The 139,506-nt window shown below is 38.7% G+C and overlaps 1 protein-coding gene across 2 annotated transcripts; it reads right to left on the bottom strand.

Moving 5' to 3' along the window:
* Positions 1-18,194: 18,194 nt before the first annotated feature.
* Positions 18,195-97,317, bottom strand: TOX3 (TOX high mobility group box family member 3). Of its 2 annotated transcripts, none has more exons than XM_048075351.2 (7): positions 96,674-97,317; positions 45,241-45,306; positions 41,064-41,318; positions 26,625-26,894; positions 25,082-25,309; positions 23,753-23,833; positions 18,195-21,552 (listed from the first exon to the last, which is right to left on the bottom strand). In XM_048075351.2, exons 1-7 carry the CDS (start codon positions 96,773-96,775, stop codon positions 20,815-20,817), a joined length of 1,740 nt encoding a protein of 579 aa, XP_047931308.2. In that variant the 5' UTR covers positions 96,776-97,317; the 3' UTR covers positions 18,195-20,814. The 2 variants fall into 2 exon arrangements, with proteins under 2 accessions (XP_047931308.2, XP_047931309.2); XM_048075352.2 differs by having other exon boundaries at positions 41,064-41,315.
* Between the last annotated feature and the right edge of the window lie 42,189 nt (positions 97,318-139,506).

Raw genomic sequence — 139,506 nt, 5'->3', positions numbered from 1 at the left:
TGAAGATGAAATCAGAAATAGGTGGAAGCCCATTTTTCTCTTCAGATTGAAGACTGGCTGAGCCCAACCATAGCCCAGAAAGCCCCGCGGCCCTGATCCTCTGATTTGCCAGCAAGGCCCATGGCCTTCATGTTCATCCCCTGTACTCCAAAGCTTTGAACTGACTCTGTGAGAACAGAATTCTGCATCCCATCACTAAGGGCACACCAGTGAATGTGCTGCTAGTCTGTACAAAATAAAAGACTTTTATTGGCACTTTTCTCTGTCATGAGAGCGACTCTCATATTGGATTAATAAGGCTAATATTGCCCGTGTTACCACTTTACGAAAAATTGCTAATGAGATTTAGACTTGCTTAATGAAAATTTCCTGGTTCTTCCAAACACCCATGCTGCTGCTTGCCATCCAAAAGCCGACCCATACTGCCACAGTGGGAACGGGCAGCAAGTGGTTGATGCCAGGAGAGGCCAAGCTGGCTTTTCTCACACAGTGCATCGTGTAACGTCATCCCACATCAAGGTCCCCCGAGTTACACCACGTCAGGGCTCCATGCAGCATAGTAGGAGGCGACACGGTATAATCCAAAGCAATAAGCTCGAAGAAGCCCACCACTTCATTAAGGCGCTTGTGCAGCAGAAGTGGGTGCTGCCATGACTGATACTCCTGGTCTGCCAAGCCCTGCACCCTGATTTGGGAAGGGACAGCACGGACCCAGCACCAGTCTCCAAAATAAGGTGGCCAGAATACACTGCGAACACTTTCCCCGGCAGTCCTGGGCAGAGGGACTGGAGGGAGCACCATGAGCACATGCCCTGGCACGGTCTTGCTGGCAGTTCGCATATTTCAAAATAATAATTTAATAACATCAACAGAAGTTACTCCCTGATGTTTGCTTTGAACAAATTCTGCCTTTTGGGTTGAAAAGGAATGGTGCTTTACCAGACATGTAGTTTTAGGTTTAGCTTGTCCCATTTGTTTCCACTTGCACTGACAAGGCATAGCGATGGTCTGGACTTCTGCAGAAAGGCACGGCAACTGTTGATTTGCAAGAGGGAAAATGCTGTAGGCATTTACAGAGAGCCCCAGGGAGCACTTCTGGGCTAGGAGAACAATCACTATAGATAGGCTGACCAAGTCGACGGATTTGCTGTAGATCCATTAAGAGGACCAGTTCTCACTTCTTACAACAATTGTAGAAGGGCCATCTGACTAGTCCAGAAAGCAATAAAGCTCCATTTTTCCTCACTTTACAGCTGTCACAATTTTCTGCTGGGCCATGAAGACAACAAGGAAGAAAGCTGGAAAAGTCTTGGTCATAATTCTGCATTCCCTGGCACATTTCTCAGCTGTGGAATTATGCAACAGAGGAATCTGTCCTCGGGTGCCTGCTTTTCTCCTGCCATAAGTCATGGCTTGTAACGTTGCATTCAATACCCAACAAAACAAAAAGAGCCCCCCTCTGTAGGAGGCATTTGGGTCAACTTTAACTGTGTGAAGGGCTCCATGCAGGGAGCAGTGTGCTGTGCTCCAGGAAGCGATGAATGCCAGTGTTTATCCAGCAGGAATCTGGAGCATCTGAAGTTCTCTTTTGTGTTTTGTTTTGTTTTTTTCCTCCTTTACTATCTTTTCATCCAAGTGAAAAGCTTATGGGGAAGAGCCACTACACAGTTTAAAAACAGATTAGTGAGCAGATGTTCTTCTAAACCAAGTACCCACCATGAATTTTTGTTTATTATCAGACCATGTTTACACCACAAAGCTGTGACTAGAGTGTGCACACTTGTGCTGCTTATCAGGGCCATCCTGCTGCAGGGTCTAATGCAGAAAACCCAACCTTGGTGATGCAGCCACAATGCCATTAAAAGGTAGTCACTGGATCAAGCTGTTCTACCTTCATAGCAAGCTCCTGGTGCACCAGCTGAGTCACTAGCACTTCAGAGTCATATATTCCACTACTGTCACTATGAAGTGTGGTTTTCATCACACAAGGGTCAGATTACTGTTACATAAGCCTCACTATGTACTGCAGCCTTGATTGGACTGGACAGACTTTTCTAGGCACTGGGAACAACCTCCCAGCGCGTGGTCCTCTAATGCTGACTGATGTCCAGCTGTGGGTCATTAGGACTCATTTCCAAGCTTATAGGCCTTACCAGTTTAGTGTTACTCTATGACTTCTTTTCACTTCTCAGGTTGGTACTATTTCATATAACACCTGAGAAATGTGTACACCTTGATTTTAGCCACATGCAGGTGGATCAGCTTATGTCAGTAATTAGTCAATCCTCAGCACAAAAGGCATAAGCAAAGTGAATCGATGTTAATAAAATATTAAAACAAGAACTCCCAAACAGTCTACATGTATTGATCATACAAGAAAAAACACAGAAATGAGCAGAACCCCAGCCCCCGAGCCAGCTTCCACCATGGCAATCCAGGGCCGTGGAGCTCCTCATTCTCATTCACGCAAAGGTTACTGAGGCATCATTCTGGCAACATAAAGATACCTCAAAGGGGATATAAATATTCAAACCTTAAGGTCCATTTATATAGCTAGAGGGGGGTAAAACACCCTCAGGGTAAGTGAGAATTAAGATAATAGATTTTAAGGCCAGAAGGGATCACTGTGATTATCTAGTCTGATCATAGTTTTACTCAATAATTCATTTATCAAGCTGATGCCTTCTCTTCACAGGAGTGCATCTCTGTGCCACAGGTATTTACTGCACAGTGAGCCAAAAGAATACTTTGCAATGCATATGTCAAGGCTACACAGGACAGTGAAACACTCTTGTGGTATTCAGGTGTTCTGTTTTAAGTTCTGGGTTCCTTGGGTTTGGGATGGGTCTCAACAGGTTGGGAACCCTCAGGCTCATAGCTCTTCTTCAGGATTTCAGATGGGGTCCAGCAGCAGAGACAGTGGTGAGGAGAGTTATTCTGGGGAAAAAAAAAAAAAGTTGTTAAGAGGAAACTTCTTTTCTGGTTAAGACAAACGCCAGAAAACACAGATCATACTTATATTAATCCCATGTCCCATCATAGTCATCGTCGTTGGTGGAAAGAAACGCTTCTGAGAAACATGGCTTTGGCAAAAGTGAGGAGGTGGGAAGACTTCAGCTCTAAAGGGGATGCAATAGTTTCAGCCTGAAACATGGAAAATGCAGCCACTGACCTCTAGGCTCATCTTCTATCCTCCTAGGGACAGAAGTTCATATGCACTGTGCTGGAGCAAACTCTTTGTGCTCTAGATGACCTACTTGCAAAAAAAAAAAAAAAAAAAAAGGGTTCAAAAGTAGGCCCTTGCAGAAAAACAGATGCTGAAAGTGAGCTGAACAATCTCGGGTAATTAAATTGCAATAAAAAAATTGCTTCATTCATTAACTATGGTAATTGACCAAAAAGCAGTACGACACCTGCTATTTTCATTATAACTGCCCCAAAATAACTCAGGGTGCAATCTCTATGTGGAACAGGTCATTTAGGTTTAACATGGCTTCAGATTATCATAGTAAACAGCTCATAAATGTCCTCACCTTTTATTTCCAATGACTGATTCCAACAGAGTTTGACCAAGGAAGAATACTTAGCTAAGGATTTATAACAAAGTGTTTCACCATGTTACTAGAAGATTCATCTCCTTTTGTATTTGTTTCTTTGCTTCCAATTCCTTTAGGCCTTATCTAGCACGAAATGCAGTCTTTATAGATCTCTCAAAGTTCAGTGGATATTTCTTCCTATTTTCTTTTTTTTTACTATTTAACTGTGATAATATACAATCTTATTGTCATTTTTATATATTATTTACATTGTGCCAATGTATGGAAATGTGTTCCCTGCAAAGTACAGTCAGACAGATGTACTGGAGGTGGAAAAAAAAAAAAAAAAAGACATTTTTCAGTAAAGAGCTTTCTTTCTTTTTCCTTTTTTTTTCCCTTTTATTTATTTACATCTTGCACAATAAATATTTATTGTCTAACTGCACAGATGTCAATACTGGGCCAATTCCATGTCTCACTCAGACAAGATTCTTACTACAATAATGTACTTACCAAGATTACAACTGCTGTGGAAATCGGTTGCAAGCATCCAACAAAACATATTTCTCCCAGTTTTAATTTAAGTAGTGGAAAGTAAAAAGGAAAAGAAAGAAGATGAATTCATATAAAGTAACAACTTCAGTTTGTTTTTGTCCTGTCAAAACTACCCCAAAGCTTTTAACTCATGTCTAGAGAATTGTAGCCAAGCTTCTTCTTGGCTGTGTTTTGTAAGGGCTCTGCTTATTTTCAGTTTCAGCTGTACAACTTGTACAGCACATTGAATGATTTAACCAAGCAGATTTAGAGTTCAGTAGACAGTGTTCTTTGTTAGATTTTAGTCACATACCAAATTCAATAGACTCTCTGCTGCAGGCGTACGTCAAAATGCCAGGAAGGCATGAGACATTGTTGAATATGTTGGAGTTTATTGTTTAGAAAAAAATTAAACTTGGTCTCTCATTCAATCTTTAATTAAATAGTCATACTCTAAAGCTCAAGGGACAAAGGAGGAGAGAATAAAGACAGTTGTTCTGTAAGACACAACAGATATTTCTTTATAGCTGTATTGAACAAGTCAGTATATGTCATCTTCTCTGAAAATAAATACAAGTATGTTGGGTAAATGTGTTCCAAGCAATAAATTACTATCACTACTGCTAGCTATTACCTACATAAGATCATTAACGAACAGACAGCTTTTCTGCATAAATAGAGCTGTGTTTGTTTCCTAATAAGAACTGCCATCATATTCTCAGCTGGTGAGTATTGGAAAACAAGTCTTAGATCTCTGTGCAAAGACCTCACACAAAAACTGAACAGCCATATGTGATAGCTAGCTAAAAAGCAAGTCATTTCACTGCTCCCTGTCTGCACATTTGTCCTTAAATATGAACACAGAACAGACTGCACGTTAGATCCTGGGCATCAGGCGTCAGGCTTGCATTGCCTAAGACCGAAGAACAGCCAGCAGTCTGCCAAGCCCCCGATTTCAAGGAACCCTTTCAAAGGCCACTGTTAGTGGTCTGACCACAAATCCGCCCAAATTGATTCAGAGTGGGAACGCTTGAGAAGTGCTCAAAGTGTGGAGAACCACACCACAGAAACCCAGGAGCCATTAATTATGTCAACCCCACCATGCTGCAAGTATTTGCCTTCTCCAGCATTGTGGTGGGAAGCATCCGGAAGATCTCTTCTTTAATTTTCTTATATCATTTAAGGGAGTTTTCGTTTCATACCATCCATGGGACGTGGTTCTTACGACTCTATGCCATGTTCATCCAGACAATAACACATGCCATTAACCTACATTAAAAAAAAAAAAAAAGTGGCTTTGGCTGCTTTCTGGCTTTGATTGTATGATCGTCAAAATATCATCAACTGAAAAAATAAATCTCTTTTGCCCTAGTAATTGTTAAAGAATGTGTGACAGAAGTCCTTTATTCCTGCTAATGTAATGAGAATGGGAAACGGTACAAATTCTAACTCATTTAATTATAATGTTTAAATTGTAAGCTTGTTTTCCTCCTTGCAGAGCTTATTCACAGTAACTTGCAACAAATCCGTCAGTAGCACATTAAACTTGTTTTCTTAATATTCATATTCCTAATTATATATTAAATGTGGACAGCAGAAGTCAATTATTCCTGTTCTTCACTCCAAATATTTTAAAATACAACTAAAATTTTACAGGGTTATGACCAAAATTGTCTTACTCTGATGTGTGAAGTTCACTAAAATCATCCGATTCGAGGTGACTAGCTACTGGTCAGTGCTTGACAACCGGACTTATTGTTCAGAAGAGACTAATGTAATTCAGATGAGTACATTTTCTTCAACTCCCATTTTCACAGATTTTGCCTATAGAATTTGTTCATGTCATGGTTTCGGCAGCATGTTGTTATTGTTATGTCTCCTGAATGCACTTCTGATTTTGTTTAAGGTTAAACAGCTACTTAGGAATGCCATCCAGAGATCTGTCCTGAGGCAGGATAGTTATGAGTGGCAGGTAGTGTGTGGCAGGCATCTAGAGCTGTGGGCACCTCCAGTGCTTTGTAAATTCACCCCTGAACAACTGCAAAATCCTAAAAAAATGGTAGAATGCTTGAAAAAGGTGTATCACCACCCTGGCAATACCAGAGATACACTGCAACGTGCTGGGGACTGGCCTATGCCTATTGAGTTTCAATCGATGGCACTGTAACCCTAGTGACAGACCCTGCACCCACTACAAGACCTGTGACAGGCCCAACGGCCACTCCAACCCCTGCAGCCACTCCAACCCCTACAACAGGCCCTGGGGTCATTCCAACCCCTGTGACAGTCTCTGCAGCTGTTCCAACTCTTGTGACAGTCCCAGTGGTCGTTACAACCCCTGTGATGGGCCCTGCAGCTGTTCCAACCCCTGTGACGGGCCCTGTGCCTGTTCCAACCCCTGTGACGGGCCCTGCGCCTGTTACAACCTCTATGTTGGGCCCTGTGGCTGTTCTAACCCTTGTGACAGGCCCTACAGCTGTTCCAACTCTGTAACGTGCCCAGTGGTCATTCCAACCCCTGTGACAGGGCCAGTAGCTGCTGCAACCCCTGTGAGACGCCCAGTGGTCGTTCCAACCCCCGTGACGGGCCCTGCGGCTGGGTCAGAGAAACAGACCGTAGCAGTGCAAGTTGTCCCTGTAACCAAGACGAAACAATGGATGAGAAAGTCAGGTTGTTTAGAACGCAGAGGAACTCCTACTCAGACTGGGGAGGAAGATGATGACAAGATGGGCTACTCCACAGTGGCCGGGCCATCATACGAACAGGAAGATGAAGAGGAATTGTTGTGGTTTAACCTGGCTGGCAGCTAAACACCACACAGCTCACCCTCCCCCCTCCCTCTCTGGGATGGGGGAGAGAAATACGAAAGTGAAGCCGGTGAGTTGAGATAAAGACAGTTTATTAAGACAGGAAAATAATAACAATAATAATAATAATAGTATTAATAATAATAATGTGTAAGAAAACAAGTGATGCACAATACAATTGCTTACCACCCGCTGACCGATGCCCAGCCTACCCCCGAGCAGCCGGCCCCCCCACCCCGGCCAGCCACCCCTATATGTTGTTTAGCATGATGCCATATGGTATGGAATACCCCTCTGGCCAGTTTGGGTCAGCTGTCCTGGGTCTGTCCCCTCCCAGCTCCTGCTGCACCCCCAGCCTGCCCGCTGGCAGGACAGAGCAAGAAGCTGGAAAGTCCTTGGCTTAGCGTAAGCACTGCTCTGCAACAATTAAAACATCAGCGTGTTATCAATACTCTTCTCATCCTAATCCAAAACACAGCACCCTACCAGCTACTAGGAGGAAAATTAACTCTGTCCTAACTGGAACCAGGACAGGAATATATCATAAAAGCATCAATAACTATCCAAGGCTTATCCCAGCGTGAGCTACGAGATATGTGAAAGGATTTTGGTCATTGTCATTTCAGTCGTTGTGCTTCAGTTCATTTAAATTTTGCAGTGGTTTTAAATTGAGTCCTTCAAACTTCAGATCTACAAATAGTCATGGCAAACGTTTACCTGGCCCATTCTCCAGTGTCCAAAACAGGCTGCAACAGGGTGGGAAGCACAAGACAATCACAACATGACATTTTACCACATTGCCTTCCAGAATCCAACACACCTCTTCTAGAAGCTTCCCAAGCCAGAAATTTCATCTTTTTGTTGAATGAGAAAACATTTTTTTTCCTTGAGAAGTCAGACCAGTACGCCCTTTAAACCCACATACACTTCCAGCATCGTGGCAGGAGGAGTCCGGCAGTTTAAGAACATGTTCTGCAAAGCACAATGGGATGGCAGTCGGAGGTGCTTTACAGACAAGTAGTGCAGGATTTGACCTTGCTCATAAATGTCATTACAGGTCTTCAGTTGAGAGTACAAGTAGCTATTTGGCAGTTTTCTTCTTTTTCTTGCCTTTTTTATTTTTTTTGTTGAACAGGCTTGAGGTAAATTCTGCCAACTTCCATCTTCAAACTACAATGGCCAATAATCACTTACAATAATCACTTACAACCCAGGTGCCAGGGAGGTGTGCAAGAACCTTTTTAAATGTAAAGTAACACGATTCTATGACGAATAGAAGGCAAATCGTTCTCAATCTAAAAGCAGTTGGAAAATTCATGATGTGTACTCATTAAAAGTGCCTTCAAGATACCAAGATAGGCTTTCTCTATAAATGCAAGTTGAATAAAAATGGTAAACAGCAGCTATGATATACAAAACACTTCAATGAACACAGTTGTTTTTGTTTCATGCTGCTGGTGGTTTTAGTTTCTTTTTTTTTTTTTTAAGCAAACCTGTGTTGCTTTAGAGAGCTGAATATGTACTAAAAGTAAGAACAGGAGTAGGAAAAGCTGAATGCCACTGCAATGTGAAGAGGCACAGGGAGGGCTCTACAGCACCAGGTGTTCTGGGGCAATGTCACCAGGAGGAAGAGAGGGGTTCACTGGACAAAAACATAGCAAGATTGATTTGGCTTTGTGACCAAATACCGGGACAGTGTCCTTTTTGTAACGAATAGCTGCTTAACTGCCTCAGAACATGAGGTACCACACATACCATGATGTGAATCAAACCATGCTTCAAGAGGAAACAATGTTGAGACATCAGCTCTTTCAGCACCAACCACATCCCCACATTTTCCCAGTGTCCAACATCGCTAACTACCATCCATGCAGGGCTGCAAGGCTAAGCAGGGCTGCAAAGGTGCAGGGCTGCAGTGCTGCATGCAGTGGGTGCAGAGCATGGCAGGAGCACCCGAGCCCTCCTAACACATCCTCAGACAGCACCAGGCTCCCAGCCGGAGGAGCCTGAGCCTTACTGAGGCACAGCTCCAAGTTAGGGTAATTCTTCTACATCATAAAGATAGCAGAGCCCCTCTGTCAGGATTTGGCCCGGTAGCACCAGAGCCACTGAGGGCTTTACAGTGAATATCAGGAGGTGAGGGCTGAAAGTCCACTGGCGCTAAACTAAAACCATAAGACAGAAATGCTCTATGACACCATAATGGGTTAATGAATCTTTATTCACTTGCTGTTTAACTCCCAGAGGAATCATCTATCACTGTTTCCCAGTAGCGGAACAACTGCTTCAAGGACTGAGTTCCTCTCCATACCTGACCAGCAAATCTCACTCCCAGCCATACCTGCCCGACCTGCAAGGGATTCACCCTTCACCCTCTGCTTTTCCCCACGTGAAACCCAGGAGGGCATTTTTAAAGAAACAGGTGGAGTTATCAGCACATAAACACCCCAGACTCTAATTAATCACCAAGAATAACAGCAACATGGTTCAGCGGTTTGTGAAGTCACCTGCTTAATCTGCTGCTTCGGTTTTAACAAAAAACTCAACAAACTTGCCTTCACACTTCACTTTCATGGAGCAAAATCTTTAGCAGTATCAAAAACTGAAATAAAACATAAATCCTTTGGGAATTCTCATTATTTCTGTTCCCAAGGCCTGAAGGAAGATGTGATGGATTATGAGCAGTTACAGGCTTCTCTACTGTTCCCAAATCTTAATTATCTTTCCTGTTCAGGAACATACTTTATAAGCAGCTTAACTTTAAGCACGTGCTTAAGAATCATTGAATCCAAGAAGCAGAAGGTAGGGTCAGGATGCTAGACACCAGAAATGGTCTCTTAGTGGGCCACAGGCAGCGTTTGCTTCTCTCCAGGTTGAAAAAGAACCTGAGGCCACTGGTGCCCGTGAAATATTTAGATAACTTAGACGAGGTGTGGCCTTTTATTAATGTTTGCAATTTTTCTTCAATAAAATCTATGAAATTCAAGCAGACTTGTACTCATAAACTCATGTCAAATCAATATCAATAGGCCTGAACATATGCTTTTGCACTGTACAAAAAGGGCTCAGATGTAATTACGCCAGCCTGCAGAGGTTAGTGTCCCATCCTCAACCCCAATCCCCACATCCATCACAAAATCAGCCAGCAGAACATGCCTGTTAGCTACACCCTTCTTCTCACTGATCCAAATACACCACCAGGGAAGTTGGCTGTGATCTCTTGCCTTTTTCTAGGCATTTCCAATCAATTACACTCAGTAGCTGACTTTTTCCACATTTCTTTGTTTCCCTTTATTTTTTCAGTAACAGACAAGGCCCCAGGACAGATCCATGCCACACCACAGTACCCACCATCTCCAAAAACGACTGTCCTTGACCCAACAACACTACAATTCAAACAGCTAACGATCTGCAACGGAAAGAGAAAAAACATCCAACAGCCCACATTTTCAAGAATGCAGGATTGCAGGCTAAAAAGCACACCTCTCCTGTCCCTTCCTTCTACTCCCAAGGCTTTTAATCCTGCAGAAGACACACAATAGTTTTTTGCATGTGCACTGAACTAGTCCTTTCCAATAAATTCATATTGGCTGTAGATCTGGATCCTCCAGTGGATGTGTATGAAGACAAAAATCAGCCAGCCACCACCTGGTTTTCTGCTTGCCTAAGGATGCTGCTGTGCAGCTCACGTGCTTTCTGGTGCTTTGCAGCCTTGGGTTGGGCTCACAGCCACAGCCAGCTCCCCTCTTCAAATGGCGGTCCCCAGAGACTACAAACACTGCAAGCAGCAGCGGCTCAACACACAGCCTTCCAACTCAGGCCAGCTCTTTTTTTTTTTCTTTTTTTTTTTTTCTTCCCTATAGTGCCCTGCTCGCATGGCACCTCCAAGCACATGGACAGGAACCTTTAAATGAACTCCCAAGTAGGGAGGTGCTCAGCGGAGACCTGCAAAGCAGGTGCAGCTCCCAGCTCCTTCCTAATTTTGCACACCTGACCCAGCCAGCAGCCAACATGCCACCAGGACTGACCCAGAGCAGGGCCAGCATGCAGCCTACCCTCCTCGTTTCACAGGTGAGGGTTGTTTGTGTCTCAGGGACTTCCTGGGATGATCTTGAAAGTCACTTTGCCATCCACATTGCCTGGCTGGGACCGTCTGCTTGCTAAGAACAGGCATCAGAGACTGATGATATGGCCTCAAGTCTGCATAAAGAATGAGAGTGCTGAACCAACAGGAATAACCAGAAAGTAACATTTGCCCCCGAGAATGTAGCTTGGATAGTGTCTACATGTGCGTTGCACCCTGCAGGGACTCTGTGAGTCTGTCATGTTTATTCTGAGTTGAGTTTTATGAGCACCAAACACAATTCTGGAGGAATTCTTGCTGCACATAAAAGCTCATGCAGTCCATAATTCTGAGAGCAAAAGAAAAGTTTGGTTTTTCGGTACTTTCAAGGAACCTGAAAGCTACTTCTCTATATGGTTTCTTGGCTTATTCAACTTTTATTTGCCTGAGTGCTCAGTTGAGACGCTGCCATGTGAAATGCTTCTGGTTTGCTAAACCATACAATGCTGCTACAACGTGCTACCCTTACATTTCCTTGGCTACTGAACCCTAGCTGGTGATTTGTGTAATTAAAACCAGGCATGCCCATACAAATGCTTATTTGCAGTCTCTGCTCTGGGTAGGGTGGCAACTGTTCCTTGTTAGGGTCCCTTAAGGGTGCAGCCTATCCCAGAAAATATACTGTACACAGTCTATCCCAAGACACGTAGAGGAGGCAATACACACTTGGGTCTTTCTCCCGGGCTCACTCCTGTGCTGTGCCCTCACCAGCAGCGGTAAGGGCCGGTGTCGTCCCCTCCACACGCTGCCCTCGAGCCCCATGCAGGTAGTGCCCAGAGCAACCCCTGTCACAGGCAGGCTGGACCAAGGGCTGTGTAACTCCCCAAGAGGTGACTTTCCTCTGCCGCCTGGGTCCGTGTTATCGCAGCCCATCTGTTTGTGCTGTCCTCTCGTGCTCCTGGCTCCCCTGGAATGGCCCTGGAGAGCTGGGAGCTACTGCTGGAGATAGAGCAGATAAGGCTAGCAGTCTTACGAAGTGGGATGGAAAGGACTTGAAATCCACCTTTACTACAGATGTATGTTAGATGAAACTCATGTTCAGTTAAAACACTACATGCATCTTGCATTTTTTACAAATGAGGCACCTCGTATTGTTAACAACTGTTACCAAGGATAATTGCACTGTAATTCTATAAAATAAAATGTAATATAGTACTTGCACTTTCCAATTACACAATAGCAATTGTGAATAATTAAACAAAAATCTCGGGCTTTTTTATGGCTAGTTCTAACACTGAGTTTGCATGCACTATATAAACACCATCTGTAGAAAATGTAAGGCACAGCTATGCAAAACTGTATCACCAACTTTCCAGTGAGAACCCCGTTAAAGTTATTGGCTGCATCTTCCTCTAAACTACCTTCATTCAACAACTTACCCTTTTCTATTCACGCTCCTGCTTCTTTGCATCCATGCTTACTCACCTGCAGGACTTCTGCTCGCTGCACAATGCTCCGTGCAGACACCTCGTGTCTGTGACCCCGCTTCCACGGGGTCTTCCCTTGGCTCTATTCTGTGCCTGCCCCACCGCGCTCTGCCCGCACCCTCAGTGCACAGTTATAGTCGCGCACCCTAGGTAGGTACAGGGTGATGGTTTCCAAATTCTTGCAGTGCTTTTGAGGTGTTTCAGTAGAAGGCTGCTTGCAGTGAATACCAAAGCAGGGTCTTTTCCCTCTGCAGAGGCCCCATCTTAAGTATAAAGTACAAACAATGAAAATGAAAAGCAATAAAAAAAAAAGATCTGGGCTTTGAATGCTTCTTGGGGTCAAGCACTTAAACCTCTTTTGACAGCTACACTTGTTCTCCTCAAGAGAATTTGACCTCGAGTAGGCATTGAACAAAGTGCATATTTTGTCTACGCAGGACGAATGTTATTCTAAAGCAACAAACAAACCTCAGATAAAACATACAGATAATGTCAGGAAATAAAAAAGACCCTCCCAGAAATGAAACCCCCACTGTAATTGATGCAAACTTAAAAAAAAAAGTATTTCTGATTTCATTGACTTTGTGTTGTATGGCAGAAGGTTAATCAAACTAAAGTGTTACATTTCTCCTCTGTTATTGATTAACCAAAGTCAAATAACATTATCATTTTTCTTAATGCATTTAAATCATGACTGGTCTCCCAGATGCTCTGCACAGTCACTTCGCAGATTTCAGTGGAAGTTGTTTGCATGCTGAAGCACTGAGCCTGGACAGAAACACTTTGCTGTGATAGCAACACATACCCAACAGTTTTCATTTTCTCAATTTAGGAGAAAAATTACTGTCTCTCCCTCTCCTTAGAATTATCTCTCTTTGTACAAGACTCATTCCAACATCATTTGAGAAAATGATAAGTCTACTCGTGATAGCTGCATTTCTGTGCCCATCTTCAGCTAAGCCCTGACCCAAAGTCCCCTCAAATCACTGGGATTATTTCTCCTGACTTCTTGACCTCTTATTTATCCCCAAAGAGGCTACAAAGCTGGTTTTAATTTTTAATAGGTCCGGTGCTCAGTGGAGTTGCTTATGCAGAGAATTTGGCGTAATAGCATAGAAGTGAAATCCTGTCCCACTGAAGTGACTGCAGCTACGTGACCGACTGTGACGGGGCCGAGGAGATACAGTAGTCCAAGACTGGCTGCTCTTGCTCCCTTTGGAATTGTCAGGGGAAAAATCTTGCATTGGTTTTTAACATTAAACAGAGGTGAGTTGAGAATGGAGCCTGTGCTGATGGAGCTGCACTCACCACCTGCAGCATCTCACAGCCATCCAGTGGACTCTGCTCCTGGCACAGGTTCCCAATGGGTATCTGTGAGTGCGGCTGGACTGCCAGAGATGCACAATCATGGATCAATTAATTTTTGCTGATCAGTAGCTTTGAAAATGGAACAAATTTATCTGAACAAATTCAGCCTGGATGTAAAGCCAAGTACAGCTTCAGCAGACTTCAACAGAACTGAACATGATTTTGACTAGATTTTCAGTACTATTTTTGTTCAAAGATGTTTAATTTGTCCAAAGCTGCTAGCAAGCTCTGGCTGTTTTCTGCAGTGAAGGATAAGGATTTTATTTGCATTGGGATAAAACAAAACAAAAAACAAAGTGCACACACACACAAAAAAATAATAATTAAAAAAAAAAAGGCTGCTGATTCCTTATAGAAGCATGAGTATCTGTAAATTGACGCTCAGGATTCCACCTGGAGCTCAAGAGCTGCCTTAATACACTATCTGCTGTAAATGGCCAAAACACTTAGATTTATCTGCCACAACATTATAAGGGAGAAAAAGATGTTTATAAAATGATATTTGTCATCATCATCATCTATATTCTGACAATGCCCCAGTGTGCTAAGTAGTAACCAAATCCTACAGTAGCCCTTGCTACAAAGCACCTAGAAAATTACCCCCCCCGAGATCCCCAAATGTATGCCTAATTTTTACATGTGTTATGTACGTTTTCCACATAAAACTATGTGTATGTATTTGGACATCTGTCCATTTAAACAAACACCTATCACATATTTGGGCTGCCTGTTATTCATTTTCTTGTGACTATGAGGAACAGGAGGGACAAGAAGGGGTGAGGAAGAGGAGAAGCTCTTCAGGAGGAGATTCCACCACTGGCTGCTCCTGTGATTAGCAGAGCAGAGAGGAATGTGGCAAGGGACAATAAGAGAGACGAGGCCTGGGGGATACAATTTGGTTGATGCCACAGTGCAGCTCCACAGACATTTGGTCCCGTATCACTGAAGTCAATAGCACAATACTCGTTAGTAATGGAACACACATTTAGGCCTGGAACACATCCATGGATTTCTTGCTATCAACTTACATATGCACACATACATATGGTGCAGCAGTGAGAATCACCTGGTCAACAGCTGATGAGGCAGAATTTTCAAAAAGAACCTCTGATTTTCAGATGCTGAATATTTAGTATTCCCAAAAATCAGGAGTAAGAAAGAAATTAAGCAATGTTACTTATAAATTTTAAATATCCATGTCGTGTGGTCATCATGATGCATAGAACAGCAATTCCAAAATTAAGTACCTCCTATAACCACCAGTAAGAGAAGTACAACACATGGAATTTATTGTTTATTTGCTTTGTGTTAATGCAATGTGTACGTTTGTTATCAGTACACTCTGTGATCTAGCATTAAAAATAAACCAGTCTCAAGTAACTATACCCTTTAGGTTTCACAAATATTGCCAGTAGGTATAATGCCGCTTTGTTTGCCTGCATTTAGTTCTCTGTTTTGTAAATACAAATATTTGGTCAAGGCATCTGCTTAGTCAAGAACTGTGACTGCTGATCCAGGTGCACATTTTCAGACCTGTGCACAGTAGAAACACATCTAAATGACTGAGTATGCAAATTACCAGTCAGGTGGTTAATTCTTTACACATCTACGATGATGTGCAGTCAGTGAACCAGCACAAAGGTTAGGTACCTGTACTTGAAGATCAGACCTGTGGCTTGTTCAGAGTAGAATTTAATAAAAGGCAATGCAGAAAATGTAAGTTTGGTTACGTTAGTTTTAGGTTGTCATTACTGCTGTTTGGAATTGCTTGGAAAACAAATACAACGTTTTTGCAATTAGACCCCTGATCTATGAAAGCACTTGAGCAACTGTACAACTGTAAGCATACGAGTAGTCACTTTAATGAAATTACTACTTATATACAAGAATTATCCACTCATTTTAAGTGATTTGCTGGATCAAAGCCTTTCTTTTTCAATTAGAGCAGCAGAGTTAAAGTAATGTAACATCTCCAGTTTGGAGAAAATAACAGACCAAACGTATCTGTATCAATATAGCTATTCCAGAAGGGAAGGAGAATAAATGAGACCTGTAGGAAGCACCCATATAACCACCCCACATCAAATACTATTATCAGTTCAACTTTTTTTCCCTAAAAGATTAAACTGCATTTCGCTTCAAACCTTGTAACAAAACTCCGCACTAATTCAGTTTGTGTAGAAGCTGAAGAAGTTAACACTGCAGGAACTTGGATAAAACCATGATTTAAAATACCACTTCTACTTTTTAACAGTGGTAAACAGAGTACATTATAAATCTCCCGTGTAGCCTATTGAAGTGTCAGAACAGCTCATTCAAAGTCATACATTCTCTTCTGAAAGATTTTAGTATTATAATCGAAAATTCTCTCCCTCAGATGCACCTGAGAAGCATTAGTTTCTTGGTGACTTTAAGAACCAAATCCTTTAATACAAACCTAGCTTTTCCCACAGGCACTTGAAAATATTTAGCATTTTTTCAGTTGAATGCAATTTTCATAATAAAGTAGCTCGCTTGGCTACCTGACACCACAGACAAAGACACCAAGCAAGCAGCCACTGCCAACTTCGGCAGAGCGCAATCTCCCCCCAGTCACACGCGTAGGGCAGCTTTTAAACCTCCAATTGCTGCAACAATTCAAACAATTTATGTATACAAGTGCCCACGTCCTTTATCCCAAAACATCCAGACACAACTCTTGCGCACCGGATGTCTTTCAATCAACCTTAATGACAGGTACAACAGATTTTACATTTCTGTAGCATTTACATTCTACTTCGATAGCCAGTTTTAGGACACCAAAGAAGCCCTTTGCTATTCTAAAGCTGATTTGGATGCCTCATTTTAATTTTTGTGTTTTAGGGGATGGTAATCAGAATTTGCTTAATATAATATCCCTTCTGCCCTGAAATAGATTCCTCCACATAAACACACAGCCCTTCCTGAGCTTCACAGGCTCGTCTCTAATGATGCTATCCTTTTAGTGAACTGTTCATTTAAATTTCCCTGGCAAACGTCTTAGAAAAGTATGGGAATGAGGTATCCTTTTTTTCTGTGCCAAAGTACCCAGTCCGCCCTATCGAATCAGAAACATTCGTATCTCACTGCATCTCCAGCAGTTCTAAGGGCATTGTTTTAGGACTCTGGTACTTTTTTAAATCAAGCAGCACAATGATCCTGTTTTACTTCCATCCACTTAGCCTATTAATGCAGGCTAATACTGCATGTTCTCGTGGCAGCAAAAACTAAAGTGTACCCAGAGACTACAGTGATAGATTACATGTACATGCTGTGTCATATCCAATTAACTCAAATTGACTGTGTACTGCATTATGCTGTTAGTGCATGGAAGATCAATAAATATGGAGAAAATCCAACAAGGCTCTCTCCATTCCCATCCAATTCTAGTAGGTCTGAGACAGATCATGCTCCTATGATGTGTATGCTGCTGCTGAAGAGGGCAGGTGGTGCATAGACACCATTCAAACTTGGCCTATTCAATCTAAACTCCTCTAACTCTCCATTCATGCATAGCAAAACACCATCTGGTCCTATTTTGCCTCCAGCAATCACAGCTGACCAAAAACGATAATAACAGCTGTTGCAAAACAAAAGCCAAACAAAGGGGGGAGGGAAAGGTTAGAATGAAGTCCAGTGCTGCAAAATACTCCATGAAGTGAGAAATGGAAAAGGAGCCATTCAAACGTCCAATCCTCATTGAAAAGAGTCAGTGTAAGACTTCTGGTTAAACTTGAGATATTTAATCCATCTGTTCTGCAAACCACAATGGTCAGGTGATAATATAAAATTGAGATTATGTTGCATAGAGGTATTTAAAGCCTTTGTTCTCCAAGTTAGAAACTAATGACCCTGTGTCAGCTAAAAATTAAACCTCCTTATGTTCTTTCATCATGTGTCAACTTGGGTTAATGTGAAAGTAGAATGTGGTTAACCGGGGTGATAAAGCATCTGAAACCTTGGGAAAAGAAGGGAGCAGTTAAGTACTTGTAAATGATATGAAGGAAAACGTTCTGTAAAATGTGTATGACACTGAAATCACACAGATACTGCATTTTCCCTGTATAAATTGCATATTAAGTGATTTAAATTAACAGTTTTATTTATGACCTCTGATAGCAAAGTTATTCACTTAGACGTAGAGAATATGAACACCAACTTGCACAGTTTGAAACACAAGATGTTCTGCAATATGCTATTGCGGGTAATATAAAATATAATTTTGTAGCAAGGAGGGGGATGCTGCAGTTTTTCATGATTCAGATTTCGATATATAAAATGTAGTCCTGCTCGATGATGAAATTTTTTTTAGCTGGAGTAATTAAGACTATTTTTCCTGGAATTGACCATCAGTAGTTCAGCAGCTCTTAATCAAACGTGATAAAACTCAGGATTTATTAAATCATTAAATGAGTGTAATAACACCTGCTTCTCGCTGCAAATAGTTGAAAACAGACTTCAGTTGTAATTAACTCTTATCATTAGTGACATTTTTCCAACGATACTTCATAGGTCTTCAAAACGACAATTACAGAACTAATACACAATTACTGTCACATGCAGTTTAGCAATTATTTCTGAAGACAGTTGTCTAAAGGTTGCAAAAAGACTATAAAATGGTTCCCTTTGTTATGTAACATTGCTTAAAACTGACACACAAAACCATCCCTCACAGTCAGCCTCTGCTGTGCCATTTCTAATGCACGCAAGCTTCCTCGCTCCTGGAATAAACACCCTCCACCCCAGACATGATTAGATATCATACTAAGGCTATTATGAGCATGGGTAGCTGTCAACTAACACCTATTATGAAAAGCTTCAATTTATACACGTTTTTTTCTGCTTCAAGAAATCTATACATTTCTAATCAGAATCTCTCGCTGTTCAATATTTGTACATAATAAACAGTACCTGAGGATTATGAAATATTCAAAGCTGAATTCATTATTAATAAACTCACACAGTATAGTACCTCCATCCACGAGTCTGGCTGCAACTTTTGGGGAATCTATATTCCATTATTTTTTGGTTGTGGCCCGAGCATGGTAGCCATGGACACGGCCTGAAACTGGATTAGGATTCTGCTCAGGTTTGACACTTGCTGTTTTTAATTTTCATTTTATCATAAGCAGTTTAAGATTGTTGCCAGTGGTAATTTGCAATTTTTATCAAGACCTCTTCATTATAGCTTCTGACAGGACAGATGCTGTAATTAATCATGCAAGACAACTGGGGATAGTGGTCAGACTGCACCCACAGCACAGCTATTGCAGGCAAACAAGAAAAAGGATTTCTCTCCTCTGTCAAGAGTAAAAATATACAAACAGCACTAATATCTTGACAACATGCTGGATGCAAATGTTCCTAAATCTTTCCCATGAAATACCTCCCTCTCCATCACCTCCTACCTCCACAATAAAATACAAGTCAGACAGCCTGGACCAGCCAGAGCCAGGAGCTCACAGGCAGGAGGCCCAGGGCAATGGCTAGGTTTGCAACTGAAATGCAAGAATTTGAAGAAAACCACAATTTGTGCTTATTTTCATCTGTGACCACCACAGCTCAAACAGGTTCCCTATCCTGTTCCTGCTGACACACGTAGCACAGGGCAGGACGACTGCTTTATAACTCCACCACCCGTCTTCTCTCTCCAAAGTCACAGAAATCTCAGAGACGTTGTGTGGGACTCTTCAGCCTTGTGCATTTACAGACACGAGAGCTGATTGCAAACCTGATCCAGATCAGTACCCATCTACACATGATGGCTGAGAAAATAAAAATCCAAAAAGTTAAATAAAGTTTCTAAGATTGTGTTTTTATAAGGAAATATTGATGGCTTTCTTTTTTCTATCAAAGACTTGTGGCCCATCAGTTTTACTGAAATGTGTTTATTCTATAGCAAGATAAAAGCATTTATTTTAGATAAGCAAAATACAAACAACTTAATTGCTGCTATCGTAACTCATAAAAAAGTATAAAACAGCATAAAAACACAATAAGCAATGTAGCAATTAATAATTCATGTTACCAGTGTTTACATTAAAGCCTCATTTATGAAAACTTTACAACACATGATATGAAAACTTACAACTTTTAAAGAAAATATTTACATTGATTATTCGGCTGTGGAGTTTCTTTTAAATATTCTACCGGTTTTACAGCATATTAAAAACTCTTGCATTTTTCATCTTAGCTTTTTGTAATAACAGTTTTATTTAAGTGCATTTCCCTTTTAAAAATACAGTGTATTAAATCTGAAACTCATCACTTCGACACAGAATATAATATTCACATTTGTTCTGTAATTGGAATTAACGTAATAGGGTAATTGTCAATATATATTTCGTTACAAACTATGGTATGTTTATCTGGAGAAATGTAGTGAAAGGATGGATCAAACCTTTAAGTTCAGTTACTTGCATTTGTTTTTCTGAAGATATTTAGGACAGAAAATTAAGAGCTTTGGCAAAAAATCTGTGATTTACTCTATTTCTTTTCATGACAAAAAATGCCATCAACTAACTCATGTCATACAAGCATGATTGTATGAAAACCAATCATCATCATTTTACAGGTAGTTACAACTGTGCTTTAAGGGCTTCATGAGTTCGTACTGCCTTGAAGTGCATTATTCACTTTTAGAGAAAGAAGGGTTGTATCATGTAACTCTGAAAGGCCATTTTGCAGTCATAAGGTCCAGGTATTTATCAGGCCATTTGATTCACATATTGTAGGTAAAGCGTAAATAAATTAAAAAGGCATCACATGAAAAAGAGCACAGCTTTTTTTTTTTTTAAACAAAATGATTTATAGTCAGCTAAAAGATGATACACAGCTACATTGTAGTTCTTTATTGCCTATCTAATAGACACTTTAGAGAATCATTTGATCTGTTATGCATCCCTGCATAACTACCATCAACAATTTACAGTTTTCAGCCAAATATGGTTTACCCCTACCCCCTCCATCAACACAAAGCGATGCTGCAAGATCATTTATCTTCAGAAAATACTGACCTGTGATAATACTTGAGTCTGTGTCTGAGATTGTATTTGTGACTGGTGCTGCTGAGGTGCTGACTGAGGGCTCCCAATGGCAGGGATGGGAGATGTGATCTGAGAGGCTACTGGAGAGTGCTGCTGAGGAGAAGGCTGTGACTGGTGTTGCATATGCTGCATTTGCTGCTGCTGCAGTTGCTGAAGCTGTATGTGCTGAAGCTGCTGTTGCATTTGCTGTTGATTAATTTGCTGCTGAAGATGCTGCTGCTGCTGCAAATGTTGTTGCATGTGGTGCTGGAAATGCTGCTGTTGCATTTGTTGTTGTATTTGCTGATGCATTTGATGCTGATGTAGCTGCTGTTGCTGCATCTGCTGCATCTGTTGCTGCTGGAGCTGCTGTATCTGGTGCTGCTGGCTTTGCATTGAGGGACTTACTTGAGATGAAGATGGTGTTGCCACCATATTTGTTCCCATAGAGCTTATCAATGGAGCTGCAATGTTTGTTGGCATGTTTGGTGCAATGGTAACAGACGCTACAATCTGATTCATTGGCAGTCTCATGGTTAGAGGTTTTGGAGCAATTGCTCTGGGAAGGGACTGTTGGAGACTTTGAGGAGATGCCGATACTGTTGCGTGTTGAGAGAGGGAAGTATTCAGAATAAGGGAGGAAGACAAATTTGTGGATGCCAATGTTTGCTGGACAGAACGAATTGTCTGGGCCTCAGCAGACTCTGCAGCAGCCTGTGTTTCAAAAAGAAATTCAAAAACTTGTATTGGTAAAAACAGACATCATCCCCTATCAAACTTAAAAAATTATCAAAATCCCCTCCTGCTCTCTCTTGCTTCAATGTACGTAGCTCAGTGGGAAGGGGGAAGACTTTGCCCTCGACAATTTATCCAATTATTGTAATGGTCCATTTAGGAAACACGGTTCAGAACATCCTCCGAGTTGCCCACTTTCTTCATCCATTACAAGCTTTTACCACCTTGCTTCTTGTTTGTCCTCTTTCAATACTTAAATCTATCTGCTTGCACTTGAGGTATTTAGAAAGGTACAGATCCTGGCTCAGCATGACCTGATCCCTTTAAGTTATCCTGTGTTTTTAAAGAGAAAACTTTGTTTCTGTTTACAGAAAGTAAACAGTTACAGGGAAAGAAAAGCCACAGCTACTCAGGGAGACTTTTTCATCTTCAGTTTTCTATCAGGAAACATCAATCAGCAGTCTGAGAAAGGCCACTCTGATCCACTGATCCATTACATCACACCTTCGTCTGTCTCTGTACACAGTACCTCCAGTTCTTACCTGAATGCCAATTCTCTATTGGACAAAAAAACCTCATGTGTGCCCTGGCTCAACACCAGAAATTCACAGTATATCTTTGGGTTGAAAGAGCCCAACACTCTCTATATGCTTAAAAACAACAACAACAAAACACTTCTTTGGGAGACAAATCCGAACAGAAGCATATCCCAATGCACCAATTATCATGGTATAAGAAGAGTGCACAAACACCCAACTTCTCAAACTACTGCTTACAAACTAAAGCTCCAACAAGTAGGATCCATCTTGCATAGTTTTATACATCTGCATTGTACTCAACATGTAACCTAGTTGCCTACAATCCCTTTAAAGACAATGGAGAGAAAAACTCTCTTCCAGTACAATTAATTGACGTATTTTAGACATTTACCTTAGAATGTATCAAAACTTGCCTCAGAAATGTCTGTACTATCCCTACTCTCAACAAGAACCTTTGGTAACAAAGCTATAGCAAGGATGTCATAAGTAAGGAGAGATGAATTCTGGACTTTCCACCCTATCTTTTTGCAAGTCACTCAGCAACCCAGGTTTCACAGATTTAAGGAGAAAATATGATTTCTGATGTTTTTGAAAAGGGACTTTAGGACTGACAAGATAAATTCCATCAAAGGTATTTAGAATTCCAGCTGCCATTTCACTTAGCATTGCATTATTAAAAACTTTGAGGATATTATCTAAGTCCTAGAGACAACAGAAAAACACAACTATGTATGCCTAATTTCTGTTGTTGTATTTCTAAGCATTAATTAAAATACACAGCAACTTTCTATACAATTTACTAATGCTCTGCAGTTGTGTATTCAAATGAGTATTCTTCATTCTCAGGAGGTGGATCTCATCAGTTTAGTCTATTGCTTTCTAGTGATCAAGGATATTTTTGTAGTTGAACTTTACGAAGTATTACAGGAGAAATAACCATCTTGATTCCCATACATACGTCAGATGGACATAAACATACTTCTATTTACAATATTCAGAAGCAACAGATATACAATCAACCTAGTGCTGGCAGCTAAAAAGGTAAATTCTCAAATAAGACAACAGAGCTTTGTTTTCTTCACATGAGTTTTATATTAACTAGGGATCCGCTGCAATATTTAGTGTGGCTCACTGCCAGCTAGTCCATTTGTAAGTACTCTCCAAATTCAGAGCCACCAGACTTACTATTTTTCCCCCTCACCTGCAAGAAATACTTAAGCTTTGTCATACAGTAACTGCTTTCCAAGTCCGTGCCAAACAAGTTTGTCTTTGGAGAAGTAGCACTTGAGGAAAGGAAAAAAAAACAACTCTGCAAATACCTTGTAAATCTTAATGTCAAAAGGTCGCTGTATTTTTCATGACTATATTTTACTTCTATTGTGAAGTGCATTATTTTGCTTCCAAAGATAATGCATGATGTACGTTTACAAACTTATTGTTTGGTAATCATTATTGTGCCATTAGACAGATGAAATTTCTGTTGCAGGGTTCAAGCAGCAGCACAATGACTTTTAGAACTGTATTACAGAAATCCTAGGATTCTACTTTTGTTTTGCATAACAGCACATCCCTGCCTCCACATTTAAAACAACATTGCCAAAAGCTAACTTGCATTATATTGAAGACATTATTAGGCTTACCTTGGAAACAAGGCTTGCTCTATAGGCTGCAAGTGCCTTTAGGTATTCTTTTTTGGCAGCTTCAGTTTTTCTTTTATAAACCTATTAAAAGAGACCACAATTTCACCAACTTCAGTTATTAAGAAGTTTTTGCCAGAATGTTCCCAGAATCACTTGCAAAGAAACAAACAGCTCAGATTAAAAAACAGAAAACACTCCCTGGGAAGAAAAAGCCCACGTAATATTAAATATTCTTGCAGGTGGCCACAGAATTCCAGGTCTATTTGCTGGACTTTCACCACAATTTATGTCAATTTATCATGAAGGAAAAAACCTGCTCAAGCAGCCGACTGTTTGAAAAGACCAGCTATGCACACTTCACCTCCCTAGGAAATGATATTTTACTGACACCGAGTGTTTCAGATGCTGAAAAGTATCTGAAGTAGTACAAAGTAGAAAAAAAAAGGCACCTAAGCAGTAATTTTGTTTGAAAAGTATTCAAACTGCACTTAAAAAAATCATACATTTAGAAAACATGGTTCACAGAGTTTTGACAATTCACTTTCCCCAAAGCCAGTATTAGAGAATCCCACAGAGCTTAAGAAAAACAGTTAAGCACAAATTGAATAAATCTATATCTCTGATCATCAGTAAATTTAAAGTTCATCCTTAAATCATGATCATCTGTTAAATGATCATCATCTGTCAGACTATTAACTATGACTAGAAGCTGCACTGAGTATCAACAGGCAAAGAGCCCCAAAGGATTTTTTTCCAATCCATGTGTAGGAGTTATATGTGTATAGTAAGAAGAATAACCCTCAAGGAAGAACAACACTCATCATTCTGTACCAAGTTTGAGTTCGAGATAACATTTCACACACGACATTGTAATGAGGCACAGAGGATTGGCTTCAAAGGTTTGAAATCAACACGCTTTGTAACAAATTCATAAGGCAGATCAAAGGAAAGGTAAATGTGCTGTACCTTCCCCTTTCCTATTCTAACTTCTGATTAATAGGAAACAAGAGCTTTGAAATAGGAATCATCAAAAGATTGTCTTAACAGGACTCCAGGACAGTATCACCTGAGCTTTTTACAAACTGCCCTTTAAAATTGAAAGACAAATGCATCCATTCAATATTACCTACTGGCTCTTATAACAAAATGCTTTTTAGATGCCAGATCTTCAGCAGGTTGAAAAAAATCAATGCAACTCTATAGAGTAAGAAGTCTACATCAGCAAGCAATGTGCTCTGCTCAGAGCAGAGGTAGGAGGATTCTTTACAAGGATTACTATATTACTTCTTGTAAGACATCCCTGCACCTTTTTTTTTTTTTTTTTTTTACCTGTTTTTGTTCTTCTCCTAAACTGTCCCACATTGATGCCACTATTTTTGAAACCTCTCCAAACGTAGCATTCGGGTTCTGCCCTTTAATTGCAGCTTGTGTATCTCTGAAGAAAAGGGCATATGCTGACACTGGCTTTTGTGGCTCGTTGGGATCTTTCTTTTTCTTCTTCTTTGGAGTCTTGGGCTTCTTGCCAGAATCTGGGGCAGCTCTTTTTTCTCCAGTAGCCTGAGAAACAGCAATAACAGTCTATATATGCATGAAATATAAGAAGAATACTGAAAAATTATTGACAGTCTGGCTTACTAACATATGGATAAAACTACCGCGTATGCAACATTTTGGAGAGTCCTGTTGTGCAAGCCTTCCTCCTACCAAATAGCATTACTCTCAGTTATTCTCATCAGATGTACTGGAACTAAACGCCTAAAGAGCTACCACCTATCGTAAGCATGGTTCAGAATCAATCGTACAAGCTTGACCTGAAAAAGTACACCCTGACACCCTGAATTTCTATTAAAAAAAAAAAAAAAGATTTAATCTATAGCGTGCTTTGAACAGGCAATCTATGTTTTTTCCATTAAGATGCAAGTCCTGCAGCACAGACTCAAAAGACAAGAGCTTGGAGGCATTTCCTGGCTCCCAGACCTAAGGCTGCCAGCTTTGACACAGGTCAGGGGTTAAAAAAACCTTACACTTGAGGCAAGAAGCAGCAGCAGCAGCAGCTCTGCACTTTCTCTCCACCTGCAGCGAACACCCCCTGTGCCCACCACCCACACCCAGTGCTCCCTGTGTGGGGTCAGGGGTCCCCCGCACCTAACACCTCCTCCTGCCCCAGGAACAGGGGAACCTGGAGTAGCACCCCAAGGATGGGGGTACCTCCAGTCCTCGTTGCACCTCATGTCCCATACCCTCTTCTGGTGAATGACTTATGGCAGCAAACGGATGTTGTGGCTCTATATATACCTCTCACAGTCCTTTTACTTTGATATTTTCAGGATCCTGTACAATACTCTTTCCTTACACACGATTTCCATTAACTTAATGAGAAAACCTATCACGGAACAGTCTGAGTTAACCCTTTAAATATACTGCTATAATAAGATTTTTGCTCTATTTTGTTGTTAATTTTTTCCATTTCTAATAAGTTGAACTGTAAATTAACTACACTTTCAGATAGAAGAAATCTTATTTTATTTCTTTCTGAACACACCATATTTTAAATGACTCCAGTGAACACTGATATGACAAAACTGTCCAAAGCTGACGAGCAAAGAGATTCACCAGATCTATAAATCTAAAATGGATTATTAATGTATTCAGCTGAAAATAGATAGATATGCATATTCTGACCTCTGCTATCTTGGAGGTGTCATGGAAACTTCCTAAGAAGTTAAACGGCAAATGAGTCACATATCCCACAATACAGTAAAGTGTGTGTTTTATATGACCACACTGCAGCAGGGATGACACTGCCACATTCATGAAAACACAGAATATAGACATGTAAAGCTTACTCACTACAAAGCACAGAATAACTTACTCTATTTGATTCATCCGCATCTTCTTCGTTTATAGAGCTGGATGGGGAAGGAGTGGCTGATTTACTTGCAGGAGGGGAGGGAGAAGTGTGTGGCAAGTTAGTGCCTCCTAAATTTAGCCCCAGCTGTGCACTTAGCTGAGACTGGTTAATGGTGGTGAGCTGAGAGGGAGGCATAATTCCTGAATGAGCAGCATCAGTCATGTGGACAATGGATCTCATAATCAAAGAATGGTCTTGGCGGTACTGAGAAACTTGTGTGTGACTCTGATCCTGAAAGAGATTGAAACAGTATTTAGTCATTAACAGTGACCATACAGCATTAGCAAGTAAGGTTATTTTTACAGACTCACGCAACTGAAACTGTCTGCTTGTGGTTTGTCTTGTTTCTTTTAACAAATTAAATACATTTTTAATAAATGAAACGCAGCAACAGTTACCACGCTTGCTTCAGACTTTGCTTCTCCCCCAGTCATATTTTGGGGGTAATAAAAACTGTATTTCCCCATTTTTAAACATTTTTTCTCTTGATGCCATGTGAAATATCCACATAAACAACTGGCTGACTGATGACAGGGAAAACATTGCAACTGAGTAGACATACTGCTGTCAAAGGCAGAAAGCAAACAAAACGGGGAGGGAGTGCGGAGAGAAAAGCATCTTCCTTTACTGACATTCAATTATTCATAGCTGTTACCAGTAACAGCAGTAGGTATAAAACAACCCTGTTTAAAATAACTTCTAAATCCCCTTCAGACAAAGAACATCACCCTGCCACATCTCGAGTGCAGACGCAGCAGCACTCTAGAAAACTGTTCAAGTAATCCTAATCACTCCTAAAAATCCTTTTTTGCCAACACCATACAAAATGATATGTTTTTATCTTTAATCCAACAATCAAACACATGTGGAAGTAGCAAGCTATGCACCAATCACCAGTTTATTTTTCTTGTACTTCATGTCTTTGAAACTCAAGTGCTTGCATGTTTTTGTCTCTACTATTTCTTGAGGGCAAGTCGTCTTCATCTACACAACACTTATCACAGTTGTAAATAAAAGGAAGTCAGACCCCAAAGGTAAAAGTCAACTGGAATCTGACTATGAACAACTCCGTTTTGTTATTTTTTAACCACACACAGACCAATGCACAATAAGGGAACATTTAAATAGAAGATTTTTAAACCGGTTAGTAAGTGAAGAGAATAAATAGCTCACAAATTGATTTAGCAACTTGACCAATCTATAGCCATTGTTCAAACAGACACAACCATGAGAAGTACACTAGATTTTGAAAACTCCTTCATTATTAATAACCCACATTATTAATAACCTAATTAGTAGCAGGTACAATGATCCTTAATGAAATGCCACTGAGCAAAACTGCAATGCTGAGAGCCCAGCATAGAGCCCACCTGACTTCCACAGCAGACTATGACTTTTCCAGTGCTCTCTTATTAAGTTTGTATAAGCTCAGATTGGTGTTCAAAAATCTGTATCAACACTGAGGTTTATCCCAAGTGACTTTGCTCTTACTCTTTCCCAGTGGAAGCAGTGGGCTCTGTGCTCCTGGAAACCTCTTATCTGGGACAAGTGCAGTAGTACAAAGAAGCGATGCACTTGTTAAAGAAGAAGCTTGCCCTGCCTCATCCATCTTATGTGTAAGTGCTGCAGCACACCACTTCCTTATAGCAATAACTTATTAATTCTGAATTTGGCATGCCTGTGTCTTTCTGCTGAAACCCAGATATAGAAAAGAAAGCCTTTGTAGCATAAAAGCACACGTATTGTGTTGCACCTGGACCCAGTACAGATGAAGTTAACTCCACATGCTCATGATCCAGGTCCTATATGCTAGGTCTCATCTTCATTTCCCCCTGCTTGCCAAGCCATTGCCCCTCGGTTCATCATCCATACTGCACCATGCTGCTTTTCCTACTTCTTAAGGTCTTTTAATATTTTCAGTAAAGGAGCATAGTTCCTTAGAGATGAATGCATGTGCCAAAAGTGAAGCACTGATACAGAAAGATCAAAACATCAGACTTACTGGCTGAAATACCCATTTGCTTCAGGGCACCTTTCTGTGAAAATTTACGACCGTTAACTAGAGGGTCATTTTGATTCAGAATTGTATTGGCAGCAGCATCTGGAAGTCATTCAAAGTCTTTTTAAAAGGATATCACTTTCTGCATATTACTCCATTCCTTTCTAGTTTACAGACATTGCTTTATTGCATTAAGAAAAAAAAATGTGTTGTTAAAGCAAAGGTGGAGATCTTCAGAATTACCTTCTCTCATAAAAAGCAACTTTCTTCATTATATTGCAGGCAGTACTTTCGTAAGGCTGTTCTATGGCCTAAAAGGCTAGCCTTTGCTCTCTCTCTATTGTTACACAAAACAGGCTTTTTGGGCCTTTACACGAAGGCAACGAAATATGATGACATGGGTTACAAACGATTTACTCTAAGTCTTGTCATTTCAGTTGCATCTACGATTTTATTGAGACTAAATTCTCTTGACTTGCATTGACCCAGAATCTAATTTTATACAAAAGCCCATGAATTCTTAACTGTCACTTCTTCTGAGGCTACTTCTGAGGCTATTTGATGCTTCTGTGTTTTTTCATCAACTTATTTAATTCCTGTTTTTCTCTTCTATACCTCTTCCCAATTTTTAATCTTTAAAAACTTCACTAGAAGCTAGTATTAGAAACAACAATATCTTGTAATTGACTCTCTAGCACCAAGCAGGTAAGACTTACTATATAAAAGATGATATTTTATAACATTTCCAATCTTTTCTCATTACATCTTATGTGCATATGATAACCAGGAATTCATCTATTTTCTGCACTTGGAATTAAAGTTATGTGGCTAATCAATACAAAAAAAAAAGGAATGGGAATTTCATTTTTATTTTGCGGTTTGGTGTTGTGGGCCTCAATAGCCTCTGCTATCTGCAGACGAGGTTTCAGACAAGGAAGCATAAGCCATTGTTTATGGCTGTACAGTGGTTTGGTATGTAGCTAGAAAGCAGGGTGGTCGATAGTAACAATGAGGTTCGCAGCATTTGTATATAAATTCTGAGCAAACAAAATCTATCTAAGGAGGAGTATATAATCAAGAAAGCAAGTTTTCCATCAATTATCTCACCTCTTATTTTTTTCCTTATTTTACAAAGACCAGTATTGAACCAAAAGGATCCGCATTTCATTATGCATGAAATGTTAAACAAAGAAATGTTTAACAACAACAAACATCTTATATCAAGAGAACGCATGGAAATACAATTACAGTAAAACATCCACAAGACACCCTAATTATATTACTACATAAAAATTGAAAAGGCAAAGCTTGTGCATTCAAAATAATCCACTGAGAATACTGTGAAAATTTTAGAGAGTAACACATGCTCATTTCTTACATAAACTTAACTAGAAGTAGAAGCGGTATGTAAGCATTACGAGCATCATAAGCATTCAGGATTTTCATCACATAATGCAGAAATGACAGGTTAGTTCTGAAAAAAATAAATCATGGACTCCTCAAGTGAACAGAAGGAAGTGTTGAGTGAACCTGATATGCTGTACTGTTTTGGACTGAAGTTATGCAAAACTTGTTGATATTAACATACAGTCAGGCACAACTCAACCACTGGTTTACTCAGCTTGACAATCAAACAAGGACTTAATGGATGAAATGGAAAACCAAAGAGAAATGACTTGTGTGATTCCTCTGCAGACTGAAATGACTGTCTCAGATCTCTGTTTCTATTGTAATCCTACATAGTGCTGCAAAAAAATATGGTTTAGATAAATTTACTGAGGGAAATGCCAGCCACCTCTCTGGTCTCTTCAGTTATACATATTGATTTATTAAAGAAAATAAATTAAAAAGCAAAATATGGTCCAAAATGTTTTCCCCTCTGAAAATTAATTGGCTTTCTGTCGTCATTCCTGAATAGCTCGAATAGCACCCATTATGAAGAGTTTCATCATTTGATGTGTTGAAGACATCAAAGGCACCGTGAGGTTATCCATCCAACAAATTATCCTACTTTCAACTATTCTAATCTATTTAGAGAGTCATGTCAAAGAAGTCCTATTTAATCATATTTAGAAGTCATGCCAAAGGACATGTCTCACAGCATATGCAAAATATGTAGATTGTTTTAGTTTGATTTGCAGAAGTATTAAGTTCTCAAAATTTTATAAAAATCAATTCCTTTACAGCCAGGAAAGCAAACAGAGTAATGAGACTTTAATTTAAGGTGTGAACTCTAATACTTTAATTTATACAGTGTATACAGTTAAAGGTGTTTTTCAACAATTTCTGTACCTCATCCAGCCAAAGTGAAACATACCCCTGAGAAACAAGGGAAAAACTATGGTAATAAAGGATAGTTCCTTCTTCTGACACCAAGTTATTAGGTATCCAGTAGATAATAGAGCCACTAACAGAGCTAGTATTTATTTTGATAGATAAATGGTACAGAGGGCCAGCCATGACTTCTAGAGATGTCGTAATTTCCACTTATCCTGCATTTTGAGTATCGTTTGCAGACAATAGTTTTATCCTGGATTTCTACACTGACAAAATTTTGAACTCCACAAACATTCAACAGGATATATGAAATGTAACTAGGAAAATACTTTTTAGACCATTTTGTGTAACAATGGAGTCTCGATTAAAATCAATGTCTACAATATTCAATCATGTAAATAGGCAACACCTCCACCAAGATGTAGGGCTGGGATCTGACCCTATACTGCATGAGCCAGAGTTTTAAGAAAAGTAGTCAAGTCTGTGGTAAATCTGCCAACAAAAAAAACTACGCAAAAGCTAACATTTATGTTTATGCTCACTGTGCCCTGGTTTTGGAAGTTGACTTAAAACATTACATATTCTTTTGCCTTAGGAATTTGTCACTGTCAATATAACATAAGCTGATGTAATACTTTGAAGTATTTGAGTTGAAGCAAATGCACTTCAATGTAAAGAGTGGAATCCTCAGTTGTGCTTGCCTGTAAATTACTCCCTTTAGTTTTGGGCATGTCAGCATATCTCCAGAAGAAATCCTCAATACTCTTTTTCTCCACAAGCAAAATAGAGATAAAAGAATCCATTAATCTAAATTTTTACAAGATTGGAATTCGCTGCCAGTCAAAACAAATCAAACTAACAGGATGCTTTTCTCTGTCAGAGATTAAATCCTTACTTAATAGAGTATAAAACAGTTGCACTTGGTAACGCCACCACTAAAGAAGTGTCCTTCCTCTCCCCCCTTCAGATACTGTGATCGGTGATGATCTGTCAAACTACAGTTATCAGGAGATCCACTACAAGCAGCAGCTTCTTTTTTCTAGCAATGAGAACACTCCTAGGCTTTCCTTTGTGTCTCTGTAGTAAAGTAAACCTTACCTAATTTAATTCCCAAATAAAGGCTACAACAACAAACAGTACATGTCAGAGAAAAAAAATGATGTCTGCAGATAGATCTGAAAGATTGGTTGGTGACGGGAGGCTTACGCACATTCTGCTGCCTGAAAGACATCAAGAGCATGCAATCTCCTGGTCTGTGCGCTCCCCCAGTCCCAATACATCAGAAATTACTGTTTTCTGTTCACACAGAAAGAGCACATAACCCAGAGAAGAGGCACAAAGGAAAAAAAAAAATAACATTAGGGCCCACTGATTCATTCCTCAAAACTGAGCAACTATCTCCTTTTTTTCCGTCAGTCTCAGATGTCTGTAGAAATTCCTCTGTCTAGAAATAAATCTCTTGCTATATGATTTTCTTCTATGGCTACCACCTTCAAACTAATTTACCACGTTTTCTTTGAATCTTTCTCATCTACTGTCCCTTGATTTTCTTTTTTTTTCCCCATGCTTTTCTTTCAGGTCAGTGACCCCTCTTGTGGCTGGTGTTCGTTCTACCCCTGGGTAGCACAGAACTTCTTTCTCAGCAGACAGCCTGACCAGTGACGTCGGGTGGTTACAATGCTGAGACCACCAAATGACAAATTAAAATGATTCCTTTTATGGAATGACATTCGGGGAGCAGGCAGGAGGAGCACACCTATGCCAGGTGGTGCAGCACCACCTCAGAGATGCGGCTGGTGCCAAGAGATGGAGCCAAGCAGCCTGGGCACCTGCCACACCGAGACGGCCCTGAGCCCCAGCTCTGGCTCCCCCTGCCCCGCTGCTCTGTGCCCCCACCGGTACCAGCTTGTTCACAACAGGCTCAGGTATCTCTAACATAATGGTGCATTACATGGTGAGGAATCACTAAATGCTCACAGCTGGGCAAAATCACACAGCCAAAGCAAGCGATAAAAGACTTTCCTCATAATGCTCAAGCAGGTCACCCAGCCAGCCTGGCACAGCTCTTGTGGTTTGGGAGCCTCGTTCTCATCAATCTACTTTCCTGCCAAACCACATCTGTCTGAAAGATGACCCGAAACATTCCTCTTACAGTCCCCAAAGTGGGCTGAAGGGGCAATGCTTCTTGGTTGTCTCTGCTGCATGTTGAGCCTTCCTGTTCTGAAAGGGCCTCTGCTCTTGCAGACGGATGGCACCCTGGGCTTGCTGAAGCCACCCACAGCAGCCACTACTGATCACCTCATTCACAACTTATCTATAGTTCAAGTTTTACACCACTTTGCAGACACTTTTAAAAGCAGGTACCCTGCTCATTCCCCGCCCTCCCCGGCTGCCTACCATACTTTAAGCCATTCTGAATCACACTCCTTTTGGACACGGGATCCAACAGCATGATCACAAGGCGCGTGACTCAGATCACAGATCTGGGCTCTGATCTGATCAGTCTGCTGGCACGAGGAGCTTCTATCCAAATTAGTAGTACAAGCTTAGGTCTGCTGTATGCAAACAGCGAAGGCACATTGCAAACAAACACTGGAGAGTTGAAATGAAGTCCTGCAATGTCAGATAAGTGCTGTTAGCAGTTTTGTTACAACCTCTGCAACTCCAGGTGCTTCAGTTACCAAATCAAAGGCAGACTTCAAAGGTCCTTATTATGCAGAAAGCATCATGGGGAGAGACTGCAAGGAAGCATGACAACCGACAAACATTACCAAAGGTAACATAAATTGTGCGAGAAATGTGGCGGGGGGGGCAGGGAGGGACAAACGACACTCAGGTGTTAGGTGGCATTTGTTTAACACTGCCACAAGTGCTGATACTGATGTGTTGTGCTTTTGTCTTTGGGATTTTTGTTGTCTTCTGTTTGTTTTTTTTTAAGCAAATCAGAAAAGTAGGTCTCATTATCTTCCATATTATCAGAACCAAGCTTCCCCCCCCCCCCTTTTTTTTCCAGCTACCTGGCAACATAGAATATAATCTAAAACTCTACAAAGACTCCATATTTCTTTATAGCTTGAGAACTGGAGGTGAAAGCTGAGTATTGGGTAAGCTGTCCATGAGGAAACGTGGCTGGTAACAATAGAGAACAGGAGGAATTGCAAAGGCAGTTTTCAACTGACCCAAGAATGAGGGAGGCTGGACCCAATGCAGCCTTTGTCCAGGTACAACACATGCAGCAGACCAGCACCAGCACCTGCCTCATCCGGCTGACTTCAGGAAGCAGCAGGTCAGGGTTTGCTCACACCTGACTTGAAACTCAGGAGGCAGAAGAGTTCAAAGCCACGGCCCAGGCTTAAGACACAGCTGGTGCCCACGGTCAGGTATGTCCACACTCCCTCTGAGCTTACTTCTTAGGCGTATTGCCGATTCCTGACAGCTTCCTGGTGGATGCTGCACTTTCCGCGCCTTCATTTGGCACCTCCCAGTATCTTGTGGAGTTAATGGATCCTGATGTAGGCATTATGAATACCACGCAGGCATAGTCTTTTTTTCCCAGACTCTTTGTGTATTTTTCTTTTTCCACGTGGAAGTCCCTCATAGCTGGGTAGGTTAATAACCTGCTTCCACTATTTTTCCCCCCAGCACCCGCAGTACCTGCTATTCAGACAGGTGTCTTTGGGAACGGCTGCCGCTGTTTCCTACAGACAGGTCCCTTCTCATGGTTGCTCAGACAGGAAACAGTTTACACCGACCATCAGGCGACGAATAAAAATTCGGTTAAGGATTTTGTTCTGCTTTGAATTACCAACTTTTGAAAAGAACACGAGAATCCGTTTCCTTCTTCAACCATAGCAGCTCATTAACAGATGGCCTATTGTCTCCGTATCGATGAGAAAGGAGGAAAGAGCACGTCTCACAGAAAAGTGACTATATTATCTACTCTAAGCATTACAATGTCACTGAGGACATAAGAATCTACACACTATTAAAAACTCTATTATTCAGTATATCATTAGGCTGCGCTGTCTTCATCTCCCGTGGAAGTTGTAGCAGTTTCTGTACAGAAACAACTGCTGCCTATGGCCTGCGGGGCTGCAGCCCATCGTCCACCTCCCCCGGGGCCCTGTGAAGTGGGCATACGTGCTCTCTGAGTGGTGACTAAAAATGCACAGCTATGTCATTAGACGCAAAATATTTAACCATATACAAATTAAAAAATATATATATAGTAAAAATCTCTGTAAAGACTTGAAAGCTCATCAGTGATGCCCATAGCCCAAATCTGCAGGCAGAAGACAGAGGGACACACTTCCAGCCTGGTAACAGGCACCGGAGCTACAAAATCGCAAATGAGCCCTAACAGCCTAATTTCATGAAGCGTGAGCCACCGTTTGAAAGATTCCGTATATGACCAAATGTCACCTATCTGAGCCATGAGAACATCATGTAAGTTGTGATTCCTTAGTTTTGAGATTATTTTTTCCTGGTCCCACAAATTATTAGAAACAGCCACAATGTCCAATGCAAACCAGATTTATGATGTTAATCTGGAACTTGAGTTCAGTAGCCCACCTTCCTCAAAGGACAAATACAGGTAAGAAAACTGTGAAGATAATCCCTAGTAAGAATAGCTGCTATTCCTATAAATGAATAATTTTAACCTCCCAGAATTAGTTGTATGTTTTGGATTACAGATGACAATAAACACTTTCATAACAATAACAAGCGCTTGTTTTAAAAGACCGTTCCAGGCCTTAAACACATTAATGACCCATGAAACAACTGCTTCATCTGCAACACATTAAACAATGTTGTTATAATGTTATATTAATTGAAAACCTACTGCATTCTCTCTAAATATAAGATCACAGACTGGATATTAGAAGAGAGATTTACAAAGTAGTTTCTTTGTAAAAGGAAAATTAAACATATAAATTAAAGCCGTGCAGGTGAGTAGTGAAATAATTACCTTGAAAGCAATTTTTAATCTTCTGTTAATCTGTCCCTTGAAAAGTTAAATTAATAATCCGAGAATAAACGCTCTAAGATTTCAACCTTTACATAAAAGGTACCACTATTTTGAAACATTAGTAATATTTCTGTTTTCTGCAGCCTTTAATAAGCTGAAATTTGCAACTTGGATCTTTAAAGCCACATCATTGTGCTGTTTACTTAAAAAGTCTTCTTGAAATAAAAGCAATAGCCACCACCATGCCTTTAGTTTGAGCACAGCGCCACTCTTAAGTAGTAATGTAATTAAAGATGAGCTTATTCCACTATGAATTAGCCTTATCTGTGCAGAATCCTGAATGCACTGAAAGCACTGCAACAATTATAAAATATAAACAGGCTCAAATCTTCATCGAATAGGAAACACATTTTCTCCAGCAGCATAAAGAATATAGGGAGCAATACATGTAAAATTATCAGTCTGTTTTTGTAACATCTGTACTTTTTTGAATAAAAGAGAAAAATCAGACTGAAAAGAGACAATTATTTTACTGTCTGTTTCTTAGATACCAGAAAGAGAATTTTGAAATTCATCAAAGCTAACCTTCTGTTATGTACAACAGGCTAAGCTGAAAAGAATGTTAACAAGTTCAATTTTCATTCAATCAGCACTACTGCTCTCTGAAATGTTTCATTGCAGGAAAGAAATAAAAATAATCTATATGGTAATTATGAGGATGAATCCCCCAGTAACTTTCAGCTACATGAAAGGTCAGTTCTATTCAAGATATTTTATCAGTCCCCTGCACATACTCCTGTCCTGTCATTTTAAATCTGAACAGCATTTTATTTTCCCATTTACAGCTACCTGCAGAATTAAGTACTTAAGCCAAATAAGAAAAAAAAAAAAAAAAGAAATGTTGAATGCTGGCAAAGGCTATAATAGCATGGAGATAAATCGTTCAGCTGCTCTCTCTCAAGCCTCTGGGGCTGCAGATTTTTCTTCTCCTGGTGCACTGTGGGTATTCAAAACTTGTTCAACATGATTTCATTTCATTTCAGGCACTGCCTGAGAAAACTAAATTACAGAATCAATCATACAGAAGGTCAGAGTGAGACTTCATTACAAGTATTGCATGCTTGCATGAATATCTTTCATTTATGACTGACCCAATATGTCACAATAGCTGTCTAGTAAAAATAATCCACTTTCTGAAATTGATGTACTACTGATGTCAATGCTACTCAGCAGGCTGGGCAGATTATAGAGAGGTGTTAAAAAAAGGAACCCTCAGGAGCACAAGTTGTAGTTTTACAGAATTGCCACAGTTTGCAGATTAAAATAATTTTTCTATGGTCAGCTCAACAGAAAACAGAGCATTAATATAAAATACTGGGGGTTGATTTTTAATGAGGATATTCCTGTTGATTTCTATTTACTTATATTCAAGCATTTATAAGAATAATATTTGCACCATTTAAATCTGTATGTTCTTTGGAGTCAAACATACATCAGCACTTCACTTTTCAGTGATTTTTTTTTTTAATATAAGGATTTTTTTGTATGTTATTAAAATGTGAAAACTAATCTACCTTCCTTCATTTTCCACCTTTTTTTTCTTGCTGTTGTCTGTTTTTAAACGTAAAAAAATGCTGTTAAGTAAGATAAATGTGTTGTGTTTGTTGCCAATAATAATGAAGTTAATCAGCATTGTGACAAATTGTCACTCCTTCCACAGTATAATTCAGTGTGCCTGGATCCAGCTCCTCTGTGTCCAGAACTGCCTTGTTCCTAATAGTATGAGCAATTGTTAACTCATCAATACAAGCTTTTAATAATTGCTAGGCCACATTTATACAGTGAATAAATATCTTCCTTGCACTGTGAATGAATTTTTCAATATAACAATGCACAAAGAATATGTTAAAAAGATTTTTTTTGTCTGTCTTCCTATGGGAAATATGTGAGATACTTGCAGAAGTATTATGAAGTAGCTAGCCAACTCCATACCCTAAGGGAGACATAGGAAAACCTTGACATAACCTATTTTTAACCATGCCTCTGGTGATTCTGCATTCAAGTTTATAGGTGAACATGTCAGGTAGTACATAGCAAAAAGCCAAAGACACACAGTATTAATCATAATTCTGTCCGAGCCCATTTTATTTTTTCAACATTTGTGATTTAAAATCTCATGACATTTCTTCAAGGTGAAATTCTTCTACTGGACTTTACAACAGGGTAGGACTACATTTATCTAAATTGAATATGGCTTACAGTAAAGCTCTCTAATGCTTCACAAGATAACCAATAAACTCAATGCAGTTCATATTTAAAAAAAAAGAATTAAGTTTGTATTCAGCTAAAGAAGCTTTAGTGATTAGCAATACATTATTAATACAGCCTTTAAATAAGACTATCCTAGTATCGCTGGATAAGAACATTGTTCTATAAGTGTATACGAACATCATAATTATTTTACAGCCCCATCTTTAGTTCTTTCAGATATAGTAAATTCAATTGACCATGAAATGAAATTTCATAGTCAAAATGCCTCCTTTACATTTTTTTTATTGCTGCAATAAAGTTTTTATGGCTCCAAGGCAAGGTAATTCATGAAATGTCTAATTTAAAGATGAATTCTAATATTATTAATAAATATTTACCAGTTTAATAAAGTGCACATTTTTCACCTAAAATATGATGTACTGTTTTCATTTTCTATTTTTAAACTACAGATTAATGGCTGGAAAATTTGAGAACTAAGGAGCATTATGTGAGTTCAGGGGAAACCTATGCAAGGACCCTGCGTTAGTATTTTTAAAATTCCTGATGTCACCCAGCATTTATGAGCAGAGGAGAAAAAGATCACTGACTAAAATGCAGTGGTAGGGGTCACTCCATCTCACAGTACAAAACAAATCTAGCAGTTGTCAGGAAGTGTCTGACACATGAACCTCCCCGCATGGCTCCTCTGTATCATATCCCCCCATTCCTCATCAATTCTCTGTGACAAAACTGCACACAAGTCCCAAAACCACAGCTTTGAAGTGCCAGTCACCCTCAAAAATATCACTGGATTATTGGGATATGAAGGCAGGAGCTTCTCTAGATCTTCCCTTTGACCGATATGGGAAGAAATTCTTACCGTTGCAGTCAATGTAAACCTTGACTTAATGGAAGAATGGCATTCAGTGAAAATATGCAAAATGATAAGGCAAATCAAGGTCAGGTTACAAACCACTTGGTAACACTGGGGGGACTCTCTCACATGTAACACAAGACTGATCCAGCTTATGGTATTTATTACATATTCCTGAACAAGTTTCTTTGCATTCAGCGCACACGCACTCCACTGCTTTAGTTTTCAGGCATAACATTCCCAACTCTAAAGTTTTATTAATTTTTTTCTGTGTTTGGCACTCAGTATGTCACCCAGCATGGCCAGGGCATAAAAAAGCCCATGCATAATGAGATCTGAAAAGAAGTATCATATCCTTCAAGGCCTGTTTCAGGCAGTCCCTGCTTTGTGCCTGTGGAGTTACTGAGCTCTGTACCTCCTAAAGAGTGAGCAGTTTGTGCTTATTTCTGTATTAGGGCTAGCTACTCTTCATTACCTCAAAGGAAACATTAAACTTTTAAATGAAGCCAGAAGCCTGGAAAATTCCTGAGAAATTTACTGTGTGTTGATTTGTAATTCTTTAATTAATTGTCACTCACCAGAATAATAAAAAGGAAAAAAAAAGTACATGAAATTATAATAACATAGTGACCTTTATTATAGTCCAGCAGTAAATTTGTATTTTCACTTCAACAAGTTTAGCAAAAGGTCTATGAAACAGCTGATCAGAATAACTAGAGCTGATATAAAGTAACTGTTGAAGCTAAACATTCACTCTGGCTTTAATACGCAATACAGAAACTAATTCTAATGGCAACCATTGAGTTTAAAATGCTAAGTATGATAAACTGACTCACAGCTACGTCTCATGTCTAGGAGTAGGAATGTTACTGCCCGAAGCTTAGAGAAACTCACAAAAGAAGACTCTCCAAAGGTGGGGAGACCCTCCAAAGCTGAAAGGGGAATCAACAAGAAAAAAAAAGGGGAAGAACCAAGAAAGTGGAAACTGCCCAATATACTCTCCCACCACGATCGCAGCCACACAGTATGAACAGATTCTGGAGATAACTTAATACAGCCTTGGTTTTTAGTGTTCTAATTACCAGGAACTATCACTGAAATTTGCCTAGTAGCTCCATCACTCAGCCCTTCCCCACAGCCAGATCATTCCTCCCCTTTCTGGAGGGCTCCAAAATGTCACAGGAACACAGAAATGAGGCTCAACCTGCCACAGTCTCAGGTCAACAGTAGCACTGGACAAGTCTTTTTATGGCCCTGTATTTCTGAGTACATGTCCAGTTAATGCATCCCTACTACTCTGTTAGTAGTTAAAAATAATAATTATTATAAAGATCTAGCCCATGGGGTATACAGAAAACAGAAATATATATGTATATTACTGCCTGTATAAGGTGTCTGGATCCCTTTCTGAACTACTTTCAATACTGTGCTTTCAGAATATCCTGCAGGCTGTCAAGCGTGGGTCCTACATTTGAAATGTGGTCAAACAATTCCTTCTAAATGCTGTAGTTCACCCTGGCCAACACTATGGTGCTTCAACTCATGCTGCCAATTATCAACCGTACAACAAATTCTTGAAATCTAGCAGCAGTTGGGATTCACATGATGCCAATGGACATGGGCTTCCAACCCTGTTCCCAAAATTAAAATTCTATGTTTATAAAGCCTGACTGCTTCTTTACAAGAGACCTGTTTACACACGGTATAGCATTGCACTGTACGTTAACAACCATGTTTATCTTCCTGAATCCACCAATATTAAACCCTTAAACATTTGCCAACTGCCTTAGGGAACTAAATAATAACATATCATTGTTTGCTGTGCAACACTGACAACATGTGTCATCACTCATACAGAATATGGCTGCACATAATGCAGAACATTGGCAAATGCTTGGTTGGACCACAATACCAAGAAATGGCACACATCTTTGGAGAAGTCAATAAAAACTGATACACGACACAAATCTACGTTACTATGCTTTGACAAACAAGATTTTGCAACCGAAACACAAAAAGAATTGGACCTACCATATGCAATCCATTGTTGTGGATGACACCGTCTTGCTCCACAAGATTTCGGGATATCGTAATAGAGGGAAGATCCAAGCTCTGTGGGGGAAACTGAGGTGTAAATTCATTTCCTTGTGCAGGCAGCTGGTCGCCAAGGCCCTGAAAGGGCAGCAGTATATCTGCCATCCCCAGTGCAGGGTCCGATTCCGGCGGGGGCGTAATGGGTGGGATTTCAAACTCCTCATCCCCAAGGCTCGGTGTGTGGAACGTCTGCTAAAAAAGGACAGGACAAGATGCACCACGTTAGGGCACACTGTTCTCCAAAGCCATCTTTGGACCTGCCATCCAAATCTTGCTTTGTTCTCAAATGCAAGCTCTATATGTTTAAAAAAAAAAAAAGTTTCATATACTAAAGTAGTTTGTATACTGATACATACTGATTAAAGATTTAAGTCTCATTATCATATGGCTTTAATGGAGTATCAGTATTAACAGTTTTTTAATGCGTACTTAATTAGCAACATCTGTCTTTGTTGTTAGTCTGAATATCAGCTACATTGGATTTGGCTGTATAACAAATTACCACTTTATTGATATGTTAGTAAAATAGCACAAACAGCTTATACTACTCTCATGGTTCATAAAAAACTGACAATTTTGTAGCACACACACAACATTAATTCAGCACTGACCATTTCACATCTTTTGTTTCCTTTTTATCCACTAGTAAACATGAAATATTTTAATTCCGGTCTTTATTTCTTTTCTTTTCCATCCCCAAAGTACAATGCATCCTTCTATATCGGCGTTATAATTTGGAGGAGAGAAACGTACAAAGGAGTGTGGGTGATTACAGCAGCTTCCCGTGCTTTTTAAAGCCAGCCAGCTTTGTTTGAACAGTAGGTTTGTTACGAACTAAACACCTGTTAAGATGCCTTGAGCAAAATGTTTACTGCCAGTTATCTTCAGGGTCTGTGCGTGTTTGTACGTGTGCACGTGTCTGTCAGAGAAGATCTTTATTCAAGTAGAGTCTGTATCTGGCTTCAACACTGCCGACATTTATTTGGGAAACAAATGAGCTGTGTTGATTCAAATTTCTTGTGAGTCAAATTAACTTTCATATAGTATTTCGGGTCCACTGCTACTTAATAATAGAAATCCAGTGCTTGAAATTAGGCCATTTTAAATGTACCCAAAGCAGGATGGTCTTGATCAAGTCGGGCAGTTGGCAGTCCCAAAATAGGCACTCTGTCTTGTTCTGGACATGCAACACTGCTCTGGGATTTGTTTGTTTGCATTAGTTCAGGATCCTAGTTGAGAGCAGGGGAAATTGTTTTATGTATTATTTACATTGTTTGAAAGAGTGACTTAATGCCAGTTAATTTAAAAATGATATGTTCAGTGAAAGATCTCATTAACTGCTGCAAATTGTCATCCTTCAAACCATTAATGATGATATAAATTAATAACCGCTTGAGAAAAGATGGAAACTGAAACACAAGTAAAACCTTTGCTTGCATATAGAACCTGTCAGCTGTCATTATTGGTCTCACACCAGAAATGATGAGGTCCCAGACTGCTGCAGTCTGCACTACTGTCAGTCTGCCGAGACTCGAGGTGCAATACTGTAACTTAATTCTGGACCTGAAAGCTGGGCTGGCGACAGGGAGACGTTTGACTTCTCCTCTATTATATCACAAAAGGTGTAAATTTTGATTCCTGTGTATCCCTTAGTTCACAAACACAAAGGATGGATTGGCCATGAGAAGTGGTTGGCTAATGAACATAACCCTATGGCTGCATTTGCAGTTATTTTGGCACTAATGTGGTCTAGTAACAGATGCAACTGTAATTTGTGACTCATTTGCTACCCCATTACTGCTTAATGAAATCTAACATATCACATTAACAATACGGATAAACACTCATTCTTGATATGTGGCATTTGGCTGTTTTCATTACCACTGTAATTAACACTTGAAATATTATTTCAATAAATATTTAAGGTGCTTTAAAATGGGTCGTGGTAATCATGACATAGAGACAGAGAACATAAAGCAAATGTGTGGCTTCTTAGCCTGAATGTGCTCTAGGATTACACTCTTAAGGCATTATTTACAGGAATAAAATGGGCTTCTAGCTCAGCAGTGATCGTGCCCAAAATCCTAGCAGGAAAGCTACATTCGTGTTAATGTAAAAACACTATAATTAAATACATTGTAATGCAGTAATTGCAAAGTTAGGTTCATGCTTTAATGCAAGCAGTAACACTTAATGATATTTCTATTCCTTGTTCAAGCAAAGGGGGTCAGTGAAATCAGTATTATTACAGTGCGCTTGAACCTCTCTTTACTTGTGTTTATAGGATAGTAGTAATTAAAAGAATTGGATATTCTTTCCTCATCTAACAATAAATCTAGGACATCTGTATAAATATATAACACAGTTACACAATAATACAATATTTTATTTAGAGAAGCCCCACTCATCTTAGTAGTCACAGCTTACTACAAACGGGAGAGCAAATTGACGTATAACATAACATTTTTAAAATGTGCATTTAATTCTTACAATATAACTTTTCCAAGCATGTATATGTCTTTTTTAAAAACATATCAAGGACCTAAGAACGAAGATGAAATAGATGTAATCTAAGAAGAAAGCAAGCCCCTTAGTGAAGTAGTCTTAAATCCAAATCACTGGGCTATTCAGCCTGCAGAAATGGTCTGAATAGTATGCAATTTGGGATTGCAGAAAGGTGCTGTTATGACCAAGAGATGTTCTAACATTTGTGGGATTTATCTTACCAATCATATATTTTTTCAAGTTATTAACTTTTCAAATATTTATATTTTACATGTTTAAAAAAAACTGTGTACACAGTTAAATGCCATCTGTACTGAAATGTTCAAAACATTTGTTCCTTTTGATAAAAATGCAAATCTGGAGAACTGTTGTATCAACATATAACAGCCAATGTCTGACACGGTGAATTATCACAGCTGGAATTAAATTGTCTCTGAACAGCTGCTGGCAGCAGAGCTTTCATCAATGTTTGATTCAAATGTAGGAAAGAAATTCTACAGAAAGAAACATCATGTTGTCATTACAGATGGGGTTTGTGTTCATTATCACAAATAACACTGGAGCTAGTGCCAAACAATATTCCCTTATCTAAGCAGTCTTGCTGGGTAAAAAGAGATGGTGACCATTGTATAAATGATTCATAAAATATGACTCCTAACTCTAACCTTCGTATTTATTGTTACACCTTTCTACTTATTTTCTCCAAGATCATTTTTTTAAAAGTGCATAAGAATACCTCTGACTGAATCACCACTTACAACATGTAAAGTCAAGGCTGCCCAGGTTTTAACCTTTTCTTATGTCTGGAAGATCATTTATGGCATACACCTGATATAAATATTGAGTTCTTTTTCTTTATATTGCCACACACGCTGCAAGGCAGTGCATCATGCATTTTCCATCCTTCCCACTCCCTTTGGAATAAAAGCTGTTGATTTTTAGTGACAAGCAAAAGGTGTTTCTAACTGGAGCTGGGGTCAATATTAGCATGTTGATAGTCTATTAACTGGCTGGAAGGAGGCACCACTGTAACAACAAATACACAGATTGCAGCTGCCGTACCTTTCTCCTGTTTCCTTTCTCAAAGCCAGTGCTCAAATCCATCACCTCTACAGCCCAGCCAGCCTCCACCAGCCCAACCCCCAGGTTTGCTCTTAATCCCGATCAGACGTTTCCCTCACCCAGCATGCTTCAGGCAACAAAATTGGTTTTGTTTTTCTAACTTATATGAGCATTAAGAACCCAAATCAAAATATTTGTATCTATAACAGAAATTAGCACATTAGCTGCTATTGAATATTACTAAGCTTGTTTTGAAAATGTACACCTACTGTGCCTTTTATTTGTTTCCTTCTGTTTATGATTTTTTTTCATACATAAAGCAGATTTGTTTCTATTGACATGCTATGTAAGTAACAGCCTTATGGACAGCTAAATTGACTGGTAATGGAGAGCTGTCAGGTTATTTTCTTTCTCATTAAAGTCTTTATTTTGTGCTCCATAAAACACACAGAAATTCAGTACTTCACTCTTCATCCATTCAAAGTCTGTTAAATTATCAAAGCAAACAGCAGAATATGAGCATAGATAAAAAAAGAAAAATATCTACCTCATTTGCAGCAAGAAATGCATTATTTGCCTCTGCCATGTTCATGTAGTTGTTATTGTTTCCAAACTGAAAGAAAAATAAATATTTGGATTTTAATGCATGCCACAATAAACTTTTCTTTACCCCATCACCACCATAGAAAAGTTTAAGAAAAGCAAAACAGATAAGATATGATTTTGCAGGTGTTCTTTGAAGTCAGAACATTATTATTTAACATTATTATTATTATTACATCTTCTGCATCCCCAGGTCTGCACATGGACGATCTCCAAGCGTACCTTTTCAACTTTCTGTGTCACAAAGCCATCCCACAGGCCTAGGGACGTCTTTGGAAATTAAGTGCCCATTACAAATAGACTATTCCCCAGAAAAGGCATTTCGAATCTGCTACACTTCTCCTGACACACATAATTATATTTCTGCAGATGATCTTGATCTTGAGGACAGCTGTAGCTAGAAGTAGCTTTTGTATTACTGTTCCAAGCAGAGCTGGCTTAAAAGAGATGAAGGTAAGAAGGAGAAGAAAGAGCATCTGCAGCACTGCTTTTAAAATCCCATTCTTTCCGCAAAATTAAAAAGCCAAGCAATCCCCCTTTGTCTATCCTTCATTCCAGCTGAGCTCCCACCCCCACTGATCTTTAAGGCCAGAAGACTTTGCTGAGGATTTTTCACATCAGAGGAACGGCATCACACGGAGACTCCGAGATCTACCCAGGCTGGGTGATCGCTTGCTCCTGCTGTGGTGCAACTCCTCTCCCAAACGAGTGATCAGAAAGGATCCTCACAGATGCCATTAAGTCATTTCCTCCAAACACCCAAGTATGAACATTTGTGGACGTAGATAAGTACTTTTTCTTCTACAGACTGAGCACAGAAAGGAAGAGATTATCAGCATTTGGTTAACTGGCAGTTAGCATGCCTTATTCCCTTAAACAGCACTTCCAAAGGCAGGCAGGTGCCTAGAGTCTTTGCTTCAAGGAACAGACCCCATGCATGTCATGCAGCTACCATAAAAGACACTAAATTAAAATTTTTTGCATTTTCAGATTTCTAGTATCAGGCACAGTGCACATTGCAAGAGCATCAAATGAGAGCAAAGTGCTGCCGCAACAATGCCCTACCGTGTTTTACTGCTGCTGAACCACACTAAGCATTCTTCCCTAAGCTCCCATTTTTTATTTCTGTAAAACAAACTTTTTCAGAGGTTTTATCTTGCCAGACCTTGCCAGAGAAAACAATACCAACCACAAAAAATCACAACTCCCCCCACCCAAACCAAACAAAAACAACAACAAAGTACAACAGCAAACAGTACCAGCAGCAGCAGAAACTCTGCAACAAGCACTTGATGATTGGTAACCATACACTTGCAGAGATTGTTTTTCTTTCCAAGCAAGAAACCCTGTTGTGCTCCCAGAGCAGGTGAGCCTGTCCTGAAAGGAAAACCACTTTGCTCCAGCTCAATTTGCTCTTGCAGTGCCTGGTGCCTGACTGTTTTTAGCAGGGAAATGTTTCAGACCGTGACTCTCTCCAGTTCCTGCAGCATCCTGGAGCAGTGGGGGGCCAAAGAGTGATCCTTTCAAGAGAGGTTCTTTCCCTGAAAACTCCAAAATCCATTTCACAAAATAAGACCAAAAGTCAAATGAATGAAAAAAGAGAAGTTGAGGAAACTGTAATGACAGAGGATGAAAAATGGAACATGGACACAAAGAACTGGAGCCTCATGTCTCTTGTGAATATACTGTCTTTGAGTCCTGATCAACAAAACAGAAGAGATCAAGTTGTATCAAATTCCACACTTCATATATACTTAAAATGCTGATTCTTTCAACCTGTATCATGCATTAAAGCAACAGAGGCCCTAAAATGATAAGTACACTGCCTCATAATTATTTAAACTGTTATCCTCAGCTACTGAAATAACGTCATCCACCTTTAAAAGTCCAGATGTCACCCATTTTGGGGAGAATTAAAAAAAAAAATGAAATTGCACATAGAAGTTACTGTCTTGGCACAGAAGGATGTGTGTGCGTGGATTTGGGGCACAAAGATATACTACTTCATCTCAACACGGAGGTCGACAGGATAGACTTTTTTCATGTTGGCCAGTGGCAAACTAAGAAGGATTTACATGAAGGAACACCAATGGTGCCAGTAGAGCTGTTCTTTCTACAGTAACCAGAAATATATATATTAAATATATATAATATATTTATAAATATATATAAATATATATAAAGTTTTTCAAATAATACCTAAATGCAAAGGCACAACATGCACTAACAACTAGCTCTAATACTGGATAAATAGGATAAGTTGGAACAAACCCAATCCTATTTTCATGAGTTTAGAGTCTTAGGGGCTCCAGAACCTCAAAATGGGAATGCAGCTGATTTTTTTTTTTTTTTTATTTTTTACCTCAGAGGGTAAACTTCTATATTGTTTTGATCTACATGTGTTCCTCACATCACAACTGCTGCTGGTTTGAATGCCAACCATTTTTTCCTTGTGACAGCATACTTTTCCATTTTATTAAGGCTGTGGAGGCAAATGACATAATGAGGAATGTCATAGCTAGAAGTTGCAACTGTATGGCCTTAGATTCACTCTGTTATTGGGGTAAAATATTTAGGACTCTACTGTATATGACTCATGTACTGATGTCAGAACCTGGCACATTTAAGCTTTTGTTAGTGTGGGTCCTAACTAATATCACTGAAATTTATTTTTTCTCTCTGAATTAGAAATCCATTTAAGGCACACAATAATTATCAGTGAGTATTGCTAAGATTAAACTTCCTTATTATCTAATGGTACCTATAACAACAAAAGAAAATAAAATGGTTATTATCTTAAGGACCTAAACAATTCAAAAAACAAATTAAGCTTAGAGTGAAATAAGAACTGGGTTAGAAATCCTCTTCTGAACAGTTAGTCTGCGAATGTAATTACTGAAGAAACTACAGCTAATCAGCTGTGAATTGTATCCATTAATTAGTATTTGCCCTGGAGAAATGAGAAAAATCAGTAACAATGTTAACACTGCAATGCACTGATGAGTACTGAAACACAGGGCCCTCAGCATTTAGTCAAGCAGGTGGCTCCAATGGTCCAAGTAATTTAAAAAGCTCTCACCTGAAGTGCGGAGCTGGAATTACAAAGCACCCCTTGCATATCTTTGTATCTATATAAGGCTATAATTAATGGCTTTTAATTTAGAAACACTTTGTGATCAGCTGGGAACAGTTATAAATCATTCTAAATAGAACAAGGGGTTCTTGTCTATTTTAGTAAAATAATTTGGGAAAGATGTTTTCTGTGAAATGACTCTTGTTACAATCAACACTTTTCTCCATGTATTTTCTGAAGGATCCCTTGCCCAGACCCCTCATAAACATGACAGAGCATTCCAACACTTGACAGCAGGCATCCAAATTAAAGGCTAGATCCCCCAATTAGGTCTGCCCAGGTACAGTCCTGTGGGGTCCCATCTCTTATGTTTCCTTGGGACAGAACAAGATTAAGATGCAGTACCTAGTCCAGATATCTTTTAATTTCATGCTGGCTTTGTGATGGTTTGCAAATGAGTTAGCCATAGCTATGAGCAAGGTTTTGCATAAACTTTTGCATCTAAAGATCCTAGCGCACCCCAGGTCTGTAACTACAAAAGCAGATTTTTTTTTCATCTTCCTTTGGCAACATATACCATCAACCCATTTATACAAAAGTAGCTCTGACCTTTCAAGCAATATCAGCAACATCAACCAAATGACATGCCAAGCACACTACTACTAATTTCCTTTGTTTCTAGGAATTCAACAAACTCCATCTTAAATTTCAATAAACATATTAAGCCTGAGTACCATAACTTTCTGCTGCAGCAAATCAATGCAAACCATACACACGTGCTGATTGCACAAAATAGACTGCAAACAAATGAATCCTCTTCTGAACTTGTTCTGATTCACAGCTTTTGTTGTTTGTGAAAATTGTTGGACTAGAAGTATGACAGTTCAGTCCTATACTCTTTGAAAGGCCCTTGAACTGGCTCTGCTGAAATCCGTAAGCACTAACAAGAAGGCTGTTAGGAGAGACCACGTGTTTGCTTACTAACTCCTTGTATAAAGAACGTCAAGGAAGCTGATTGATTCTAAAATCGCTTGTTGAAGCTCTTCTCTTAGCTTTGACTACCCAAACCAAAGTCCAACATCTAGACCTCTTTTGTAGGAAGGGTCTGTATTTGTAATGCCAAGAGAGAATTCATGCCCTCTATTCTATCACATGCCCAAATGAAGACCAAAACAACTCCTGGCCAAGCTTTAAAAAGCACATCACTGCCCCACTTCTGCAAACTGCACATTTTCTTTGACCAAACATAGGCCAGACATTATGACTCCTGTCTGTGAATCAAGGAATTAAGCATGTTTAATCAGAGCAGAATGCTACTTGGGTTTCCAACCTACCCTCTGTAGCTACCAGAGCATAAAAATTGTTTGGTTATGAAAGCTCTTAGACTAATGAATTCACATGAATCAAGGAACCAATGTTTTAAGAAAGAAACCTGATGGTGGGCTTCATTAAAAAAGCCTTGGCAGTTGGAGATACAGATCAGGAATTCAGACTCTGTGGACACTTAATGACTACCAAACAATATCTTCCGACAAATCCCAAAAGGTTAAATAGAAGCTACTATTCGAGTTCTTGTCCTTTTGCAACTTTGATGAGTCAAAAGCCACAGCAAGAAATAGGCAAGAGAAGTTTACACCACAAAAACATAATAAACAAAAGTATAAAGACTAAAGCTAATAACCAATTCTGAAGATGTTATGGAAACACAGAATAACATTATGAACCTATAAAAGTTAATGGGAATTTTGCCACTAATTTTAATGGAGGGATTATTTTACTTGCAATATTTAATCAGTATTATTTATTTAAGCTTTGTACATTTCTGTCTTTAAGTCAACCCAATTGTGATGCTACTCTAATTTGAAAAACATTAGAGCACCACTATTCATTAGCAAAACAAGGCAAATAGAGAAATACCTAAGGAACCTAAAACATACAGGAGCCCAAACTTCTATCAGAGCATCTCAATGGAACAAACAAGAATTTTTATAAAACTGCTATTTTATGCTTCACAGTAAAATTAGATTAATTGGGCAACTATAATACATTTTCTAAATAACTCCTTTCATAATAATGCTAGTTATTTTAATAATGCAGCCAAATAGAAACCATTGGATGGGTTATTGTTCCAGCACAGAATAAAAGCAAAACCATGGAACACGAATAAATGTTCCAAATGAAAAAAAAAAGAAAAAATTCAAACAAAATATTTACAGAACACACAAATGAAACACATTTTGTCTTCTTCTGAGAACATACCAGGAGATTTATAAAATATTGAGATTAAACAGAATGATTGTAATTATGTACTCAAAGATTACAAATCATAAATCTGAGAATAGGTAAAAGATTCATTATAAATGATTACAGATTCCCCCTCCTCCCCCTGTAGTTTTTGGTTTTGTTATTTTTTTTGTTGTTTGTTTTGTTTTTTAAAGAAAGCCTTATCCCAACCCTTACTTCAAACCAGAACTCGGACTTGGCTACCATGACTCTAAGAATCCTTACATAATTATTAGTTAATGTTTAGTCAAAACACACATTTTAAAGTTTCTCAGGATAGTATCTTCAGACAAAAATTCTCAGTGGCTTGATGTTCAACTCCTGCTTGAAGAACTAGTGCTAAATTAGTTATGTCACAGCACTACATATCCATTTGCATATGTATTTTATATAGTTGCACACCCGAATTCTATCATTTCTAACGTCAATTTATTGCTTATGGAAAACAGCAGCCTCAACTGATCACATTTCCAGCAGTTTTGCAATAAGATTAGAAGACATTTTTTTTAAAATACAGCCATTAATACAAATCATTCTTTTATGGTGTGAACATGTTCATATATTTTATATAGAATAATATCTACTTGCACAAACATATATTATGGCAAGAATCTCAGTTCTATCTTCGGATGTGGCAAATTAATTCCTCAGAGGTTACACTATCCTTATGAGTGAAAAGAAAGATAACGATCCCAAAAGATGTAATTACAGACCAAAACTAAATTACTTTGCAGGTCTAAGTACTGTATCTTAATAATTTCACCAGAGAACATCCTCACTGCATTTGGGCAGATTTGATTTTGCTGCCTGACCAATAATTACAGCTCTGGCAAATACAATGCCTGATAAGGACATCAATTAAGAATGAGCATTGTGTTATTTAAAAAAAAAAATCATCATGTTCACAGCCCGTCTGATTGAATGAAATGCCAAATTAAATTAATGGAGATTGCTAAGTCTAGCTGACTGGTGGGGAACCATGCAGAAAGTGGGACAGCATAGACAATAAACTGTCTGTAATTAAAAGATGAGAAGCTGGACTAATGCTACTTCAGCCTGATTACTCCACACAAAACAATATACACTAAAATTATTCTGGCAACAGAAGTAGATGGAGTGGGAGGAAGCTTTTTTTTTTTTTTCTTGGGGGGGGGGGTGTTAAATCATCAGCTATCAGGATCTACAAACAAGTGTTTCATCAGATGCATTACATCAAATATTGGTTTTTGTCCTCAGGAAACACAATTTATTTTCTTAGTGAAAGTAAAAATAACATTTCTATTCTGGATAGATTTCCAGCTAATCTCTGTAGCGGCTTTACTTTTAACTATGATGTGTTCATAGCAGGAGCAGAGTGTTCTTTTATGGAAGAGCAAGTCCTTCATGACAGTTTCAATACTTCAGAAACAGTAGGTGGCATTCATATTATTTTATAAAATACAAGTACTCTATTTTATTTTTGCTACTAGAAACTATAAGGCTGGCTCACAGATGTAACATCGCTAAATCTGTTAGGGATTTATACTCATAAATGAATGAAGCATCTCTTAAAACATGAAATTTAAAACCTTGTAAATAGATAAGAACTAATTTTACCTCAGAAGGGATGCAAAACGGTATCCTCAATTTTAATGCTACATAGCCTACTCCTAAAAATATCTGAACTTCTCTGGCACAATTCTAATGTTTTTGAAGAAACACCACTCTCTGCCAATTACAAAAAGTATTATTTACCACAGACAACAAGTAGCTACTGGAGTTGTCAGCACTGGAGGTTAAGCATTGATTCACTGAGTTGAAAGGAAATGGCCAGATGCAGCCAAAAGGCCTTGCATCTGGGTCAGCCTTTGACCAAATGCCGAAGTAGATGAGGTACCACAACTACATTAAAGAACAAGCCAATAGATGTGTGTGCATAGGGTATTTATATATGCACAGAGACAATACATAAAAACTACACTTTCTGATGAATTTCATGATGTAGTGGGCCACTTGTTAATATGCCACGTTCATACTTGAGCCTTTCCATTCATATTCTTACAGCAAAATTATGATCCGTGATTACTGTAAAATAGCACAACAAAAATCAGCTTACTACATTCTGCTCATTTCCAGACTTTTTCAGAAGATTTCCAGAAGTACCTTCTGGAAGTAGGCTCATTTCCTGCTACGTTCTGCTATAAATTTTCTAGGAAAGATCCTGGTGCATGTGTGAAAAACTACCTGGGAAGTGTTAGGTTTAGTGACTTCGCCCACCAGAACTTACTACACTACAGATATTTCTATCATTTTCCTACACCTAAAGATTTCCTAAAACACCACATCAGGTTCCTAACCTTTAATCAGCTGCTTAATAATTATGAGGAAATGCAGGTCCCACTGGAAACAAAGGGAGTTCCTACAGTGTTTCCAGAAGCTTTGTTTGCTTAAGAACACATTGCTGATGAGCAACCAACAACAGACAGGAACACAAAATGTTAGAATGAATACTTTTAAGTACCCAGTTTTGCAATCACATCTCCAATGTTGAATTTTGGGCAAATGAATAATCTCATTAGTGGTTCATTAATTATTGAATCTCTATATAAGTGTTTGTACCATCATATATTTGACAGTCTTCTGATATTTAATTCTTAAAAACCTTTAATTCAGGAGACCATTCAAATTTGATTTGAGTCTTAAACATCCACCACACTAATTTTTATATATGTGTCTTTACACATAAACATATGTATGTACGTATACACACACTTATACTGTTTGCTTACAGACAAAAAAAAAATCAGTGGGATGAAATACTTGAGCAAGATCCTAAAGAAAACAGACATTTATATTTTATTCATATATCCTCAAATCTCCATCACACACAGTTTGCAAATATTACAGATTTAAAAGTTTTAGGAAAGCAATTAGAATGAAAATATTTGAAATTACTTTAAAAGCTTTCAGCCAACAAATAAAAACTTCAACAATAACAATAAAAAGCACTGACTTAATCTCTCTAATTCCAGCCCAACTCTTTAATATGAATTCCTTCAGTGAATTCCATGGCCAAAAGCATAACTGAATGATATTTTGCCAAGTGTGATACTGTGCAATCTTAGAAACAGTAATGAAAGGAATATTTAATGGTCTCATGTTAGACATTTTCAGATCTCTTAAGAAGGATACAGTCTATAAAAGTTTTTATATGCAAGAAATAACTTTGTATGAATATACACGATATTATTATTCTGTTGAGTGACAGTCAGGGCAATTCAATATATTCCAGACTCTTAATGCTACTTATTCCACATTTAAATGCATAAATATTAAAAGGTGGTCTAAAGTGCAGTACTGGCCCTAATATTCATACAAGATTAAGGTGTTACAAAATTAGTTTGAATCTTGACATTTCTCTCCAAGACAAACATACCAAATGCTTTGCTGTCACATGTTCAAAGAGTTCCAATTTACCATGTTAGCAAGTTGTAGACAAGGATGTATTTTCCATTCCACTCACCTTGGCTTCAAAGAAAGTAAAACTGAGAATCATACGTGGATTCTGAGTATCTCTCTGTAAACACCTACATATATTAAGACTATTTTTCCTCTGTAGAAGGCTAATAAAAATATCAAGTTTAGACCAACCCACTAATTTTCATGGAAAAAAAAAAAAAAAAAGCGCTCCACAAGATCTACAGATGTTACTTCAAAGAGTTCTGATGTGCAATCACTATCACCATACCCTGTTGTTGCCTGAAGGTTAAAAAATACAAAAGACCGAATATTAAGATAACTACAACCAGTAACAAAGGCAAGGAGAGGCAAATGTAATTTTAAGTATTTGCTAAAAGCTATATTAATTTCTTTCTTTGCTTTTTAACCTAGAGTTGTTTGTGGTGATAAGCTATGAAACTATTTTCGTGATCGCATACATGTTACTGAAATAAACCAGAGTAGATGCAAATGCCGTGGAAGGAATATATTGCTAAAATGCAAAAAGAACTTACTTATAGAGATACGTCTCTTGCTTGTACATATATATGTGTAATATTTTTTTTTCTTTTTTACAACTTTGTAGCAATTTAAATTTCAAATGAAAAAGGTCTCATCAAACATGCAGTTTCAGAGCATCTAGTTAATGTATGTATTTTATGAGTTACAATTATCTAAACAGCTCACGTTATACATAAGATCTCATTTCTGATAACATCAGAGGCTAGAAGGAAGATGAATTACACTTTTTCCACAACTGCTCTAAAGAACCACAGCAAGATTAAAGCACAATTGCTCCCTTTCCACGGCCCTGTGAGACAGGGAAAATGTCTCTATATTCCATGACATTTACCAAACAGAAGGAGATCAACAGCCTCTCAGAATGGCCTCAAACATGTACACGTGGACAAAATAGCTTGCCAGGAAGACCCAAATGAAAGCTGTGAACCTGATTTTGGGACTGTCCCACCAGACTACCTTCCCACGTGCTGCAGGACTGCAATAGCAGCACTGGTGCTGGCTCCTGGTTCATGGCTAGAGGCCCGTACCTTGTGTCCTGCTAAGGGACAGGAGCCCACTGGCACACTGGGGACTGAAAGCCAATGAGGTTCTGAAGGGGGAGCAGCCACATCCTCCTCCTGTCCCAGTACACCAAGCGCAACATTAATGGTCCTTCTTTTAACTCCCCCCAGCAGGGATATGAGACCATGCTACACCAGTGTTTGAGTCCCTTTTTGTACCCAACAGCTTGAGTTTAACTGCTGTAAGGGATACTTCTATAGGGGGAGAGGGGATGGAGAATGCACAAATACAAAACTGGTTTTGCCATAGGAACATTTCTGTTTCACCTTCCTCTTTCAGGCATTAAGTTCATACAGCCAATGTGTTAATCATGTCTACCCCCGTATTTATTTCATATAAGCTGTCTAAGCATTGAATCTAAGCATTTCTTAACATAATGACAGCATTTTATTCTTAGAATCCTAAGAAATAGTTTTATATCACTATATTCAAGATTACTGTAACATTTTCTCACACAAAATTTAAAGTGATGTGATTATACTGCAATTGGGCTATAAGTAGCTTTTCTTTGAATCTTATATCAAATTTCACTCACTCCAGCAAAAATCATAAATTCTATTCTAGACTGTGATTCAGCTCTACTACACTAGCAAATTATATCAGGTTTTAGATATAAAATTGATAAAGGGTGAAGCAGATGCAGACATTTTATAATAATCATAATGGAGGATTAGTCAAGACACTTTCAGGATAAAGTCGGTACATGCATGAATTCATAAATATCTCAACTTGCAGCCATGTTGATACCCCCGGTTCAAGCATTTTTTTCTGAGATTAAACACTTTCCACTTTAGAAAATATAACTAAAATCAAACAGCACACACACACACAAAAAAAGAAGAATTTTTGAAAGTATTAATTCTACTCATTATATGCAAGACTGTACAAAGCAATACCATCTATTGCAAAGACAGCCTGAAGAATGCAACTCTGCTCTCATTCTCTGAATGAGAACTGGAGAAAAGCCACCCAGAAACACACCAGTGGTTCCAACCAATTGTTCCAGTGGTTGTTACCCTCAGCCAAGATGGGGTTGGTGGCAGCAAGGGAATTTTACACTTGGTTTCTTTGTCCCTTCATAAGTTTCCTAAGGGAGATTTCTCACTTGATTATTTATTACTGATTTCCAAAGCATGCTTTACGTGGCAAATGTTTTCCAAACTCTGAAAAAGTGATTATCCCTGTTTTGTAGGCCTCATAAATTAAGAATCATCTCACAAGTAGATATAGGAAAAAGAAGAAGCAACAACAGCAAAAAAGTATATATAATAAAATAAGTACATAAAGCCTGTTCCATTTACCAGGCAGACCTGGGAAACACCAGGTTGTCATCTCTCATGAAGCTCTGCTCAGTGATAACTCGGCTGCTTGCAATACCCAGGCCAAGCAGTGTTAAGGCTAGTGGGTGTGTCACCCCTCTAAGCTGCAGCATGCAATAAGCGGTGCCCCTCTATGTGGAACAAACAGGAAAGCACAGATGAGGCCCAGGGATTTCCTATGATAATCTCACAAGAGAAAGCATGAAGTGACTGTAAAAGAAACTGACTGCCAGGCAAAAGATTCAGGAATTTTGCTCAGGTAAAGAGGTTTTCCAGTTTTGCAAAAATTATGTGTCGATATAATATAGATATGGGTGCATGTTTGAAACACGCATATAACATCACTTGCTCCTGTTTCTTCATCTTACATCAACCTTAAACCTGGTAGATCTCTCCACTGCTTTTAGTTGGGGCTGGATTACAAATCCCACAGCAGGGAGGCCTCTGGAGAGTCTTCAGCAACAACTAACTTTATTTAAACATGCAAGATTGAATTGGATGCAATGCTCTGCAATAACAGTAGAGGAGAATTAAATTGAAGAGTGGAATAATCCCTCATGCTAGCTTGTATTCTTAATTTATGCCACTGAGACTAATCAGGCTTAATTTATCTATCTTTAGCTTCCCACTGTTCCATTCCATCCTAAAGGCAATGTTTTGGGCAGCAGAAACTTATTTTGTAGGTGAGTAACCTACTTTAATTGCATTTTCATCCACTACTAAAGTCTAGCATTTTCTTCACTTAATTGGGTCACTGTATTTCTTCTTGTAAGTGGGCACAGAAATTACTTCTGATATTGATTGCAGACCCTGAGGTTCTGCTGAGAGATGAGGACACACAAAGGGTACACGGCAAACTCCATTTATGACTTGTGAAAGGATTCCAGTTTCCCTCAAAGCCTCCACTTCAGGTAATAATAAAGAACAAACAAACAACCAAATGAACATGAAAATTCCTAACGTTGAAATATTAACAGTGTATATTATACAGGTCAATGCCAGTTAAGAAAAATCAGGTGATTCTGTTTATAATTTTATGTAAAATGCATCCTGACTGATGGCCTCACCCGCACAGGCCAGGAGTATGCTGCACCACACAAAAGCCAGGCCTTGCGAGTTTTCAGGTGATATTCAGCTCCAGTATTTCAGAATGCTAACCACTAATTAGCATTAAAGAGCATATTAAATAGCACACCAGGCATCTGAGAATGTAATTTGGCCTCATAATTCTCAGATGCCAGAGAAAAAACATTGGTTTTTAATATAAGACCAAAAATGGTAATAAAAGCTCTCCTGAACAGTCAAGTGCTTCTCTTCATGTCTTGACATAAGCAAATCTGAACTTCATGTACATTTTTGAGTTTCTTTTCTTGAAGTATAAGAGACACCAGATCGCAGTGGCATTGCCTCTGCGGAGTTGTTCCACAGCTCACAACTCATGCTCTGAAAATATTCTCCTAGTTTAGCGGACTGAGACATTTCAGTGTCTTATGCTATTCACACTAAAGATGTGAAAAAAGTTGAATATTTCTTAGTGTAATTTAAAATCATCAGATTTAACTTTAGTATGAATTCAAACTGTATCTATGAAATTAGCTGAAATCTTGCCATGAGATTTATATGAACCTGCCTTGTCTGAATGTTGAAACTATGAAAAATATTCCCAGGAATACCTGTTAAATACACACCAGGTCAAGTAACTGGAGGTCAAATGGGAGAAGTCCCAAGCTTATATTCGTGTAGCACTCCTCGTTGTTCGTCATTTGCTGATGGTATCTGAACTCTACAGAAACATTTGTTATGGTGTCTCCAAGACAGTATCTTTTTCACATTCTGATGGAACCAGAAAAATACTTTGGGCCATAACAGCTTCTGGCAGACAGTAGCCTGCTACAACTAGCTAGAAAAGACCAGGAGTTCTCTCACATTTCTCTTACATTTTGATCCCACTTTCAATTGCCCAGACATCAGAAAACTCTGTAAAGGAAAAAGGAGACCTGCTCTCAGTGCACTCTTGGAAAAGTCCTACATGTAACTTTTTTTTTCCATTTCCCATGGCAAAAACTGTCTCATTACCTTATTATATTTTGTCTCATATAATAACTTTACCCCATGTTTTTTTTGACAAAGTCAGGTTAGATTTCCCTGATATCAAATTCTTACCTTGCATAAGAGTTGAGAACTACTATTCCAACGTCCAGTTCTGGTGAGCAAGTGAAATAATGCTAAACAATGCAAGGGAGCATGAAACATAAACACTGCTTAATGAGTTCACAGTAAGAACAAATCACAGTAAATCCACAAAGGTTGGTTGCTTCCTTGTCTGCAAAACTGTGGAGATTTTGCACTACCCAGTTTTTGTTGTTATTTGTTTGTTTGGTTTTGACCTGACTTGAAAGACACTGTACAGTGTCAGCATGAATGCAAAGGAAAAGGCAGAAGCAGAGGAATAGTATATGATGCTCTGGCAGTTCTCTCACCACCAAAAGAAGAGAACACCAACCAAGGAACACCTAACTGGTCACAGTAAAAAACAAGTATTATTATAAATAATTATTTTCTCTTATTTTGTACAAGCATCTACAATCATTTCTGGTAATAATTTATTGTCCAGTGATTTTTAAACTTAAAACACCACCACCACACACACAAAAAATGTCGTATAAAATAATTTAAAAAAAACAACACCCTCAAGCTAATTGCTTTGCATGATCTGTCCTGGAACCATCAATACAGTTCTCCAGTAAGCCATTTCCTTTGCTGATCAAAACAAGGTTTCTCAGTGGTTCTTCCAGAATTTGTTAAGAATAACATAAAATATATACGTATTTTTAATGGGAGAACTGAGTTGTGAAATATGATATATATATATAGCCTGGTTTTGAGAGGAATGCTACAGCACTGCTATAAGATGCTGTACAAGTGCTGGAAGCAGACAAAGGTTGGAAGAAAGGCACACAAAGGTACAGTGAGGCAATGGTTATCAGAACAGGTTAATAAAAATTAGCTTAGCAGGAAGATAAAAAAACTTAAAAATAGTAAGAACAAAGGAATGAAAAACTTTGAGGAAATTAATGCACAGCAAAGGGCAGTTCAGCATTCAAAATTAAAAGAAAAACAGCAGTTCGTGATATGTTGTAAAAGAAATGATTTTGAAAGCTTTTAGAAGCAATTCAAAGCATACATACACTTTCATATGAATGTATTTTTTTCATAATTTGAAAGAATGTACAGCTTGTAACAGTGAATAGAAACCTAAACTGATCTGCTAATTCCAGACAACTAGAACTTGTAAAGAAAAATGTGTTTTTCTTTCATCTCCTGTACATATATCTTATTTATACATATACCTGTACATGTATCTTATATTTTCACCTCCTCACAACAATGGAACCTTGTGCTCAAGCACAAAGAAAATTCTGGGTGGCATATCCATGATAGTCCTTCACACATCTCTCTCTGCTGACCTGTCCTTACTAATACTGAACCCAGGCCAGGCAGGTTACAAGGGACACAGGAATGTTTTTCAGTGCTATAATCTCACCTTCATCCAACCATATATACAAACTATTGGTTATAAGAAACACCTCCACTTCTATGCTGTGTACTCCTGGGATATTTGACAAGAGCACGCTCTGTCCATTTGATATAAATTAACCCTCATCGTTTTTGTTGTGGAACATTATGGTGAAGGTTTTGTTTGTTTGTTTGTTTTTAAGTAAACAAAAATTTGTGTAAGGGTTATCTAGGAAACCAAGGAACAGTAAGAAAACAAAAGAGCTCTGTAGTGGTACTTTACCACGGAGAAAAATGGTGAAAGGTTATTTGCCAGCATGAATCGGGCTTTTCCATTTGATTCAGATGGTGGCGGTTGTGCACTATATTCCAGTAAGTGGAATATCAGCTGTATCTAACTAGCTACTATAAGAAAAATAAAAGGGCTATCAATTCTCATGTTGACATATAAATATTTTACCTTCTGGGAAAAGTTTCTGCCATGTTGTAATATTTAACCATGCACGTGTGAAAGGGGGATGAGGAGTGAGTGTGCATGTATTGATTACATTCCTTATAGACGTATACACTAAATGCTTCATAAAAAGAATGCTAAATTGAAAGCCTGTCTCTGTTATACGGGAAGTCTTACGCTCCCTATATAAACCCTGCAGCATTCTCAAATGCTAATTCTCTTTCTGTTGTGTTCGCTCTTCCTATGTTTTGCTCCATAAATGCAGATTTGGGGAAGTCGGGCCCCTTTCTGTTCTCTTCATCCTCTCTGAAGCAAGACCCATGTTGCTGGCTCCATAACCTGTCTTCTTCAGAGATATAGAATGGTATTCAGTTTGTGAATCTCACAGTACTTCAGCCTCATTAATGGATACTTTTATTATCAGGATCTAATAAAATGGCATTTTCACACACCCCTCTCCCACCAGAAGTTCCCGAGTCATCTAAACAACCTTCAACATTTAGATTCAACATCAACAACAGTGAATGAGATTTACAACCTACCTCCAGCTTCCAAAAAATGGTTATATGTTGGGTTTGATTTCAGCTATCAGCAGCAATGAGGACCAAACTAAGGGACATTCCAGTGACTACAATGTCAGCGCCGGCACCTGCTGCCATGTTGTTAAGTGACCCCAGGTTCCAAGAGGTTCGCATCTTGCATCATGCTTCAAACCTCCTGTGCATTTTCTGTTCACTCTAATTCATAAACCCTTGCTTATGCCATTACAACTTCTGTTGAGGTCACTGCAAAATGAAACACTGAACTCATTGGGATTTGAGGGTAAATGCAATTTAACATAGAGCATGAATAAAGAGCTGTGGAACGAACTCCTTAGGCTAGCTATAAAGACAAAACTTTTGTATCATGAAACCACGTATTTACTTACCAATGCAAATGGTCAAATTTTCAGTAACCAACTTGCTGGCTACAGGGAGGTTTTTTGAAAAAGTCAGCTTCTATACAGAAGCTGAATTATGAGAAAACTTGCCTGGAAGGGAGATGCTGGACACTTACAATCTTATTCACTCATTAAAATATATCAGATATTCTATACATAATTCACTCCTACTAAGGAATAAAATGCATATGGCCTAATGGAAGCAGCAATTATTAAAATTTATGTAACAAGTAGATAAATTATGCTTTGCTATCGTGCACTACCAAGAAGCTTATGGAACACAAGCATGATTAGTTCAGGACAAGGAAATTTATACATGTAAGAGTTAAAGCTTAAGAAAAGAGATCTGGCTTATATCAAGTTGACGCTTCAGATAAGAGACTGCATTATAACAGGTTATAGTTGCAAAAATAATTTTGATTGGCATATCATTTATACTAACTACTGCTTGGAACCCATCCAGAATATGCAGCGTACTATAAACTGTTAGGAAATGTATTTGTGTATTGTTCAATACTTCCAGTGTGCTTTATTTTGTAAATATAAGACCTGTTCAAAAAAAAAAAAAAATTTGAGTATTAAAATAGTTCTTTTTAAAAAGAATCCCCTTTTCTCTATAAAAAGAAGTATTTCACTAACAGCAGTTGATAATTCTGTTCAAAAATGTTCACGGTGAAGCTAAATAAACTTTCAATGGAAAAAATTTGATTGCTTTGTTCAGCTGCTCAAACAGATTTCTATCTCTACTTATTTGCATATTTCTGAATATTCTCTTTCAGGCCCACACCATTTTTGCTAGCAAAATCAATTTTCTGTTGGACAAAAAGTGAGATTTGGTCTAATGATTTTAAGCTTTTAAATAAACATGAACCAAATGGTGTAAAGAGCTCCCTTTTAAGAAAAGATCTTTGCAGTTTGGAAAGAAAAGAATTCTTCACGTTCTCAGATATCAATTGACAGCAACACATTTTAACATGGAGAAAAAAATATATACAAAGGCAAAACAAAAAGAGCCGCAACCTAATTGTGTAGCTACAACACAGATTGATGCTAAGGTTAATTTTTAACAAACATTGTGTACCTACGTCCATGTGCAAAGCATAAGAAATACTAAGCTATGATATGAAAGTGTTATTATTGATTTTCTAAGGGTCTAAGAGTAGTCATGTTTACGAAATTTTCTTCTGCACCTGAAGAGAAGTATTGTTCTAAAACTCCACAGAATCCTTAACAAACACCAACCAAATGCAGTTTTTCTAGGTCTGCTCAGCTCTGCTAATAGTTATTGTTTGCACAACTGTAACTAAGTACATTACCAACTAGTTGTTCAATCTATATAAATTTAAGAAACACACATTGCCAAGGAGTGACTCATATATCAGTCTATTATATGCTACAGAGCTGACTGTATTAAACAAATCACTTTCCCTACAGCTGAAGAATAGAAGCTATATACAGAGCAGAGGTTATTGTCTAATTTAAATCTTGGCTCACTTCCCAGAGCTGTACAAGATTCCAATTTGTGGAAATGTTACTCTCTGCTACTGCCAGAAAGGCTACAGAAAATGGTATTGGGTGCCTTCCAGAAATATGTCTGCAAAATGCCAATCAACAAGTCACTAAAGATTAACAGTATGACTGTACCAAATTAATTTAAATTATAGAAACATATGGCTAGGATGTTTGCACTGCACTTAACACAACACCTGCTTCACAAACAGCTAAATTTCCTTCCACAGTATAAAATAATACATGTCAAACACCTTAAATCTGATTCCTATAAATGGGAAAAATCAGTTAATAAACATTAACCAGAGGTTACCACTATTAGCTCAAAGCCACCATTCTGTAATGGCTAGGTCCCTTATTTATTTTAAGTTTTAACATCAAACCATATCAACTTGTCTTTTCCCATCATAGTAAAAGTAATTGGCAACAACAGAACTGAAGGAAAAAAAAAGATGACAGAAACAACCATCATTATATTCCACTTAAGCAATCCAGAACAGTATGTTGATTTTGCTAAAATGTGCTTCTCTTCCTTTAACAGTCATTCAAATACAGTGTTACTGTATCATAGTGTATTACAGTAAAAGTTGACATTCTTATGCAAAAGCCACTCCTGAAAGGCACAACAAGCTCATGAAAAGATTAAAAATTACACACCAGAAGCCAAATATTTTATATTTCCTTGATGACGTTTCCCATTATTTCTATAAAACTCTTTAATACATGCGATCTTGTCATCAAATTAAAAAAGGAAAAAAATCAGTGACAGTCTTAGAAATATTTACACATTACTGTATGCCATATTTCAATTGAAGAGGAAGGGAGCTGCTTTATGTTTCTCTCCACTGCTTTTCTATTATTGCCTAGCTAATGGAAATACATCAAACAAATGTTCTACAAGAGCAATAAATATTAAAGTTGACCTATCCATCTGGAAGAAATGAGAACAATACTGCTCACTTTTAGCCCAAATATGACACTGATAAATGAAGCCGTGAGATTCCATCACACTTTCAGCAACCTGGGCTAAGCGCCCACCACGTGATTCTTGTACCAGCAATTTTCTCCATTCATCTTCATTAGGCAGTCACTTGACCTGCCTCCTTACATCCCTGTCAAATTTGAACCTTCAGGGGGCTGGTTGCACTTTCTAACAATGTACTCTAAAAGCTGTGTTCCCTTTTGGAAAAAAGGCTCAGATGAACATGAAAGAGTACGAGAGCCATTTTTTTTTTCTAGAGAGAGAACCATCAGATGTTAGTCATGATTAAAAAAAACGAAATCACAGGACTGTACATGCGACAGTATGCACAAGTGTTCTTACACAGCCTGGAAGAAACCACAAATAGGCAAAAGCAAATCACCCTTTTGGCCATCGAAAGACAATTACACATTCAAATGAGACTGTACATAACCTCTTGCCACAAATGAAACACCCTCCATTTCCTCACTCAATCACTGTTTGAAGCAAGCTGGAACAAGCAGCCATAGCATTCTTAACCTACCATAATAAGAGCATTTCATCACATTAGCAGTTTTACATTACATCCCCATTATTTTCTTTTTCAACAGTACAATAATAGCAGCACTGATTTGATTATTCTGTAATAGTGAAAATGAATACCAATTCAATATGAATTTGCCAGTATAATAAAAAGCTCCTAACAGGATTCTTAGAGACCTCCTAGAAAGACTGTTTATAACTTTATGATCACTTAGGGAAATCAGAAAGGCTAAAGGCACCAAAAAGCGTTAAGCTTTTGACATTAAAACCATCTCAAGCATTCATGCAGTTGCAATACCTTAGTTAGGGTAGATCTACAATGCTTATCTGACAAACATCTGATGTATTAACTATGTTTTTCTATAGCACACAAGCCTCTTATCTTTCTTTTTTAAAGAAGTCTTTAGAATTATAAATAGCACAGACTGTCATGGTAATGTAGCAATTAAAATACACCCACACAGATTTCTTTTAGGCATTAAGTTCTTCAACCCTTTTTCATGTTGATCAGGTCTTACATGAGTGGTTCCATACAGCTGCTAAGCACACCAGGGACTTACTCATCCAGGAAAACATCACTGAATGCAAGTAAAGACTGCAGAGTCAAACAGAAAACATGAAAGTATGATAGACAGAGTTAAGATGGTTTTCACTGTGATCACCAGAAAATGAACAGAGATGACTTCTACGCAAACCAATCAGTCCTTTCATGAATGGATATTTCCATCATGCTAGGCTGGATTTATTGCACTAAAAATTTTACTTTTCTGTTTAAACGCATTCAGACTGCAACTGACTTCAAGGGAAAACAAAGAACACGTCTTATTTTCTGTCATTACTTTACAGATCTCTACAATATCAAAAACTATGCTGAAATACTGAGTACATTTCTGAAAGCATGGACAAGAAAATTTATTAACATGATGTAAAATTAGATCGAGATCTGGTATAGATGCATTATTTCTTCACTACAGCAACTGTTACAGGTAGTAAGGAAGTAATAACTAATAACATGGTGCACTTTCCTGCACAACACAATAAACGCTGGTCTATGAGCTTAAATGCTGATCCAATTCTCTTTGTAGTCATAATTATATGTTCTCACATCTGCATTAAAGCAATCACATAACAATCCCTGGCAACATTTTCATCAGGCTTTTACAAGACAATGAATGATTCACAAGAAAGCCTTCGGTGGCAGTAGGTTTCACCTGAGCCAATCCAGCATCATGCTGTAGTAGTATTATCTGCATTGGTATCTGAGCCTTTCTGGAAGTGAACAAAATGGGTTCTCTCTTACTTGCTTGTTTGAGATGCTGAAGATTTCAGGCCCTCTGCACTGATTCCAAGTTCAAAGTGTGTCATGTTTTCTTCACTGCTGACAACATAGGCCTTGGCCATTTTCTTCATACAAAGGGATTCTTCTCAAGAATGAATGAATGTCTCTGCGATGACAGAGAGAATAAAAAACCTCACAAGTGGTTTTCAGGTGTGGGTCAGTCTACAGCTGCAGCAGACAGTTTATTCTCATCATAAAGCATCCTCTAAAGATCAGCTTTTGGATCCAGTGGTTCTCAAAATATGCCACATGTCCATCATCTACCACTTCAGGTTTGTCTGAGCTGACTTCTCCCATAAGATTAATACCTAAGTTAATAATGAAACAAACTGTCTAAACTGAATTTCCAGATACAAGATGACAAAGACTTTTTAGTGTTATCCAAAATTCAGTTTGTGAATGAAACCTGATTCCAACAAGACTAAAACAAGAGTTTTGCCAAGGTCTAAAGTTAGAAAAATCAAAACACTACACAATGAAAAAGAGAGGCCTGAGGCAGTTTTCAAGGAACTTGGGGGGGGCGGGGGGCAGTAAGGGGCAGATCTCAGCACAGCTCCGGAGATGATCCTATGTATAGCAAGAGATGTAACGTTACAGGTCTAAGAAGGTAGGTCAGGGAAACCACCCTCAGGTCTCAGGGGGAAGAAAAAAGAAAAAAAGATGTAATTTCCCCTGCTTCCAAGAAGCCATATTAGAGATAAAATATCTCTATAGCCCTATATGCTAGAGCTAAGAGGAAAAAGACAAGCAAACAACAGATATTCCAAGAAGCGGCGTCAAACAAGAAGAGATGCAGATTTTCACCTCAGCTAGCTGATGTTTGCTGTGGAATGTTTCATCAAAAGTGATGACGATGTGTTACGATAATGTCAGCTTTACCACCACCATCTTCTGTCATGCCAGGATTATTCTATAGCTCTTGATGATAAAGTGGCTCTTCACTTCTTCAAGACTGAGCAACTCCAAAGCAACCAGAAAAAGTATTTGCTAAACACCTTGAAAAAACAAACAATCTACACAACAACAACAACAAAAACTCTACATTGATTGAATTAGGCTATGCATACATTAGTGCAATATCCTATCTGGAATTAGCCTTTCTCTGAGCAGAAACCTCAGTGAGCAGTTGTACACAGACAGAAGATGACATCTTAAATTTCATTAACTTTTCTTCTACATTACTTTCTTAACTTTATTCAGAATGCTCTTTCAAATGCAGTTCAGTCGTGAACTCTATCATTTATAGTGCAGCATTGTTTGTGTCAAATCTCTGCAGCAGGGTTATCGCCACAGGTTAATGGATTTGTGTTCTGAGAAGCCATGATTAGAATAGGTTTACCAACAGTGACCTGTGTTCTGCATTATACAGTGAAAAACATCTAGCAGCATGATTATTATCAATCATCAAAAGAGATAGTGAGAGCTATGTGTACAGACAGCACTAAACTCAAATGTTTTTATTACTCTATATAGGTATTGTGCTGTGGTTAAATTTGACATGTACAAATTGCTGAAGTGAAGACTTGCAAAATAACAGTATCTATCTCGATGCTAATGGCTTAGTTTAGAAAATGATGTGCAAGATTCCAAACACAGCATGAATATGTATTTAAAATATTCGTGGCACTTTAATGGACATTTTCATTAGCAGAGCTTATAACAATGGGAAAAATCTGAAATTTAATGCAATGTCTGAAGTTATTACAATAACTTCAGAAAATCTGAAGAGAAGTATTTTTACCATTGGAGAATATATTAAAAATTAAGACCCTTGTTCTTCCCTCCTGATGCAGTTATTCCAATAGAAATTCAAACGTATAAATATAGAGGAGCATGTTTTCATTGCAACGCTTTTTTTTTTGTCCTTTTTGGAAGACTTTTTAAGCACTGTACAATACAAAGTAGTAGAAAATTGAAGCTGTCATGGCTTTTCTCTTCTCTCCCCCCCCCACCTTGTGACACACCAGGTGATATTACAGGAGAAAAAAAAAAAATTAAGATTTAAGTTGAATATACTAGTGTTGTACTAGCAGGGCATCAAAAATACTGATTAGGAGTACATTTAATAGTAACTATAACATTAAAAAGAATAAGTAGTACGTTCAAGGTATAAGGCCGACTAATCACCCAGTGAACAGTAACACTTGCTGTCAGAGTAGACTGCACGTACAATGCAGGCTTGGACTTTCAAACCATTATGCACACACAGCTAGCCTTCCCTTGTTCAAAATTGGACTTGTACACATCGGCTCTTTTACCAAATCCAATGACACTGCATTGTGACACTGAACCCCTTCAGTTATGAAATGCACATCAATAGAAGAGTCTGCAAGGAAAGACTCAATGCCTAGGTTCAAAATTTACACACTTCACAGCATCATGCCTAGAAACTCACTGACTTCCTTGAGAGCTTTACTAGCAGAGGTGTACGTCTCCAGTTCCTGCAAAAGGAGGAATTCTTTCCAAGTTACATTCAGTATGCTTGGAACAACTTTGGCTATGGAGGAAAAGGGACTTCTCCTGACCTTCAGGCGGTCTGCATCAGCCTCGTTCACAGGTACCACTTAGAGAAGCCCTGATTTTGACAAGTGTTTGTCCACTATTTCAGCCACTTGCAGGGGAGCAGTGCTGTACCCCCAAGAGGAGCAACGACTGTATCAGACACAGATGATGCAGCTTCTGTCTTCTGTGCAGCTGTGTTACAAGTGGGATACTATAGTTCTTTTCCTCAGCCCAATAATCAGCCTTGAATTGCCAATCCAGTTAGTTATGTCAAATATATGTAACACTTATGCAAATTTTAAAAATAAAATAAAAAATCTGCTTTCCTTTAGAGACAGTAATATATTTGCATCTGACACCAATGTCCTCAGGATTTCATTCAGCACCTCTTTCCCATTCAGTGTAGTAGCTTTATCTGCTGTTGTTTTAACAGCTTGTTTACACTGTTCTCAGACAGTTTTTGTAGCTAATACCTACTACACTGTCTGTATTACATCTGACATAATTTGCTGTGCTAGGAGTTGCTGATGACCACTTCTAGGACATGCTGTTTTCAGTAGTACTTGTAACAACATTTCTCTTCAGAGGCAGCTGATCAAAAGGTGCTGCAAAAGGTCCTTTTTCTGTTGCCCCCTGAATATTCTCACATGAAATTTGACTGGTGTCTCACCAGCATGCTCACCAGCTTTGAAATGAAACATCCATTTATGACTTGTCAGGATCAGAACTGCTGGAAGTATCTTCTTTCAGATTTGCTGATGTGAACCTCTGTTATAACAAAATGATGATCTCTGGAATAATAGCAATGATGGCAAAATAATAACCTCTGTGAAATATTTAAAGACAGAGCTTTTAGATAACTGCCTTAACTGCTGCTGTTACCGCAGTTAGACATACTACCCTAAAGGCTGTCTTTTCTAAGCCTTCAAGTTGTCACACCATTGGGAAACATGCTGACCATCACTTGCTAGATATGACAGGACAAGTCGGCCTCTTACGCTCAAATAAACTCTTTTGAAGTCTCTTTCGAAGAATGTTAAACTCAGTTTTGTAGAGAAGATGGTAAGCACTCTCTACAGAAGAGCACCTTCGTACAATGAATGACAATAATTAAAAATAAATAAATAAATCATGAGCAGTGAAGAATTCCAGCTGCTGCTGAAATGAAGCACAAGCCTCACCAAGTTTTTGCTACCCACTTATCCACAGGCTGGTGAGGCCTATGATGTTATTGCCTATGAAACATGGATTCTTTATGTTCAAAAACCCCAGCACTGTCTTGGAAAAGAAAGCCAAAACCAGTATTTGGAATGATAAGAAAGTGACTGAATTTTATGTGATGCAGAACACATATTTCAGTACTTTTCAGGAAAATATTCATAAACTTTTTTTTTTTTTAGCGAGCTTAATGTATTTTAAAATATACATAAGAAAACACATAAGCAAAAAATAAATTTCCAAAGGGTCTATCTTTGTCTTTCATTACTTAATAACTGGTAGTTCAGATATCTTTTTATTTTGGAGGAAATTAATTTGCATCTTAGTGGATGGTAAGGTCTGTTCTTGAAAGCAGAAGAAAAAAGAAAATGAAAAGCACTGAGACAACGCTCAGTCCAAGTAAAAGCACATTACTAAAAGTACAAATACCCTATGGACAACAAACAAACAAAAAACTGCTAACTCGTATCTGTGTATGCTCTGTGCAAGAGCTTTGGTTGAACTCATAGCTGAAAGACAAAATCTTCATTTTGAGCTTTTTTTGAACAATGGTATGTGTCATTTAAGTTGAGATCAAATCTGAAAGTGTCTATCCCTGAGCAATAACCAACAGGAACATATTCCTGTTGGAACATATTCCTGAATTCTTTATTTTTCTGGCACAAGAAGTTATCTTCACATCTGCTAGTTGATTTGGAAACACTACTCTGGGAAGACGGACTCTTTCTTTTATTTTGTTAGCTTAATTCCCCAAAGAGATATGGAGGCCTCAGTCACACAAATAGGATATCCCAGGAAAACCCGACCTGTGCCAAAGGGGTGGGGGGGAATTGTTTTTGATGCCACACTGCAATCCCATGTGCCAAGAGAACTGAAACCAGCCTGGGAGGCTTACTGATTCCAGTCCAATGCAGCTTTTCAGCTTCTTTCCTGGGAGCCACTGATGCGCATGGAACAGTCTCGTGGGAGTTACCTATGGGCTTCTGCATCTTGCTAGGAAACACTTACTAGGAAAGGAAGGCTGGCAGAGGACTTGGAAGTAGCTAATCTTTAAGGTCCCTTCCAACCCAACCCATTCTATGATGGCATTATAGCCAAGAGAAAACACATGCAAGACTTAATTCTGCAAGTTCAGTCTGCATGACCTTGGTCAAGTTACTTAACGTTGGAGTTCTTAGTCCTGAGCATCTAATGAGAGTAAAAAGCATGTTGCCTCACAGGGGATAGATTTTTAGGAAACACAAGACTGTAAACAAAAAAAATTAAAGGGTTGTTGCTCCAAAAGCAGGAAAACCTGTAAGGATAAAGGCTACATCAGGCTTCAAAATTTAATCATCAGGCAATGTGCTAACATCCAGTTGGGTATTAAATTAGCGAGGAAAAAAAAGTGATAATATTCATCCTGCCTCAATTTAGAGAAAATTGCTGGTTAGAAACAAATTCTTTGTATTTGCTTCTACTTCCTCCTAGAGTTTGTTAAACAACCAAAAATAACAACAGAAGGCCAGACACAGCCTGAAGTAATACATAGTGGTCTTCCTTTGGAGATATCCTGGCATTTGTTAGCTCTGTAAATGTAACAGTGCCAAATTAAAAACATTTGGTCCCCGTTTATTGGCTTAGGGCTAGATCAGCAAAGGACTGTGCTTTGAATCTTGCCTGCACACAGCTTTTAGTTGTTTGAGTCAAGAGCAGAGGCTGCAGCCCTGAACAAAGCCAGGATTCAGAATCTTAAAAGTTTATCTTTGATCTAGGTCTTATCAATCTATGGTCTTCTCTTTTCCAGGCTCTCTGCAAAATTTTGGTATTGTTGGCTACCTGCAGAAACAAAGGAATTTTTTTCCAGGTATTTAACACTTCTGAGAAAAGCTCAGGTTCATACAGGCTTTAGGGAAAAGAACACCGAAGCAGACATTTTTAAAAGCTCATACTTCAGGATTTAGACATTTTCTGTCTAGACCTTAGACCTATGCACTAGGGTATAGGCTTCTAAACTATTTAGGTTTCCAAATGACAGAAATATTACTTATTGAATTAGTTCTTGGTCCTGCAGAACCACAGAATGAAACAACTACTCCTAAGAAGTGACTGATGGATTTTATTCTGGTAACTCAGCTGGCTGAGTCAAATAATTTAAAGACTTATTTTTTCCTAGCACAAGAATGACTGTATAATGCAGAATATTAGTTTTATGAAGCTATTTCAGCTGTATACATACTATTCTTGTGCAACTCAATACCTCCCCCTACATATGCACATAACTACACAGAGCAGCAACTGCTGCTGCTCTCTATGGTGGCACTGAAACAAGTGAAGACTTAAGACCAATGTTCTTTAAATATTTGCTTAATTATCCTGCACAGAGAGGCAGTGTTTTTTTCCCCCCTTTGATGATTTAAAATGTAAGTGGTAGTTCCTCTGCATTTTGAGTTAATGAATGTTATGAACAGTTTATAAAGCTGAAGAACGGCTGCTCCCTCACAGCCAACAAACAATCGATGCTAATACTGGTGTGAGATCACAGTCAATGTCCAGAGCCATTCCTTCACGTAGGTGAAGATTCAGAAGCCACTTCACTACCATTTAATCGAGTTTCATTATGGTGTGAAGTTGTTTTTATTTTAATCTAGGGAGTACATAAAGGTGCATTTCCACTGCATTGCCCTGAGTGGAGAACACACAAAAAAAAAAGTCATGAATTTTCAATGTGAGATAATCTTTGTATCTTGAACTATGACATTTGCATTACATATGCTATTTATTTATATTACACACAACAGAAATAGTAGACATCTCATTGAACCTGAAGCCAGCACTGACATGCAGCCTTCTTGTAGATGAAAGCCAATGCTTTCCAGAGCTAGAAGCTTTTGCTTCACTCCTGTGAGCTAGATAAGGTGACACTGAAAGTTCCAAAAGGTTGCTGAGGACAGAGGAAGGAAATATAGAAACTGCTGTGCTGGAAAATTGCACAGCAACAGAATAAATCATAGGAGAGCCACAGGAGTTGCATTTTTCTCCTTTCCATTTTTGCTAAGAGAATGCGACAGAGGTTGGCCCAGGAGACTGACTCCAGATTGCCAAACTAGGCACTAATATCTAAGACTTTTATCAACAGGCTTCCTGGCACAACATACTATTCACTATTCACCCACCTAAAAAAAGAAGTACCTAATAGGTAAAAACAGCTTCCTTGTTTTATAGAGGTGAGAAGTTTGCATTTTGTTTCTCCTCTAAAGCTCAAATACGTTTGTTTTGACACAATCTTTGCAACAGCATTTTGAACTACTGCTCAATGCAGAATTATTTACGTTGCTCTAAATCACTGGCTTACAATGCTTGGTTTCGTACTGATCTAGCTTCACTACAAAAGGAACATCACACAAAGAATTCTTCCCTGGAAAAAGAGAATTGAGAAGTACAAAAGATGTTACCTTTGCGAAAATACAGCATTCAGATACTAGATTATAATTAGATTTCTGTTCCAAGTATTTCAATACATACTGTTAACCTTAGACAACTGTGCATGAACTTTTTAATTAGCATGTTATCTTTGGTGCAATTAATATCTTGTACCTCATATGTTATCTTCAAATTAAAACTTTTACTGTGTGAGCCATATTAATTAATCAATGCAGCTCTAAGAAGGAACAGACATCATTCAAGAGAAAGTGTTTTTAGAATGTCACAGCCACTGACATTTTAGAGCAGTTATTTAGCTTCCTTCATATAATACATGGCTATTACCTTCAGCTTACACTGTCCTTGCACAAAAAAAAAAAAAAGACAATTATCACAAACATGCTTTTGCATCTAAAATAATTTTTCCTTGCCCTACACAAAATATCAAAGTATGTCAGTAAATAAAAAAATAGTAAGAGTAAATGTATAGGTATTTTTTAAAATCCTTAATAATTCCCTCGATACACTGAAGAATATTCTTCTATGAGGGCCTGTAGCAAAGCTTACAAGCAGTAGCACCAACTAAAAGTAAGAAGCAATCTGACTGTTTGACCCTGAAGATATCAGTACGGATGATGATCTTTCATAAGCCACTGTGCCAACTTGATTTGCTGTGATGGATGAATAAATTTGTTACCTAATAGCTTGTCACAACACTTGATATAAGAAGTTAAAAAAGAAAATAATTTCAAAAGATGATTGTCCTTATTAAATACTTTAAAAAACACAAATATATACAATTGTACTATTACTCAGAATAATTAAATAATTAAAAGTAATAAAATATTAAGAGCATTAAAAGTAATAAAATAAAAAGATTAAAAGTAATTAAAGAAGAATTAAATAATAAAAGAATAAAAGAATTAATAAAAGTAAATACAAAACAGCATAATGCAGACACATTATGTAGTCTGCATCAACAAATAAAGCTATCTACTTAATGATAAATTTCCCATGCTTAAACTAGGAACTGTTTTATGTCTGTTTATAAGCAAAGGACTCCTTAATCTCTATTACACCAAAGAAAATTAGTCTATTCCCAAGAAAACACAGAAACAGAAATCAGTTGCAAAACACCGGATTTGCTTGAATTGCTTCAGAGAAAATGAGAAGTATGACCTAGAAATATTTAACAGATGAGGTGAAGATTTTCTTTGAACTGTAGCACATCATAATCCGAGTTTCACTCCAGTTACTTGATTCTATACAGCCCTAAATCCAAAAACATAGGGTACCTAGGCAGATACCTACAATATAGTTTTGCTATCTAAATAATATCACATTGTAAGTAGACTTATTCTAGTGATTTTACTTTGCAATTCTTTTCAGCAAAATTAGTCAGTTTTTTATTAACCCAGTATACCTTAAGATCTATGTATATATTTTTACAATGTACCAATTTTCAAAAGAGATCCTGAAACCCCACAGAAATAGACATTCTGAGTTAAAACACCTGTGATCCTAAAGAAAAGGAATTAGCTCATACTTTGAACATCTCTTTCTACTGCAGACATGAATGGGAACAAAATCATCAGTAGTGTCACAGCATGACTCATTAATAAAAACTGTAATTATACAGGAGAGTAGTCAAACGTGCTGATACACATTATATATTCATATCTATTTCATATCTAACAATACATATTATGAGCTGTCATAATACACATGTATGGATAGAAACGTCTGCAGTAGTGCCTTAGACAGGTCTCCCAGAGCCCTCCACAGATGGCAATGAATTAAGGTTGAGCATTACCAAGAGGTCCCTATATATCATCATCTCTATTTTCATAAAAAAAAAATCAGCAAGGGACAGGCACAATAAATGACTTGCCCAAGGTCATACAGAAGTGTAATAACCAAAATGGGATTGGAACCCAAACACCCTGACTTTTATTTTAACAAATACAAAGTGTTTCTTCTGTTAGATAAAGGACAGAAACAGAACATCTATTATTTTAAGAACATCTATTATTTTAAGAGAATACTCTTGCTAGCTTGAAATAATCGGGTTACATTAGTTTATTTCAAAGAAATCTAGAACTATTTTAGAACTGTAGGATGAAAGAAGGTTGAGGCTACTAATAAAAGAACCACCACCGAAGTGATAAAGAGTGAAATGGATTTGAATCACATTTAGAGCAATGTGAATCAGTGCATTTTTTTAAATTAAGGATATAATTGCCTAAGCATTAGCACCAAAATAAATATCTTTTACATTGCTTACCAAAAAGTAGACCGCTTTCATGAGATATTCATAATAAAATGCAGACATATTCTGATACTAATTTTAAGTTAACTATAATCATAATCTAAATGCATTTTCTTTTTAAAAATAAACAAAGATCATTTTCTTAATATAATAAGCCCTGATAAATAAATTTCCTGCTGAAATGACTTGTTCCTTTCGTAAGACAAGGAGAAATGCGTATCATATAGTCCTCCTTGTTCTGCTTACAGTCTCCAGCAAAGCTCAGAGCCCGAAGGTCACATCAGTACTGAATCACACACAGGCTCAAACGTACCAGGTAGTCTACATGGATACTACTAATTTCAAAAGATTCTTAACCCTTAAAAATGATAATAATGGCTTATTACACATTACTGCAGAACCAAAATTACAGATTTTCAACTACTACTTCTCAAAGTAATCTGTTCTAGATTGACATTGTCAGTAGGGAAGACTCAGATGGAAAACAAGGCAGTGAAATCCACACATGACTGAAAAAAATTACTATGGTGTCTGTCTCTTTTGGCTTTCCAAAGAAAACATGTGAAATATCCAAACCATGAAAGACCCCAAACCACCTAGATGTTTCTGGTATGTTCCCTGAGGGCATAGGACAACCTCAAGACTTAAAAATGGAACACTTGCCTTTAAGTCCTCCTGTCTTAACACGTAACTCTGAATCTTTTTACCAGGAGTGAAGAAACGGATAAGATATATGCTGTTTGTCCTTATTCTGTGTTCAGTGACAAAATTACCATTTTTACATGTCTCAAGCTTTGAAAGCCCAAAGAATTTTATCACAAAATACAGAAGCTTCATCCAAACCACAACTATTCCAGAAGGTATGGCTTTTACTGACTCAACCATCATTTTTTCAATTCTTATCCTAGTGAAATTACTACGTACAATCAACTAAAAGGTTAAAGGCCACTGTTGAACCACCACAGATCACTGCTGAGACTTGGATGAATAATGGATGTTATACAATATATTTGTAATTTTAGAAAAATTCTCTGGTTAATCTGCATGCATTACTTGGGTTGTCCTTTCCAAGGATAGGACGATTCTGATTAAGAAATTTACAAAACTTTAAACCAAACATTTTTCATTTGCATTTAATAAATTCATCTATTTTTATTAAACCTTTGGTATAAATGTAAATAAGTCCTTATGTAGATGAATAGCACTAAACAATTAATTTAATGTTACTGAGCAAATGTCTTTTTATTTTTATTTTTAATTGAAGACAATGAACATTGGCTTTGTTAGTAAAGGACACTGAATATTTAGGGTTTTAAAAGGATGTGGTTCATTTCTTTATACAGCAACAAATCTTCAGACAGTACTTCTGTCTAGCTGTAGAAAACTACAATTGATATCTTTTCCATATATACTTAACCTCCTACAGATTTATTTGATTCTCAATAATTACTATTCTCTGGTAAGAGGCATATGTTATTACAGCACACTGCACTCCCACAAGCTGTCCACTCAGTGTATTTTAATAAATCTCTGCCAAAGCTGTATAAATTTGATCCTGTTTAAATTTAATAAGGATCAGAATATATCAAAGCACAAATTCCCATGGGAGAAATAGATATTTTGCATAGTTATTGAGTGCCCTATTCATAAATACAATGTGTAAGACCTAGACCATCAACCTTGAATTAAAAAGAAAAAGAGATTAATGTGTGCAAAGCCAGCTACTTCTTAAATAACAAGTGAAATTAGTGTTTAATAAAACATTTTTCCCTATACTACTGTTGGAGATAGCAGCACTGCTATGGTTTCAGTGTAAGCATTCTGATATCTAACTACTGAGTGTTACAAGTATACAAATACCTTTTCAGGTACCTTTTGTAATTGTTTAAAGATAAACGCACTCGAGGGCACATATTGCTAAACATGCCACCAACGGTTTCTCTCGGGTTATCCCTGATCCTTTTGTAGTCAATGGGGACACTGCCTTACGCAGACAGCTGACCAGCAACCAGGAGCCACTGCCACTGTGCAATCAGAACTCACTTAAGGACCACAGTTAGCACGAACATAGACTTGGCATCCATTTTCTTACTTCTGATGGCAGGGAAAGGAAGAAATTCTTCAATGCTCTATTAATTCTAGATAAATTCTGGTGAGTCTCCATAACACCCTACAGAATTTTATGTTCTACTAAGTAGATCGTTTTCATGCTTGCTGTGGCAAAATACCAGGAGACGTGCCTACACAAAAAGATGATGATCTTGCCACGTTATACAGAATTTGGAGGACCACTGTCATAAACATGAATATGGCACGTCTTCTAAATGCATATATATTCATACAATTATTTCTTCAGATTCCAATGTTTTCTTTTATGTTGTTTGCTTTAAAGAAACACTCTTTGCATAAGAAAAAAAAAAAACACATTTCAAATGATGCACACAGAGACCATACTTGACAGCTGATACTTACAGAAGTGATTCATTAGTCTTCGTTAAGAAGTCTGCATTCCTTATCACTGGTTTCTGCTAGTAATTGTGTATAGAACTGTGCATACAACCTACCACTTTCAAAGCAGCTCCATTTTCTCCCATCATTTTGATACTTAAATAATGTTAGGTATGGGGAAAAAAATCAGACTGTATTTATCTTGAATTAAAATTCACATTTTAACAGTAAGAGCATAAAAGTCAAGTCATTTTACATGAAGCAGAGATCTTTCCCCAGGGGAAAAAAAAAAAAAAAAAAGATGTGCTAAATCAATTTACCATTGTTTTACAAGTCAGCCACTGAGGATGATATCACAGGCTGCTGAAATTAATGGGAGTTTTGCCATTGACTTCAATGGGCCAAAGCTGTCATCCTCAGTATTTTACTATACACGGAGGCCTGATGTCAGAATTAGTACAGCTTTACGAAGTACAATACAACGTAATTCAATTCATCACAGGGAAGTCGATCATGCCATCACTCAGTTGTGGCTCCCACCCACATCTACAAGATTCTTGCTTTGTTTTCCCATCATCATCACATAGGTGTTTGACCTGAGAAAAACCTCAGGCATGTTCATCACCAATGTTCCTGTATCCATTATCAATATTATGTTGTTACGGTGACAGTGCAGGAATAGAAAAGAAGTTAAAAATCCAAATGATATCAATGGAAGTATATGCAAACCACAAACAGTCAACATGCCAGAATACTGCCAGCAAAATCACAGTATTTATAACACAAATACTTGAATTAAGGTCACACAATACCATGGTATAAGCAGTCATCCTAGGTGAACACATGGCGGCTAGCTCTTTTATGTACCACCTGTAGTACAGGGTTACAATCTGTCTTCATTTTCATGAATCTTAGGAAATATTGAACATTGAAGGTTGGTTCCATTCATTTAAGAGATTCAGTGCTTAAGCACAAAGACCACTGAGGTAAGAGTGACTTAATTTCCTTGCTTTTATGGGTTTATGTCTTTCAACTTTAATGTTATTTCAACAGTGTTTTGTGTTTATTATGGAAATATTCTGCTATATTTCCCTTCTCTCAGTTCATGAAATTTTCAATATAACAAGAAAAAAAAAAAAACAGTTCAGATTCCTATTTTGAAAACCATATTGCCATTTTTATTCAGCCTGTATTTTAATATAGCATCAATATTTAACTACTTCATTAAATGAAGTGTGACTTTTATAGTGAAAATGTCAGTCTTTGCAGTTCATTAAATTCATTTAAAGCATAGCTGCTTGACTTTTTTTTCCTGAAGGAATAAAGGACTATTAACTGAAGGCATAAACTTAGCATTAGCATGTACTTTTTTCCTTCAAATTAACATTCAAGATTTGTAACAGTCTTTACAAATTTAAGGGATTGTTTGTATCCTTGTGCATTATCTTTATTTTTATAACAGATGTCATTTTTACAGCATATACAACTGTTTATCACAGTTGGATATGACCAGTAGGATGTCACAGAGGACATTAACATGTCATGTGCTATTATGAATCTGTAGAATTCTGCAAGTGGTATTAAAAATACATTATTTTGAACTGTGGCATCTGGAAAAATAAACCATATATGATGTCAAATGTAATAACTCTTGGAATCCAATGGGGTTTATGAGTACTGTTTTCTGTTTCATAAAACATTCTTTGATGAGTATCCTTTTTCAAGGAGGGTTTCTATTAACTAATACAAAAGAACACAAGGAAAGCTCCGTTTCCAGAAAGGTAGTGCCATGTTTCTGCCAGATGTAAGAAATCCTGATACATATAGGACTGCTGTAACTGAAGTCTATATAGCTGGAAACACTCATTATTTCTGATTAAATGGATGTGACTATAAAATACTTTAATAAGATTAAAGAAGCTGCTTTGAAACGTACTAAGAAATAAAAGTGGTAATAGTTACTTTCCAACCTACTGCTCCTTTAAATGTTTGAAGTAGATTTCCATGACTTTGGTTTTGGAAGAAAAATGACAATTTCTTTTCAGTTTTACTGTTTGGGTTCCACAAAGCAATGTGGTTACACTCTTGCAATAAGGGACCTGAATCACTACCACTTTCTATTTACAGGCTGCACTAAATGGTCAATGCTTAGTTTATTACCATAGAGAGGGTGACTGGAGGCTGGGGAGGAGTGAGCCATAGACATTTTTCAAGTGTTTCACTTTCATAACGGTAACATCTAATTCTCTGAAAAATCAGATAAATTCCTAGTGTTGTGAACACAGAATCCAAAATACCCTAACATATGCAGTCATTTGGGGTACCACACCTCAGTAGCATTAGATACCACAATTTGAATTAGGATGTGAAAAGGTATCAGTTTATTCAGTCTCTAATTTTAAAGGACACCATACTCCCCATTTCTCTCACCCAAGGGCACTTAAGCCTCTATGCAACCAGAAACTGGCACCAAATTAGAGAAGAAGAATGCAGTAATTAGTCCCCATTTAAGTTAAAAGCTCCATTCAGGACACTTTCTTCCACAAATGTTGTGCGCAACCGTTTTATTTTCTAGAACTACTTTGCATCTCCAAATTTTTGCTAAACCACTGTGATTTATTCTTCTGTGCGTAAAAAGTAACAGGGTTTTCAGAAAATTTTGGTGCTTGAACTGCCCTGCTCTGGATGAAGTTTTCTAAAGAGTACTAAGAGAATAAAAATTGCATTACCCCATGACTACAATTCTGAAAAAGAAGGAAGAAACTCTGAAACTTAATTACAGAAGCAACAGTCACATACAAACAGTTAACAGGTACCAGGGACATGCATTCCAGATTGGAGTTTGACAGATACAGGCTTTACACGCTGTCATTTTCTACACTGTTACATCTGCCAGCTCAAACTGATGGGCTCCAACTAGCAATCCCTTAAACCAAGATGACGTGGAGCTAAACAAAAATCATTGCTTTTAGGATGTCACGAGTTAAGACACAACTACAAAGGCAGTGCTATCCAGCTGACTGTATTAAATCCATACGCTTTAGACAGGTCATAATTATGGACTCACTTGCACCAATACATGCACACCCTGCAGAATGGGATTCCCATCCTCATTCTTTAACTTGGAAACCAACTCTTTTACCAACAGCGTTTGGATAGCTATCCAGAATGTGAAACCAGTGCTCGGTTTTCTCGCTGCATGGACCTCCCAATTGAAGGCTGAAACATTGCCACTCTTCCAGATCTGTGTTTTCCTGCTAAAACAGTACAAGGAGGATCAAGTTAATCTCAGCTACCTATTCACTTTGTGCAATCTTTGAGTCGTTCAGGTTGGAAAGGAGATACGGAGATCTCCAATCCAACCTCTGCTCAGAGCACAGGCAGCACTGAATTCAGTCCCACTCCTGAGCTTCTCCTCGCAGAGCAACTGCTCCAGGCACTGCCCATGTTGCTGGCCCTCCACGAACTTGCTCTGGATAGTTTATTCAGCCAACTAGCCACTAGCACCTGCCTGTGCTCCTCAACAGGTCTGCTCCCCAGCCACTCAGACCCCAGCCCATGTTTCTCAAACCAGTATACCATGGAAGGGCTTTGATACATTAGGCCAAGGATAAACGTGTAAGCCTGTGAGGGGTAACACCACCATTGACAGACATTTCCTTGGGCATTTAATGTACTTGCGAAGCAGAGGACATAATTTTGGAGCACAAGCACCCTACATAATCAACAAAGACAAGGAAGCACTGACACAGGGCCTTAGTGTTCTGCGACCCTCAACAACCCTCACAGATCTCACAGGCTTTTTTTTTTTTTTAAGGTCTGCCTTACAAGAAAAATTTTTTTTTCCTCCAGAGAAAATACTTAATTCCCAATTTGACATATGAGAGTAAGCAAATAAAATCATACTGTTAGTATTAAGCAACTAAAGTAGGAAGAACCATTACTTTGGGTAATTGAGGGTTTGAAGAAAACTTTTACACCAACTATAGCCACCTGCTTCTAAGCTTAACTCCAACAACAAACGAACAACACAATTCACAGAAGTGACAAACCTGGAACCCTATTTTTAAAAAGTACACTTAATGACACTTTAATTGCACAAAATTATGCACCCGTTCCAAGACATATTAAGAAATAACAGCACTAAAACTTGAAAATAAGACTTTTACACCCAAACTGACTTATAACAGCAAATCATCAAAGTACATTTCAGAGTTCAGTAACTCCCAGGAAATCGTGCTGCAACTGCAAGTAATCAGCACCTTGAAAAACTAGGCTACTGGAAGACCAGCCAATCCTTAAAAACTCAGAGCTAGTGGATATGTGCTGCTGCTTACATTGTTCTGGACTTCTTCTCTCCAGATTTCTGGAGTCTGAGACCCAAAAACAGCTAAAAACAAATGTTTGTGTACAAAAAGAAATGTTAGCTACCGAATGCAGTGCTACAAATAAGAGGCTGTCAAAAGAACTATGATTTACCAGGCCTTTGACCTGTGTTGTATACTATTGTACCAGACATTCAGTCCACCTTTTTTCTAAACAATAACTAAACTAATCCCACCCCTGGTGAATTCTCAAGATACTTTTTGTAAACATGTAAGTTCAGCTCAACTGTACCTTTATTCAGTGCACCTTTTCAAAGAAAGTTACTGGAAGAAGTTTGTTTTATATACTCCAGCCACGTGACCCTCTCAGGAAGTCATCAGATAATCTCAGTTTAAAATGAACAAACATGCCACCTACATTTTTCTATCATAGGCTAGGAATGGAAATGTGCCAAAAAAAAAAATCCATAAGAGTGATTAGAAGGACATATTAATAATCACAGAGAACAGAAGAAATTTCCCTATATGGGTAGGTAAGAAATTATGTTGTTATTTTTGTACACTGGACTAAAAACAGATGCAAATGAACATTACAGGATAAAGCATATTTCATGGGAATGCTTCACTCTGAAAAACTTCAGATTTGCTTACAGAAAAATGATACAAGGGCTCTTCTAGAACTGAATTCCTTTTCAATTGACATACTTATTTAGTGAAATCAAACTAAGATAGAAGGACCCTTGCAACTTGCAACTCCAGCCAAAAACATGCATTTCATCACTATGGTTGCAAACACAAATACTCCATAAAATTACATAAAGAGTCATATAAAATGCATCAATTTCCTACCTAAATAGGATTATAAACTGGACTTTTCAAGGAAAGATCAAACGAATGGAATTATGCTGCTCCTATGTACCTTTGATATTAACCACTAATCTATAATTTACCTCTAATCCTTTATTTACTCTACTGTAATTCCGCTTATATCTATAAAAATATCTGGTACTGTCAACAGTTTTGCTTAAATTTAAAAATGTAAGGGCTATGTTCTGCAACGGCAGAAACTACTGACTATATTAGGGAATCAGAGTTTTCCCAGCCTTTGCCGCACAAACCAGCCAGGTCAGGCTATGAGGAATTCAGTGTCCCAACTTGTGGGGTGGAATGGAAGGAGCAGAGCTTCGAAGAACCTCTTGGTTGTACTAGCTGCTCTTGCAAGGCTAGAATATTTACAATGGTGATAGCAGATGGCACTTTTTATGCAGACAGGAAGCCATACCCTGGCTTCATTCACAATCTAAAGGAAAACCACAGATACCAACTATGATCAGTCTCAGTTATTATGCCCTCCAGAGAAGAGAAACAGACTTGTTCATGAACACAACTGGATGCTAAGACAGGCTGCAAATTTTTGCCAGCATTCTGCATACCTGTCTGAAGGGCTGCTTAGCCCCATTGTCCAAACGACAATGAAGTTCTCACTCAGTCCCCTGAGACCAGATTATTTTTCAGAACCTTGGAAGTGAAGCAGTTACCAGAGCATGGAGGTAAGGAAGGAGATGATTATCTGACACATGCTTTGAAAACACTCACACTGAGACAAATCATCCGATAATTTGATATCACGTTTGTACAGTCTATCAAACTTTTAGATGCGAGTTTTCCATCACCTCTTCCAGAGGCATAAAGGCCTTTTCCTCCCCTCCACAGCATCCCTACCACCACCAAGGAAAAGCAGGCCAATCCTCATGGAATAAACAAGTGATTCCCCCGTGCTCACAGATACTGGATAATTCCCCAACCTAAATCTCAGAAATAACACTTTTCCACTACCAAATTAGACTTCAGACAAATATTATTTAGCTGTCATGCATTACTCCAAAATCTTTGCTGACTCTGTAACTATCACATCTATGGCTGCTTTGTCTGACTCAGAGGCACGCTTCAGATCACACAGTGCATAACAAAACTTCTAAATCAACGGTCAAGAACATAAGCAGGGAATCTAAAAGAACCATGTTGAACAAGGCTTAAAGTACAAACAACCTCAGGGTCCCTGTTTCTTTCAGCCAACCACACCACATAATATTTAGCATAAACTCAGAGCCTTAGAAGTGCCTGCCACTCCTTTATCTATCCCCACTCGAATGGGAAGGCTGCTTCACCATCGTACTCTGGAGTGAAAGGCTTTTTTCCCCCTCATTCCCAGCCTAAGCTCACAGCCAGCATTTTTACAGGCATGCCTGTAATAACACTGTCTTCCCTCTCACTTTGCTATGTTACCAGTATTACTGTTAAAGCATTGATACTTTGGGTCTCTTATGTCTTCTTTTCTTAAGGAAAATCGATTCTCCAACTGTAAGGTACTTATTTAAAAAAAAAAAAAATCTTTGCTGCCAGACCTGCAATTTTACGTGTCAGTTCTTTCACACTTCAGAGATGAAGATTATCTTCACCTTCCCCACTTGAGGCAGCTGAATGTAGCTTCATTTTCGGTTGGTATCTAAGCTGGAGGAAAACATCATGATGATTCATTTGTTTAGTAAAAATGCAGACAAAACCAACTGGAGACCATTTTTATGCTTTCTAGTGAGGCAGATGCTGCTTCTGGTAAAGACGAGAGGCTGGATAAAGCTGGTGCTTTTTAGCAGCCAGAGGAATGCTTACCAATGCTACAGCCCATCTACACATAACATATTATTAGAATTGCTTCTTTTGTTTTGTCAGCAGGTACGAAGAAGTGGCTTTATCCTTTTAGGAAATGAATGGTTCAGCACCCAAGAAACTACCACTTCAAAACACATCCGCTAAGCTGAATTTTCTCCAGCAAGTTTATGAAGCTCAACTGAGAAGCAGAAACATCTCTCTTCTTCAAAGAGGGTATGTGCAGGAGCAGGACTGCATCCGCTTCTTTGAATATATAGAAGATTTTGGAAAGTAGGATGAGAAAGAAAATGTTGAGTATGTTTCAAATCAGTTCTTATATGAAGTTCAGTTTGTTTGTTTTTCTCATTGATTTTTATTTATTTATTTATTTAAGATAAACATAAATCATCTTCACAGGGAAAATTTCAGCAGCTGGGATCAATAAAGCAACTGCCCTCTTTCTAGCATTCATACTGAGATTCATCATCTAAAATCTTGTTATTTATTATTTCTACATTCAAAGATCCCAGGCAACTGGAGTGTCAGAAAAAGGCTGCAGATAGGAGCTCCTTCGCTTGGATACCATCAGGCGGTGGAATGGGAAAGCAAGAGAAGAACCTCTCTCTTTTGATCAAATGAGGACCAAAGATCAGTTCTCCAAAGCTTTTAGGAAATCTTTAAATGCAAAAAGCATGCATTTCTTCCCTCTTCCCTGCCTAAATTAACAAATGGTTACTTCCTCTGGCACCAGAGAATGCAATGACTGCTTCCTACCATAGCAGTGTGGAAGATGAAGACTCAACTAAATAAGAAGAAATTGAAAAGCTGTAGTTAAAAAGAAGTAGGAGATGGACGATTTTTCACTGTTAAAATTCTGTGCCAGGGCTGTGCTGTGCATTGCTCGTACTCACTGCAGCTGCAAAGTATCAACCTGAGTTCATGATTCTGAAGGACCAGGATTGATTTTCCTCCATGGAAATTCTTCTGTCTTTTTTACTTTCACATTTATTTTAAAAGAAAAAGGTTACACCTGGGGGGCAGAGAGCAAGGTGTATGCTTGGTATCAGTTCTTTCCCACGCAGAGAATAAATGAAACTCAGAAGACCTATAAATACTTAATATAGTCTAAAACTTTATAGAAAGCTATTATATTCTTATGATTTCTAGACTTTATCCTTTCCTATGCATTTTAATTACTCTATTGATGTCATGAGATTTTAATGGAGTTTAATATCATTTTTGAGTCACAGAAACACAGAGTGAGGCATAACAACATAATGTTCACCTGCAGTTAGTCATAATATGAATCAAGCTCTTTATCATCACTGTCTCTCGCTTACTGCTTATGATAGGATAACCTTAAAAAATTTTGTTTATAAATAATTTTGCATAAGCATACAGTCAAACAACATGGTACACGATGCAGAGACAGCGATAGCAGAATTCAGTTAATTAGTGAAAGCAGAAGCAATGACAAGGAGACCCATGATCTCAAAAGTAGACGCAGTAGACGCATAGCATATATCCTGATGTATGTATCCTGGACAGTGACAAAAAGCCTCCTCCCACCTTTTCCCAGCAGTGGAAGATTGTTACAACTGATTCAGACCAATACTTGTTGTCTACGTTTTAAAAATGTGTGACTGTACACGAGTCACGTTTTCGATTCAACGTTTATTAGTTATATGTATGACAAGTAACAGCTGCCAAATTTTCTTTACAAAAACCAATACAAAGCTCACAAAACCTCTTTACTACATTATCAAGTAAAGAATCAGGATTATTTTCTGGTATGTAAACTCTCCGCCAGACTATTAACAAAAGGGCAAATTCTGAGACCTTCCCTGAAAAAGCTGCTATTTACTAGAGACAAGAATACAGGAAGATAGGCAGCACACTTGTGTGATACGTTATCACCAGTAATATATTTGTGCTGATAGAATTCAAAGCCAAGCCTCGCCATCCCTTCTCAAACATTTTCTAACAAAGACAAAAAAGGCTGCTATCCTACCACAAGTTGTTTGCTGACTAAATTTAGAAAAAACAATTTGCTACTTAAAGTGGGTAAACTATAGTTGCAGATTGAGACAAAATATACGCAGAATCTTACAATACAAGTTAATAGATGTTGTTTTTTTAAGCATAATTACAGGTAAAAAGAGCAATATTCATCACTAAACTGTACACTGGACATAACACAAATCTGTATATGCAGAATTCTGAAGCACTATTGTTTTGCCTACTCAAGCATGTATTTAATGAACAGAACTGATGTTTTCCTTTCATTGAGCTATGTTTAGCCCTAGCTTACACTGCCTACCTTTCGCTGCATGTCAACTGTTGTGGGTGGCTCCAATGACTTCAGCCAGCCAGTCCAAGCCAAAGCAGGCAGCAGAGCCAAGGGGGCACAAGAAAGCAGCCCCAGGAGTGTGCTGACCGAGCAAGCTCCACGGATGCTCTCACAGAAAAGGCACCCACAAAACTGATCCCACAAAGGCCAAATCTCAGAAGCAAGTCATCATGTCATGGCATGACTAGTGGAAGAGTATGGGGTACTACCACACTTGATGGAAGCCACTGATGCACACGTTTGACTCACACATTTTTAAAAGACCAAAGTACGAAAACCATCCAAACTGAGCACAGAGAAAGTGTGTCCATATGGCTTGTCAAATCCTTGAAACAACAATTACCTATTTTCAACAAGCCATGCTATACCTGTGCACATTACAGCAGCAGCATCCAAGACCTCAGCACAAAGCATCTGATCAATACATTTATTTAAAAAAAAAATTTTGCACTTGTGAATTATTTGGTAGAACAGAACAAAATGAAGCAACTTGTATCGATTTATCATGTGAAATACAGTTACTGGACACTTAGAAAACCACAAACATGAAGTCATGTGCACACGAACACATTGTTTGGTTCAACGATTACTTTTAGTACAAATGTTTTCACTTGTGCATCTCAATGAACTTCTCATGTTTGCACCTCATAATATGCTTAGCTTTGTGGTACATCCAGGGTACAGCCTTGAAACCAGCCTCATTTTTACCTATAGCTCCCCTGTGGAAAAAGTGCAGAAAATTCATTGTAAAATTCTATTTATTTTGCCGCATATTTAGAGTTGGCAACAACCCCCCCCCCCCCCCCTTTTTTTTTTTTACCGTAAGGTTAGTGTATTTCTAACCATATCAAGAAAAACAATAGGAGAAAAAGAGACACATTGGGTTGTGGTAAGAAACCACAGCTATCAAAGGTTTTCACTAGACCAAATCAACAGTATGATATCCCCGTATTTACATGGCCACCTAATATAATAATTTCATCCACACATTTACTAAGAACCCACAGAAGTAACTGTAGTAACCTACTAAAGCAAATAGAATGACTATTTTCCTATGCCTAATCATTTTATTATTTATTTAAAAAAACAAATTCCTAAAAAAAAATGCAGAGGACTGCTAACCCGTGATCAGTTTGATAAAAGTACAGCTTTAAAAAAAATGCACTTTTATGAATAACTGAATACAGTCCCCTAAGCCATTCAAAATTCATCTATTTGTATAAGCCTTATGCCTATGAAGAGTAGTATAAAAAGCAGAACAGGAAATAAATATGACCTGCTCTGAAAATAAGCTACTCCACTATGCAGCAATTGATTTTTGCATGGTTTTAACACAATTTTTCATATCAAAATTAGACAGCTAATCAATACGGATGTGTTTTAAATATGTCCTGAACCTACAAACCTTTACATAATTCACTGACTAAATATAAGAGTTGCCCCATTGGGACAGAAAGGATGATTCACACAGCTCAGGTTGTTTCCATGCATGGGTTCCTTGCAAAAACAAAACAAAACAAACCACAAGAAGCCAATACTTAATTTACATATCTAACAAACTATTTCATTCTTCAATCCCTAATTTCTCCAGTATTTCCTGCTTACAGAATTGTAGTGTAAATTATGTTGTTTTCAATGCTAAATGCAGAAAAGTTTCTCTTGACATTTTTGTTCAGAAAACGAAATGGGGAGATGTCACCTTTGCATCAGTTCTCAAAAGGCGGTATCATAATGAAGCTGTGGAAAAGATTTTTTCAGATTGAAAACTGAACCTTACTTTTATTGCTATAGATTTTGTGGAACTCAAGTCTACTGAATCACAGTAATAACTCAAACAAAGTTCAATGCCGGAGGACTCTTGAAAAATTAGAAGGTAATCATTCCAAAATCTGGGGGTTGATCTTTTACATACAGATGAAGGCAACTTACTTCAAGTGACCCAAACCATCTAAATATAGGCTTCATCTTCCAGAAATCCTACCCTATTGGTAATTTTACATACTTGCAAGCTTTTATTAGGTTGTCCAGTTGATCTGAACTCATTAGAATACTAAATCTACAGAAAATTCAACTGCAAGTGTGTCTCTAAAAGCAATATTCTGCTTTAACTAATGATTTATTTCATCATCACCAATTGCATACTTCATAAAGCAGAAGAGGAAAGCGAGGAGATACCCGTGCCTCTGCAGCTCTCACTCATCTCCAGTTTGTTTGCCAGTAACAAACAAGGTCATGCCAAAAAAAAAGTAAAAATAAAAATCAGAAGACAATCAGATCCCTTACTTCAGAGGTTGCCAGTCCCAATCCTGGCCTTTCATCCAAACACCCTCTTCATTTTTGCCTTCACTATGTCACAACTCACTCCTCTGCTTAACATGTAGTCTTAGCTCTCACAAGCCTGTGGCCAGGAGTGATAATAATATGGTCACAGTGACCCAGACAGTAAGAATGATTACAACTTTACAATAGCAAAAATAAAACATTGAATTGCTAACAGTTTCCCCCATGAAATGCCAAGGGTTGGCCTGATCTAATGTCCATATAAGTAAATGAAAGATGTCCACATTGATTCAGTCTCCAATGAGCATAAACAAACCCGAGAAACAAGTGCAAGAAAAAGAAAAAGAAAAAGAAAAAGAAAAAGAAAAAGAAAAAGAAAAAGAAAAAGAAAAAGAAAAAGAAAAAGAAAAAGAAAAAGAAAAAGAAAAAGAAAAAGAAAAAGAAAAAGAAAAAGAAAAAGAAAAAGAAAAAGAAAAAGAAAAAGAAAAAGAAAAAGAAAAAAAGAAAAAGAAAAAGAAAAAGAAAAAGAAAAAGAAAAAGAAAAAGAAAAAGAAAAAGAAAAAGAAAAAGAAAAAGAAAAAGAAAAAGAAAAAGAAAAAGAAAAAGAAAAAGAAAAAGAAAAAAAAAAAGAAAATTTCTATCCAAGATTTTATTTTTTAAATCAAGTTTAAAAGACATATTAAGACATACTCTCAAGCGTCTGTTTTTGAGAATGGATTGCTTTAAAAATCTTGTTTTGTTTTGATAGCATATCCTCAAGTATAGATGACAATTTGGAGGCTTCTTCATGTTTCTAAAGATTTTTTTTTTCTTTTCCCTCTTGATATTTATATAGGGATTTTCAACAAAACGCAGGCTGCTGGGCAAACTGGCCATGGAGAAGGAAATGGAGAACATCGATGTCAATAGCTTGCACATGAACTACACAAACAAACAACAAACTGGAAGAACTGTTTGTTTAAAACATTTCTCATTTTCAATAACAAACCAGTATTTGCTACTTTCAGTAGAGCACCTTTTCAGACAGAACCGGGGCTGCAGCCATGGTCAGTCATATCTACAGCACTCTACTCAGTAAACTCAGTTATTTTTAATGTGATGAAAACAGTCCATATTTTCAGCCTGCTTGCCCATTACCATGACATGTCTAAAAAGTTCATGAAAACATCTATTCAGATACCCAAGGCGCATATTTCAGAAGCCACTCAGAAATGACAGCCTCCCCTTTTGTTTCTGCCAGTTCAGCAGTCCTGTAAACACTTGTGGTTTTCAATATATTGTTTCAGGTACAAACAGAGAGAATGCACTTGAAACAGAATTTAGATCGGTTTGACAGGTGCTAACACGCAGTGGAGAAGATATGAAATAGTAATCTTGTTACTAAAATAAATAATGAAAAACGTGGCTGCAAGCATGATCTCATCAAAGTCTTCATCTTAACACAGCACAGTGGCAAAGACCAGAAGGCTCTTGTGTGACATTGTTATCTAAAGTCCTGATTAGATTTTCACCTCAGAGTTCTCAATTTTGGTAGCAATCATCGCAAAGATACTATGGTGACTGGCACTCTATAAATACATCATACAGACAGGTAACAGTATAGAAGACGGCTATCAGATAAGAGTTTGAAGCATTTGAGAATTCACCCCTGCCATTAGGTCTGTATAACAGTACTCAATTTTATGGCAGAAGAAATGTGATTACAGATAAAAAGGTAGGATTAGTGCTGTACAAATTCTTTTCCTCTTAAATTAGATTATCATCGCTCAATAGCATTAGTTAGGTATTTCAGGAGTGTCGGAATTCAACAAATACATAGGCATGTATTAACTGTAAATTTAATAAAAGCCTGCAGCACAACCCAAAGGTCACAATTTGATGGGCCTCGCTTTGCTAGACACTGTACGAAACTGTGACAAATGAGTCACAGAGAACTTGGAGTCTATGTGAGCTACTCTCACTTCAAGCATCTGCCAAAGAATGGAAGCTGTTATTTCCCCTGTTTCTATTTTAGATTTTATTACAAATTCATGATAATTCATTATAGGCTTAGGCTGGACGTGGTACCTCATACAATGCACTGTGCTGGGTGCAGGCAGAGCTGTGGGAATGAGGCTCTGCTCATCCCAGAGGATTCACTGAGTATTTTCTTGCTCTAGAGCCAGAAGTGTGAGCAGGTGCCCCTGTCCCTGACATGCACGCTTCAGAATTGCTATTGCTCCTAATTATCAGTATTTTAGGAATACTCACACTTATTTCCACACACACCAAAAGTACTAATGCTTAGATTACCTCTAAGCATTAAGCTCAAACTCTTCCTATATATTGCTGTACATTATTACAAGCATCTCCCTGATAAAATTATAATCCATCGTAAAGAAAACAGCTAATTTTTTTTTTTTAAATCACCAGGATGAAATGGCTTCCCCTAAGTAAACTTTGTATACATCCAATTCCTCCTCACATCTTGATAACAAAAAGGTGCAATCAGGACCAGATCTGCAGTATTAGAACAACAGACAAGTTGCACTGCACAATCCAATTTGTATTTCCATTATATGAGCTCATTCTGGACAATGTAGGTTCTTGCACAGTCGCTGCCCTTGGCATACAGGGGTTTCCTTTTGAAGCTAGCTGTTCAAGAGAGCTACGTCACAAAACCTGTGGGATGACTGCTCCTGTAAAACAGCGTAACACAAGCAGTGATGATGATACAAAGGGTAATTTGTGTTCTTGCAGATGTAGTCATTGGATCATTACACTTCCTCTTGCAAGCACAGAGAATCACATATCCAACATTTTTAGTGCTGGGCTGAACAGCCAAATATTTGTGGAGCTTTTTTCTCTGCCAGCAGTAGTTACCTGTATAGTCCTGAGGTTCTGAGATACGAGAGGCAGGGAGGGGAGGGCAGCTCTGGGAAAGAAACAGGTCAGCACACTTGCCACGTGTGCCAGAAGATCAGTGGGAAACAGTGAAGGTAAAATGGCATTTACTAAGTTGATACTCAAAACAACAGCAAGTTCCCCATCTCTTGGTTACACTGCCTCCAGCAAGACCCCTAACTCCAAGGGCCAGCCTTGCCAGGGTCAGACTGGAGGTACACGCATCAGCTTCCAGCTCACAGCCTGGTTTCATCAGAAGAAAAACCACCCCGTCTGCACCACAGCAGAGCCCAGATGTGAAGCAGCATATATGCAGAGCAGATGAGCAAGTGCGCAGCTTTCTGTCTTAACAGCATACATGCACCCATTGTCTCTCACCATCTGCTATATGAAAGAAAACCCTATGCATATATAGCCACACTAAATTTGCAAGAAGAGTAATTTTCAATCGTTTGCATAACTGTAATCCATTTTTCCTACCAACACACACTAATAGGAATGGCTTATAGCCCAGTTTAGCATACTACTAAACTACTGCTATCTATGCTTTACCTCTGGAAGAACAAGATAACCTTCCGGAGCTTCTTTTGTAAAATGCAAAATATTTCAGCCAAAAAACATCAAGCTCTGACATTCACATATGTATGCTGGTGCCTAAATTAAGGTATGGATGTTTGAAATTTGTATCCTTCAAGGACAGTCTGTGCAGAAGAGATAAACATTATAAAATGTAGACAGCTAAATAATGAAGTAAAGATTCTGGAATTTAATATAATGATAAGCACTGAGCTGTATGTGTTTAGGGTTTGGAGATTTCTTTTTCCTTTTTCAAATTGCATTATGAAAATTATTGTTACTCTAATAAAAAGAAGTGTATTTGCTATGATGAACAGAAGTTCCCAAAATATTTTTAGTACAAGACAAGTAATTTACTCAATAAGTGAAAAAGTTTGTTTAGAAAAAAAAACAAACTACTAAACTATAGCAAATGTCCAAAATTACTCTCCATCAGCAGAACCATAGAAGGGCTCAAAACAGAAGCAGGATGTTTTACAACAGCTGCTCTCTTTCAACTTTCTGTAATTTTTATAGCTACTTCTTGATGGTGGCTTTTTTTGTTGTTTGTTTTGTATACAGAGCAGCAGGACTCTTCTAGAAACAGGCAGACCGTGATCTCGCTCATGGGACTCTGAAACAGAGGTGCATCACTGCTATCCCAAACCACCACCAGCCAGACACACGCGGGGTCAAGTTCTGTACTCTCACACCAGCTCTGAAAACTTATCAAATATGGCCCTGATCCAGCAAAGCACTTAAGCACATGCTTTACTTTAAACATGTAAGTAATCCTATTAGAGCAAATGAGATTCAGCATAAACCACTGGTCTGAGTCTCAGAATACCTTGGTTGCGGCCCTGATTATGTCAGTGACCGACTGCGTAACCTGGGACAAATCGCTGTCTTTCTATTTCCTCTTTCGCACCTTCTGCATGTTTACGGCGTTGCACACTATCTAGACAAAAATAATCCCAATCTGGAATCTTCTGGAAACTGCTACGCTACAAAAAACGTCAGGGATACTTCCTTTTGGCCCCATTTAAACTGCTTACCACACGCTCAGAAGTAACATTCCCCCCCCCCCCAAAATCACGATGACATCCCCTACCCTTAGGTGTACTTATCCAGTACTGACAACAGACCTCAAAATCATAACTTTGAGTTTCAGAACATGCTGTGGGGAGGGACCCCAGCTGCAGGATACCTGCACAAGGGCTGGGACAGGTCCCCAGGGCCTGCAGTCACCAGGCCTGTTCCTGTCCCAGCGCTGTCGGAGGCCAGGCCCGGCCGGGGTGCCCAGGTGGGACTGCACTCTGCTGGGGGGCTGCAGCCCCTAAGGCACAAACGGGGCAGTCCTAGGAAAACCAGCAGGCAGCTGGAAGGCAGAACTGATCCATAGGGTGCAGGGCAGTGATATCAGCAGGCCTCACATTCAGTATTTTTAGACAATTGGGTACAGCATGCAGTTTTCCAGAGGTAGGCCACGTGCCATCAACTCTACGCCTTGATGATCCCAAGAACGTTTTCAGATAAACAATTGTGGTTTTGCATATGTACACAACCAGGCAACACGTTTACTCGTGCCATCACGCTTCCTGCTGCCCGGCACTCGTCACAGGCGATGTCACTGTCACAAGGAGAATATGGATTCGGAGCGTAACAATGAGGCGGGCATGGATGAGCGGGCAGGATACTCAAATGAGTTGCAGAAAGACTTGAGGTGAAATACTGTCCCCAGTGAAACCAGTAACAGTTCTCCCATTTACTTCAGTGGAGTAAATATTTCAGCTCTTTTTTCTATGCCTTCTGGTCACCTCAGTGCCGACCAGAGTAATCATTTATTTTCCTTAGGAACACAGGAGAAGGAGAGAATGGATGGAAAGTGAGGGAGGGAAGAAAGGAGGAAGAGAGGGAAGATTATTTCAAAATAAATGTACTCTTCTTTTTGTGGATAAAAAAACAAACCTAACAATAATTGCTACAGTTACAGATTATAAACATAAGAAGAGATTAGATCAATGTAGCTGAGAATCTTTCTAGGAACTCACTTGCAGATTCCCCTTCTGTCCTTGAAACACCTGTACACCACGCTCTGCTTTCCTGACTGAGCACAGCAACAGCAACTCAGCTTCGCCTGTGTCAGCCTGCTCAGGATCAGGCCTTCCACATGCAAAGACATCTATTATAAGCCACATGCATTATGAGCTGTACTTCGTTAATTAAAATATTTTCTGCCACGGATTGGAAGCCTGGCCTACAAGATACTTGCCAAAATTATGTTCAGGAGCACAGCAACTGAATTGCATTTTTGAATAGGTCAAAAGTTAGTTACTTCTGACTTCTGAATGTGTGCTCTGTTCTCATTGTATGAGGAAGGGAAATACAGTCAAAAGGTTATATCTAACTCTGTGCATTTGCTGCAAGTTAGTGGTCAAAATAAACTTCTGCTTTTGCAACCATTCAACATTTTGGACGTAAAAAAGAAAATCAGAAAGAACCTGTACAACAAACTGCAACAGCTCCTGAAATAAATACATACCATGCATAACAATAAAGTTACTGGATAAGTGAAATTTACAGTAAGCATGCTGTCTGTCAGTAAGTGTTGTAAGTTTCCTAAATTAGTTGGCATATCAGACAACAGTGAATATTTACTGCGTGTTTTAGAGCTCTTGAAGTCCTTAGCAGCATTCAAAGTTAAGGTTGACATTTCATCTTTAATTCATGCTCCCGTGTCTTTCTATATTAACTACTAACAAAGCAGCATGCTAATAGCCTCCGCACAGAGCATGCGCAGGGCTCGGCTGTGCACGCTCCACGGGAGCACGGCTCTGCATCTCTGCTGAGAGTAGATCTGTGCATTTTGGAAAGGGAGGCAGGCTCTAAGTCACTACTGACAAACTTGAACGTTGCAGCAGCTGAGACCAAGATTATCGTAAAGATGATCGCAAAGAACAACAGAAAAGGACACTCGCGACTTCTACTTGAAAACAATTTATCTGGGAGAAAGTTTTGTTCAGCTACTAAACCTCTTTACTTGAGCCCACGTTATTTCTCCCTCTGAACATGATCTTTGTGTTTCAGCAAACTTTATCTAGATATTTGGAAAGGATTCTTAAAAGCAAATAAAAAAAAAAACCTGATTTTAACATAAGCTTAGACTTTGTGCAGCACCCTTCTGTTCCCCAGCATCTCATACAGTGCCTCACAAAAGGCCCCAGAGGTTGGACAAACATAGCACCAGGAAAAACACAGTGTGAAAGGGATCTTTATGTGCATGTGTGAGGGCCCAGTGCTAATAGCTCAATGTGCTATTGACACATCACAGTGCAAACAGCTAAGGCTTTTTCAAAATAGCATGAGTCACAGTGTCATTCTTAACTTCGTCTTTCCCAGATTCGGGTAATTTGTGGAACATATCATCTCCATATTATTAAAACATATTTTCTGTAAATGAAGGTAGCCACTGGGGAATGCCTAGCGCCTGACTGTAACGTTTGCTCCATAAACTACACGCGCCGCAGAGAAGGTGTGAATAAACACAAGTGGGACTGCAACTTCTTCGACAGCCCTGGCGGAATTAAAGCGCTCGTTACCCTTGGGTGCTAGCAGCCGGTGCCCTTCCAGACATCCCACCCTCCGCTGTGCTGGGATTAGGGGCTGGCCAGGGCAGAGATGGAGCTACCCGGAGGAGCGGAGCGGGGGCAGCCACCCCCTTCCCTCCCTGCCGGGCTCGCCCAAGCTCCGCCAGGGCTCTGCCGGACCCGGGTGGCAGCCCGGGACAAACCATGCAATGCCCGGCCCGCGGAGCCTCTGCCTGTGTCCCCCGGGCTGCGGCACCCCAAAGTTGCCGGCGGGCCGGGGCCGGGCTCCGCAGCCCAGCGGGGCCCCCGGGAGGGTCCCTGTCGCCCCCCGAGCCCTCCCCACCGCCGAGAGCCCCCAGAGCATCCCCGGCCCGGCGGGGCACGGGCAATTAACGACCGCGGGCATAATCACCTTGTTGTAGCTGTAGTAACCCAAGCACTGGGCAAAGTCCAGGTTGGAGGGGTCTCCGGGAAGCGAGCTGCCCGCCGCAGCCGGGTAAAATCTTACATCCATGCCGGTGCTTTGGTCCCAGAAGTGCACTTGGAGAGAGCGCCGGGGGCTTTGATAGATCCACCTTCAGGTGCCTTCCCCGGCAGCGGGCACGGACGGGGGGCGGCAGGGGTCTGCGAGGGGGAGAGGCGGCAGCGGCGGCAAAGTGCAGGTAAACGGGGAGGAGGAGGAGGAAAGACGAGGAGAGGAGCGGGGAGCAGGGGTGGCGGGCGCGGAGCCCAGGTGGGTGCCCGTCCGCCGGGGCGGCCGGGAGCAGGGCTGCTGCTTTGGGAGAGCCCGGTGCCAAGCCACAGGCTTTGCCTCCGCATTCAGGAGCAGCTGCCGTACACAAAGGAGCCACGCGCCCAACACCGACCGACGGCCGGCCGGACAGACACACAGCCGGACAGACACACGGACCTCCCCAGCGGCTCCAACCGGAGGGGAACGGGGAAGGGGAGGGGGGAGAACGGAGGGAACGCGACGCGGGCTGGGGAAAGGAGGGGGAGAAAGAGGGGCAGCGCCCCCGGAGTTGGATGCAGCGGGGGCTGCGCGGGTGCGAAGTGCCGGAGGAGCCGGCTGGGCGCTGGCAGCGCTCCCCGGGAGGAGCGGCCGGGCCCCGCGCCCCTCCCCGCCCCGCCGCCGCCGCCCCTCCCGCCGCCCGCCCGCTGCCGCCCCCCGCGGCCGGTGCCGGAGCCCCGAGCCCCGGAGCCGCTGCCCATGGCCGTCGTCGTTCGGCGGTGAGGCGGGGACTTGCCCCGCTGCCGGCTCCCTGCCCTCCTTCGGTCTCTCTGTGAGGCGCCTTATCGATCGGTCCCGCTGCCCGGCGGGGGTGCGCGGAGGAGAGCTTCGCAGCAGGCTGCGGACACCGTCCCGAAGGCGCCAAGTGAGTGGGTGCCCGTGCAAAACGTTCACCGAGGATCCACGTTTGCTTAGCCGCCGGGCTTCCAAGTCCCGGCATCTTGCGGCAGAACTTTTGAGGGAACCGCTAAGGCAGGAGGAAAGGCTGTTTGGCCTCGCACCCATGCCCCGCAAACAAGGTGCGAGGGAGAAAAAGGATGGAAGCGCCCTTGAGTCAAGGCTTCAAAAGTTCTGTGCTGGGGAGAGACCTGTCCTTTGGGTCCAGGGCTGTGTCCCACCGTCCTTGACTGTCTCTGATTTTCTCCAAAACACCAACGACAACAGAACTATACCAGGTTTAGCTGTACAACACCAGCAAGACCTTCTCCGAAGGCTGTTTGCCCACACTTCTGCTGCGGCAGCAGGGGTCAGGGACCAACGCTGCAGTCCCACCTCTGCCCAAAAGCTGCCCCAGGGGCTTAACACCCCTCACTGCCCTGCCCCGCGAGAGTTTGCACTGGGTAGGTAGATGGGGTAGCACACTCCAAGTCAACAATCACAACGTGTGGAGAAAGGGAACATCTTCCCAACTCCATTCCTAGAAGTCTTGCAGATTTTTGTGGCACAAATATTGTGGCAGGTTCCTGCTGGCACAGGAGGCGCCAGATCGCAGAATCAGTAATGCCTTTGTTCAGGGTGTTGGCTCCCAAGTGTCATAGCTTGAAGCCAGGAAAGATCTCTGAAGTGACATTTTGCTCTAAGAGCAGAATTAAACATAGCATGGATGTACATCTGTATTTACATGGAGTATTTATAATCTAGCTTTCTAGAAAAATGTGTATGAACTGGTAAATGCCTAAGTAGAAAAGAAAGCAGGCATATTCAGCCAGATACTTAATCCAATTTCATATTCGTTCAGTGTCAACCATTTCTAACCAAAGGGGAAAACTGCAGAAATCAACTCTATTGCTAGAAGGGGAACGGTTGAGGAGCACACACTTCGGAGCGTTCTTGCAGGCACATCCCATACCTGTAGCAAAAATTATTTATGCTTCTTAGAGAAAGAAATTGTTCAGAAATAAAGACAGCCCAGCACTGAATCCATATCAGAACACAACTTTGCTTTCCTCCAACAGCAGTGGCAGAAAAGTGGTAATGTACAGGCAAAGCAAACTCCTTTTGACATTCCAGCTGAGGTTAATGAAGTAATACTTGCTTTGTTTTATTCATTGGGTGGCAAACGTTTCTGAAATCAAGCGTACAAGTTAGAATAAGCAGATGCTCAGGTACAGGAAGAGATTATTGGCACACGTGCTCCGCTACATAAATACGGGCATTTCCAGACCGCCTTGCTCTGGTTCTCTACTCTTTTAATGCAATCTGAAAGCACGCTCCCTTGGAATTCAGAGGGAAATTGAGCAAGGAACGAACAGCAAATGGTTGCAATTTTAGGACTTGATCCCGTCGTCTTACTGAAAGGAGGTCCTGAAGGGCTACAGCCCTACACAGCCTATGGCTCCTGGGCTACTCATAACCTCCAAAGCACTCGGGCTGCTGCAGAACTCCTGCCATGGCTGGCGAGGGGTGCTTTGGGTGCCCCCCAAGGCGCTGCCCTGTCTGAGCAGCTCAGCTCCTCCCTCCCATCCCGTCCCCCCGACACAGAGGCAGAAAAAGGAGCATGCAGGGCAGCAGGCGGGATGCACCTTCAGGTTGTAAGGCTTCGTTCAGGAGCTAAGCAGATGATGGTAAAGGATGATTCAAGGCATTGCAGTGCAATATGCTGTTCCCAGCACAGTTTCTTCAGAAACTAAAAGAACGAGCACAATGGGAAAGCCCAAAATACTCCACCTTGTCCTTGCTGGAGCAGGGAGTTCATATAAAATTGAAATGAAGAAAAGATTTATTTGCTTTTTTTTTTTTTTTTAATTCCAGCGTGGTATCTCCAAAATATTACTTGGTGAAAGGCTTTGAAATACTGGCTATTTTTACTATTATGAAACTAAAATGTAGAAATTTAGTGATTTTTCCAACTAAAAAAATTTCCTTCTCCTGACCATAATAAATTGAGATCTCTGCCAAGTGCCAAAATTCAGTCTTTTGCAGATGTAGTAAGACTGCAGTGAAATTAAAGAGTGATTTGAAAAGGAACAGAAGTGAAACTGGGATATATGTGCTAATTTTTTTTCTTTTTAAACAAAATATTGTGTTTGATATGATAACGCACCAGAGGGAATTTTACAATCTAAAAAATCAGGCAAGCGTGTTTTCCTTTCTTGAAACGTCTTCAGTGTAGTTTATTAAATCAGTAAACTTGAGTAATCTCTGCTACACTTTAAATCCATATACATGACGTCAAATCTGGTTGTTAGTAACAATGTATTTATCTCAGGAGTACATTAAAGATGGAATAGGAGCCAAAGTATGTATATCTTTCTGTACATATCACTTGAAAAGAATCCAACAAATTCTTCTCTCAAGCTATTCACTTGTAGATCTTTCAATAAAACTATGGCTTTGGAATTTTACTTTTGTTTTTTCTTTCAGGGCACTTGGAAGAATGAAGTACTTGCAACTTAAAGTATTCCCTTCTTTTCTGTTGATTTAATAAAAGTAAGCACCTACCTACTATACATGTAGTATTCCAATAGTTTCCTTGGTACTGGGTAGCCTTGATTTTGAAGAAACTTTTTGAAAAGCTCTGTTCCATAAAGATTTGAATGTATGCCTACTAATGCCAACAATTATGATTCAGGCAGTAACACACAAACTGTGACTTTGTTCCATCTTCAGCTATACTCTCTTCTGAGTCATCATCACAATTCAATTTTAAAAGCCATTAAGAATACTCAAGCTGCTTTTCTGATGTAAGAGCAGAAATTGTATTGGAGTGAATCAGTCATATACAAACTTGAAAATGTGCATGCACAAATTCTCACTGCTGCCCAGAAACCTTTCAACTTGCATAGGTAAATACCAATGTTTCAGGTCTCACTGATTTCCATACAGGCCTGGCATGTCCTTTTCTAAGCACCAGGACACAGGAAGGGAATGTGTTCAGTGGTTATGGCTGAATTGCTTTATCCAGTGATCTTCAGCTATTACCCTTAAAGCCTCTGCAAACTCCTTTGCAAACCCTGTGTCAGGCTCCCAGGCTGTAATACAGATACAGCACCACAGGCTCGGTAACATTTTCTTTCTTTTTACTACAGAGAAGCCAAAAGCACTGGGAGGAGATTTACTCCTCCAAACAGCAGAGTTGGGAAATAACCTTAGAGAGAGGAGCAGACACACCGGCACCCTTACATCCAAACGTCCGGATAGCCCCTGAAGTGTGCCACAAGTACTGCTATAACAGCAACCAGTACTAGTAACGCTGACAGACACAGACAACAAACATGAGAGGGGACAGAAAAATGAGGAATGAGGGGAGAGGTGGTAGGATGAACAAAGGTTGGACTGAGATCCTTCAGTCAGAGGAATCAACACAAATAAAGCACTGCCATTCATTTTCAGGGTGCAGGCTCCACATCTGATGACTCCTGGGAGAACTGGGAGGAACAAGAGGAGGTGGGAGAGCACAGCATCCTTTATGTTACCTCCTAAGGAACACTGCCTTGGTCCCTTCCCACCAGAGCAGCTGTGGAGAATGAAAGGGCACAAAACAAAAAGAATGGAATACAGGAGGAGAAAGAGAGAGAGCAACAAGCAGGTCTAGCTTAGAAAAGAATCTAAAGCCTCCTACAATCAATAGGAAGTCCCTTTAATTGATTGCAATGGGCTTTGAATTAGACCTATATTCTACTTATCAAGTACAGCTGCTGAGAATCAATAATATTTTGACTTGCCCCTCAAACAACAACTACAGTGGTAACTTTTGGCTAAGAAATAGTACAATGAATAGCATTTTAATTCATTAGAGTTTATCCCACTGATACACCCTTCTCCTCAGATTGTAGGGCCAGCTACTGTTTACAAGTGATCATGCAGGCATGAATATCCTACATAAATGAGGCAATAAAGGAAAAACTGTTGTTGTTAGCATTAATTCAGATCAAATATTCATTGATATCTACATTTCTCAGCAAGTATCTCAAGCAGAGATCAATAAATAGTTATTAGTCACTGACCATGTTTCCTGCAGTAAAGAAGAGAATGTCAGCCAGCAGATGGGAGCAGCGAAGTAATCTGGGGAGCTGGAGTTTTGTGCTTGTCTGCCAGCTGATCATTTACCTTCTCTTTGTCTCAGTTGCCACAGCTAGAAAACTATAGATCAAAGAATAATAATAATTTTTTAAAAAAACTATTTTTATAGTCATTCCTTAAAAATACAAATCATTATTTAAAAGTACAAACATGGAGTGCTGCAGGAAAAAAACATCAAAAATGAAAGTTCTTGGTTTGTGAAAATTCTATTTCTTTTGGGCCCAAGTCAGGAAACACAGGACTTTATGAAAAAGGGAAAAAGGGAAAAACAAAATGATTAAGCTTTTCAGACATCTACATGTACCTGATTTGATATTTCTGTGCATTACTGAAGTCTCATTTTACCTTACGTATTTTACCACCTCAACTCACATCTGACAATTTTAACCTTATTCTAACAGAAAAATAAGTATTTAAATTTATTAGCCATTTACAGAGCACAGACAACCACTAATGCTGCTGAACTGCATTAAAGCAAAAAGGTTTCTGTTGCTTTAAAGAAAGTATTCCTCAACCCTCCAAAATAACCTGTGTGTAATGGATAATATAGGATTACTTTTTGGCAGCGTGAATATCCTGTTGCTATTGACTGCAGAGCTACAGTATCCTGACATACTAGTATACAGCTATTGTGAGATAAAGACCACGTTGAAAAACAACCTGATTGCAGTACTGAAAACAGAAAAGGAACTGTCCAGTAATATAAAAATTAAGAGTACAATGGCTGGAACAGTGTCATTTCTAGAATAAGCATTAAAGAATAAAAGCTTTAACTGAAACTAAGAAAATGCTGCAAAATATTCCTTTCTTTTTGGGATACCATTTTTAAGCAAGATGGAAAAAAACGGTTAGAGATGGTTCTGTATATATATTTTGCATTTGTATCACCTGTTGATATCAAGCTGTTGGTATGGTTCTCTTTTTTGTTGTTGTTGTTTTTGTGTGTGTGTGTGTTGTTGTTTTATTATTATTATTTTGTGGGTTTTTTGGAGGGGAGGGAGGATGGTTTGGTTTCTTTTTTCCCCTCTGGCCAGCTTCACATTCATATACTTTTTGAATTTAAGCTAAAAGATTTATTAAAAGAGGGAAAAAAAGCTTCTGGCCTCCACTTTATAAAGGGAATATACGAGTACAACATCAACAGAAAAATATAGATGCTCATCAAAAGCAACCCAAATTCTTCTTTGAATTTCTGTATTAATCTAAAGGAATTTGTCAGGCAGAAACTTTCATTTGACAGTAGAACCAAATCTAATTACTGAAAGAATTATTTTAATGAAACTTGTCTGAAAAGTCTTGGTGAGATACCGTGAACAGTATTTCCCGATGAGAAAGGTTACATTTAATCCTTGTCTCTGCACCAGATTTGCACATACATATTTTTCAGTTTTAATTTCATCCAATGTTCTATTAGGTAATTAGTTGAAAAATACAGCATATAGCCCAAAATATATTTTCAGGTGCACACATTTCATTATAAAGCAACTAAACAAGGATGCTGGAGTGCCTGGAGTGACTGAGAAAACAACTTGCGGTGTTTTTGTGGGTTTGATGCAAAAATACTGTAACTCCCATACAGTAGCCCCCCAAAGAGGGCAAACGTACCCTAGAGAGCCTGCAAGGACCCTGGGGAGATGTGAGAAGCTTGTGCCCTGGTTGTCCCCTGCAAGCAGGTGCATATACTCTCAGTGACCACATTTCACATCTTTTGCTGATAGGTGGGGAAGAGTTGGGCTTTTGGTCATCACTTGGAAGCCACTGAAGGACTCGATGAGACACTGCTCAGATTCAGCATAAAAGGCAAGGTCATTCCTTAAAGATAAAAGTCAATATTTTAAAAGGCAAGTAGGGAGTGCTGCAGATAAAAATGAGGTGCTGTGAGATGCTGAGCCCCTGTATTGTTAGGAAAGAGAGGGACGACCCTTTTGGGATGACATGTCTTATGGACTTTTTTTTAGGCAGGAATGGCCATTTGCTATCATCTCCTTCTCCCCATAATTATTTCCTGCCCCAATAATATATAATTATTTCCTTCCTGTGTTGTAGGAAGAAGTAACAAATGTAAGGTTGCTGATCTCATGTCCCTTTCTAATGTGACAGTGCCTTATCATGATATTCATGTCACCTTTCACCAGCACACATTATAACAAAGTAATTAGTGACCAGTGCTAGAGAATATGTGAAGATGTACAAACATTTATCCCCATTTGATAGGACTGCAGACATACAGCTTTCCTGGCATGGATCAACTCCATACAATAACTGAACTAGTCTTTCAAAGGACTTGTAAGTTGTCCTTCAGGTCTCCTAGTTAATGTAGTGTTCTGAGAGTGTATTAATAACTCCAGTATTTACAGCAGCATGACTCTAGCTGAGAATTAGAAAATAAAACATTTTTGTAAGTACTTGTACAATAGAGTTTGGGACTTAGTGATAAACACATACATAAATTCATCAGATTAAAAATTAACAAACAGATTTCTACAAGTATGATCTAGGGACCACAACATCATCTCCAAAAAGAACTGCTATACTTTTGTTCGGGAGACTTAAGCTCAATTTACAGAGTTGAGCTCCCTTTTTTGATGCTTCAGTGGATGGGGTTTTCAGCAGTCAAAGACTGAAAACAGATTTCATCCAGTTCTTTAGACTATTTCCCCAAGCTCATAAATACTATGTACCAACCTGATTCTTAAAGAATCAGCCCTCATTGCCATGAATGAATAATATTTAGTAAAAGATCTGATCACAAAACCAAATCTACAAAGGATTACTAAAACAACACTCCAACTTGGTGCTGAATACGATGTTCTTTAATATAAGTCCATTTCAACTCCATTTATTCCAGGGTTCTACAGCAGTCGGAATAATCAATGCGGAATTTTCCATGTGATTTACACATTGCTTTTTAAAATGAATTGACTGAAACAAAAAATGTTTATTTCTGCTGCCTCACTTGTTTTCTACAACATATTCTCTTTCTTCTAAAGTGAGAGAACGACCTCTGCTTCAGGAACAATTTTCTGAGACAGAGTGTTTATCAAATGGCTTCTCTGCTTTCATGAAAACAATTTATTTTCACTGAACTCTTCAAGATAATCATCGAAGTCAGGAAGAATGTACAATGACATTTATAATTACATTCAAAAAACAAATATTTTGCTCAAAGAAAGGTTTGGGATTTTTATCTTTTTTTAGAGATAAAAAATATTTTTCTTCCTTCAACATACCTTTTAAAGACATTTTCTCCCTGAAATTACAAAGTGTATTTTCACATGCATGGAAAGAGAAGCCCGGGACAGTAATCTTCTCATAGAAAGGCTACAGTATGCATCTTAAACAATGAAAGCTCTAGCATAATCCTTACAACCAAATTGCCTTCCCTGCCCCACTCTTAGGAAATAATCTGCAGACAAATGACAGGGATAGCAGGGGGATTCGTGACCTTGCAGAGCCTCCTCCAAACTCCCCCCCCCACGCCCAATCTTGCAAAATGGACAAAACAATTGTCCCGTGGAATGGCACGTTCACCTCTCCAGCTTTCCTCCCACATTTTCCCCTTCCTCAGGGGGAGTTTCTTAAGCCCCAGAGCTCTCCGCAGAGCCTGTGGACACCGGGCACAGTGCCCCCCCCCCATCTCTGGGGAAACAGATCTTGCTAAAAAAGCTCCCTCTGTTTCCTTTGTGGATTCAGCCCTGGTCCCATTTTCAACTACCAACAACAAAAGCTCAGTCATGCCAGACAATTACTGCTTCCTGCTATATTCTCAACTGGCACTGAAATCAAGGTAGTCCATAATCTATCTCATCTTTCAGGACAAAGCAGCCACGAGTTTATCTCTACAGGCCCTGTATTTTCTAATGCCAAATCAGTAACTACCTATGCAAAAGCTGCCTATGAATATATTTAGGGTTTCTGTTTGGGAAACATGGCTCTTACTGGATTAAAAAGACATATTACTTTCACACCAGTAGAATGCCCTTTAGTTTGTGGGAATTCATTTTAGAATTAAAAATTTAAGGTCTGGTTTATTCTTTGTCAGTCAAACGTCGCAGCTTTTCATTATTCCGTTTTTCAGAGTTAGTTCTCATCATAAAGATTCTCTGATAAAGTTCTCCTCTGGAGACGTACTCTTTTTGTAGGCTCAGCTAGTGAAGAAATATCATTCATTTGTAATACTCATCAAAGAGAAGTGAAAAAAATTCAAAAGCAGCTGAAAAGAGATTGTGTTTCACTAATATACACCAAGGCTTTATTTAAAATATACAATGTTAAATTTGATCAAATATCAACCCACTATTCAGAGTGAAATAATCTCTTTTAATTTGCATGTATCTGTGTGTGCCAAAGAGAAGCGTGTTTGCTTTCAAGCAGGTGCACATCCTGCTATGACTAAATCTCTAACTCATCAAATTGCTTTACCAGTGTGGGACATGCCCTTTTTTCTGGAACAGCTTCAAGCATTTTCCCCAGCATTTCAGCCACCTGTTTACTGAGTTCATACTCTAAAGGAGATGCATGCAATTAGAAACAAGGAAATGAAAATAAATGACCTTGTTTGTTATAAATAACAAAGAGACTCAGCAAAATTAATGCAGTGAAGCCTGACCTTCTGACCTGAAAGAAAGAATCACCTCATTCCTTTGTAGCAGGCTCACAATGCGCCAGCACCAGGCATTGTTATGCAGCTTTGCCTCTTTTGATGGATTTTAAAGGAGTATATTCTAAATATTAAATGTTTTACAAGTTAGATTAGGAAATTTGCATTAAAAAGCATGTTGAAACAAAGTCAAGAGAGTGATGATAAAGATTATCACCGCTTTATTTAAAGAGCACAGGTAAGTCATGGGTGTGTTAGTTCACTATATTACAGCTTTTCCACTGGAAAAAAAAAAAAGGAATTCCAGGTACTAAAGAGACATGGAAAATGTCTTCTTCGGTGTTCAGTGAAGTGATCAGGAAGAAAGCTTTTAATTACCCAACTCCAAGACAAGGAAGCATTTTTCCTTTGTAAAACCTTTGTGCTATGATGATCTGACTTGAGAAAAAAGTAATGTACTTCCACAACTACTACAGGAAAAAAAAAAATCATTCTGCTTTGATTAGGCAAGCAGAAATACCTTCTTTTGTACAAGGTCTACTGAATAACATTTTTAGGGCTACATTTTCACTTTTGAATGATTCGTGTCATTGTGGAACAGTGTCCAGCTGTAATGGAGGTTAAGGTGTTAGAAATTTGTTTCGCTGCTTGTCTTTGGAGGTAATGAGAACATACAGTTGTTTTTGTGGCAGTCCTCACAAAAAGAACCGTGTGTAATTATAGTGCTGGTTCCCATCTTGTCACTCTCTAAAACAAGTCTGTTATTAATGATGCAACTCAGAACCGTTGCAGAAATGAAAGGATAACACATTTGCATCTCACTGAAAGCAGTGCCCACAGCAGGTATTGTTTGACAAGGATTTTTCCAAAACTTGTTTGCCTTTTTTTTTTTCCCTTCTCTCACTTTCCACGACATCCATCCAGCTGCTGACGCACGCTGCAAGACCCTTCATGCCAATTAGGGCCTCAGCTCTGCAAATGTCCCTTCTGCTCCCAGCAAAGTGCGTGGGGCAGGGGGCCAAGGAGGGCAGCACTGCCTGCAGTACCTGCAGGGAGAAGGGCACGTCCATGTCCCTGCAGCACCGAGGGCTGCTGGTGTCATGGGACAGCACAGGGAAGGCAGGCAAAAATGTCGGAGAGGTACGGTGAGGTCAGTCTCTTCCACCAGGCCAGCAATGGGAGTGTGTTAATGTGGACTCCATGCTGCAAGGGTGGAGCAGCTCATTTCCTCCCAGCCCTCTCAGCCATTCCCCTGGATTACAAAGAAGAGGCTCTATATGCCATGGAGCAACTCCACACCTGTACCGATTCAGCAGCTCACCTGTTCCCATACTTCTACAGTAAAAGGTTGACCTGAATGTATAATTTCCAGCCAAAAAATAGTTGATGAACACTGCCTCACTTTGTGCTCATGAAGTGTCATGAACAGCTTGTTGTTTTTTTAAAGGTATGGATTATTAAAACTAAATGGCCCACATGGCTGAAGGTAGGGATATGCACAAATGTTTGATTGCATCAGGGCACTTACGAGTATTGTCTCCTCAATAAACCTGGACCTGCCCCCATGGATCGAAACCAGACCACTCACATTTCTAAACCCTGACCCGTGAGGCCCTGCGTGACAAGCCAGGCTTGAGGAGGACCTGCACACCAGCCCTGAGAGCTGGTGGAAGCCAGAAGAAATTCTGATTTGTGGAGCCTGGAGCCCCCACCTCATGGGCTAGCACACATGGGCCTGCAAGTGGAGCAGGGTTGTGGCTCTGTCCCAGCCACCAGCACACGTGCACAAGGATGGTGAGAGCAAAGCTGGGGATCCATTAACGTGGCTCGTGCTGAAGGTATGAGACCTTGCTGGCCTATAAATTGTGAATATTCATATGACTGTCTATCATGAAAAGCCTAGACTGGGTTCCTTTCATTGGCTTTTAATGACTTCAGCAGTCACCTCCTCTTTGTGAGGGATAAGTGGAAACAATCGACTGTCTTCTGCAAAGTCTCACGTTTAGCCATTCAGAATAAACTCTAGATGAATATTCTCCAACAAGCAGCTTTAAATTTACATGTTTAGTATCTGTCCTCAAACTTACTCATTGAAGCATTTGTGGAAATTGAGCTTAAAAAGCATTTCATTCCTGGCAGAACAAATTCAGGGCTCTTAGGAGAAGTCTATTAGCTCCCCCACATTTGCTTTATTACAATCTCAATATATGATGATTTAAACAAGTAAAATAATATTGTAAATACTATATTGTTATGTATTTATTCAAGACAAAGCTCCACGATACCTGCAAACTGCCTGAAAGATCAGTGAGTAGAACTGTTAGAAAAAGTGGAATGAAGAATTTCCTTTTTTTTTTTTTAATTTGAATTTAAACAATTACCAGAAAACTGATACTGCACTAATTAATAATTCACTAAGACCATAGTAGCTACAAGAAGCTGCAGAGCATTCTGGACTGAAACTCTGCCTCCAGCCACCTCCATCTGAAACCGAACATTCACCTCCCTACAGCATGCTGCCAACAGAAAGCCAGACTGCCCTTACAGGGACATCCGGTGGCTAAATGCACACAGATACTCTGCCACACTGCCTACCACGTGCAAGGCTGTGCATCTGCTCAGCCAGGCTTTGGTAGGCTTTCCTGAACCCACACCACAGTGGTTCAGTCTCACAGAGTCTTATAAAAACTATCCAGTCTATCACAGGCTAAGGAGAGTGATTTGAGTGTCCCTGATGCCAGCAGCACAGGACAAAACGATTTCCATTATTTTCGGGCCATATAGATCCCGAAGGCTAAACCCAATAACTTCAGTGCCACCTTGGTATTATTTACAGAAGAATAACAATGTTAGTCCAACTAAATAAATTTCCCCCACTAGTGGAAAACTTGCACGGGCTATTTAGAGATGGCAGGCAGCAGAAGAGAGCAAAGTCATTTTCCATGTCACACATGAGCAGTGTGATCTGGCTCAGCAGCTCTAGCCAGTTTTGCACTGGGCTATGCTCTTGCCTGTGCTTTAGAACCAGGCTTCACCCAATACAACTGAGTACATACATTTTTTCTCTTCTGCAAGCTTCCCAGATTTGTGCTGCCTTCTTCAGCTATCACCCTTATTTTAGACAAATTACTCCCATCCTATACCCGCAGACAAGCTCACTGCAGATTATGCAAGCACCAAAACCATGTTAAACGTGCGGTTCAGACATGCAAGCTGGTTGTGCAAGCACAGCTCTTGCTCTGCACCACTTACTTGAATGTCCTTGCATTACATTGGTGAGACACCTCGTTGCTCGGAAGAGTGGTCTGGCTTTTCTGTAACAGTAAACTGAATATTAAGGCAGGCAAAGAACACAACAGTATTACATCCAAGAATCAATGCTAGTCATGATCAGCATGCATACATGGAGATATGCAAATAAAAACAGCATTCCAAACGGTTGGAAATGATTAGCGTCCAAAATGAGTGATATTATAAACTTGGTTTAAAAAGCAGCAATTTTCAGGAGCATTAGTTTGCATGAATTAGATGCATAAATGCCTTTCAAATGTATCTGAAGTCACGTCCCCCAGGAAAAACATTGCATACTTTTACTACTTCTTTGCTTCAACTACACAGGAAAGGTAGCATCCTGCACTGGAGCAGGAGAGCACGTACTTGTTTCACAAGCATACAGGAGGCACATGTTGACCAAGAAAATAGTTCTGGAGAACAGAGTTCCTACACACAAACTGGGGCTCAACCGATTGCAGCCCTTGCAATTAAGTATTAAAGGTGCCATACTGACAAAGTTACCACCACTAGTATTAGGGAAATGCTAAGAATTAACAAAAGTTTCCTTCTTTCCTCTGGTTCCCATCCGAGGAGAGGGTAAGCAATACCACAAACAGTTCAAGAGGACAAAGACAGTGTCAGGGCCAGTGTCCCCTGGCTCAGCACGGCGGCCCTTACCAGCCACAGCCGCTGCCGAGCACACAATGATTTTGCATTGAAACGCTAAACCAGCCATGCTGTGGCCTGAACAACCACAACTCTAACTCGCTCCTTCATTAAATGCTTTGCCATTCCTTGAGAAGGAGAGGTTTTATAGAAAATCACATTGTAGTGTATTCCATCGGTAAACAATATCTTATATATATTAAACTGGTTTATAGTAGTCATCTGTTCTTTTCAAGATGTGACAGGACTTTGAATTATTTGCTCTATCAGCTACTGCTATAGTAAATTCCCCAGTTATGCTGTGCATGGCAGACTTGCGGAAACACCCTTGACAATGAAGCGAGCAGAGAACTCATACATGATGGAATCCACTAAGCAGACTATTTTTGGGGGACAGTTGGGCCTCAACAAACAATCCTTTCTTCTCATTCTATAGAGGAGCTGCACTGGGGCCTACTTTGGCCATTAGTCTCAGGAAAGCCTTTGTTGAACATATAGCTGCTTCTCACATTGAAAGAATAAATCACATTCTTATTCTGGGTATGTCTTCGCTGCATTCACTGATGTGAATGTTGTTCCATGGCTGAAAAACTGGGTAAACAGCTTGCCCTGTGCCGGCTCTGTGCTGCTGTGGCTACATTACTGGCTGAGCAACCTAATTTAAAGCCAGCTTGGATGTGCTTGTAAGAGTGGCAGCCCCTGGGATAGAGCTGCACTGCAGGCAGCATACCCCTCTTTTCAGGAATATTTAGTTCTTCAGGCTGGATTCCCAGGATTTGAACCAATTTGGGGCCCACTTTGCCTGAGAAGGAAGAGGAGGGAGAATCCTATCTTTTCTGTGAGTTTAGTGGAGCAGAACCCAGTCCACGCATGCTTCAGGAATGGCTTTGAGTCTATGTTTTTCATTTTGTTTTGTTTTCTAGGGTTATGCACATTTATTTCATTTTTCAGGCAAGCATACTAGAAGCACAAGTCCTGAGTACTGGATGCCCCTCCCTCTAACATTTAAAACCAACAGTAATCATTGCTCCAAACTACATCAATGTAAAGCAATTCAATATTAATTCATCTTTACAACAACATGCCACCCTTCACGCTTCAATTTGTTTTGTAATTTGCTATTAACTTACATTTTTGCCCATCTTCATATCCTCAAGGACAAGAAAAATGGAAGATCCAGGTTTCAGCAGACCATAGGGACCTCTGCTGACAGCTTCTATGCCAACGGTCATTTTAGGATGAACAGAAGTGGTCTTCCACGATACCTGAGCTTCAGTTATTCAAGAGCAAGATTTCTAATAAACTGAAACTGATGATCCATTGTCAGTCTGGTGGAAAGGCTCCCATTGCCAGGCAAGATGCTACAGCTTCATCTGAGCTTCTGAGCATCTCCTAAGTGTAACAACAAATACCGCACAGGTCAGTCTGTGGCAAATACAGACAGAATTCTCCATTTTGTCATTTAAACAGGAGTTTGTCTGTTGCTCTTATATAATTAATATATGTCTCCCTTTTTACTTCAAATCTCAGTCAGTACTTTTCCAATAAGGACTGTGCTATCAAAGAGAACAACAGCTGAAGCAAAGTGTTAAACAGGACGGCTCTCAGGAAGCACCCCTCTCTGAAGTGCTTGCACATTTTTTCCTCAGAGCTACAACAGGCAAATTCCTGGGTTGTGTTTTAGTGGGTGTGTGCATTTGTGTACTTGTCTGCACAGATGTGTGACTGAAAACAAAATTAAAAAAGAACAAATAAATAATCTGATGACCCAGACATCACATAATCCCTTTTGCTATAAATGTTTTCAAGCAGGGTAGATAGTAGCTGCAAAAAGCCATTTTTACTCCCTCTTTCCACACAACACATTTGCGTGGCTAGTGAATTTGTGGCAGGAAAATGTCCAAAATCCAGAATTATGACCACCTTTAAATTAAAATTCCTATTCCAAAGTTTTTCTCCCTTCTTTTACTAATTCTTAAAATAGAGCTGTACTGCAAATACATATATACATGCATAATTACAAAGATAACAGCTCACTGGAACTGCAAATGTTAAAAGTCATTATATTTAAAATGTAGGTACCTTAAACCTTTAAAGTATTGCTTCAATTATTTCTTCCTCTTGCTGTCATTAGTGAATTATTTTATATCTGTACTTGTTCTCTGTTTGTGTAAGAAATTCCAAATAAATATTTTTGTCATCCATTTCTTATTTCACACTCCCTTGTTCTTGCATCTCAGAAGAGTTCAAGTAGCCTGGTAGCATTTATTCTGCCTGTTCCTTTCAGAATTATCTTTGACTCAGTGAGATGACCTCTTAATTTACAGACCTGCTTTCTCTAACTTCAGCAAACAACAAAGGTCTCTCTGCCCTTGTATCATACTAGTATCAGTTTTGAACCTTGGCTGTTTGTACAATTTATTATTTTTATATTTTAACAACTAGAATAGGAGACTGGTCTCTTGAGCATTATCACAATACTGTCATCTCTCAATGATACCAAACTATAAAAGAGGTGAAGCCTCTTTATTTGCATTTCACAATTTGCCCTGATTCTACATTATTTGTTTTTATTGTTGTTGAGAATTATTCAGCCTTACATCTGCCAGTTGGTTTGTCTGGTCTCCGAAAATATATTTTATACTTTCTTTACTTAATTGTGAGGTCATGGTCTTTTCTGTTCTCTAAAGTACTGTTCAGCATGTCTTCTTTCAGCTTCTGAAAATTACTCATAAAAAAAAAAGTCATTGTACATATCTTTGTGTTCTCTCTTAGGGAAGATTAACATGTATTGACTATATGGAAAACTGTATGGGATGATAGGATATTTATTAGTTAACAGTTTATACAATCCAAAATTGGCTTTACAGAAACTGCATATGTCTGATTTTTTTTCTTTATTTACAATGGAAGAATTTGGGCTAGATTATGTATGGCACAATGAACACAATGAACACAAGCACTAGCAAAGCACTGGGTGATCTTCTTTGGCAGAATCTTTCTCCTTTTGGACTGCTTGACATGTTAAATTTGTCATTAAATATTCTACTTAGAAACAATGAGGATGTGTCCTCTCCCTCAATACACCTCTGCACCAGCCTTAACTCAGTCCCATTTTTGTGCCCTTCTCTCTACAACAAACTAGGAAAAAGCACATAGTGCACAAGGATAATGGAAACTGCGTTGTCCAAAACTGAGGAGGCATAACTATGCTCTCGTAACCACAAACTATATGAAACACATCATGACTTAAAATCTGCCAAGAATTAGACGACTTCAACTGTATTTCAAGTCATCAGGCATTTCTAGCAAGCCGCTATTTCCCATGACGTTCAGCATCTTCATGTCTCCACCTGCATGTTTTAACTTCTCCCAGAAATCTGAGTTGATCTTCTAATGTCCTGGATTTTGTCAGTATTCAGAAACTACAATAACTCCTTATTCTTTTTCTGTTTCTGTGTCTCCTTTATTTGTATTATCCTTATCTTCGTTGAGAAAACTGAGTCAAAATGTTTAACATCTGAAATACATTTCTGTAAGTTACCTTTGTTATGTTTGAAACTCTGCTGCTTTCTCAGTTGACCTTGTTTCTTTTTGTATTCAGAAAATCTTTTATCTTACCCCTTTGCACAGACTTATTTTGTACCTTTTTGCTTACACTTCACTTTGTTCTCTAATCTTTCAATCTTCCCAACCAGCTTTATTTTACAGATGATTGATACACGCACTTCAACAGTCTCAACTGCTCTTTTATTTATCCCAAATAAATATCTTTGGTATACCAGGTATAATTCTCCAGCTACAAAACTTTATATTTGAATACTCCAATTTTATTTTCCCATATATACCTTTCCATGATCCTCTTGCTTTATATAGCTTTTCTTTCTTCATGCAATTTTTGATTTAATTATAAATCTAACTTGGTTATAACACCTCATATCAATATATTTTCCCATTCTTACATCTCCAGTCATGCTATATTTATTATGCACATTTATGATGAGGATTGTTTCCTTTTTAGTTTATCCTTTTAAATTGTGTAAAGAAACAATATTACAGTGTTCAGTTTGTGATTTGGGCTACACACCCAGACTGAATTAAAGCCAGATGGAATGGCAATTCAGGTATGTTGTGTGTTTAAAGTTCTCTGTGTGAAAGAAAAAGAAATCTATAATGCTACCCTCAGGATTTCAGGCAGTGATATTCCAAGTCTGAAAGCGAGGGAATAAGGAAACTGAAAAAGGATACACACCACTGACCAATCAATTGAAAAGTACGATAAATGGAAAACAGAAACCTCCCTGGATTTGCCTTGTGGGCTGATAGCAGTGGCTCTGTATAAAAAGAGAGAGCACTTAAGATCCACTTTCTACTTGAGGCATATAAATTAGTTTTTCTGAAGACATAACCCACTGCAGCAAATTCCAAGGTGGTATAAAAAAAACCAACACTGCTCCCCAAGAGGAAGGCTGAATGATGCACCATCTTCCAAGCATCCCATGTCTTCTCACTCAGGCAAAGCCTGTCATTGGGAAACTCGTAAGTGACTGAGGTGCACCAGCCTTTATTGCAAAACTGAACCTCACTGAGGACAACTGCAACCTTTATAAATAACTTTTTGGTTAGTCCTCTGCTTTCTGCTCCTATCTGTGTGAAAGAAACCCGCCCATAGGCTTTTGGACTTCTAATTTGGATTTCTCTTTTGCAGCTCTGCTTAAGGTGTAAACCAGCCATTCTCCTAAGCAAATGGCTCAAGCAGCCTGTGTGGATCCTAGAAATCTCCTCAAGTCAAGCCTGTTATCAGGTCTTCTGCCTCTGCAGGCAGCCTGGACCACTCTGTGCTCACTGGCAGTATCCTCCATCCAGACCAACGTGCACATTTAACCTCAGCACATCTTCTCTCAAATACTAATCATGTGATTATTTTCAGCAGGATCCCTTGCACAATGAAGATCACAGGAGGCTCTGCAGACTCAGTCCTAAAGGACTCTCCTCTACAATGCTTTTCTCAAACAAGTTGAATTTATTTTGCAAACCCACAACTCACTTTTTTAGTACAGGGACACTTCAGTCCATAAAAGTAAATAGGCAAATATTAAGTGAGGTGACTCAAACATTTACGCAAGCAAAACCACTCTTATTTTGTCAGAAAACAAAGTTCACTGTTGGCAGAGTTTTATAAGCCATCACACTTCACTTTGTTTTTCCACTTCTTTTTCACAACCCAAACTTGAAAGGCAAGGAAACCTTGGTGACTGCTGAGGTCGCATGCAGCTGCTCAAGACTGTCCCACAGCTCTCAGGACTTCATTTGGTCAGGACATATGGAAGCCAACTCCTCAGCACCTCAGCAGGTACCGGTGGCAACAGGAAGCAAGGCATGTTGCATGTTGGGCACGTGCTTGGAATAAAGAGAAGGTCAAACAAAGCCAAGCCTTTTTTTTTTTTCTAGGTAGATTACACACAAATGATACTACTCTGTTTCTTACATGACCCCAATATATTTTAAAATGTAAAAAAGAGATCCTGCAGTAATTTTACTTATATTACAGACATTGAAAAGTTCTACCTCCATAGCTGAGTCACGCCATTATTTTTTCACTATTTAGGTCAATTGCTACCAGGTTTCTCAGCAGCTGGAAAGAGACAATGGAAAGTTAAATTCTAATGAACCGGACAAGCATCTTCCCTTAAAATAATGCAAGAATTATAAGGGAACTATACAAAAACTACTTAATTTTAATGAAAGATATATGTCAATAAATCTAGTTTTACTGAAAAGCTGAGCTGTTTTAACTTGTGACTCTTGCTCTTTTTGTGCACAATTTAAGCGATAGAACTTGATAGAGAAGGCACTGAATGGAGACTAGAAGCAGATAGCTCTATTCCAAAATGAGGCATGTAAAGGTTGTACAAACATTTAGTGGATAGTGCCCTAATTTATTATAGAATGGGATTCATATACTTACACAGTAAAAAGCTCGGATTAGGCACACAACATAATTTCCATTATGTTAATGTTGCTTTAAAATATATTGCACGGAGTGCTGCAACAATCAAATTATCAATTATAATGTCTACTCAGAGTAGAAAAGTGTTGCAAACAGAGGGCTGATTACTGCTTCAGTACTTCCAATCTGCATACTCATTGTTTAGTACAGGGAAAACAAATTATCTTGTGTTGGCCCTAGTTCAAATTTAATTAAATGAGTGCAAAGCAATTATAATAAAGTACAATAGTATAGTAATGAAAGGAAAATAACTCATTAACCTATTAATCTTTATTTATGTTCCTCTCAAATAAGTATGTAATTTCTTTATCACTGCATCCCATAAGAAATAGCAGGCTCTCACTGCTCATGGCCTGCTTTAGTGGGGCTTATTTTGCTAAAGATCATTGTATGACTTCACTGTTACTATTTATATAGATTTTATTTAATGTGTCTGATTTTTCTCCTCTCCCTTACACAGTATATTTTAAAACCCTTTCCCACATATCTGTGATGTAGATTATAAACCTGTTCACACCCCTCTTTTCTTTTAACACTTGTCAGTTCTGAAAGGTAAACCTCTCTAGGAGCATTGGTATGCTTCTGTCATTGCGTAAGGGAGGGAGCGCTCCCAGAACATCTGCTATAAAAGACAGTCGTACATTAAGACATAAGATGAAAGCATATTATTTTTTAAGAAGACCTGACACAGCTATTGCTTTATGATCTTTATGGGTTTAACAACATACCCCATATTTTAAAATGTGCTTTTCTAGGTCCTCATTCCAAGTTTTATCTAGGTTGCTGGCTTGTTGTCTTATTCTGGAAAATCTTAAGTTTGAGGAAAAACAATACTTTTAGACTATTAGTCAAATATTGCAATATGGTGCACCAGGACTGCAGTATGCTAGCTATCGTTATTACCTTCTCTCTCCAAACCTGGTTTTGTTTTCATTGACATCTTACATTCTCGTGTGTACATTTAATGTCACACACCAGTGCTTAGCTTATTGCAGCCAGCCAGGGTTGACTCTGTCCTTTCACTAAGCTGAGCCACACAAAAGAAAAACAACAACAAAAACACCAACCAAAGCTAAGCACTAAGGAAGCAGCAAGATTATGAGCAAAAACATGCTTCAAAAATTGTCACCAAATGCGATTTTCTTTTTTTTTTTTCTTTTTTCTTTTTTTTTTTTTTAAGGGTGAGGAAACTATTAACATAACCACTACAATTTTCTCTACTAAATAAGATGAAGTCAAGGTGATACTGCACCACAAGCAGTAACCTAATGTTTTCCTGGTGAGCAGGCAAAATTGTTAACTGCTATGTAAACCATAAGAAAATTAAATTAGAAGAACTACAGTTTTAAAATATAACCTCCGCTTCCGCACATACAAATGTAATTACTGGCACTTACAGAAGACCAGAGGTACCTGTGTAAAACATGATGAACAAATCTACTGTACTGAATACACACAAAGGGTGGATGAGGGCTCCGTCTGAAAACAGGGAAATAAAACCTTCACAAAAGAGTTTGCAAAGTCAGATATCCCAAGGCTTTTTCCTTTCCACATACAGACCCTGTGCAGGCAGGGTCCAATCTTCCTGCCTTATAAGATTCTAGCAGAATAGCTTCCAAAAAGTTATTAACAGATTCTCTGAGAGGATTGTAGAGGTGCAAATTTACAGCTCAGATGGCTGAGAAACATACAAGTTCACCATATCTTTCTTCTTCACACATAGCAAAAAACTTCTGCCTTGTAGAGTATATTTCTGGTTTCACAATCTGCTGCTGAGAACTCTGTTAGCAAGAAATGGAACTCTTTAATCTTAATGACACTTAATGAATCACTCTATTCTTTGCACATTTTTAACACTCAGTTCTTTATTTCACACTTATTGCTCAATTCTTGCTTTTATATTATCGCAGTACTGGTACTGCTTTAATACAGCTCTGTGCAGAGCTGTGCGTGGATCTATTGTATTGTGCGGCACAAACGACATTGTTCGTCGTGACATTGCTGCTGACCTGTTGGAAGGAGCAATCAAGAAGTGCAAAGCCATCACCAATAGGTGGCACATTCGCATTTAGCAGAGAATAGTGCCACAGTTCTTTTTGTTTGTTTGTTTTTATTTGGTTGTTTGCTTTTACAATGATTCATGTTTTAATTACAGTATTTCAACATGTGAAGTAACTAAATCATTAAAAAGAGGGAGAAAGCAAAAAAAAAAAATCTGCCATGCGCAATCATCGAAAACTCATGCAAACTGTCATCTTATTTGGTCCAGAGTTAAATACTTGTCATCGAGCTAAATTAATGTTTATCCTCTGTGTAGAGCAACCACTAGAGGGGAGTTTGACACTCGTGTTGCAAGTTCATAACTAGATGCTATACTGCAGGGAAATGTATAAGAACAGAAATCCACAGAAATTTAAAAAGACTATCATGCCAAACCCACAAATTCTCACCATCTTTCCAGATTACTGAGTGAAATGATTTCTGACTTAATAATAATAAATCCTGCTGCCAGTTGAACTGACTTCATCCAGTTTCCTGATACATAAAGTGGAAAAATGAAGCTGCAGTGAGCTGAAGAGAAGAACGTGAAGCATGCTCAATAATGAAGACAAATACAAACTGAAATTGCCTGAGACTGGGCTGGACTTCACAGTCACTGGATTTCTGCAAGCTATGGGACACTTAACAGAGAAAGAATCTTTCTCTCTCTCCTGCCTGCAAATCACTGGCCTAACATGGTATTCTGTGCAAATACGCAACTTGAAAATATATAACAATGTCTGCTATCTGCACCTAAAATGTAAACCTAACTGTCCTTGATATTTCCTCCTATGTGTGTCTCAGCTTTATTTAAAGTGAATTCCCACTGTACCATGCACTGCAGAGAGTGACAAGGTCAGATTTTCAAAAAGCACCAGTCTCCCTGCACAGCGGGTACAACGCACACCACGGGTGAAGCTTTCCTTTAATGCAGACAGACACAGCTTCACTCAAGTCAGCTTACACCTGCAAAAGATTTGGCCACATCTATGTAAATCAAACAAACCCTGCCTGAACATCAGACTTGTTGCAGAATTCTTGGCTGCGGTGGGAATTAGGACACAACTCCCTGAGTACTTGGGCACAGGGAGGAACAACCAACGCATGAGGACCTCTCCGTTTTTGATCCCCTACACCTACTATTTAAGCCAGAAGGAAAACTTCAAGTCTAACTGATTCATCCGATTAATCATATGCAATCTCTTAACTTGAGATTTTGCATCACAGCACATGGAGTTCATTTCATAAATAAATAAATAAACAAATAAATAAATAAATAAACTCTGCAACTTTCTTGAAATTGTACTTTGTATGTCTGTGGATATTTTTAGGTCCAGGCATATATCTGTCACAAGTAGGATATACATTTGTGTGTGTGTGTGTATACACAGACATTATTTTTTTTCATAACTGGGTCTCAGATGTACTTCTACTGATCTTCAGAATAATGGAACAGTACAGATTCAAAATAATAAAAAGAATAATGTATCTTCTAGAAGAAAGAAGTGAATACAGTGTACATTGCTTGTCACAAAGAATGTATTTAATATATGTTCTTATTTATAGCATCAAATGTTTTTGACAGAAATAAGGATAGTAAAAAGTCAATAAACATGAGACAGACAAGAAACAAAACTACTCAATTTAAATCAAACAGTATTTAAAGGGACACTGATCACGTAAGAATATATAAAATATATATTTACAAGTTAAAACTGTCACAACATTCCTGTTGTGTGCCATAACATACTGTTCACCTAATTTACTCTAACACCTACCAGGGAAAATCAGGAGTTATTCCACTGACAACAATGGAATTTTTCTGGCATACTATTGACGAAAGTAGAGAATTTGACCCTGTATCTGAAAACCTTCCATTAAAGAAATAATTAGTGTACACAGGTGTTGTTTTTCCCTAGTAATTGATGTGGAAGCCTAACCAGTTCTAAAGGCTGGCCATTTGCTTGACAGACAGGAATTTATTTTCCTCAGTAATGAGCACAATTTCATATGGATGGGCTTTTTTTTTTTTCTCCACAAAATAGAAAGACAATCTACTCTGCAGCACTCAATCTTTCTCACGACAAAACCTCAAACAGCCCCCAAAAGATCTTCTGCGACCCCACTGAGTTTATGCAGGTACTACAACCAGCCCTACTGCAAGGCACTGCCTCGAGCACTGGAAAGCACACATTCTGGGGATTTGGCAGTGTGCTAAGGATGCCAATTTCTTGGAGTCTACTGCCCTTGGTGTTCATACCTGAAAGCAACCCACAAATATCCCAGATCAGGCACAAGAAACCAGAAGGCGAAACAACCAAAGGGCATTTCTTCATGGTTAAGGCTGAAGAATGAAAACATTTTGCACACCAGCTCTCCCTCACAGGTATGATGCACTTCAGGATGATGAGAGATGGAACATGATGCCTGGTGATGGATGGAGCAACCTTACAGAAGCGATCATGCTTTGGCCTGCAGCTCTTGCAGCACAGGGATGAGCACTTTCGTCCATCATAAGAATTATCCTGTGTAGATTAACTCACAGTACCAATATTGTCTACTATCAAATAAGATTTAAAGATCACAGTGTATTAATTGATCGTGCAATGACTATGAGTCTGCAGTTAAACAGTTACTCACAGAAGGCTTAAAACGATCCTAAAATATTTCATGAAAATAGTTAAAGAGCCACGTCAATGCTTCCATAAATGTGCTGGCAACCCTTCAACTGGAATTTTCTACAGGTTGCTTTCTGTTCAATATCCTGCATATTGAACAGGTTCAGACGTGATAATAGGATGGACATGGAGACCTAATCTTACAAGGACTGCTTAAGAATTTTCCAGCCTTGCAAAACAAGTAACTCTAGAGAAAAAAACCTTAAAGTCACTATTTACAAAGTGTGATTCATCTGTTTAATGGTGACAGATAATTCAGTATGTAGTCCAGATGGTAGCACAGCTAACAAATCTAGCCTGGCTTTTTGATGCTATGGACAGGCTGTCTGACTGGCTCACACCGAGATAGATAGATAGATTGACAGACAGACAGACAATGACCTTCTCTTCTTGATATAGTTTTGCTGGTAATACACACTTCAGAATAAAACACACAGGTATGCACAGACCTTAATAATCTACAGAACTAGCACAGGAGTGACCTGAAAACATATGCAAGCTTTTATTTTAAGTTTACAAATTCATATGTTTCCATTGTCCCTTTAGGAAAGAAAAGGGCAAGGCCAGAGCTTGAAAACCTATTCAATAATAGATCTTACGCTCTAAACTAGAGGAGGACAATTCTGGGCCAGCACAGTGATTTGCCAACAGCTGGTACATGTACTTTGTAGTACTACAAGCTTTTGGCAAAGAAACTCAACCGACTCTGGATTCTATTCCCAGTGCTGCCTTTCCCCAACTTTTAACCCAGGGCAATTTACCTAACTTCTGTCTGTTCCTGGTTAGCCATCTGGTAAATAGATAACATAATTGCATCCTTTATAGGCTCATTGTGAGGTGTAATTATTGAATGTCTTTAAGATAAGTCAGGGTTCTTGGTGAGGTCTTGTGCAATCCATTAATAAATAATAATGGGGGGATGGAGAGGAGGGGAGCATAAAGCTGAATTGTTGCATAGGAGAAACGTTAGCCCAACTGAGGCAGAAGAAATACAGGAAAGCAATTAGTTGACATGATCTGGAAAGCAAGGGGGTGAAATCACTCGATTACCTGCACTAGAAAACACATAGAGGGAGAACAGGCTAAGTTGAAATGACAAAAAAGTAAACTTGGACAAATGGGAAAAGACAGACCTGGCAAAACAGAGTAAGTTATGTCTCGCTGGAGAGGTGTTGAGGTTGGAGTGAGCCAGGAAGCTTAAAGTGACTGGAAGGAGAGCTCTGAGCTTTACAATTCACGTTGCTTTCTGTTCCCGTTTGCTCATTTCTTTGCAGCGTAGCTTACAGAGATTCTAATGGATGACACTGCCACAGGGCATGTGCCCTCTTCTATCTCGTCTCAAGTGGGTGGCACCTCAGGGAGTTGACAGCTTCTCCTGAACGTGTGGCATTTCTGGGACAGACATCTGCACAGACATCTCCCTTACAGCCTAAGGGAAGCGGCACTGACTCCCTTCACCAGCCTGATCATTTGCAAATTGCATCACAGGAACTACTTTCACTTCCTAAGCATAATTGCCCTAAGTGATCCATTGATTGCTATCTGACACTTAGCTTCTCTGCTCTCATTTCCCAGATGTTTCTGGTTTTGTCATCACTCTTACCCCCATTTTATCAGAGATGTGACAACACATATTGAAAGAACGTGGCCATACTCAAAGAACTATATCAGATAAGTACAAATTAGAATCATGGCGTTTAAATAGGGTTATCAGTAATTTAATAATTTGCAAATGAAACACAATTAGCTTATTGTTTATTCAAGTTCTCATCAGAAAAGTTGATTTGTATACTGGATTACTTCATTGCCAAGGCCATGCACTTTAGTTGGCGTGGCAGCAAACAAACTCTTTTCCCCTCACATTTTAACTTCTTTTTTTTTTATTATTTTTTTATTTTTAAAAATGGCTATTTGTTTAAAGAATGTTTTGTTCTATAAGTTGTTGTTTGAATTGGAGATCTTTGGATAAAATTAGATCTATAAAACCACCAACCTTATCTTCTCCTTGTTTCAAGTAGATTTAAATTATTGCCTCATTCTTCTACAAATATGGTGAACATCCATTGGAGCACTCACTGGATTCAGTTCTCCAACTCTTGTTTACATTTAGTATTGTAAAACAAAGGCACCAATGTGAACAGGATGAGTTAGTCTGCACACCAGGAACTCAAAGATTAAAAAAAAAAAAAAAACCTTTTTCTGTAATTAAGCCATACCATGGATCTAGCTCTCTAATTTTTATTTTTATTTTTAGAAATCATCTTGTTTCTGATCTTCTCTGAAGTAGTACATTATGTAGGCAGAGTATCTTTATGGCAAGAAAATTGAGAGATGGGAAGAGAAAGTCCACAAAACCCAGTGTTACACTAATATTTTACTATGGTATTCCTCCTGTACTAAAAAGGTACAGTTTAATCTGAGAAAGAAAAAAATAAAAATAAAAAAACATACAAAGACAAGCTGTGGTTTTCAAGAACATTTTAACCAAACTGAGGAATATCCACCAAAAGAATACAGGTATACTAATAAAGACAAATACCTGATACTAATCCAACAAGAAAAAGAAAAGATGGTAGGGAAGAAGGACTTCACAGTGATTTTCCAGTCATATTGCTGAGTCCATGACACTCACCCCAAGATACAGTCAGCAGTTAAATGATTTTGTTCCACGAAGTAAATTTTGAAAAATCATATGGCCTCATTGCTTGGTACAGAACAGTGAGACTTGCTCAATCTTGCTCTTAAGAGTATGAGTGACTCATAAGAATTCCATGCCTTTTATCTCCAAAATATTAAATACGAACACTTTAGTTTACCTTCTGCCACTCCACTACTCATTTGCCTGCTATTGACAGTGCAGGTGTGTCACTTCCAATAAAACTTTATTCCAGCATTCATGCTTTTCTTTGAAATGAAAGCAGGTGAATCCTTGATCTGCAGAAGATAAATGTGATTTTGTTCTAGTCTGTCTGACCAGTCTGTCAATGACAGCCATTCATCTGCTGTGGAACAGTGAACAGTGCACCATGAATTTGCTAACATTGCATCTGCCAGTACATTTTTCTTTGATGGTAAGTGAGGCATAATAAACCTTGATCTTTTTTATATGCTGTTTTTTGTTTGGGAAGTATGATTCATTGGCTATTTACTACTATACATTGTTCCTCTACAGAATCACATTCTACACACTCAACAAATTTCTTTCTTGGATTCAACAGAAAAATACTATTTATTATTCTAAAAAAATAATAATATAACAGCGAAAACTCCATGCCAAAATTTTAGGTCCTCATTTTCAGTGCTGACATCTGCTGAGTGATGCATCAAAGAGAGAGGGCCTATTATCACCATAAGAACTCCAGAAGATTCTTTCTGAATTCCAGTAAATATCACCCTTTTCAACAGCTTATTCAAGATATATGAATGTGATGAAAGTCCGTGTTCTGTGCGAGTAAAAATGTTTTCATTTTCATTCAGCAAATAGCAATCTGTATCCCACAAAGACATTAACAAGAATATTTGTCTTTGCAGTGCTCCATGGAAGTTGTTAGAACACCTCTGTCAAAACTTTTCAGGCTAAAAGCTCTACATTGGCAATCATTTACACACACACACAATTGATCATTTAGGGGCTAGAAAAGTATTCTTAGACCTTTCACTGCCTATGTGATGGTATTTTCCTAACAGTAAGTCTTGTTTTTCAGTAAGCCTGCATCAAAAAGAGAGCATACTACTGAGCTGCTTTTTCCTATAACATACTGATGACTCACGTTCTCCTATCATGCTCTTTCCAGAAGTACAAGTAAGGGAAGGAGAACACCAGTCAGTTCATGTCTTTCACCCAAAGTGGACGAAAAACTACTCACCACATCACAGATTTCTTTGTTTCCATGTAACAGCCCCTTTACACAATATTTATTAGCTTTTCCCTATAGTTTGGGTAAGCATCCTCATTTTTTGATAAATAGAAGACAGGAGAAAGAGGAGAGGGTCCAAACTAACATAAATACAAATAAGCTTTTGTGTGGGTGTAATGTGATTAAAGAACAGGTTTCAGCTTGTACATACTGCTGTATCAGTATCACCTGAAGGTAATGGATTCACAATAACTGACACTTATTATGAGCCCAAAAAGTATGTCATCTGTACACAGGTGAAATAACATTAATTAAATGAAATCACAACAGAAAATGGCAGTAATGCTCGTTGCTAAATATATTCTTTCTGTACATAAGAAGACAGTATGAAGATTACTCTGACTCCACTGCTTTCTCTGATGTCGAGATGCAAGCGAAAGGTTTTAAAATAACATGAGATAGGCTTCTTTCACTCCAACACTGAGATTCCTTTGAAAAATAAGTGGTTAGAAATGTTTCTGTGCAAGGAAAAATTGCTTTTGTTTCAGATTATGATATTCCCCCTGTGTTTTCATCTTGACTGGTGGAAAATTCTTATCTATTCTAAAGAAGCACAGACTATTAGAAAGAAATAAAACAAGTAGGTACATGTCATTCTCAGTAATGTAATAAATAATTACTGGATATGGTACAAATTAATAATTTTTGTGTTTACTGTAGGAAACAATTTTTCAACGCTGTTAGTAATTTCTTGCCCTCCAGTTCTACTTTTTTCTATTCTTATGAGAAAATTTCTCTTCTAATGTAAACTCTCTAGAGGGAGACTGCAACTGTATTTACAAGTACACAAACAGTCATATTCTCCGACACCATATTCTTAATTGATTTGAGTCAGAAAAAATATTTGGAATAGTTTAATTCACACAGTAGGTGCATTGTGGAGCAACTTCCACTTATTTAAAGATAGAAATATAATTATCATTTAAACAATAACAAAAGTATTCCCCCACGAGCTTTGTTTGTTCATTTAATATTAAAATTCTTTCATGTATTCCCCATATTTCAGATTTCCTTTTTGTATATCAAAAAGTGGTGAACTTTTTCCTCTCCTATAACTGTCCATCTTCAGAACAGAAATGAGAACAAGTCAGAAAATCATCTTTAGAAACTTAAAGAAAAAAAAAACACTAATTAACTTATATTTCCAAATTATTATAAATATTGTTATTTAGCTTTCAGTTTATGGCAGCCCCAAGGAAATCAAAGTCTGAATCAGTACTTGCTTGCACAGTGACTTGTACAAACAACAGCTAAGCAATCCATGCTCCAAAGGCATTGCACATAATCAAGTTATTAAAAATAGTAACACCGATCGTTACGGTCTGTCTGTAAGACTGCATTTAATCAGCACATACCATATCAAGCAATCATAAATTGTTATATAATCTGCTCAAGGACACGAGATCAACACTTCTGATCTATAATTATGGGCTGACTTCACTGAAATACAGTACTTGAGAAAAGTGAATTCATAAAATGCCTTGGTATGAGCCTAACTCCTCCTCTGGTGGAATAAAGGCAAAGTATAAATATTATCTAGCGAAAGTAGTTAGCTAAAACAGCCTTTAAGTTTAACATGCACAAACCTGAACTATCTTACATTGTTACCAAGTTTTTGGAAAGGGCTAGACCTGTTTAGGATATTAACTGGAGCTCATGCACTTCCTAAATTCCAGCAAGTCTGCAGAGTTTTACAGTAACACAGTTATTAAACCTCCCTGCAAAAATTAAACAAAGGGATATTTATTCTTAAAATAGATCTTGCTACCTAAGTAACAAGAATTATGTGCATGCAATTCACACACAGAGAAATTTATGCAGCTTTTTGTTCATCTTAGCTGCCCAGCCAGCCGCAGTGTGTGAGCCGTAATAATGACACAGAAGTGTAAATTCCTTACTTGCTTGTGTAGCTCTAAGGTTTTGACTCATAGTTTCAACATGGTTTACATGCAGAGATTTATACTATTTTTTCTCCAACAAGTAATATTTCCTTAAAGAGTATGTTCCCTTAATTTACTAGGCTTTTCACAGGTACAGGTTCAACCACTAGCCATTCTCACTTCAACGATTAGCAGGATGTATGTCATGGGTTGATGAAGCCTATTACCTGTGTTAGCAAAAGTGCCCTGTAACACATTCAGCATCCAGCAGCTTTGAAAATCCTAACATCCACAACTAGTTTGCTGTAGGTTTAGGAGTTGAACTAGACTGAGAACCTTTTCTAACCTTACGGAGGTTAAGCTGACGAGGCTTTATGGCAGAAAGCTGTATTTATATCTGTACTTATGTCCTTATCAAGAACAGATCAAATAATCCTTTTGTGGAATTACACAGTGATGAGTTCAGATAAATAAACCAGACCGTGTAATTCATAATCCTAAATGGTAACAATTAATTTTTGGAATCCATCTCCTGTGAAAGAAAGAACTGGTGTTCCAAAGCCACGATTGTTTTATCTCTGATTTTCTTGTGCAACAACGTGTATTGGCCTACTTCTGAACAAGTCTGGAAAACTGAGTAACTAGGCCCATAAAGCTGTACTGGGTGGATTTTATACAAGTCCATCTGTAAACATCAGAACGTACAGCTTATGGTGTTTCAGACAAAGCTGATTTAAGCAACTGAGATAACAGAATCCTACAATATTCTGGATGAAACATACTTTAAAAACTGCATTAATAAGTTAGCTGATACCAAGCTCCAGATGTTTCTTACTCTGGCAAGGTTCCTTAAGTGATGATAAGCAGATTTCCATACTTAACTAATATGTTTATTTAAAGAAAATTTCCAAATCCAGACTAACATCCAGATTTCTTATTTGGCTTCAGATCAAAAGACGTACTATCAATAAGGATGGCATCCAGGAAAAACCTTCTCAACATCTGCTTAGAACCAAACAACAGATATTTGATTTTCCGCAAATTTAATTTCAGACAAAGTTTTACTTCATCCAATATTTTTTTATATCCTCAAGACAGTCTGACCTAGTCTTTTGCATATTCAAATCTCAGAATGCAGCCCATGTACTGGCAGAAACGGCAGTTGCTAAGGAGAAACTGTTAGTTTGTAGTTCACATTTAAAATGCTATCAACAATTTCACTCAAAGTGAGAACAAAAGCTTTTTGGAAGCAAAGTCCTCCTCTCACCAACAGTATCAGTGGTTTAAAGAAGCAGGTTCTTCTTTGTAATGTTCTTTGTAATAATAAAATAAAATAAAATAAAATAAAATAAAATAAAATAAAATAAAATAAAATAAAATAAAATAAAATAAAATAAAATAAAATAAAATAAAATAAAATAAAATAAAATAAAATAAAATAAAATAAAAATGGTACTTAATGAAGCTTAATGAAGTTTCATAAAGGTGAAGGATGGGAAATGAAGTTAATATTAGTGTTGTAGTTGGTATTCATTGGCACACTTTCTCATGAGAAGTGTTTATTGTTACATTTCAGAAAAACTAAGAAAAGACCAACTCCAAGAAAAAATTGAAAGAAAATACTTGAATGAATGGATACTGTTTCTAATTTCTTCCAAGTTGCAGAAAGGAAAATATATAAATATACTGTTCACTGGGATGGAAAGTGTGGATTGCAGAGCTGAGAAAAAGAAACTGACCAGGAAATATAAGATATGGAGTTCATTTTCAAAAGTAATTATTTTGGAAGAGAGATTAAATGAAGATGATTGTTTCCAAACAAACTGAGTGTTCACACACACTTCTGAAAGTCAAGATCATTATTATATAAACGTAAGCGAGGTAAATGTTAAGTAATGCATTATACCAGTAGATACACAGGCTGTCTGAGGAACAATGCCAAGGATTAGGAGAGATGAGGGTGAGAAGTACCCAGTGGTTTTTGTTGTTCCTTGGTGTACGTGTGAAAACAGTAAATACGCCCACCAGGAGTTTGGGACAGAAGAAAATCTTCTGGATCTGGATAACCCTAAAACATGATTGGCCTCTGGTACTTCACACCCAAAGCTTTCAACCTCCTTTGCAAAGTATGTAAGTACAGGAACCCTGCTAATCCAAATCACCCCGCAGGGCTGCGGCAGAACCAAAAATAGAACCATAAGAAACAAGAATGCTCTACCCACTGAACACTAATTTTCTTACACAGAAAACAGAAAATACATTTCTACAGTTCATTTGTTGTGGAAAAAAGTCTGAAAAATGTGACAGGAACTTTTCCTAAACTGTGCTCGGAAATCCAAAGGAAATAAAGGGAAGCCAACATATATTATATCTTTAAGAACGGGTGATTTTTTTTTTTAACTGGCATCAAGACTCTGGACCTTCTGAGGTTAACGATACTGCTATCAGATGGAGTTAGAATTTCCTTTGTGGCTGAGTGATAACAATCAGAAAGCTATACTGTACTAGCTTGTTAGTGAAAACAGTAGCAATCTAAGGTTTTTGGAGTTGAAATTCTCTTCTCTACCATACAAATTAGCTTACCTAATCAAGCATGCATGAATGAAGGTGAAAAATTTCACAGTGTTTATAAATAAAACGGTAAGTAAACTGAAAATGGCGAGATTTTTAATACCTAATGAATATTAAGGTGGGTTTTTTGTTGTTGATGTTGTTAGCATGGGCTCTGCAGTTCACAATTCCAAATCTTCCTGGCATCCCCAAGGTCCATCTAAGACAGGCTCCTTTTCAATGTATGATCCGTGTATGGCTAAACTCTGTTCACTGCTGTATGATCCAAAAGTCTGGAATGAGCCCATGGACAGGGGATAAAAAAGGAGCCGCAGCAGGAAGGTGTCTTCGGGTGAATGCTGGGGAGCGAGCGCACCAGCTGCCCAGGTCATTTGTTACAGCTCAGACTACATTAATCACTGACACAACACCGGGCTGCATTACCCCCTCCAACTTCAGCTGGTCCCTCATCTTACCACCATGTCTCACAACATCTCTTCCTCTATATACATAACTCCTCTTCCATTTGCTGTCCATCTTTTGGCATTGTCAGATTCTTCTATACTATTTGTACTTTTTTTCATTTTATTCCATACGTAAATAAATTTGTTCCTACTTCTTTCACAGTGACCTTTTTTCAGCAGTGGTTCATATCACAAACTGTATTTGGCACAAGTACAAAGTGTCTTGTAACATCAATGCTTTTTGCTCCTTCCAGATTTTTAATATACCAGTGGAGTCACCTTTTATTTTCTTTTTACGTGGATTTGGCTTTCCTGAGCTTTCTGTAATTAAGTTCCTCAAATCCCTGGTCCATTCCAGACTGCTCTTTTTAAGTCCTTCAGCACTATAACATCTTCTAAGTATGGTGAAAACTATGGAGTATGAAACAGTTTTTGTCATTTAAAAACCTGTTTTGCCACTGAGTCCTCTCATTCCATCCATTTCTGCCTTGAAGAACAGAGATTTTTCATTCTTAAATTTTTCATTTTCTAAAAGATATTATGATTAAATGCTTTTGGCATCATGATTTCTTCTTTTACGCTGCAGGACAACCAAATATAAACAACTTCTACTTTTGATTTATTGTAACTGCTAGTATTTTTGCCTTATTACTTCAATTCCTCTTTGCTCGACTGTAGAAGTAATGAGATATTAAACTCTATATGACATCCACCCCAGCGTACCTGACTGCAACACCAAACGTAAACCAGTAAGGAAGTTTCCAAACCGTTCAGTTATTACATGAACTTAAAAAAGCTGTTTCTGTTAAGATTAGTTTCCCAAAAGTGCTTCATGCAGTGTCACTGAGAAGACATTGGCATATAGCCTAACCCTGACAATGGAGCAATTTGGGCTAAAGCCTGTGCAGTGCTAATGCAGACAGAAATGGACCAAGAACTTGTGCCTCCTCTCCTCCAAAGATCTGCTCTGCTCTAGGACCTTCTCCAAGTTTTTCTCCCCTGTCCAAGATCCCTGTGCAGGACACAAGGCAGATGATGTGGCTCACGAGAACACTGCCCTCCCGATCCTGCCCCATCCCCCAGGTGCACCGTCTGGTCCACCCCGGCACCAGCCTTCAATCCTTTGGGCAACCTTAAGGCAGATGCTGCCTTGGCTTTGCTATTTCCTATGAGGCTGTGCCTTCTTTAGTGTGTCCTTTGCAATGACTCCCTGGAAATACCCATATCCTTGGAAGGCAAGCCAGCAACAGTGCAATTTTGTATCTCAAAAGCTTCACCACTCAATACGCAACACCTAAGGCAGTAACACCCATGGAAGAATGCCCCTACAATGAAAACCAACCAGTCCTTTTGCTGCTTAAAGCTCCTGCTTCAGGTAAAAATGTGTATTTCAAAAGGTCTGCTTATTTGATTGCACCCACACGTATGATGTTGCCCTTCCAAGTACACTGTGAAAATTCATTCAGAGTTCACAGATGTGTAAAGCCACATATTTTGAATCTAGTCAAACGTGTTACAGTACCAGAGTCATTTATCCTCTCATACTCAGGCCTAACCCTGGAAAGAAAACAGATCTCTGTTCATTGTAAACCATAAACTATTTCTCTCTAATTATCCTGACAGTGCTAGACACACTCGGTCTCTCATAAATTAAAAAATGTAAATGATGTGAATATCATTCATCATAAAACACACATCTGCAAAGCACAGGAAAACCTCCTTTTCTCCCTTCTCTGGCAATGGCATTGCTTTCAGTTGGTCCAGTATTCAGTGATCCAGCCCCCTAATACCGGGCTAGCTTTTGCTGTTACAGATAGCTACGAATAAACCATTCAGCATGAATACATACAATAGACTCAAAGGAAAAATGAGAACTGTGTATAACCAGTGTATACCTACCTAAGTGACAGAAGCTGCATTCCCACTTTCAAAAGTGACTTAGATACATAAGAGGTTTTGAAAAATTGTAATAGTCTGACAATAATTATACATTTGTGTGAATTATACTTTTTATCTCCGTTTAATTACTCACTTGTACTCATGCCTGTGATTAATTAGATTGTTTTGAAGCAGGAGTGTACCATTCCTAAAAGCTTGCTATAAATGACACACTAACTACTCGCATAACAGTTCAAAGAGGTTTATACAAGTCCCTTGACTGGGTTTAGGGAAAATCCACCCTGTAAGAATTGCGAAGTCATGGCAGACAGAGGTGCTTGCAGGGGCGGTCTCCTACCCTGGAGGCAGGACAGTTGTAAATCAGGTTTGGGAAACCCATAAAAAAACAGCAAGCAAGAAGAAATAATTTTCCTTAGGTTTCTGCATAGGGGGGGCTGGGGGTGCTGTCACCTTCTAGAGAAGAAAAGGTACACAGGAGTTAGAAAAAAAGAAAAAAGAAAAAAAAACAACTGATGTTATTAACAAAAGCTGCTTTGCTTGCTGCCTGCTGTGGAAATGAGCACCATGAAGGCACTCAGGCCAGTTGACCAGGGAAGGCTCAAGAATTCCTGGCATAAGGGGCAGAGGAGTTGTACAGGGAAAGGGTTACAAGGACATTCTCCTTCCAGGACAAAGCTCACAGGCAGCTATGGCACAGAGATGGGAAATAAAAGCAGCAGCACTCAAATGATTGCACTGAACTTCACAAGGCTGCACTAAAGACACAGGTGTGCTTGGGCTGCTTCCCTTCCTGATTCAGTTCAGGACTTCTCAGAGCTCCCATGCACTTTTGAAAATTCTGCTTATCCCTTGGTGTCCTCCACATCTCTTGCTTACCTCTGTATGGAGTTCCTCCCTCACCGTGATCACAATTCCCCTCTTCTTTCTGTCCTTTGTTTTTATTGTCATAGATGTTTTACTGCTGACATCTAAGTTCGGGGTGTTTAAATGGAAATGAAGATATGAATTTAACGAGTCAAAGGGATTTCAGTATTAACCTCGTAGTTTTCCTAGCCTGACATTCTAATAAATGAGCATTCCTTTAGTATTATAAGAGTCATCAAACCATGGTAAGGGAGACAAAATCACTTCCAAACTCACTCGGGGCTTGCAGCTAACAGCACAATTACACACGATTCCATGCCAGAAAATACCAAAGCAAACATTAGGAGGGCTTTTATTTATATGTATTCTGTCTATGCAGCAGTGTCAGAGTTGACAGCTGAAAAGACTGCATTTTCCCAAACTCATACTTTTTAATAATCGGCAAACATGATTGAAGGAAGCAGTAAGAAATCTAATAAAAATGAATGCAGAAAGGATTAAGGAGACAACTCTGTGACAATTTACAGTTCTACATAGCAGTCTTTTGCTATGAGCTGTGATAAGATAAATCTTGTTTACAGTGTGCTAATCCCATGTCCCAAATAATGCTAGTATGCAATGGATTCAACTCTTAGAAGAAAGGAGCTGCTTGTGCATTAAATGAATGGCCATGGGTAGCAGCAGCCTGAATGAGAGCGCACAAGGTCAAGGGTTATTCCAGATTACAGTTTGCAATGACTCATTCACATATCCCTTCTTCAGAAAGTGTCTGATGTGATTTGTTGGGATGTAAATTACACGTAAAGCTTTATTTGAGCTTTTCTGTGTCGATGATTGACTTTTATTGTTCTCTGTAGAGAGAAATTTAAAAGTTGGCTTTCAGGTTTTTCACATAATAGAGATTTTATGCATTTTCTATGAATAAAGAGGACTCTTACATAGTGAAATAACTTCAGTCATGAACAGACAGCGTGTTTATATAATATCAGATACACTCCTAGATCAATTTCAAATAGGAATGTAAAACTTTGTATTTCTCTTTGCAGAGCTAGTGAGAGTTCATGGACTGTTACTTTTTTAATCTCTTTATAGGTGATAGGGCCTATCACTTCTTACCCAGGTCCTATTACTTCAAATTATTAGCTAATTAGACACCATCCAACCTATTGCTCCTGAGAGGTAATGGCTTAGCCCAGATAGGACACACAACTGGAACTCAGAAGCCAGATAATATTTCTAGATCTGATATTTAATTTGCTGGGTGCTTGAGGCAGCTCACTTCACCTTCTGTGGCTGTTTCATCTTCAGCCTTTCTTACTGTAATGACTGTAAGAGTTGAAATACTCTGTTTCCATATAGATACCTCTCCTGATTTGTTTTGCAGCATCAATAGATGCAAAACAAAACTAGAAAAGAAATAATGATAACGTTCATTTGAAAAGTCACAAGAACCCAGTACAGAGGCTGATATTTTCAGTTGTTGTTTACTGGCAATAATAATCACTCTCCTGTTGCAGTGTTTTACTCATACACTTGAGAATCGGAAAATGTTTCCCTATGGGCTGCATTATATGTCGATAGTGAAAAGTTAGTTCTCCATTAGTCAGCTTTTATTTTCTTTCTCCCCAGCTTGTTCTTAGAAACAATAATCCAAGTTTCTTCTCTTTCTGCCACAATACCTACATCCTGTATCAACTGCTAACCAATCTGAAAGCTATGAAGCTGTATTCTTTTTAATCACATCTGTCATTACAGGAGATGGTCACCTTAGCAGAAAGATCACAATAATGGGTTGCTAATGGGCTATTAAGGGGCTTTCAAGTATCAAGATGATCATCATAAGTAAGAACTGAGAGCCATTCTTTATTTCTCTGTAAGATTAATTTTTTCTCCAGTAATTCCGTGGATTAATAATGCAAGGTTTGTGCACCTTAGGAACTGCTTCATGGTTTCTTACCATATGCTATGCAAATTCAATAAATAGCTCTTGACTTCAGAATTCAAAAATAAGGTACTACTAACTCCATTTAGGGATGGGGAAAATACCAAGGTGAGCAAGCCTTCAAAATGAAACAATTAGATGACATTCTTGAAAGGGTCTTGCTTTGATCAGTTTTCAGAATTACCTTATACAATATTCAGCTGTAGCCCATAAGCATTTTTATGTGGCACAAATGCAGAAAATATTTGTAACCTCAGCCCTTGCTTGATCATTGCTTTGTTCTCGGGTGAATTTCTGGATACTAGCACCTTAGAGAGCTTTGCAGACTATATAGAAATGTTTTGCATTCTGCCTAAGCTTGTGTTCTCAGAGTTGATTTCCTTTCAAAAGAAAGCAGAAACCATGGAAAGCGGCACAAGACATTCAGATGTGAAATACTGAACTCATGTCCTTGCTTATATAACAAATGAAAATGAAGAAAGCGGGTTCTTTCCAGTCCCAGCTGGTTATGCATCTTATAACAAACTGTCAAACCATTTGACTTATGTGTCAGATTTCATTCAGATATAGTTCTCAGTTTCTTCAGAGTTGAACAGGTACCCTTCCACTGGCAGGCAACAGAATAAAGAGGTTTACCTGCACTTGGACCTTTCAGCTTTAAAGGTTACTGCTCCAAAGTTGTACATATATATATATATATAATATATGTAATATATAGAGGAGGCTTTTTTTTTTTTTTCTCCCCAGTAATACCCTCATTACAAAATACTTCTTTCCAGTTAGATACCTTTTTCTGCCTTCTTTTGGATCTGCATCCTGACCAACATGGTCAGCATGTCTTATGATTAAAACACAGGTTGATCTTGTGATTCTGCCTATGTTTTCTGACAATCCAGTCACACCACAATGCTTCTTGTCCTCTCCTTTACAATTCCAAAACTATCTTGCAGGATAAGTGTCAGCAGGTGTAAAGAGGAAAAAGGAGATGAGTGGCACCATTATAGCATTGCTTTCACTTGAGAGGGGCTACGTCCAGAAAAGAAAGCACTTGCAGCAACTCTTATTTGATTGGCATCATTGTCTAGTGAAGCTGGCACACCGTCTTGTGAGCAGGCACAATGCCATCAGAACAGATGGGCATGTGGATAGGAAGCCAAAAGATAATGTATGAGTACCAAATGTGTGTATTGGAGGGCAAGTTTCCCAGTCAGGAACATCAGAACGGCAGTTTATAAGCTCCTGCACCTATGTTTAAGGAGATAACATATACATCGCATCTTCAAAATAGATGCATGGGCAACACACTGCAGCAGTAGAAAGGGACCTGCAAGTACAGTGGTTCAGTGACTGTGGAAGGACTGTGCAACCTGAGCTAAGCAAAAAGGACTCCGTAAAACCCAAAGTCTGAATCTTTATATTTGCAAGCTGGGATACTGTTTACAGTAGATCATATTGTACGAGGATGACAAATGCTACACTGAATCAGACTAAAATTCTTGCATATGATAGATCAAGAGGGGATAACAGAAGACCAGGAACCAGGGGCTGTACAAAGGGTTTCTCTTCAAGGCATATCTCCCAAGTAATCAGCAACTTAGAGACTTCTTGAGCTGGTGCTTGCATATGAACTATCACAGTTAATAACAGCTAGACTTAACTCCATTAATTTGTGTTACATCTTTATGAATCCATATATACTTTTGGCCTCCACAATATCTTAAATTAATGAGTTCTACAAGTGAATTATTCAGCATCAAATGAGTGAGCACTTCCTTTGATCTCTGTTAAACGTGCCACTTGATCAGTGTCATGGGATACCAGCAGAGTTCTTATGTTGCAAGAAATAACTGCATTTTATTCCTCTTTTCTTTATCATTTGTAAATAGATAGTCTTTTACAATAATCCCCCATTGCAGTTATGTCTGAATTTCACAGCTATCACTTTGAGCCCCCAAAATGGGAAAAAGCATATGCAATGTTTAAGATTTGGTCTGAAATCTCCTTTTGGCTAGAATTTGGTCTCTGTTTACTTTTGTCCTCTCAGCACCACCACTGCCACTGCTAATCTGGTCGGCAGCAATATTATATGGAATATAATGCAAGAAGCCAAATCACTCGCATGATAAATATTCATGAGTTACTCCAGTCAATTCAGGGTTGGCAATATCATTATCTTAAACTGGGCCTGAATCGCAGGAGAAAAAATGCCATGCTGTACTTCAGTACAGCCATTCTTTGGTCCCCTTTGGCACATGTACTTCATGGAGCCCTAAAGAAAGATAGTAGAATTAAAAAAAAAAAAAAAAAAAAAAAGGACCAAGGAGAAGGAGATAAGAGCAGTTATACAAGTCCTGAAAACGTCTATTTCTCAGCAGAAAGACATCCATCCCTGTCAGCCCATTACACACCAACAAAATTAAATAAAAGTATCCATTCATAGACTCAATTCATTGTTAAATATTCTCTTAACCTTAGCCTTTTTGCCTTATTAGGCAAAAACATAGGCAAGGATGTGTTTATAATCTAATTGTTTTCATACCACCATGGGGATTTTTAGTACTTCTAACAGCGATACCCCCCAGACAAGGAAGGTAGTAGGACACAGAAATGATCTCCTTTAATCCAAAGAACAAGAAACAGATAAGTTTTAAGTCTAAATGCTTCTATTTTACACTAGTAAAACTTCAACAAGCTCACACAGCACAATTTTTTTAACACAGTAGTATGGAAGTGATACTTGCTTACCTTAACAAAAAGGACATTGCTTTGTCAATATAGCATCACTGTAGGATACTGCAACACAGTAACTCAATTTGAAAATGTAAACTTAAGTTTTTAATCTTGTGCAATATTTTCTGCAGTAATGCCATTGGATTTAAAGACTCATAGTATACTCACTTTACTACTTCTGATGAATACATGTATAAAAAAACTCTTTGTTTTAATGCCTCTGACTTTTTTCAAACCCTTTTGGATTATACCTTAAGATATCTTAAGAGATATTATTAGGCTTTTTTTTTCCCCTGAGAATACATCCAGCCTGATCTATTTCCTTTCTTTTATGCATGTTCCCATAAAAACACACTGAAGCACATTTTATTTCTAGTCACAAAAACCTGAAAGATAAAATCTTTGATCCTTTTAGGTATATATTGGAACATTTTGCTATCTTCTTTAATACTCACAGTAGAAATAAATGATAATCAATAGTGATATCTGCTTGAATCTAGATGGCTTGTTGGAAGTGCTTTTGAAACATATCACAGTGCCTGATTTGCTCTCACTTGGTCAGGTGTTCTTACCTCTGCAGCAGCGCTGTATCTAAATTATACCAATTGCTAGTTGAAATCTATTAAAGGTCATTGTCATTTCAAAATACAGTTGTACCTAGCTGTTTTCTCTCTTGCTAAAATTGACCAGCTGGTTTAGCTCTTTTAGCTTCAAATTTGAAGCAAACCATCCACAAAGACCAGATGTTGGTGCCAACAGAAACTCATGCAGGCATTGTTATGTTTTGTTTCTGCTTTTTCACTACAGCAAGATGTTCCTGCTGCTTACAGTCTTCCAAAATGTCATGTGAGTCAGAGAAGGAAATTACAACTCTGTAACATTATATAACTCCAAGGCACGTGGAGTTCCCCTACAAGCCTGAGACAGAACCCAGATCCCATAGACCTTGTACCTATTTATCTTGTTTGAATAGGTTATCTTGGAGACTGATGCTTATCCTACAAATTTCAGCAGTCCTGGGTCTCTGTGTTAGGAGGTGATTTTGATCATCAGGCATTTCATTTAAAGATACAAGAACTGACAAACTGACTGGGATTGTATTTAACTTTCTGGCCTAAAATACTAATGACTTTCTGACCATTTTGTGTGCAGGCACATTATTTTGCCACTAATTCTACAAAACCAACTTCAAGAGTTTCCAAAAAACAAGACCCAAAAAAATGTATTATAGTAGTGATTTTACATGACACACATAAAAATGCTCACATAATACCCTTAGAAACACAACAAAAGTTGACATCTTTTAAAGCTCAATTGCTATAGTACATGTATTCAAAACACATTTTCTATACGTTTCTCTTCTGCAATAGGTTCACTTTTGCTGGAACATAAGAGTATTAATTCAAAATATTTTTAGCAATATTTTTCCCAGAAAATAGCATGTGTGAAATATAAAAGCTTATTTTATCGAGTTCAGATTTTGTTCCAAATTTATCACAAAACATTCTTTTGTGAAATAATAATTCTAATGTTTTTATGGGGAACCTGCTCGTACCAAACTCAACTTTAATTTAATGTGAATTTGTATCTAGGTAAAACACTGCTTATAGAGTATTTGCTTAGTATTAAAATGCCTACCCCCAGAGAACAACTTCTGCAGGTATTTTATAAACAACTGCTGAAGTTATTCAACCTGTTAATTGGTGTTAAAAAATCAGCTTGTTATCCAAATTATATACGTTACAAAGAATGCTTATGCCCAAATTGTCAGCAGCAAGCCACTCCCTAGATCCTATCCCCACTGCCACTCTGAATTGCCCTTGAAACTATGGAGATAGATGGAGTGTCAGTGAAGAGCAACGTGAGGAATTCATGGGAACACACACACACTGTAGGTACGCACTCTGCAATGACAGACTCCTGCTCTGTAAGCAGTCCTTATACCTCAGATGCTTACAACCTCGGTTGCACACCGAAAATAACCGCTCATGTCAGGAGGTTGTAAAGCAGGTGGAACAAGTACTACTTGCACCCTAGTCCCGAAAACCAAACGGATAAATACTCTAGCTTTAATAATTGCAGAAAGGACCACTTCAGAGCACAATTACAATTGATCCACTGATAAGACTGGGTTCAGAAAAGGCTACTGACAAAATTCCACACCTCAGGATAAAGTTAATGAGGCTGTCGAGGGAGCAG

Source organism: Anser cygnoides, chromosome 12, assembly GCF_040182565.1.
Source record: "Anser cygnoides isolate HZ-2024a breed goose chromosome 12, Taihu_goose_T2T_genome, whole genome shotgun sequence".
NCBI lineage: Eukaryota > Metazoa > Chordata > Aves > Anseriformes > Anatidae > Anser > Anser cygnoides.
This window is presented reverse-complemented; position numbering and strand designations above follow the sequence as displayed.

Excerpts from the sequence above, each read along its gene's own strand:
- TOX3 (XM_048075351.2), bottom strand. The coding sequence starts at position 96,775 with ATGGATGTAAGATTTTACCCGGCTGCGGCGGGCAGCTCGCTTCCCGGA. Across the intron at positions 41,319-45,240 it reads CATTTCTTGCTGCAAATGAG|CAGACGTTCCACACACCGAG; the intron begins GTAGATATTTTT and ends GTCCTTTTTTAG. Across the intron at positions 25,310-26,624 it reads ATGCGGATGAATCAAATAGA|GCTACTGGAGAAAAAAGAGC; the intron begins GTAAGTTATTCT and ends GCTGTTTCTCAG.